This window comes from Homalodisca vitripennis, chromosome 5 (assembly GCF_021130785.1).
Source record: "Homalodisca vitripennis isolate AUS2020 chromosome 5, UT_GWSS_2.1, whole genome shotgun sequence".
Lineage (NCBI taxonomy): Eukaryota > Metazoa > Arthropoda > Insecta > Hemiptera > Cicadellidae > Homalodisca > Homalodisca vitripennis.
This window is the reverse complement of record NC_060211.1, coordinates 34,253,565-34,377,539: the sequence shown is the minus strand read 5'-3', so window position 1 is coordinate 34,377,539 and position 123,975 is coordinate 34,253,565. Positions and strand designations below refer to the sequence as shown.

General features: G+C 33.5%; 3 protein-coding genes across 3 annotated transcripts; 2 read left to right on the top strand and 1 right to left on the bottom strand.

The window, feature by feature from the left end:
• Positions 1-4,457: 4,457 nt before the first annotated feature.
• LOC124361976 lies at positions 4,458-17,429 on the bottom strand. Its single transcript, XM_046816084.1, has 3 exons — positions 17,202-17,429; positions 12,289-12,465; positions 4,458-5,629 (listed from the first exon to the last, which is right to left on the bottom strand). Exons 1-3 carry the CDS (start codon positions 17,275-17,277, stop codon positions 5,427-5,429), a joined length of 456 nt encoding a protein of 151 aa, XP_046672040.1. The 5' UTR covers positions 17,278-17,429; the 3' UTR covers positions 4,458-5,426.
• Positions 17,430-21,370: 3,941 nt separating this feature from the next.
• On the top strand, positions 21,371-90,171 carry LOC124363415 (gem-associated protein 5). Its single transcript, XM_046818665.1, has 30 exons — positions 21,371-21,981; positions 31,396-31,624; positions 32,768-32,864; positions 34,273-34,476; positions 47,615-47,899; positions 47,943-48,077; positions 48,218-48,304; positions 49,970-50,128; positions 52,851-52,959; positions 54,132-54,294; positions 57,604-57,699; positions 59,872-60,001; positions 63,654-63,835; positions 64,900-65,018; positions 68,236-68,416; positions 69,227-69,321; positions 69,367-69,451; positions 69,497-69,586; positions 69,632-69,721; positions 69,767-69,856; positions 69,902-69,970; positions 70,001-70,126; positions 73,682-73,771; positions 74,847-75,089; positions 77,643-77,790; positions 78,916-79,173; positions 81,090-81,300; positions 83,123-83,431; positions 86,750-86,924; positions 88,732-90,171. Exons 1-30 carry the CDS (start codon positions 21,664-21,666, stop codon positions 89,778-89,780), a joined length of 5,622 nt encoding a protein of 1,873 aa, XP_046674621.1. The 5' UTR covers positions 21,371-21,663; the 3' UTR covers positions 89,781-90,171.
• A 4,488-nt stretch (positions 90,172-94,659) lies between these two features.
• Positions 94,660-122,471, top strand: LOC124361974 (kynurenine 3-monooxygenase). The gene is made up of 11 exons (XM_046816083.1): positions 94,660-94,798; positions 106,682-106,751; positions 107,532-107,722; positions 110,376-110,424; positions 110,674-110,761; positions 111,681-111,852; positions 113,425-113,676; positions 114,869-114,958; positions 116,265-116,405; positions 121,256-121,417; positions 122,193-122,471. Exons 1-11 carry the CDS (start codon positions 94,748-94,750, stop codon positions 122,334-122,336), a joined length of 1,410 nt encoding a protein of 469 aa, XP_046672039.1. The 5' UTR covers positions 94,660-94,747; the 3' UTR covers positions 122,337-122,471.
• The last annotated feature ends 1,504 nt before the right edge of the window (positions 122,472-123,975 follow it).

The window sequence follows — 123,975 nt, the reverse complement described above, 5'->3', positions numbered from 1 at the left end:
ATTATATTAACTCTAGAGTTGAAATGCAAACTCTCTGTGTAGTGTAGCTTAGTGTTTTATGCCATTTTTTCTTTTTCTAATGTTAATTTTCACCTCAAACAAAAACAGTAACAGTTTTTTAATCATGATTTGAAGAATTATGTTTGAAGCGAATACAAAATGCTTGGAAGTAATTTCTGGTCAATAAAGTATTTACTCAAAATGTGACAGGTCAAATTACGACATTTGAATATTCGCGGGGAATTGGCAGACTGTGACGTCAGTGAATCACATGTTGTCAGAATTGAGATTTATTTAATTAATAACGGAGAAATATATTAAACTTTATACGGGAACAAATTTAACTAATTAAAATAAGTTATACATAACCAAAATTCGTGTTTTACAAAAGTACTAAATAATATTACGCAGAAAAGCCAATTGTGGGATAAAATGACTTGCTTATTGATGACGTCAGAAAGCACATGTTGCTAAAAATTTAAATAAAAAAGCTTTAGAAAAATAATAAAAGAAAATAGAAAGACTTAAATTAATCAATTATAGTGAACGTGATAAATTTTGACAATTATAAGTAAAGAATCAAATTATATTTAATCGTGAAGACGCTGATTTGAACCGGAGAGGGGATGAACATTGTGTGAACCGGTATGCGTAGTTTTTATACGGAGAATCCTTCTTCTCTGTCTGGACTTGAAGCAGTAAGGACGTCTACTCGTATAGATGAAATTTGAAACTGTACAATAGTGCATTGAAGTTGTAATTAGGGATGGGATGTTGTGTTAGTGAACAAAATCAAAGCAAAGTGAGTAGAATTAGACAGTATAATATAAAATAAATTGACATCAAAGTCATTTGGTTTGTCTTTCATTGAGTATCCCATCTACAAAGAAATGTGGTAAGTAAGATAATAAGCTTTAAATTAAAGAATATTACTTTCAAAACTTAATTGATTCAAAGTGATTGGTAAGAACAGTGAATATTTTGTGAACTTTATTATGATATAAACAATCATATTGATCAGAACTTTCAGAAGAGTAGTATTAAGTTTGAACCATTATTCAACCTACATAAAAAACCTGAGATAATATAGACCCAGTGCTAGTGATATATAACGTGTAGCCTACTTTCATTAATACAAACTTACACTTTCAACAACACCACGGACATTGAAGTTTGATCGTTATTTAAATATCAACTTGGAACAATATGAGTTAGCCAACACGAAGCAAGTCGCACAACCAATGAGGGGCAGCACACTTTGAATACCAATTGTGAGAAAATTGGGACAACAAACGGGGGCCTGGAACGTAGCAAAAATCGTACAGCCAACTGGGGACTGGACCGTAGCAGAAGGGCAACCAAAGTGGATCGTAGCAGAATAGGCACAGCAAAGTGGGGACTGTAGCAAAAACACTGTAAAAATTAGGCGATTAAAAAAGAGTAAACACTTGCCGCTTTACAAGTCAACCTACTGGTTGAGCCTAATACTTCAACTCTGTAGCAGTGCAGCAATTACAAATTCAGTTTCGCCTTATTAAGAGATGGCTGCCTTTATGCTTTGTGCTCTTAAGCACTGCAATGACCAAATTAGAGTGCATGTTGGCAAGTGAAAGTAGCTTTTGAAATTGGAGACTGAAAGTATTGATATTACAATAGAATGTTTTCTGGATGATACGTAGAGAATCGTGGAGGAATGTTGACACCTAGGGCAAGAATGAAAATCTTTTTTTGGTTTTTAACTAACCCCAATTTTGAAAGTGGAGTGACATGATGTAGGTGTGAACCAGACAACAGTATGCAAAAACCTTTTTTAGCATTGCAGAAAAAGCAACAGATTGGATTAAATTCCATCTTCTGGCACTGAAATAAAACCAGCAAGTGCGAGTGGAACACAAAACTTTACACACAGTGATTGATAATTTTTACTGTGCACACATTTATATAAAAATCTGAACTTTTCCAAGATGAATAATTAACGAAAAACTGAACAATCAAATAAATTTGACATATTTTAGCTCTCAGAAAAAAGGAAATCATCATTCATGAGTTGTTTGATTTTCCTATTTGCAAACATATAAATTTTATCACAATAAAACAGAATGAGTATTAAGAGAGTATTTAAATGTTTACAAACTTATCAATTAACGGGACAGATATCTAGCCACTGCCAGGTCTAGTATTCATAATTAACATTGTAACCAAAATTTTGGGTATCGATTTTTAACACTAAACTATTTCAATTTTGTTTAGAGGCAAACAAAAGGCAAATTGTATAAATAACCCTGATTACTTAATCAATCATGATTTTTTGCTAATATCACACCCTTAGTGTTTAAATGTCTTTCATGGTAAGAGCCATGCTGCCATCCATTTGAGTCTTGGTTCATGAAACAATTATTATAAACCATAGAATTTTGCAACATATCTCACATTGATCAAAATGTTTAAAACTTTAAATGTATTACAAAATACAATACATTTTTTTAACGCAAACATACTTGGATTTACATAAAACATACTTTTAAGCCAACATCCAGAAAGAGTATTTGACCTAAAATAAGGACAAAAATAGTTAATAATTTTTAAAAGGTCCTTGAGCTTTTTACACTACAAGAACTTGTTACTTTAAATCTTAACACTATACGTCCTTATTTTATGTTATAAAATTATGGAATATGTCTCATTTTATAAATGTAATCAATATGCATTGAAAAGCTTTGTATTTTTTTAATGATTCTAGTTAGTACAAAAATCTAAAAATATTCTTTACTTCACTGTTGAAATATTCAAAAAGTATACATTATACAACAAAAATTTGGATGTGTATTAATCAAATACTTTTAAAAACAAGCCATCTCTCATAATTATACGAAGTTTAAAACTGTTCTTATGGGACTAAAATCAAAATGACTGTCTGTATGGCTCTTAATGCATACATACAAGGGCATTTCTTACCTGATAGTTAAAATTCAGATGATAAATATAGAATTTATTAACAATTAGAAATAATGTCTTTAAATAGAATATACAAGACCACAAAACATTTTCTTTTTTATAAAATAAAAAATATTAATTGTTACATTTAAATATATGTAATAAACAACTAAATGCTTAATAAAGTACTTTATCGTTAGTGCTACATATAAAAGTGGACGGACATCTTAATACAAATATATTTCCTTACATTAAATTGATCAATACCATTATAAATGCAACAATTCAGTATATAATGAATCCTCAGCAGCACAAATCTGGACACAGTATTTTTTTCTGAATTTGCAAGCTGATTTTGGTCTCCTGATGGAGGTTAACTCAAACATTTTGTAGAATTACACATATACTACATGTATAAGTATGTAGTGTAAAATTTATATGGAATATAAAAGTGATTTAGCACAAATAGTAAAATATTTGTGCTCAGAGTAGAGAAATATTCTATAAAAAAATCATAAATTTTCATAGATTCTGAATTTTTGTTACTAGGTGTACTAAATAAATAATCACATTTGGATGGTGGGTCAATGTATTATTACATAAGTAAATATGAACAAAATTATCTAAATTATCTTTGAACCAACAATTAATTTGGTATTCTAAGTTAAATTCTTAATCTCACTTTTTTTGTTACAATTTGAAACTAAAAAAGACATTTACAAAAATGTTTAACTTACAAACATTTTTAAATTGATGTATGCACTGAAAACGTACATGTTATGTTCACATTGGAAAAATTCAAGAATTGAACCATATAACTATGAATTTTAACACACACTTTAAAAAATTTGTACTTTAAAAAATCATAAAAACATTTGTAACTATTCTCAAGGATTAATGTTTTAGGGAATTCCTTACTCCATTATTTTAGGACAATAGTGTATTTCCCCACAATTAATTTAATACAACATATGGAATGCCCTGTTTACTATGCGATTGAAGCCAAGAATAGTCACATATCATCATAATTCTTATAAAAAAAATAATGTTACATGAAAGTTATTGTGTTGATTTAAAAACGTACTTTGGTTTTTTCTTAAGCTTTGTAAAGTATTCATCTGTACAAATTTTAAATTATGTTATATTATAAGAAAACATTTAAAAAGTATTTCTTTACATAAAAACACTTATTGGGTAATATCTGGTTAATATAATTAGTTTACCTCAATATCTGGTTAATATAATTAGTTTACCTCAAGGTTATTCCATAATAGTCACTATTTCAAAAACTAAAAATAACATAGTTTGTATGTATTTAGTAAATTGTTACACCCGTAAAATACTAGACAAAAGTATAAAAACATTTATTTCTCTGAGATAAAAAAATATTGTGAGTTTTAACCATAACAGGTTTTTGCAGAAGGGTTTTCTTTAGATAAAGAGTTAAATGTAGTGAATTGAAATTCATGTTATAAGGAATTGTACTGCTGAGGTTCAATCTATCAAGGTTCCCACTGGACTAATAAAATCTTATAAAATATATTGCTAAGCAATTATTTTATCACAGTACTGCTATAACACTCAATAAAAAAGGCTTAAAAATGCCATATAACAACATTCACAATTTGTTAACACTGTTTATAAAAATATACAGTTATCACAACTAATGCAAGAAATGCTTTTCAATGGTTATAAAAAATAAATCATGTATAAAACGTTTGTCCTAATGTCTAGGCAGTGCTGTACGAATAGATGATGTACACAATATAAAAAATATGAGTATTATAATTTTCACCTATCTGTTAAATAAAATATATATATATATATATATATATATATATATATATATATATATATATATATATATATACTTTTAAATAAGATAAATGTATATGTTTTTTACTTCAAACAATATAGGTAACCCATCACACTAAACCCACCTACACAGGGTCCGGTTATGGTTGCTTAAAAATGTTCTAATACTAAAATCAATTTAACTGCTTTGCAATTAATAATCTTCTATAGCTACTGGCTATATTCAAGAATTTACATTCACTCAGCATTCCTAATTTCGATTACACTACAATCTTGGTAACATTTTGTTACCAAGATTGTAACAAGAGGTTTTGTCATTATAAATCAACAAAATCTCACCAGATTAAGCTGTAAAACGCTAATACTGTATTATCCTCTAAATGTTATGAAATGATATCTCAAAGAATTCAAAAAAACAGAAAAAGCTGTAAAACAGAAGCAAAATCAACTAAAAATTTGGAAGATAAAACACTTTACAAATTAAGTCGGTTACATTTTAAACATATCACTTTCAATAAAATTTGGAAGATAAAACATTTTACAAAGTAAGTAAGTTACGTTTTAAACGTATTACTTTGAATAAAATTTGAATAAGTTGTTTAAAATTTCAAAGAAAAGTAAAACTCTTTTAAATCAAAATAGCTGAATCACATTCAATTAAATAATGAACTCTTGACCTATCTACATGTCAAGCCCACAATGACGATAGGTGTCAGCAGGAGAAGTGTGGACACAGGTAAGGTGGGGGCGGAGTTGCAGAGATCCCCCTGACAGAAGCACATCATGACCCTGGTGTTGCCGCGGAGAGTGGGTGCACATCGTTCCTCTGAGTCTGAGGGGCCACGCACCAGACATGTGCGTTCTGTTGCCATTCCGTACTCTGATACAGAAGAGTCACATGTTTATTTGAGTAGGTGTGTAATAAATCATTATTTTTATGTTGTGTTGCTACATGTACTTAATTCGTGAAAAACAATTCTTCTTTAGATGGAACCCTTTAAACAAATCTCACAAAATTACTTGGACACTGTCACTTTGCTTTAATGTTTTGGAATAATTTACGCGCCACTATCCACTCAGATCAGATTGTTAATGTTGCATGTTGGTCTTATGTGCTTACCAGCTCAGAATTATGTAGGAAAATGTCACTGATACTGTACTTTTTAAAAGTTAAATGAATTTAAAAGGTCAATGGGTAAATGCGAGAGGTAATTTTTTAAGTAAGAACCGTGGATCAAGGGGAACTTTATGTATGAACTGAAATTGTATCACAAACTAAATTATGAACATTTGTTTACTTTCTCTACATAGTCACCATGAACATTTAAACATTTTTCAACTCGTGGCACCAGCTGTTGTATCTCATCAAAGAACTCTGCCGCCTGACTGTTAAAACCAGTTAGTCACTGTTTCTTTAAACATGTCATTATTTTCTAAGCACTTTTCCACCAAGAAATTCCTTGAGTTTTGGAAAAGATGAAAGTATGATGTTGCTAAGGAAAGGCTGTATGGTAGATGGTCCAGTAATTCCCAATGAAACTTGTCCAGCTGTGTCTGTGTTCTTGCCATGACGTGGGTCCGAGCATTGTTGTGAATGACGCCACTAGAGAGCAGGCCTCGTTGGCGGTTTTGAATAGTGCGTCTAAGCTTCAGTAACGTTTCACAATATTTCTCTGCATTTATTATCATTCCTTGCAGCAGAAAGTCTTATCAAAAATATGCCTTTCCAAATCCAAAAAAAACTGTTACCATGACTTTTCTTGTTGAAGGTTTTCGCTTGAATTTCTGTGACGTTTAGTCTCTGGAGTGTAGTACACAACCCACGTCTCACCACCAGTCACAATGTGACTTGAAACTCATCACCATCCTTGTGATAGCGCTCCAAAAACGACAAAGAATGTGCCATACGCTTTGTTTTATATTCTGTTCACATATTTTTTGTAATTAAGTGTATCAGTAACAATATTATAAACTACAGATCTTGAAACCTGTGTAAATTTCTAATAAAGTTCGTCAATATTGAAGTGCCTGTATTGGCAAATTTCCTCATCAATTATCATGTGTCAAGTCTTCATTCATGACAGTTGGCCGTCCAGGTCGTTCTTCATCACGAACATTTTTGCTTCCTTCATTAAAAAAACCTACACCATTTTCACACACTTTCATAGTTCATTACACTCTCACGATAAACTTCAACCGTCTGCTGATGAATTTCAGCTGGAGAAACTTTTTTGAATTTAAAAACCGAATTACTGAGCGCACTTCAAAACTGGCGGGATTTATGATTGACAAGATGACAAACAAAACTACACAGTATAACCACAAAACGAACGTCGGCAGAGACGTAAAATATAATGGCAGCTTAGTGGGGGACTGTCCAAGAATGGGTGACCTTGAACGATGTAGTCAGTTAGAATTACAATATACATATAATTGTAGCATACTATAAACTAACATGAATTTAAATGAAAACAGTGACAACGTAAATAATAATACAATAAATAAAATTTGACTTATTACCATTGTTTGAAATACAACGTATTGCTTAGTTGTCATCTTGTTTACAGATTCTCTTGGAGGAATGATATTTTTCTAGAAGACCAGGCTCATTTTCACAAGTCATTTAATAAAACTTGACTAGTTTCCTAGTGCTTCCCTGTGCTGTTAGTTTTCCATTTAGCCGGGATATGTCTTGTAGTTGGGATGGACTTCCTTTTCTATTGTATTTCTTATGTCACCATCAAGCTGTGATATCAGTTCTTTTCTGAGCTGACATTGACACATTTTTCCTTGGCCTACAGATATATTAGAAAGTAAGTAGGCGTTCACTATTGCAGCTTCTTAGAGCCAAAAAGACTTTTCCACTATTTCAACAACTTTCTGACAAAAGCATACGAAGTTATATTTCTCCGCTAAGTCCACTCCTCTTATGGACTGATTTTACTTCCATAACTATTGGACACCTATTGGATTGGTTTTAGGTCATCAACTAGATCTTGTTTCCTTGTCCTCTATACAGTCTGTGTACTAATGTCACACAGGGTAGGCAACATCGTTACCTCATTAATATCTTCCATAGTATGACTGAGTAATTTCCTGACGTTAATTTTAGCAGATTTCTAGCCCCATTTACTTGTGACTTTCTTTTTTCGAATTTGCAAAGGCAGTCTTTTTCTATTTCTAATTATAGTTCCTTGTTAAGTGAACTTTCATACTGCATACATAATTCCTGGAATTTGTATAGAACCTGTCTGTAAACACAAACACATGGGAGTCCTTTAATAGCTCCAAAAGACTCCCAAGTTCATTTACTAAATGGAGAAATATTCTGCTTGTTACACCTAAGCCCTGTCTTTCCACGCGTTCGGTTGTATCTTTTCCAAAGTATAGTTCTAACCAGCAAACATATATCTTTATACCCCATTTAATATGTTTTCTTTGTTATATATTTTATATTGAGTATTGTCCTTAAATCTAACTCTCATCGACACTTTCTTTATTTTTTTGTATTTAGAGCTCTCTAAACTTTTTATAGAGGTAAAGTAGGACATTTATCACTTTTTCCTGATCTCAATAGTGTACTTCCTGTGGAAGCAGCTGCAGGAACCTCCCTTTTGAAAATATTTCTTTGAAAAAAGATAATCTGTCTAATCTGTTGACAAAATCTTCAACTTCAGGCTTATGGTTCACTGCCAGATTGATTAAACAACCAATAAAAGAATTAAGCTCTGGAAGAGTTATATCTTTCCAAGTCTTCCACATAGAATTTTTCCTGTGGGAGTTACTTTTACAATATTTTCAACAGTGAAACAATTTTTTTTCTTCACAATTTTATTTAATAACTCATTGGCAAAGAAAAGTTGGAAGTATCGTAAGGAGGTTATTGGTTTTTGGCCTGTTGGAGGTTTAAAACCACTACTGAGTGTCCAATTAAATTTTAAAACCTCGTCCACAGCTTGGTGGTGTTGCATTCTCTCCAACCACTACCATCTCTGTTTTCATCTTTTGCGTGTAGTTGGTCCTAACCTTCATTTTCAATATAGTTATACACATTTAGTGCAGTCATTGAAGCGAAAAATACGGTCTTACTCCTCCGAATTTTTTTACTGTGAACCGATTTGCATGAAATTTTGGAATTAGGCTCATCTTACCCTTAACTTCAAAAGTGAAAATGATCTGAACTCCGCCTATTATTTTTAAGGGGTGTAAACAACCCCTTAATGGAAAAATTGACATTGAGCCATTTTATCGCTAGAAAAAACATGTCTTATAGTAAGTGGTGACATTGTAAAGTGTTTTCTAACACAATTACCTCATATTAAATTCATTTTCAACCCCTTGAAAATCTTACAACCCTTGCAAACAACCCCTAAATTGAAAAATCACAAAAAATACTTTGGTATGACATAAAAAGATGTAAGTATAGAGTAAGTAATATTTTATATTCTCTATAATAATTATCAAATTTTTTAACCCCCTTTCAACCCTTGAAAACTGCCCCTTGATAAAAAATTGTTAAACTTTTTTTTATAAAATGAAAAGGATTTACATTATTATTCCACACTCTCGAAAATGATTATAATATTCTTAAATTTTTCTACTCTTTAAAACTACCCCTAAATTAAAGTAGTAAAATATATATATATGATTACATATTTTAAAATAATTTTAATTTATAGTAAAATATTGCCATTTATTGAATAAAATATTTACAAATTATATAAAATTCACTCAAATGTGTGAATATACATATAGGAACGTTGGTATGTATTCAACGTTCAAAATATATGAGCCATATTATGTATATTATATATATATATACATTACAATAGTTTTGGGTCTCTATTATACTGCGTAACTTTCAACATTGCTCCAAATAGTCACACTCCGAAATTTTCAGTTACTAAGTAGAAAAAATATGATAAGTTTTTGGACCATAACTCCTTCAATTTTCATGCTATCAAAATTTATAAGAAAACATGTAAAGGTACTTAAGAGAGCTACAACATCCTTCATTGCAATATATAGTAAAAAAACCTTTTTACAAACGGTGATGGGTTAAAGGCTTAAAAGAGGCTGTGATTGCGCTGCCATTGCGCTCTTTAAACAATCATATCTCCGTCAACTTTTGTTTTGACAGAAAAAACAAAAATACCAAATTGTTTTGTCAGAAAGATACCTACATTTTTTATTCATACACTTTTATACGTATCTGTCGTCCATTTTTGAGATATTATGAAAAAAGGTGGGGTTTTTTTAAAAATTTGAAATTTTTTTAATCGTGACTTTTTTGAAAAATATGTGTCCTGAAGCATCCAAACTCATGCAATCTATCACTATCTTCATAATAAAGTTAATTCTAGGCGGAATACGATTAATTTTAATTTTGGTGGAAATGGCACTTATGAAACCATTGATTTAAAAGAAAAAAAAACATTAGATGCTCCTCTTATTTGCAATACAGCTCCACTTATTTTACGTGCAAAAGACTTTTAATAGTGCTCATTTTAAAGCTTATTTCAAGCACTACAAAAACCCTTTTTTATTAGAATGCCTAAAATGCATCTGCTCGCCGCTAGAGATGACATTGACCACATCGATTAAATTTCAAACAAAATAAAAAACGGATTTGATCTTTAATATCTAGCTTAATATTTCACTTAGAACACTTTATAAAAAAACCTAATTGTTTATTTTTCTACCTGCTACAATTTTGTTCTCTATAACATTTCGATAAAACGTATATTTTTTGGAGGTATTTGCAAAAAACCGATGAAAAACGTGAAAACATGCGAATTTTCAATTGCCAATATCTTGAAAATTATTTGATTTTTCAAAAACTTTATAGATGATTTTTTTTGCTTAAAATTGGCCTTCTATCGAGATCTGAGATTATTTTGAACAAAAAACAATTCACCACCCGAGAAGGGGTGGCAACCACCCCCAGGGTGATTGCGGAGTTCAAATCATTTTCAATTTTGAAGTTAAGGGTTAAGGTGAACCTAATTCTAAAATTGTATGCAATTCGGTTCACAGTAAAAAAATTCGGAGCAATAATGCTTCAATGACTGCACTAATTGTTTATATCGTATTCGAAATCCTCAGGCTCATTAATTTGTTCAACTACATCACAGGTGTACTGAACAATCACAATCACTGTCTTCTAACATTGCCTGAATTGACCTCAAAAAACCTAGAAACAGTAAGAAAATTTATATACTGCTGATTTATTTACACTAATATTTAATAAATTAAACAATAATAAACAGTATATACGACGACTTATGCTTGTATGTTGTATCAAACAAACCAAAACTTGAAAAATAATACTAGAAATGCCTCGAACATCTCCCTTCCTGTACACCATCTCAGCCTCTCTGAGAAGAAGCCGACTTACAAAAGAGCAGTCTACTCTAATAAGCTGCCTGATCACCTCAAGCAAGTCATTTGAGAACACTCCATAACGCAACTTGTGAAATATTTTTAAGACCATCCTTTCTGTATTTATTGTTTTATTTTGTAATATCAATCATAAATTCATTTTATTTGTATATTTTCATTGTTATTGACGCCAACACCAGACCAGATGATAGAAGGCGAAACTTTTCTGGGGCTCAGAAGACAAGACATTATTCTCCAAGACTATTCTCCAATCTGTTGACAGGACATTGACCACTTAACTACTCCTATTTAAAGTGACTTTCTTTCGCCTGATCCAATTGCTAAAACATATATTTGAAACCAGTTTTGTGAAAGAAAGGTATGATGTTTGATTCAAAAATTGATTACTACGGTATCAAAAATTTATTAAAAAACAAAGTACGCTAAATATGTTTTTCATCTAACAGAAATTTCCCTCATCATACAAAAATACTGATAAATCAATCAACCTTTACTGATCAAATTAAAATTTTAAAATATGTTAACAATTCTTTGTTTGAAGTTTATTTTTGACTATGGCAGGATTGTGAAGGAAACCTGTTTCCTTCATGTTAACAATGTTTAAACATGATATGCTCAGGAAAAGTTACATGTGATTAGTCATAACACCAGCTGCATAATCCTATGAATTAGGGTATTACATTGATTACTGTCTATAAAAAATGTTATACATACTTTTATAAATACACCTTATTAAAAAATATTTTTAAATTGTAAAACTTTTTTACTTTTTAGACTCTTCTTTAGTCTACAGTTACACTACAACTGCATATACTTTATTTTATTGTATTTGTTAGCTCATTTATTAATTATTATTACTATTAAATTCAGTGTATATACAATCTTAACTGGCAGTAATCATAATAAATGTTAAGACAATTTCAAACGTAAATAATATAAATTATTGCAATTTCCCTTTTAGGTTATTGTAATTACTAATTGTCACTGACCCTGGAGATTTTGAACTTTGGTAAAACATAAATAAATAGTTTTATATTCCTAGATAAAAATATGTTTTACAAAAATTAGTATATAAGAAAACTGTACAGTACTGGACGACTTACAAGAAACATCATACAGGTAGAGGTCACTACATACCTTCATCTTTAAAGGAATTAGCCCCTCCCTCGAGCACCTTACCACACCAGCCAGAGGCACATGGTACCGTCTCCACCCCTGCTACATGCTCCACAGCCGTGGCGTTACTGTACAAGAACGGATCTTTACAACTACCCAGGTCTCCTCGTGAACGGCACTTGAAACATCTCTTAAGTCCTGTTAACATTTTGATGTTGTGTAAATAATTACATATATAGTAAACAAAACCATAGAGATATACTTTGTTTATTAACACATCTTAATCGTCTCGCTGTAAATATCCAATATATCGGATGTCTTGGATTTTCTCTGTTGACGATGAATACATTGGATGTCAAAAAACATATATTTTTTAAAGATGTTCTAATCACTAGGAAAGTGCAGAACAATATTGCCAACATGATAAAAGGGTTTTTAAAGTCTTGTGTAGTTATAAAATCAGCACTTTGAATTTTCACTTTTTGTATGTGTCTTGTAATTTGTGCACACAATGCGCGCTTCACGCGGGGCAATCAAACATAAACAATTTATTTTGTTTACATCGTTACATACTATATCAATGATTATAAAATTTAAATTATTGGCACCATATAAGCTAATTCAAACTAAATTTTTTTTAATATATTAACCGTGTATTTCTCATTTAGTGTTGTAAAAATGTTAATTGGCAAGCAATAATGATTTATGAAACACAATATTTATTAGTAAAAGACAATCTATTACATTGTATTGTGTACAAAGATAAAAACAGAGTGCACTGTCTGAAACAAAACCAGTTTTTAGAAGCATTCTAGTAAATTTTACGTAGTAAGGGTTCAGTATAACCTTATAAACATTGATTTTGTAATGTGCAATAAGAAAGCTTGGAGTAACACAACTGTGAACACCAATAATTCCAATTTAACATTTTTAACAGACTAATTTATCTAAGACTAATGAAATTCTTAAAAGCTTTACCCAAGAGTTTATATATTTGTTATCCCTATATCTTTATTATAATTTCATAGTATTAACAATTGAACAAAAAGGCTTAATAAAATACAGGTTTAATTTGCAAGGCTTATATGCAATGTTGGGTAGGGTACGATAAGCGGACCCAGTTTTTTATATCGAAATTGGCAAACGATATTACTTAATCATAACCACCGATATAATCAATCGATACTGATTAATTATTTTGAACAAATAACTTAAATAATCTATACCAACAACTGTTAACACTTTCAAATAATACATCTAAGGTATTATTTCAATTTTACATATAAGTACCTAACATTTGATTATTAAAAATGGCAGTAAATTTTAGAAAACTACACGACATTGCTTTGAAAGATGGTAAGACATGTTTTACGTGGCTTCAACGTGTTGGAGTCATACCGAAAAATCCATTATGTGAAATTTGTGGGAAAAAAACAACTGTAACTGTGAGAGGAGCAAATATGGTCGTCTTCAGTTTTCCTAATTTTGCTTATAATAATTTGTTTTTCACCACTGTAAATATTAAATCCATATTTTAATTTAAAACATATGATTGTTATTGAGGACTATAGATACTTTTATATCGATTGATAGTCTAGGATTTGAGATGCGAATATTAGGTATCGATGATTACATTCTTCGATATAAAAAACCGGGTCCACTTATAGTACCCTACCCACAATATTTACTAGCTGTAAGTACTTTTTTGTTATTGATTACCTAATATTTTCTTGAAAATGTATGAAGTGATATGTAATTTCAGCTATGGTTTTTTAATTAAATGTAAATTTGTAAATATTTGTAATCCTTGCAAAATAAAAATAAAAGTACTCTCTAGTATGTCTCTAATATCTTCAGAATATAAACTAATTGTACTACGGTATTTTGCCTTACAAAATCACTAGTATTTCAATAATGTTATAGCTTATACTAAAACAGCTATAGACACACACAATTAACACAGAGAAAACAATGTTTACTAAGTATGTGCTCCAAATAGTGATTATATATCAATTTAGTTCCTTATTTACCCAATAGATTACAGAATTTTCCAACAACTCTTGAGTAAATATTATAAATATATAAAAGAACTACTTAAATTAACTTTTAAAACTACTTAACCCTTTAAGTTCTGGAGTATAATAAAAAAGTTTGTCTGAAAAATACCACAGATTTCCCTGAAAGTACTGCTGAATAATGCCAAGCCTATTTGAACGATTTTGTAACATTTTACTACAACATCCTTAAAATCAAAACGGTTTTAGGCCTAAACTATGGCCTAAATCAAATTCTTAGTAGACCTAAGGACTCTCATAGTAACCCAGTAAACAATAAAATATAAAAATGTAAAAGGTCATAGGCCTAATCCAAGAGTATTTTTTTATTTGTTGATTTTATAGAGAATGACCCATGTATAAAGCAACTTTCTTAAAATACTAACAATGCATTTTTGAAATGTCTGTAGTTGTAACTTAGTTGACTATTTAAATGTTATTCAAATCAACTAGTGTTGTTTGTCAAGATTACCTTGGTCCCCGCACCAGTCAATCTTGATAAACGACCTTGAAAGGATTCAAACCAAGTTTCTACGTTATCTGGGCGTCCGAACCGGCTTCCTGTACAGAGAGGTACCTGTGGACCATCTGGCTGAAGCGCTGTGTCTTCCACCATTGGCAGCCAGAAGGAAAGTCCAAGACTTAATGTTTTTGTATAAAATCATCAATGGCCTGATTGATTGCCCCGAGTTGCTGGAACGTGTGTTTTTTCGTCTGCCTTCTTATACAAGATCCAGAGAACTTTTTCGTAGATTCCATCATGCGACCAACTATGAGATGAACAGCGCCATGGTCAGGATGCAACGTCTTGGAAATTCATTGCCTGAAGAGGTGGACTTCTTCTTCATGTCGGAGGCTACTTTCCGAAGATCAGTTAGGGACTTCCACTTCTCTGGTGATCATTAGCAGTGGTGCTGTTTGCGAAAATATTTAATTGGTGGTGCCTTTAAAGGGCCACAGTATCATATGTTGTCAGTGGTCCTGTGATGTGTCACTGTGATCAGCGCTGGTACTGCGAGTGGTGGTGCACTCGGGGGACCACTTATGGTATTTTGGTGTGGCTGTGATTGTTGCGGAGTTGTTATTCAATGTTATGGCTAGGTAGTGTAATGGTCTGTTGTTGTATGTTGCATAGTTTATTTTCTTGTTAATGCTTATAGGTAATTTACGTAGTTGTTATGGTTTTTACTATATTTCTTGTATTATTTTGGTTTATTGTTATTGTTATTGCATGGTTATTGTTATTGTATCACATTTTTATTGTTATAGTATTGTTATTGTTCTCATATTGATATTCTTCTTGAATTGATACAGATTTTTGATAAGCTGGATTCGGTTGGACGTGGATGTGTATTGTGCACGGCTGCTATGCATGATTAATGCTATTGATTATTGTGGAATTTTCCACTATTTCTTTGTAATGATTAAGATATATTTATGTTATTGGTTCTTAGATTTGTATTATACATATATGTGTGTATTTACATATATTTATATTATCTATTATGATTATTGTTATTTATATTACTTATCGTACTGTCATGGGTTGTATACGTTGTCTCTTTTATTTTTACTTGGATATCTCTCGTGCACGATGGACTCTTCTTTGATTAATGTTATTGCCTGCTGCCATCTGTGTAATAGCTATTATATAATTTTTTTTCTTCTTCAAACTTTGATTGCTTATTGTTATGTAGTGCATGTAATGGGTTTCCGTTAAATAAATAAATAAATTAGTCTAAGGGTAGTTTTTATCTAACTAGGCTATAACCTAATGACTCTCGAAGTTTAACAACAAATACCTGACAAAAGTGCCCATAGACGAATCACTGTTTGCTCATGTCACCAGTGTCCTTAATCATCCTCAAGAATCAACGGTGGCTTAAATAAATCAACAAAAATTTTTGGGGAGACTTTAAGCGGCCTACACTCGTTATTCGATTGCTGTTATCGAACAATTTGATATGTAAAATTCACATACAATAAGAGTTATAAATAACCATAACAAGAAGAATCTTAATACGTTACAATTTTAAAAACATAAATTTAACAAAACATATTACAAAATAACAAAACCAACCTAGACTTAGATATCTAAGAAACCTTACAATATTACAACTTGCCCAGCTTGATATCAACAAGTAGTGGCTTTTGTGAAATTTAGGAAAGAATTCTTCCCATGGGTTACCAGGAGCCAAATCCAGATGTTGAAGCCACTTAAACAGTCACTTTTGAGAAATATCTCACATATTTTCCTCATATTCATCGCTATTTTCAAAGTTTACCCATATTAGTTCTTGCTGTTTATTGTTTACATTAAAATTACTATAACTTGAAATTATATAATTAAAATATAAAATTACTTAATAAGTTGAAATCATATGTTAAGTTAAAAATCAATTGTAATATAGAATTATTCCTTCGGATAAAAACAATCAAACCATTCAATAATAGCAATTAAATAACAAAGTGTAGGCCGCTTATTAAAGTCTACCCAAATTTTTCTCTACAAAATAAGCTGGTCAGCCCCTCACATCCTAATCGTGTTTATATAAAAATGTGTCCCTTCCTTTAAGCAGTTGTACATGCAGAAAATTTATGTGGGCCAACTTCCTTATTTGTCAGGGAAGTTTTATGCTAGCTTTAAATTATGGATGACCATTAGCCATATGGACTAGTTAATTGTTGAAGTCCTAATCTCAAGAAAGAAATGTTGTCTAGCTTTTTAACTTATTTCAGACATTTCTAATGGAGGCTAAAATCACAATGATGAATATTCATATGACAAATATTTTGAAATCTATGTTCAGGTGTATCAATTCAAAATAATGTATAGACATTAAATACTAATAATAAACCTGTTTGTTTCTATGTACTCACCTTCTGTTGATACAGATGCAAAACATACTAATATAAAGATTCTAATAAATAAAGCAAATGTGCAAATATAACTCATAATGCTACGAATATAATGAACTTTATATAGTTGAGCAGATATAGTCAGTAAGCTGACATTACATTCCTAAGAAACAGAATCACGGTAGTAACCTTGATACTTCGCTTGACAAATCTGGCTGACAGGACGGGGATAGCAAAGATTGTTGATTTCATTTCTGTTTTTGTTTCGTATTGCAGACGAAGACGGATACGAAAGAAATACTCCCATAGAGGAAAAAATTTTAAATAATGATTTTGGAATCAAAAGCTTTGACTATCCAGCCTAAAGTAGTTCTTGCTGAGATTACATACGTAAATAAACTATTTACTTTCATATTAGAAGAGAACAAAAGTGGCATACAGAATTATTTAGCAGAACATTTTAGCGGTAAGAAGTTCTGTGAGATGACGTGTAAATTGCGCTACTAAGTTCAATCTGTTTTTAGAGATCATTTACTTTTATATTCTAGTAATTATCTCGTTTTTGTAAATTAAATGTAACATCCTGGTACTTTTATTATTGCCACGGTTTACTCAGATATAACATGTCATACTTTTATGTAATATATGTATAAACACTGTGTTTTTGTGTGATTGGACTGAAATAAAATTATCTTTATTTTTGATAAACGGATACAATTTAGTTTTATATCAGCTCTGCCCTTATTTGCTAGGTAAATTTTGTGCGAGACGCAATAATGTAAAATTCTTATTAGTTGACTGAAACACTAATTTAGAATTTTTAAAGAAGGATTTTAAAAATTATATTTGAAAGTACATTTTAAGTACCGTAGGTTTTGTACAAACAATCAGCTTTTTGTGGTTGTCCTCATACTGTAAGCGAGTCACGAGACGAGTCCTAGTCCAGTATAAGGTGCAGACGTAAATTGTAATGGTATCTAATTTTGCAGGCACTCAAGTCAATAACTACGTCTGGATGATTAGTGCACACGATTATAGTTAGTGTCTCAAGAGAGGTGATTAGCGCCTTGAATTTGCCGGTATGCAAAGAGACCAGGGGTCGTCTCGCGACTCACCTACAGTAGTAGCACTTGATATATATAATATCATATATAATCATATAAAATGCCCACGGAATATTTTTTACATTGGAGGTTATGTCTGCACTTGAGGAAACGCGAGGTACAGCACTATCTCGGCAACGGTAAAAATTATTGAGCTTCTTCTACGGTCTAGGTAAAGTCTCTTACACAATAATATGTAAAACAATAATATGTTTATTACTGTTTATTTTAAACATGCAATTTAACAACTTGGATTACAGGTTTAAAATGTAGCGTTATTAATGATGTAGTTAATTGTAGCACAGTAAAAACCACCCATTACACTTTGGGTAAAATTATTGAGACCTCCAGCAAATGGGCACAATTTCCTTCAACTTTACAAGAAATGAAAGAGGCGAACCAAATTTCAATTGTCTACACTTATTGGAGCTTTAGATTGTTCTCATTTAGAAATAACAAATACCTCCCATGTTTGAAAATGAATATATTAACAGAAAATGTTATCCAATCATAAATATACAATTAACCTATGATGAGCCATAACAATTGCAAGTATCTCAGTGGAGTGGTCTGGCAGTTTGCATGACGCCCTGCATCTGAAGAAGCTATATTAGGAACATTATTTATGCTTAAAACTGTGTGTTTTTGTCTATTGGATGATGCAGGTCATGGAATTTATCCCTAGCTAGTAAATCCTTTTCAGCCACTATAAAATGCCCACGGAATATAATTTTAATGTAACTTGTTCAATAGATAGAGTGTTTATTGAAAAAGTATTTAGATATATTAAGAAAAAGTTTCCAATACTTGCAAACTGTATTTGCGTATCCAGACTATAATTAGATTAAATTCCAAAGGTCATATGGTTCCAAAGGTATGTTATTTATTGCTTCATAATGTGACGAAACACCCTAACTATCAATTTACTTCAACGACGAGGACGATCATTAAGAAGAAGATGAAAACATTGGAAATGTAGGTGAACAATATGAAACTAATTCTCCGCGTGGACGAGAACAAATGAAACGAAATGAGATGTTACCATATATAACTCCCAACATAAATATTTAAACAGTGTTAAGTGTCGCGATAAACATTATTTTACAACAGATAATGCACAAAATAGCAATACATAAAGAAATCTTCTAAAATGTAAGCAGAAAGTTCAATTGCAACAAGCAACAATTATGATAAAGCATCGAGCACCAGTTCAAAAATGTAGAATTAATTAACTAGGTACACATAATAAAACATTAATAAAAACAACTAAGCCATAAAAAGATAACTATACGTATAAAAATAGTTATATAACAAGAACAGACTTAACAAATTAACAAATAAATTGAGATAATAAACATCAATCGTAACAACAGTGTAAATGTTTACTTTAAAAATACACTCTTGAAGAACTTTAAATTCTCGAAAAAGAAATTATGTGATTTAGTTATTTCATTTCCGGTTCTATGGAGCCTTGGTACGCAGCTACTGTATAATATTAAAATGACGTCGAACTGTAGAAACGGAAGAAGGGGTCTTCCGAGTAGGTGGATGTTGACACTCTGAAATCAATTTTAGACAAAATCACCAGTTACAATTGTCTTAAGTAAGACCGCATCCAAGGTGTATTCTCTGAAAAGTCAAAGCTTGTCCTGATGGCTGGAAGCATTTATGGTCAGATCCTCTGTTATTTTGATTATATAACTGATGGGTACTATTTGAAGAAACTGTTTTTTTAACAGCATAGCAGGCAGATTTGATAAGACCAAACGTAATTGAATGGTTAAAGATTGAAAGTCGTAATTTAAAAATAACAAACATTCTTATTCATTCAACAAAAATAAGTTTCATTCTTCCTATCATTGGACGACAATTTGTCTCGTATATAAAGACGGAGAGTAAAAAATAAGTTTCTGTCAAACAAAAAAGGTGTCAAATATTACTACAGAAGCCATTTATTTGTTGATTGAATGGTAGACAATAAATTTAGTATTAATTTTATATATTTATTACTAATTTAATCGACTTTATATTTTTTTGTCCCTCAAATAAGGTATATTTCGGTGTTGGAAGAACAATAATATGTCATATAAGACCTTTTTAAAGATTTAAACTTAATATCCGGATCCGGCAAATGTTTACAGCAGTAGAACGCAGCTGCAGCTGCACTAGACAAGCATGTGATTTAGTTGGAATAACCGAACGATTTTATAACCGACTAACCAATCAGTTATTTCTTTCGTTATTGGTTATTTTAGTCGATTATTTATCAAATACGATAATTAAAACACACTGGCGCTCTATTAATAGGCTACTCTTTTGCGTAAAAATAACTAAAGAATTTTAAAGTAATTTAATACAATTAGTGATAACTGGGAACTTACAGTTTTAACTAAATTAATATGATTTTAACTATTTGATGAATAAGAATTCAAAAGATGGAAGTAAATTGATAAATATAAAACCAATAACGGATTTTATTATAATATTATTTCGTTCCAAAGCTATACGAAAATCAACCGTGAATTTCGCATTACCGATAATCGTAGGATATCAGGAATATGGTGATCACAAGTTTGGTAGCGTGGCAGATGGACAGAGTGAGGGAATAGCAGCAATGTCCATTCCGTTTGAGAAAGATAGTTACTCGGGCAATAAAGAAACTTTTGAAAAGTTCTAATTGTATTTGAAAACTTAATCACGTAGTAACATAAGTTCATTAATTTGAGTTACACTTGCTAATTTTTTATAATTATAGTAGTTAACTGAACTAATATAATATAACCGATTAGAATTTTTAGCCAATTTAACTGGAATCCATGTCTGTACAATCAGCTAAATTATTAGTCTATACAAAAATTAGTCTTAATACTAATTTAAAATAACATATTAGAATCAACCACTATTTCAAGTAGAGACTAAGTCTTTTCAATCAGGTAACATTATACTAGTAATAATAATAATTTTAGACAACTCTAAAAAAAATTATGAAAGGCTGCAACAAAAGTAACCGACTAATCGGTTATAGATTAAATTAACCGAACAAACCAGTCATTTTAGTTCAGTTCATTTCAGTTGTTCCCACCAATAAGCGATTCTTTCAAATCTGTTCTACTGTTCTATTATAACCTAAAAGCTATTGTTTGATGTTTATTTGTTTGAAGCAGTGGAATCGTTGGCAAGACGTCTGTATCCTATCACTTGTGTTACAACATGAAATTGTGTGCCTAAACGTGAAGATTTAAATGACGCATTTTGTGTCTGCGTTTGGTGCATTAAGCTTAAGAGATTAATTTTAATGTGATACGTCTGTCTGTTGGTATTTAATTTGTTTAGGCGGTGTTAAACCTATTGAAAAATCCAACACCTTGTTACTAGTATACATGCAGCAGTTAGGAATGGATAATTTTATATTACCTGCTTCTCCTAACTGGCAACTGTCCAGTGTGTTGGCCTGCAATGATAACGGACTAATAGCTTATGGTTCAAGATCTGATGTATCAATAATAAATTTTAAACCAAATGGAAAATTTGAAGTTTCAATTTTACAGTTTGCTCACAAGGATAGACTTTCTACGATTGTGTTTTCACCTGTTGATGGTAAATTCAAAAACTGTCTAGCAACATGTGGTGATGATGGTATGGTGAGACTGTGGAATTTTGAAGAAGGCCGACTCTTATATTTTCATTCAGGTCATAAGGTAAGCTGAATGAAGAAATTGAACTAGATTTACATTAACCCTAGATCTTGTGTATTAACTACCATAGTGGATACTTTTATTTTTTTCTTAGATCGGATACCTGTCTATCGATATGAAGTGATCCAATGAATTGCTGAGTCAATATTAATTTTGGGTAACTATGCAATTAATGGCCGGAGTAGCAAAATACGAGTTTCACCTATTGCTATTGTCGTCGCAAACAAAACAATATCAGGTTTCAATATGTGGAAATGACAAATAAGGTTATAGAATATTAAAAGTAGGAGAACTACTTTTCTCACACGGAGTAATATTTAATTGTTTTATAGGCGTCATGTGGTCTTGTCATGATTGTAAGTAAACCTATTGGTTGCTGCTGATATCAGCTGTTACGCCATTTTCAGACCGTGTTGCTGCCCCATGCTGATAGCTACATATGAAAAACATCCCTTGTGGTAGATCTTATCAGTAAAAAATAAAATTCTAAATGGTCGTCACGAATGCCTCTGGACATTACTGCTTTGGAGGAAACCCAACTTTAAAAACAAACAAATATAAACTCACCTAACCATAACTTCCTAATACCTTGCAAGAAAAGTAGTTCTACTTTTAATGTTCTAAAATTCACTATTTGACATTTTCATAACCTAAAATGTTATATTGTTATGTTTAGTAGGATTATAGCAATAGGTTTAGGATATAACGCGAATCTTGTTTCCGATGTGGATAAAAATAGATTTGAAAATAATGCATACAGATTGAATTAAACGGTAAATCTTAAGATCAGAAACTACCGCTCCAATCTCCGTAATTTTTTGCATACTAACACAGGTTAACGTAATTTCACCGAAAAAAATAGTCCCGATTATCGCTAACATATAAAAACCAGTTTTTCAGGCAGAACAATGTTGGCAATACAAAACACATAAATAACAAGATTTTCGACTATCAAACTAAAAACAATGGCCGACCATGGTCGTTTTGATGAGTTGACAGTAGTCACGTGACAAACAGGAAAGTTTCCGATTGGCCGGGCGGATCACGTGACCTATAGGACGGCTTCGATTGACCGCCAGACGTAAACAAACAAACCCACATGGACAAGGAATAATTAGTGAAGTTATTGACATGGCGTGCAATGGTTCTTGTCACACGCTAAAAAGACCCTAGCTTGCCTATTCAAAACTCAGATCACATGATGCTTGCCCGCTGCTCAGGTTTCATTACAGGCAAAAGATAAGCGGCGCGCGTTTATCACTGATAAGATAAGACGAGTTTATACTAGAAGTAGTACCTGGACTACTGCCCTACGAACTAATAAGACTAAAAATCAAATAAATGCGCTGTCAGTCAGGTTTTTTTAAAAATTTTATTATTTTCAAATTTTTTTTGGGGGGGGTAGTAAACGGCTACGGCGATAATCGGGACTATTTTTTTTTGGTGAAATTACGTTCACTTGTGTTAGAATGCAAAAAATTACGGCGATCGGAGCGGTAGTTGCTGATCTTAAGATTTACCAATTAAACTTTCAACAAACCAATAAATATCTGTAAAAAACAAACATAAGCTCAATACATTCTAGAAGCTCCTTTCTTATTGGAATTATTTATGAGTTTAAAAACAAACAATCCAATACTATACTTTTTATTTCTGAAAGGCCTTTCGTGCTCAAGGAACACATCATTAGATGCACATATACACAGATGTTAAATAAATGAGTTAACTAAATAATCAAAATTAACGTAACCATAACTTCCTATGTGGTATGTGGGTACTTTGGGATTATACCGACCACACCCAGACATGAATCGTTATTTGACATTTTTCTTCTACTGATTACTAGATTAGCGTAGAACAATATTTCGTCAATATAAAACAGGAATTGTCTTATCGCAAACCTCTCCCCATCCTCAGACAGGGTCAAAGTCGAGCGGTCTAGTAGATAACGTGATTGCAGAGTCTCGCCGCCCGTTCAGCTGGTGCGTCGCTTTGTTGTACTTCCGTGTTTTACCTCTACATTTCTCCAAACACAAAAGTTCAACACATTTATTCTTCATCACACTCCGCCACCCAAAATGCGAGTGCCTCCGGCCATCAGCGCGGCTTCGGCACCTGCCCCGCGCTGATGTCAACGAAAGAAAAACATCCCTCGAGATAGTACCTATCAGTAAAATATTAAATTCAGAAATAAAAATTGAATTGTAATGGAAAGGCAATTATGTACCGTGCAAATCATGTGATGCCACGCGGCCTGCCGTAACCGGGATTCTCGAGAAAGATAAGATAACAGCGACAACAATACCGATCACAATACCTGGAAATGCCTGTAAGTTTGTAATTTTTTAATTAACCAGTTGTTTTTTCGTTCTATCATGTTTGTTTCTATAAATTTATATTTTTGTGTTCTTCATACTGGTGTGGTCGGTATAATCCCAAAGTACCGGTATGTGTACTTACATACCACGTGGTAACTTCCGATTACATAAAATACCTTTTCTTGATTTAAAAATGATGCAAGATTACACAACAAACTTGTACTCTTGTTCTAAAAAACACGTTGACAAATTCAAAAGGAATATTCAAATTTCCTAACATTTTAACTGCCACATAATCTGCAATCAAATACGTTAATAACTTTAAAAACTAAATTTAAAAAAATTAACTGTAGGTTATTAGATTTAACGCACTGCGATTGTGTAATAGTCACCATCGAAGAGGCAGTGAAGGATACTGCAAGAGATGATTAATGCTAAGTAACTAAGCTGTTCTTACCACAGAACACTCAGATAAGCTATCAAGAGTAGATAATGCTGAAAATCATAGATAACAAAAAGCACAGTACACAGATATAACTTCAAATTTACATTTGGATGCAGTACGAGAAGGTACAGTACCCAAAAGAAACCAGATTAGCACTGCCGTGGGCGGAGATTGTATAGTACGCACTTCTGCTGCTAGGCGTGTATATCATATCCAGTTCAGTGCCACCTGTATTATCAATCTGACTTGTTCCGTTCATCTGCAGTGATTGTTTTTGCTAGTGCTGTTTTGTTTTGGTTTTGTTTTTTGTTTTCTACTCGGTGAAAATGCTGCTGAAACTAACTGGTTTTAATGTTGAAAACAGCTTACCAAGACGACTCTATGGGAAAAACTAAAGTGTACGAGTGGTTTTCTCGATTTAAAAATGGCGACATGTCAATTGATGGTAAACCTCGTTCCGGATATTCGTCAACTGCCCAAATCGACGAAAATATTGAAAAAATTCAAAACTTGTGTTCACAGACCGTTGACTGTCAATTAGTCAACTGTCAGAGATTTTTTTTCCTTTCGAGAGGGAAAAGGGCAGTTTGTCCCCGCACTTAGTCCTAAAAGGACTTTTGCGCCTCCTTTACTTTAATTTATGTCCTCAAAGTCCTGTCAGAGATTAGTAGGTTATCTTGGAGCAAGATTTGGGAATGAAAAGTTTTGCTGCTAAGTTTGTTCCTCGGGTTCTGACATACACTCAAAAGGAACATCGGGAAAAGGAACGTTTTTGGCTAAAAATGGCATGGTTCCGCTCCCCCATACCTTTTTTTTTCCTCTTAGGACAAGAAGCTTATAAATTGCACTTAGTCCTCTAAGAACCTTTGGGCTGCTTCCGGAGTGACAGGATATTCAGGATGGATAAGTTAGGGAGTAGGGGCCGCCTCCTATCGAGATCCATGAGGAAGAATTAGGGCACTTTATCTCAAAGTCATGTCTCCCTGGAAGAAGGGGAGGCCAGCTCTGAACCAGCTTCTCAAGTCAAAGTAGGTAAGGGGTGGCACACCCTTGTTGAGGTTAACAAGAACCTCTGAGGCTAGGGAACAAAGCCCACGAACTCCAACAGTCATCTCCTGCAGTAGACTAGACCTATCAAATTGGCCATGAATCCCAGAATCTCGATATTTGCGGTTAGTGATGTGCCGCTCCTGGAGATCCAAAAGGTTGCCCAGATTGAAGTGACTCATCGGTTTTTTGCTGTGCCCAGCGATGGGTTCAACTGGAAGGTATAAACCAGCCAGAAGTGATCCCTGCTGGGTCCCCATGCACCTTACTCGCCTGATCTGGCACCATGCGACTTTTTCTTATTTCCACGCTTGAAAAAAGTGTATGAAAAGACACGGATTTGACAACATCGAAGATGTCAAGAAAAAACTGAGGGAGGAGCTGTTGGCCATTTCTAAAGATGAGTATAAAAAATGTTTCAAACAGCGGAAACACCGGTGGGACAAGTGTATTAGTTATCATGGAGAGTATTTTGAAGGAGATAAGGTTTTTTTTATACGAAATTTGAAAATATATAGCTTTTAAAAAATAATTCCGGTTTTTTGGGTACCCCCTCGTATAAGTGGCCACCACAATTGTGGTGACAAGTTTAGGGTGTCAGCGATTACCTTGATACTTAACCGAAGTCTGAACTCAAAACTTCACGCGCATCCTGGATGTTTTCATCGGTTCGGGCTTTTGTTGGGAGACCAGAACGAGAGGCTCTTCGGTGACTTCCTCCCGACCCTCCTAGAAGGTCTGATGCCACTTTCCGCATTAAGATCTTGAAATGCATTCCTCCTTCAAGACTTCTTAAAGCATTTGCCAACTTTCCATTGCATTCTTCCCAAGCCGCACACAAAACTTGATTGCATACCACTTTTCAAGCAAGCGCTCTATTGCTCTGACACTATCGTACAATGGACTTCGTGCAAAGACCTACTACTCCTACTGCTCGGAGCGAACTGGGATCGGGCACGTTTGGTATCGGGCAGAACCCCAACACATAATCCAAATGGTCCGAACGTGCTGTGATAGATAGTTGCATCAGAATAAAATCATGCTCATTACTTTTATAATGCATTCTGTACAAATGACTTTATTTTGTTTGAATTAATTAAACAATATTGTAATCAATACATTAAAAGAGCTGGCAATAAGTAGCCTAATCGTAAATAACTATAATTAGAATGTTTTTTATTTGATAGTTTAGGTCATTCCAATCGATAATTTGATACCCTGTTTCGATTGTGGTCATGACCGCTCACTATATTTCAGCCATAGCCACTGCAATTTGTTGGTATTATAATTTAAAGTTAACTTTGTTTTTTGTAAAATCTTTATTGGAATTTCAATTCATTAGAGTCTATAGAATTTATTTTGTATTTGCTATACTGTATATATCTTAAAATTATCAAATTAATATAGTTTTTACAAGGGATTAATTCAGGAAGTAGTGTAAGAGTAGTTCACAAACTAGGTTAGAATTAGTGTCTTAAGATTTGCTCATTCTATGGTTGAAATCTATCTAGTTGATTGCTACCATACAGATAACAGTATTAACTCTTAAAGTGTTAGTAATCATGATCATTAGGTAGTGATACCATGATTAGGTTGATATATATGTCTGGAACATTAGATTAGATTATATTAGATTAAAAAGGGGGTTATAAATGACTATTAGTTTCCAGTGTGTCAACCTAAGCTTAAATTGTAAACCTCAATTACCGCTAGTAGGATCTGTCTACCCCTGTACCCTCAATGAGATCCAAGAGTTTCTGCCCATTACTGACGTTTAATTCATCATTGGCTATAAGGTTCCAAATAGGGGTTTTCTCCTAACCTCAAGCCTCTCACAATCCAATATAATGTGTTTAGCAGTCTTCTCCGGCTTATTACGTACTCTACACTGAGGATCTTCAGTTTAGTAAGTCGTGTTCAATAGTAAGGGTTCTTAATGACGTGTGTTACAAGGCCTTAGTTTAGTTTCATCAGCCAGTTCGTGAACTGGATGTTAGTGCCTTTAATGAGCTTTGCCAAATGATTACTCAGAGAAAATGCCACTGATAACAGTGCTTATCTCTGAACCATTTCCTAATAGCTTAGTAGGCAGTTGACTTGCTTATGCCACCAGCTGGTTCAGGTCCAAGAATTGCTTTTGTGAGCCATTTCTTGCCAATTCGTCTGAGTTCATTGTCCTTAAAACTGGCATGTCCAAGAGCTCATGCTGAGATGTACTGAATTATAACTACCTAGACTGGATAAAGTCTTAAAGCATTCATATACCAGCCTTGAAGTTAATTCTGTTGAGTTAGTGATGTGGAGTGGCTTTACTATCAGATAGTATCACTATCCGTTGATGAACATAATTCCTAGTCAATCCTACACTAGCGCAAGCTAGAACAGCGTTTTAGTGTAAAACATGGTTTAATGCTCTCTCAGATTTTTTCTGAGAGCTGGTCTGAGAGATGAAGTCCACGCCCCATAGCCAGATCTGCCTTCCATCATTTGTGTACCCAACTAGACCATTTTAATTTTATAAAAAAAAATTTATTTTATAATATAAACAAAATTAACAAGAGATTGATACAAATAAAATAAATTAAATTGTATATAACCATCAATCATCATATAATTACAAACTTATAAATAATAATATATTCCTTAAACAAACAAAACGTAAACTTAAAAATATAAAAGAACTTACGAACACAACAAAACTCAATAATTGTGAAATAAATTGGAACTTCCAGTAGGCAAAAGCCCAATGATTGATGTACAATACATAAAACTAACACAGTAAAAGGAAACTCAAAGGATTGAACCAATATATGGATAAAATATTTATAAGAAATCTATGAAAAGTCTATAATACAAGTCATTGTGTAGAGTAAAAAAAGAATAATTGGAAAAACTATAAAACGTAATAAAAATATCAAATTAATACACTTGACTAAACATATCACCTTTATCTAACTTTATTTCCTTCTCCAGTCCTCCCAGATTGAATAGAGTTTGACAAAGAGTTTGTTAAATACAGACTCTTTGCCATAGTACAGCGTTATTAGTCGTGATCACGAAGGGTAAATAGTAGTTTACAGTGATGTCGTTAGTGATACCTTTTTTCATGTGACATGTTACATAAGCCTTTGGTTTCCTGTTTCAAACCTTTGAGGACCAACCAACATTTTTAAAGTTATTTTTGACAGTGGACCAAAAATATTTTATGTCTCCTAAAAAAGGATATGTTAGAAAGACTGACTGCTAAAATAGCTGTTGTGCAGTTTGAAAAAAAATCATAATTTTGATACTAATATAATATATATATATATATATATATATATATATATTATAATCAAAACTTTGAAAATGAACATACTGCTTCATGGGAAAAATACGAGTAGACATACATTTAAATATGTATTTTCTTAAAATGTATATATATTAATGTAAACAAAAGTCGTTTGACAGGTATTTGGTCTTCCGATCATATGTTAGTTTAGTTATTTAAACGCATATGTGACAGATACGGCCAAATACAATATAATTGAACCGTAAAAAGTAAGGGCTCTGTGGTGTAATGGTAGCACATTCACCCGCAAGTGAGAGATCCGGGTTCGAGTCCCGGCAGAGCAAGTACTTTTTGTGATTCAATGTTTATTGAAAAAATTATATATATTATATATGTATATTTTGAGCATTTTAGGATAAAAAATAAAACAAGGAAAGTGTGGGATTGCTGGGAAAACTGAAAAAGAAAGCGATTTACAGGTAAAGTAAAATTACATGTACAATTTTTTAAAAAAAAACAGCAAAATAATTTACTTAAAAAGTTTATTTAAACGCAAAACAGTGTAACTAAATATAATTACAATTTTATTCAAGTTCAAAATTTATTGGTGAGAATACATGATATTAGCCTGAAACAGGCGTCTCTTTACGGATGAAAAAAAAATTAACAATGCAAGTTACCAGTTGTTGCTTTATGTACAAACTGATGTAATACAGCATATGAATTCTAATGGAGAGTAATTTTAGTAACAACATAGTAGATGTCAAATTATGTAGTATGCGATTACAACACAAAATTAGTGATTATGTAATAAGCTAACATGAAAGACTTCGATTCTGTAAAATCAAATGATCCGCATCTTCTAGAGTTTCAGCGTTTCATAAATTGCAGGATCTGTAATCAAAGTTTACTACCGACGCTATAATGGTACAAATGGTAAATACAATGGTAATAAATGGACAGCTCGGATTGTGGTCTTTTCCGCAAAACTATTGAGGCCCAGCAATTCTCAAGATAAAAATGCCATGTTAGATGGCCATCAAGTTTTTCATTTGTACTTAGAAGAGGCTTTGTACTTATCTTTTATATTTATCCTATTTTGGTACTTATTTTCCGGAGGCTACTTTTGGAAGAGCTTTTTATACCAGAGACATAACAATTATTACAAATTATTAGGAAGAACAGTCTTTATTCGACTTGATATGAAAATTATGTCATTATGACTATTGCTTCTTCTTTTCTGCTTCTTTAAAGGAAGCGCTGTAGGCAATAAGGAGGCCACTCTTTCCCTATCTACTATTTATTATTAGGCTAATAATACATATGTGCGTACATAAGTACATATGTGCGTGTTATAAATATAAAAAAAAATTTCAACAAATTTATTCATTAATACATTTTTTCACAAGTGCTTACGTGATCTGAGCTTGAGTTTAGGTACTACCTCGAGGAATTTTTTTCTTTTTTTGTTAGAAGTGTGGGGTCACCTAAGCCCTAATGGCCAGGGGCATTTCCAATCAGTATTTTCACAACCTCACAGATCTACATGATCTGACGTAGGAAAAGTTGGACAATCTGGCTCGTGATTTGAGGTCGGGAAAGTACTTATCGGAAATGCCCTGGTCATCAGTGCAAACTTTGGTGGCGCCCTCACACTTCTGACGAAAAAAGAAAAACATCCCATGACATAGTACCCAAATTCAAACTGAGATCACGTGATGGCTTGTATAGGATATCTTTAACTTTTATACTAATAGTAACATTATATTATTGTGTAATAACAAGTAGTAGATAGGGACAGAGTGGCGACCTTCTTGCCGACTACGCTTCCTTTTGGGAGGAAGAAAACAAGAACCGATTGTCGTAATGACTGTAATTTTCACAGTAAGTCAAATAAAATCTTTTCTTCTGAATAATGTAGTTTTTTTAGATACTTGGTAATTAAAAATTTTCCCAAAGTAGTGGCCTCTGCATAATACAAAATTTTTTATATTTAAATCCATCCCAATAAATAATTTTCATAGCTTTGCAGTTGAACAGAGTGTTACGACTTATACAGAATACACAAATTTCTATTTAACAATTTTCTTAGATACTGGAATAAGAGTTTATTTTTATAATTCTCTATCCTATAATAATAAAGCAATTCCCATTCAAAAAGCTGTTTCGTACAAAGTGTTTTCTAGACTGTTCATTGTCTAAAAAATAGAACTTCTCTTTTTCCATGTTCCTTTTCTCATAAGGACAATGAGTTCTATGGGCTGTACATGTTACACAGACCTAAGTGCAGTGTTAGATTTTTAAATAGTGTGTAATGATAATGATTGGTGTGCCAGGATGGACTCAAGGTGGTGGGACTGGACTGGTCCAGAGCTGACACCAACAGGTTGGTTTCGGTCAGTGACTTGGGGAGCATCGTGTGCTGGGACCTGAGGAGTAACACAATCCGTCGTCTGCACTGTGGTGTCAAGGTGTTACCTCTGACACTGGCCTGCTGCCCCCATGACCAGGATCTGGTGGGCATTGGCTGCAAGGGTGGTGTCACGCTCATTGTTGATATTAAAGGTAAAGAAAGAAAGAATGCTCATTTTAAATTTTTAAATTTTGTATACAATTCATCAACCCTTTGAATGCCAACGTCCGATTTTAACGGACGTCAAAAGTTGTCTGAAAAGTGCCAACTTCTGATTTTACCGGACGTCAAAAGTTGGCGAAAAAGTGCCAACTTCCGATTTTACCAGACGTTCAGGAAAAAAATCACTAAAAATTGAAAACTTAATATTTTTAAACTAATATTATATTAAATTGTTTGTGAAGAACTATTCTTTACAAAATAAATTGTTATAGTACACTTCCGATCAATTGACTTTAACTAAAATCAATCTAGAACTCACATATAAACATTTTTGGTTGACATGGCTACCAGAAACAATGTGACATTAGTTTCTTAAATGTTGTATAACTCACTCATTATTAAAGATAATGATATACATTTTTCAAGATTTATAGACAATTGCATACCCTTTCCAATGATATGGACAAAGAAAAGGATATGATTTTTTTGGTAATGGTAATTAGGTTAAAAAATAAAATTTAAATAAATTCTGCAATTTTTTGACGCAAGTCCTTTTTGATATTCCTAAATTTAATCTTATGGTAACTTTGTTATTTTATGTTAATTAGGCAGAGTTTTCAAAGAAAAATTACAAAAAAGTATGTTGATAGTTTATTAAATAATCAAACTGTGAATTTTATACTGAGACCTTTCAAAATGCCTTCAAAAGGGCTGGCACTTTTAGGTGCACCCACTATGGCACTTGTCACTACACCCACTCAATAAATACTTGGCATTCAAAGGGTTAATATATTACTGTGTGTGTTTAAATATTGTTTATTTTAAAATTATCAATTATTAACATTCTTGTCTCTTTGAATATGTGCTTTCTAATAAATAAATGATAACTATTAAATTGAAAGAAACGATCAACAAAATGTGTTGGCTGTCCAGGTCAGTCTAGCCGTGGCATGTGTAGCCTATACAGAGTGTGCTGAGAAATGATATAACATAATTTTTATTACATAAACTTAATAGATTTGTACATATTAAAACATCGCTTCTCTTGTTGCTTTCCAGACGTATAAAAATATAAAAATGTGTACATTTTAAATAAAGTAATAAATTTCATAATTTATTTGCTTTTATTTCAGGGACAGGAAAAATTGTTCATCGTCTTCGTGGTCTTGAACACGATGTAATATCTATCTCATGGTGTCCAGTGCCATATAATGTCATCAAGCGCAAAAGGTACAGTTTAAAAATGAAAACATATCTTGAAATTGAGTATATATGTGTATTCTTATAAAAATTAATTTTACTAACTTATAATGTATACTGTATATAAGAGAGGAACAATGCCATGTAGATGTGATTTTGAGAAAGTTATACTGCTTACAGTATTTATGTTATTGGCTGAGCATTAGCGAAGCCTATAACTAAGGGGGCTGGTGGAATTTCTCTTCTGTCTGTCTGACCTACAGACTTGAAAGTTTGCATGAAGATGCGTTTTTATATAAGCAATCTTGATTTTGATGATAACGCATATCACTTCACAGAATTTGGCTGAGTGTTAGCGAACATTATTAAATTGGTCCTATGGGTAGTGACGGCAATGAGCTAAGTAAAGACAAATAACTGGTAAATCATAAAATGGTAGAGTACTACAAATGATCTTGATAAAAAACAGAAGCCTTTGAAATAACTTCAATAAATTCTAATCATTTACATTTTCATAATTTATTATTGTGTATTCTCAGCATAAGAGTATCTAGGCAAATTATGAAAACGAGTATAGTGGTTTGTCAGTTAAGTATTGTTTTAGTTGTATTTAAATTTATTGTAATTTTGTTCCCTCTTAATTTCGTTTGGCAACAGTGTAATGAATTTATTTACCTATGTAACTATTTTAATTTTTTTAAACTCCAAATTATGTCTATCTAAAACCACTTCTGATTGTTATAGCAGTGGTTTGTTTCAAGTAGAACTTCATTGTGATGTTCTTTGACATGATTTATTGCTTTCAAGATGTGTAAACCGTAAGGATTTTAAACTTTGTAAATAATTATTTGACACTGGTTACATTTTTTAAACCATATTTCTCTTAGACTTTTTAGTAAGAATTTTGTCTAAGAAACATCCAAGACAAGAATTTTAAACCACCTAGAACAGGACCTGCATAAACCAGTGTAATTTTTTAAAGAGTAAATCTTGAGGTTAGATTTGCGGCATTGTACTCTACTAATAAAGGCCTTTAATTTGATGTACTACTCGCTATGCTCTCATTTAAGATTTTCTTCTAACTCCTTGCGAGCCATCCCCCTGACATGACAAAGAAATGATAGTTACTTCAAACAGTAGATTTATAGTTGCAGTAATTATGTACAAAGTTTTATTGCTTTACCTGTAATTGTTCGGGAATTATGAAGCCTGTGCAGGACTTTTTTTACACCCTGTATAAGAAGATTTAGCTCATCTCACTTTACTGATTTATAACAATATTGTATTAGCATGTGGATTAAACAGTGTCAGAAAATACTTGACATTTCCATTTAATTACACCCCTTGTTTGGAAGACTCAAGAAAACCATTTTACCACAGGGAAAACACATGTAAAAGATTGATATATTTAGAATTAACTAAAAATACAATGTTGCAGGAATGTTGACTCTAAGGTAGAAGATACAAAAGAAGTAAAAACAGCAGAAGTGGTGGAAAGTAATACCGAAACAGAGCACAGAGACCTACTGTTAGCCACAGGCTGTGTGGACAAGTCTATTTTCATTTGGCGTGCGGGTTCAGACGGGCGCTATGAGGTCATTCTCAATCTGCCAAACAACAGTGTAAACTCCAACTTCCCAAGGTTAGTCTTAATGTCATATTACATGATCCAACCTTATGTTTCCACACAGTTTTATGATTACATTATGTTTTATTTGTTAACTGTTTTTAGTTCAATGAATGTTTATTATTGTAAATATGAGAGATTCGTTTAAACAATGAACTTAATTGATCACTACATTGTTGTTTTGGACACCATCCATGAGTTATTAATTTACACCCATACTATTGTAACTTGCTCGAAAATAGTCTGATGACATTTGAGGCTGTCTGACCATCATCTTTTCCCAGTATGAGATGGTTATGGTTCTTCTTCTATGGGGTAGCCTACTGCAATGTATCTCAAGGGCCTTTTGCACACCCCAGAAGCACACCATGAGGCCTACCAGTCTATGATTTCAGCAGTTCTACAAACCGCGCCAAAAACATCCTATCAGGTCATCCTGGGGAAATTCACCACCCTTGTCCAAACTACCAAAGATGGCATACCACTCCTTTGCTATTATAGGACAATCAAAGAGCAAGTGTTCAGCAGTTTCATCCTGCTCATCACACATTCTACAGAGCTGATCCACCCGAAGGATGCCTACTCTGTGAAGATGCTTCCTCAGGTGACTATTCCCGTGATCAGACCTATAACCCAAGAAGACATTGATCTACTTAGTGGGAGAAGGTCAGACGCCACCCAGGAGGAAGGCAACTGAAGTACTATTCTGCTCATTCTTATACCCAGATGCAATCTCCACCTTCTCTCATGTTCAGCGCGGACCCATTTCGTGACAGCCCCAAAGGATTCACACCTTGGAATACTGCAGAACGGTTGAGGACCCGTCATAGTTGACGCTGAGCCCATGTTGGCCAGGGCATCAGCTCTTTCATTCCCAGGGATCCTCTCATGACCAGGAACCCAACAAAGTCAAAGTCAAATTTTCTTTATTCAAAATTTGTACATATACAGTTACATACACATACAAACATCGAATGGTGTCAGCTATAACATGCATAACATAACATACATTTACATAATAAATGGACAAAATTAAATTACCTTATTTTAACAGTGTATTTCACAACCACCTATCAGTTTATAAAAAACTCATCAAAAGAATACAAAGATTTACTTATAAGATATTGTTTTACTGTTTTTTTAAAAAGTAAAAAACTATCAATTTTTAAAATATGTTCTGGTAAGCTATTAAAAAACTTAATACCTGCTACTTCTGGTTTTTTGAGGTAATTTTTAGATTTATATGTGGTGCTGCAAGCTGATTACGATTCCTAGTTAAATAATTGTGCGAAGCTCCCAATTTTGGTAATGTGTCATTTACTTTTTTTACTACAAGTACCGTTTCCAATATATAAAGTCCGTAAATTGTTAAAATGCCTAGATTCGAAAATAAATGTCTTACCAATTCTTGATGGTGTAGTTTAAGCATAATCCGTATGGCTTTTTTTCTGTAATATCAAAATTTTTTGCAAGTTTTTATCACTTGTTGCTCCATAAAGCACAACGCCAAAGGAAATGTGGGACTGTATATGAGAATAATAAACCATTTTCAAGGTATCAAGTTCACAGTATTTTGAGAGAGTATATAAAACAAATAACTCCAAGGATATTTTCTTTTCAATGTGCTGTATATGATTATCCCATGTTAAGTTCTTATCCACAATTAATCCTAGGAACTTAGTCTGGTCTACCTGTTTTATTTGTGTGTCAAGCACTTCAATTGAAGGTACTACATCATTTCTGTTTTGCCTAGTTCTGAAAGAAATAAAATTTGTTTTATCAGGATTTAACAATAGATTTTTACTACTAAAATAATTAAGTATTGATATTAAGTTAAGATTGGATACATTTTGAATTTCATTTAAAGATTTATGAGAAACAAGAAGATTGGAATCATCAGCATACAGAAACATCCTACTGTTAATGCTAGATACAGATTTCGGCAGATCGTTAATATAGCACAGGAATAGTATTGGCCCCAAAATAGAACCCTGAGGCACTCCATACTTGATACAGAGGCACTCCTGTTGTGATTTTACAGAGCTAATTTGGCTGTCCTTATCAATATAAGACAGTTCAACATACTGGTTTCGATCTTTTAGGTATGAGATAAACCACTCTAAAACGATTCCTGATATACCCAAGCTGTTTAAAACTCAGATAAGGCTGCTATGACAGACACTATCAAATGCTTTACTGAGATCCATGAAGATACCAACCAGAATATTTATTTTTAAACGATTGTATAATTTTGTCCAGTTCAGTTTCGTCAACTGGTGTTATATGGAAACGCTTATCAGATAAATTTTGAATGACAAAAGGTAAATTTTTAGGATTTGCATCATTTTGCAAGTTTGGAATTACACATTCATCTACCATACCTATATAATAATTGTTGAAAATTTCAGATACTTTGTAAGGATTAGAGGTATCCTCACCTGTGATCAATCTAATTTTACTCAAAAGTTCCTGAATAGGTTTTATCTCATTATTTATTACTTTCCATGTAGACTTACAAATATTATCTGAGTTCTTAATTTTGTTGTTAATGAAATCTTTTTTTAAATTTTGAGCCTTTGTTCGGTACATCTTTTTTTGTAATTTAATATTTGCTTTGTTGCTCTGTCTTTTGTTACTCGAATATTCTGACTTAAGTGAATTAACTCCTCTTTATCCTTCCTAAGTTCATTATTTATCCAGTCATTTTTATTCCTGTAAAACCTAGTTCTTAATAATGGGAAGCATACATTAAAATGATGAATAAATATATGGTAGAATAAGTCATATTTTTAATCAACTGGTCCAAGATATAAGCTCAACCATGATTCTGCCTCTAATTTCTTTTGGAATAAGATTGTATTTTGTTTTGTAAATTTTCTTTTTAATTGTGTAAAACACTGCTTTTTCTTGACAGTTTTAAAAGCAACTTCCACCAGTTGAGCATCATGATCTGATAGCTCTGTTATCACACCAGACACCGCTAATATTTGTATAAACATTATCAATTGAACTTTGGCTTTCTAATGTAACTCTTGTTGGGAAATCAACTAAATATTGAAAACTATGCTGAGTTAAAATATTTCTTAACATATCACAAGCCCTAGAATTCTTTAACATGTCAATATTAATATCCCCTGCAAGTATAACATTGTTATAGTTTTTACATAAGATACCCAGCGCAATATCAAGTTTTCCTAAGAACACTTGGTCATAAGTGGCTCCAGGTGTTCTATAAAGACCAACTACAATAATTGAATATTTCCCAATTTTACCTGCAACTGAGCAGCATTCAAATTCCTTTTCAGTTACAAGTTCTTTAATTTGATGGATATCTACTTTTCTAAATTGATGGGACACTGAATCTTTACAGAGAATCATAACTCCTCCACCGCGGTAAACTTTGCGACAGTAAAATGATTTGATTGTATAATTATTAATGGTAGAGTTAATAATTTCTAAGTCGTGTAATTTGTGTTCCAAAAGGATGACAATGTTAGAATCAATTTCATCCAGGGTAATTTCAAGTGTCAGTTTACGTGATTTAAAGTGCTGAATGTTTTGATGAAATATAGTAAAGTGATCGGTATTTCTATTTTTTTTTTTTGCTGTGTTAATAATGAGTTTGGAGGAGCTATTTACATTTAGGTGCTTAATTGATCTAGAGTTGGTTATCTCGGGGCAGTCAGTATTATTTGAGAGGAGTTTAAAGGTGAGGTGTTTAAAGAACAAGTGATTACAGGTGAAGGAAACAGGAACACAGGATTACATGTGGTTGTGAAGTTATTTGAGGATCATCTGTTTGTGAGGTTGAAGGTCCAATCACAGGATAAGTTAGAAAAAAAGGGCATGGTAGGAGAGGTGTGCTGCTTGATTGAGGAGTTATTTTCAGATTAGGTTGTTGGGGAGTTACTGGAGATCCAGATGTAGGTAAAGTGGTATCCGCTACAGTCTGTTCTTCCTCACAAGGTGCTGTAATCACTTGTTCCACAGATTCAGTTTGGCTGGCGAGTAGTTCTCCAAGTTTCTCCAGGAAAACAGGGTGAGAAAGGCCCCTTCTCAGCTCTTGTAGACTCCTGATTGTACGAAATGATGTACAGGCCTGTATACCACTGCCTTGGTTTGTTGTTGGAACTCCATGATCCTTTTGGTGAAATGTTCAGGTTGTACCAGGTCTCTCACACAACCCATCGGGGAACATACTAATGTCTTAAGGCCCTTCTTCTTAAAGTCCTTAATGAGTTGGTAAAAGGCACTGTCATAATCTTCTATTGAAGGTTTCCCGCAGTAATTCGCTTTTGTTACAAGACTGTAGATAGAGGCTTCATCTAACCGTCTCTGACACGTCAGCTTTTCATCCACATAGTCAGAATAGCGTGGCCTTCCAAACTTGTGTCTGAAGATTACAGCGACACCACCTGACATGTGTCTCGGATGGTCAAAGTCCTTGGAAATTGTATGGCTGAAAGCGACTGCTGGGTCCATTCTCATTTGGTCTATGACATCTTCCATATCAGCATTCACCACGTTGATAGCACTTTTGTGTGTGCTTCTGTCAAACTTTGGAGGTTTTTCTTGCGGTCTCTGAAGCAGATTTTGGCTTGATCGATGATGGATCTCTGCAACAGGTTCATTGAAATAATCCAATGCCCCTGGGTCTGCAGTCACCCGCTTCTCTGTAGGCTCAAGATCTTCAGGCCAAAGCATCAATGATCTTGCAATTATTTCAGCGACTTTGGATTTGCCCTTTTTATTCAGATGGAGACCATGTCCTGTATAGTAATGTCGGGGCAACTCGTGAAGAGGGAGTAGTTGTATTTTAGTTTTTGAGATTGATACTATATTTTGTAGTTCTGTGTTTATCCTGGTGATTTTAGCATCTAGCTCTGGATGGTCATGTCTCATAGTCAGTGTTGCTAATATGAGATTGGTGTTTGTTGTTTTGTTAATTAGCTGCTTTACTTCAGAGATGAGGTGTTTGATGCCAGTACTTTCAACATTATTTGTGCCAGCTATCACTAAAATGTGGTCTTTTTTAGTCAGTTCAGCTGTAAGTTTGTCGACTTCCTCGGTTACACATCTGAATCTAGCTCCAGAGCGTACAAAAGCTGATACATTAGTTTTAGGGATCCTCTGCTGTACCATTGTGCTTAGGTCCCTCCCATGGCTGTCAGCCAAAATCACCAACTTGGAAGTATAATTTTTGCCAGATTTTGGTCTTTGGTTAGTTGTACATCTCTCTTCATCCAAAGTATAAGCCACATCCTCATGAGTTTCAATGCTTTTACTATATGTTGTTGAAATAATAGAATATGTATTCTCACACACAGTTACTGAACTGGTAGTTCTGGGCTTGGAAGCAGTGTTTTTAGGCCTAATCCAAACATTTTCAGTGCCACCATTAGGCTTACTTACTAGGGTGGGCTGAAAAAAAAAATTATTTTTTTTTTTCAAGTGCTATATACCACGGAAAACTTGCATATATACTTCATAAATAAAATGCAACTGGGAAAAAAATTATTTTTTTTCAATATCACGGTAGCGCAATGCAATTAAAATAGTTCGTTTTTTGAAAAAAACTTGGATTTTTTATAATTTTTTCTCCGGTGTAAAAACTTTAAATAATCAATCGCTATAGTGAAAAAAACTGTATAATTTGACTTAGAAAACAGAAATACACAATGAACCAGTTAAAAAAACAATGTTTACGGTAGCGCAAACAGCTTTAAATAACGGATAATTACGCTAAAAGGCGCAGTTTACAACAACTGCCGTCCTGCGACAGTTTACTCACAATGCCTTTTAATAAAAAGTGTTGTTTTAATTTAATTGTTTGTTTAAAGTGTGGGGACTGCAAATTAATAATTCAAATTCCTTTTAACATAGTTTATTTAGCATCAACTTAATCATAGCATTACACATTTTTCATGAAAATTGTTATTGAAAATTCAAAAAGGAATTTTGATTTGTAGGATATATTTCATCACAAGTCCATAATCATTCTTGTTTAGGAAGTTTTGAAGGCTGATTTGCTTTCAAAGCATGGGCATAGCTGCTCTTGACTGTAGTGTAGTTCGGATGAGCCCATCTATTGCTTCAAAACCAACTACTTTTTTGTGAAGCGATTGGTTACAAGTTTGATGCATCGTTCAAACCGCTTGCGTATGACAAGGAAATTTGTCGAATCTCCATTCAGCTGCGGTGTCCCCCAGTCAAGATTTTTGCACGAATTTCTTCGTTCGTTGCTGATTCTTCTTAGTAATGGTGGTGGTGACAATGTGGTGGCAGTCCAGTCAATCAGTTCACTGTACTCTGTGGCTTGAAAATTTTAATTTGGGTGGATGGAAAGCTCTAATTGACTTTCTTTTTGGGTGCTGATGTCCTGGCCTTTATGATTCGTCTCAAACCCAATTCTCTTATGTGAGTTCTTTTATCTACTATCATACTCAACATCAAGTTTTCTGGGTGGGCAAAGTAAGCGTTCCTTTCAATAACGGGTCAATTACTTGAAGCAGATTTTCAGGCAGGAATCTTGAGGATTTTACAGTTTGAAATATGTGTTTCTGGTCCATCAGTTAAGTACTTGCTTTTTTGATATTGAACCAAACAGGCATGTATGACTTCAGAATAAAATGAACTACGATTTTATGTTCGTCTGATGGATATTCAACACTCACATACAATCTTAGAATCCTGTTAGCCATTGTTAGCCATCTTGCGTGAGAGAGTGGGGCCAGGTTCACGGTGAGATAAATCTATAGGGCAGATTCCTGATTGTACAGCAGAACTTATGTCCAGTAAATACTGTTGGTCCTTGCTCAATATGCTTTCGGTCAATATCTGGAATTTCACAATCCACACTAGCAAATTTTCACCAAGGGGAGTTTTTCGCAGTTATTGAGCTCTGTTCCGATAGGTCCTTTAAATGTTGTAGGCCCTGTAGTGTCTCCATCCAAAAACTGGAACAAGTGTCGGAGTGGTAATTCGTTGAAGTGCAAGAGACAAACTGCCCACTGCATTGGCCTTTTCACTTTTTTCTTCAATTGTTCGAATTACGCCTCCCTTTTCCCACCCTGTATTTGTAACGGTGCCGTCACATCCAATGACGTCTAAATCATCAAGGGAAAGTCCAGTTTTTTTTTAAATAAGAAATTATACTGTCGGCAATGTTTTTGAGCAGATCCAGAACAAGGTGTCACATGACCAACATATACAGATCCAGGTTCTTGAATGATAGAATAATGTTCTTCCTTAATCACTCTCCGAAAATGCTTTGAATTTACCTTTTCAATCACAATAGTGTCATCTTTCCTTCCATCAAAATACAATCCTTGAAATGTGTTGAGCTCAGCCTGATTCTGCACCTGCAGTTCTGTGCGGATAACCTTTTTTCCCCCCTTCGGATTTTTATTTTTATCAATAACATTAGAATGTTCAGTTTCAGTTATAAATACCAAAATCTTGCAAAAGGCTAGAAGCAATAGCAGCTGTTGCTCTATCAGAAACTCCAAAACGATCACTTGTTAGCGCAGTATTAGTCAATTTTAAAACTCGCATCTGCCATGGTGTCTTTTACAACAGGTGTTGAAACTCTTCATCGCTACTATCCTCATTTCTATTTATTTCAGTTGAGTCAAAGTCTTCTATTTGTGTAGGTTCCATAGTTTTTGAGCACGATGGCTGTGACAATGAGTCAACGTTCGACTGACATCTGCTGTACTCAGTGTTTTTTTCTTTTTTGTCTTTGAATAATTTTTTTTTGACTCCTTTCACATCTACGTTACCAATTTTGCCTAAACTATGTTTTCTTTGAAGGTACAAAAAACTTAAGTTCAATGACTGGTACTTTTTTTTTGACTTCTCACATGTACAAACAATCGATACCGGACACTCACACAAGTCAACGGCCTTTCGGCAATTGCAATCTAATGTTATTGTGCATTTGCATGCGGAGATATCAAACAGTCGCAAAGACTTTTTGCTTGAATTCTTCAACTTTTTTTTTGAACGAGTCTTTTTCCTTATCTCGTTTGTAGGACTTCATAAGACCTCTGTAACTGTTATTGTAGGCATTGATCATTTGAAACAATTCTGTAAAGGGAGACTGTTGGTATTGAGGATTTATCAAATAATTGCTTAACTTTCGGTGCAACAATATTAGAAATTTGTGAAAAACTGTTGTTGTTCAACAATTTGTTGTTGGTTTTCCACAGCTAAATTGTAATGTTCAAGAAAGAAGCACTTTTAAAACGTCTTCATAGGAAGGCAGTTTACTTACAGGTAGTTCCTTTGGGTAACCGAATATCGGACAATAAAACTCACTACGCGTAATTTTCTTGGACAAAGCCATGACACTCAACACACACTCAACTAAGTAACACAAAAGAAGCTTTGACACTGACAAAAGCTGCCGAGTCCACTGACGCGAGCTCACAAAAATGGCGAAGCAAGCGTACACAACGCAAGGAATTGTGGGTTGGGTACGAGTGGTGGGGGACACGGTACAGTCACATACAAAACGAATCATTCCGCGCGGGACGGCAGTGTTGTAAACTGCGCCTTTTAGCGTAATTATCCGTTATTTAAAGCTGTTTGCGCTACCGTAAACATTGTTTTTTTTAACTGGTTCATTGTGTATTTCTGTTTTCTAAGTCAAATTATACAGTTTTTTCACTATAGCGATTGATTATTTAAAGTTTTTACACCGGAGAAAAAATTATAAAAAATCCAAGTTTTTTTCAAAAAACAAACTATTTTAATTGCATTGCGCTACCGTGATATTGAAAAAAATAATTTTTTTCCCAGTTGCATTTTTATTTATGAAGTATATATGCAAGTTTTCCGCGGTATAGCACTTGAAAAAAAAAAATAATTTTTTTTTTTCAGCCCACCCTATTACTTACTAATGAGGGGAAGCAAGTTAGGCATTTTCCAGTGGTTTTTTTCGTTTTGGCTAATGAGACTTCTTCTAACAACTGTTTTTTATCTTCCTCAAGAATTTGAATTACAGATCGCAAATTTTGTAGTTCTAACTTTATTTCTTTTAACTCCCGTACAAGAATTCGAGTTTGAAAGTTTTGCAAATTCTCTTCAGCTTTGTCTTGATTGTCCGTAACATTAGTTAAATCGATTTTTGGTATGCTACTAACTTCTAACAGGGTTTGCTCAAACTCTATGCATCCATCAGTAACAGTATTCAGCTGTACAGTCAAATCAAGTTCAGCAGGTGTATTAACACCTACATCGTCAGTATTCTTTGCCATTCGTAAAGAATTAATTTCCTCCTTAAGTTTTATGATTGCTATTTCCTTTTCACTTAGCTCTTCCTCTAATGTCTTTATCCTTTCATTGCTTGAGACAACATCAAAATGATCTATCCACTTTGTTTGAGTACCATTATTTACCAAAGTTTTTGGCGTCATATAAAAGTCTTCACTTTTGTTGTATCCATTGTTCATGTTTTCTGTATTTTGTCTAAAAGTTTTTATTATTTTATCTTTTTTAATATTTTCTTTCTTAAGGTTATCATTCTCTCTTTTTAAGTTTGACAATTCTTCAACTATCTCTTCGTTTTCTTCTTCTGCTTATCCGTAAAGATGTTTCAAATTTTTGTTTTTCATGTCGTAATTGATTGTTTATTTCACATATTTTGTTTTGATCTACAAAACCCTCACAACCATTGTCAGGGTCAAAAGTAAAAACGTCATCTTCATCATGGTTAAAATCAAAATTTTCAGCTTCCCTTAACGGGTTTTGCAATGAAGGAGTTACTTTCCTGTTTGTTAGATTTAGATTTTTAACTTTGTAGTTCTCATAGCCAAATACATTTTCCAATTTGCATACACCAGTTTCACTAGTTCCAAAAAAATGTACATGAATGTTTTTTCCATCAATGCTTGTAATGTAGGCAGGCCAAGGTTGATGCCCTTTTATCTTTGCAAAAACTTTTTCACAAACCCCAAACATTAATATTATATTAATCTGTTTATAAATCAATTTAGTAATAAGACAGTTTATAAGTTTATAAAGCAAATACACTCAATAATTTGATGTGTTTTTTACATTTAAATTAATATAATAATTATAACATAATATTATTATTTTTTTAAGTGAAAATTTTACTGTCTTTAGGTGGATTTGAACTAGGGACTTTGAAGTCAGTTAGTAGTAGAGATTTTATTTACTGGGCCAATAATTATTCTAGTTGCCCAGGATCAGTTATCAGTCACTGATAAGATGGACTTTGTATTAAGCCTTGTTTACTGATGGTTGATTGACAGCTTGTAGACGACCACTAACTGTTTGATCAGCAAACAACTGTTTCTGTAATTGAGTTGGTTGGTTGGCTGGTGGAATGATATGATTGGTTATAACATGCTACTTGAGTCAAATTTCGCCTTCCTATTTCCTGTTTAAAATATTTTGCTGCTTTATTAGAAAAATTGTCTTGTTTATAAAAATATTAATTGTCACTAAGATAACATTAAGTGAAGAAACATTAAATACTTGTGTCTGTTATATTGCTTTAAGGTATAAAACTTCATACAGTGTGTATTCATAAACATGTAGCTTTTACCATGTAAGTAATATTTTGAAACTAATTTATTCAACTTTGTAACTGACAAAAAACAAAACCTTTTATTTGAATACTTTCAGAATACTTATCTGACCATTTTCTAACACATTTGTACTTCAGAATAATACCAGAAATGTCTCTTAGATCAATAAATTGTAGAGATAAAATTTAGCAGACAACACACCACACACTCATCACATGTTTTTCAGTCCACCACAACAGTCACATTGTTGATTCTGGCAAGGAAAGAAACGACTTGATAGCAATCCCAGACAAGTTTGGATTTGAACACACAAGAGTGGTCATGGTTACTGAATGCTTGGTTTACTTTTTTCTGCAAGAAAGCCAAATGAAATCAAATGTTAGTATATTCATTTATTATTCATGGTAAAAGGTTATGTTTGTTTATTGCAACAAATGTTGAGGAGACAGATCAGTAATTGTTTTACATAAATCTAAAACTGGTGATGTAGTATTTGATGTAGGGTGTGAAGACGGAGTTGGCAGAATTGACAATGTAACTGGGGTTCCTGGTCCTGGGGAGGTCTCTGGGAATAAAAGAGCTGATGCCTTTGCCTACTTGGACTCAGCCACGTCCAGGATGTTGGGATTTGGTATTATTGTAGGTGTAAATACTTTGGGGCTGTCTCAAAGTGGGTTCATGCTGAACATGTGAGAAGGCGGAGACTATATCCGGATCTGAGGATGAGCAGAATGGTCCTACTGTCACTTCCCCCAGGGTGAAATGAAATGAAAAATGTCTTTATTAGAGGCAAAGTTAGGACTATAAAGTCCTCACTACCACCTGACATAAAAAAAATTAAAATAACTTGTATACATTTATAACTAAAAAAAATCCATTTATTAAAATTTTAGAATAGAATAGAATATATATTTATTTTTTGAAAGTAATTACAATCCATCACAACTAAAATCATCTGGTGCAAAATTATCAAAAAAGATGGTAATAATATTAATTCACATATAGTCTTAAATTAATGACTGCAATTAAACTACACAATATCACAAATTATTATAATTAAAAGAATAAAAATACTATATATAAGTTTAAATGCAACACACATATTCTAGTATATATCCAATATATATTTACTTTCAAAAAACATAGGGCCTCTAAGGCAAAGCCTGTGTAGAGGTTCCTTCTCTAATATTAAACATTTTGCGCTACAAAGATTTTTATATTTTATTTAACCACATAAAGTCCCACTACATAAATGCAATTGTGGCAATATAACTTCAACAAACCTAGCCGCTTAGAATAATGTTTGTTTCTTTACGATATAGATTTAACACAAATTAAACTTGTATATTAATAAGGTGATCAATATTATCTTTTTTCAAAAGCCTTTATCTTTTTTTTAATTATATATTAATGAACCTTAGCTTAAAAAACAAGCATCAATAATAATTAATGTAACTTTATACATATTTACACTAATATTACAAGACACACTTGCATTCCATTGCCCTAAGTACCACAGTCCAAATCCGCCAACCGCTATACCCCCTGAGCCCCCAGCATCAAGGCCCTGACCTCCGCCCCAAAGCGAGCGTGCTTATCAATGGCTCTGATGTTTACAGGTAAAGCATTCTACAATCGACAGGCAGAAACTGTAAATGACTTATTAAAGGTAGTTGTTCGATGAATTGGGATAGATAATAAGGATGTACCCCTTCTTGTACTTTGTTCACTTATTTCAGACATAAATTGAAAGTTGTTTAAAAGATAACTGGGACAATTTGTATTTAAAAGGGCAGAGGAGAGGAGAGGGTGGTGTCTGACCTTCTCTCTTTAAGTAGATTGGTGTCTTCTCAGGTTGTGGGCCTAAGTACGGGACATGGTCACCTGAGGAAGCATCTTCACAGAGTCAGCATTCTCTGGGATTGTGTAGATTGTGTGATGGGCAGGAGAAATCTTTTATAATTTTATAGATTATTATTAGATGTAAAGGAAACTGTTGAACTCACCTTTGGACTGTCTTGTAATAGTAAGGGAGCACTATGCCATCTTTGGTAGTCTGGGGAAGGGTGGTGAATTTCCCCAGGAGGACTTGATCAGTTGTTTTCGGCAGTTTGTTGTAGATCTGCTGGAATACCTATACTAGTTGGTCTTATCGTATACTTCTTGGGTGTGCAAAAGGCCCTTCAGGCTTAAGTGCATGGCAGTAGGCCGCCCATCAGAAGAAGAAGAAGGGGAATTAGTCTCACCAGCTACTATGAGACAATGTTTATATGGGCTGCTCTATTTAATTATTCAGATTGTAAGTAATTAAATACAAATTTTCTTTATTTACAAAACGTCAAGTATTGAAATGGCATCAGATACAACAATAGTCATGGGTTCACAATAAGGTCTACATTAAGGACAAGTATGTAATTCGTCATGATGTTGCAGGAAGAAAGGATACCCTGGCTCCAACAACACAATGTTGTGGACCTGTGTACACTGGGTGGACGCCTACACTCTGTTGTCTACCAGTCAGTTTGGAGAATTGTTGTCATGGGATCTCAATGAGGTCTCCATTAAGGACAAGTATGTAATTCGTCATGATGTTGCAGGAAGAAAGGATACCCTGGCTCCAACAACACGATGTTGTGGACCTGTGTACACTGGGTGGACGCCTACACTCTGTTGTCTACTAGTCAGTTTGGAGAATTGTTGTCATGGGATCTCAATGAGGTCTCCATTAAGGACAAGTATGTAATTCGTCATGATGTTGCAGGAAGAAAGGATACCCTGGCTCCAACAACACGATGTTGTGGACCTGTGTACACTGGGTGGACGCCTACACTCTGTTGTCTACCAGTCAGTTTGGAGAATTGTTGTCATGGGATCTCAATGAGGTCTCCATTAAGGACAAGTATGTAATTCGTCATGATGTTGCAGGAAGAAAGGATACCCTGGCTCCAACAACACGATGTTGTGGACCTGTGTACACTGGGTGGACGCCTACACTCTGTTGTCTACTAGTCAGTTTGGAGAATTGTTGTCATGGGATCTCAATAAGGTCTACAAGGACAAGTATGTAATCTTTATCTTTGTTTTAATCCAGAGAAAAATCAAGTGTTATATCAAGTTTAGTAAAGAAAGAAATATCTGTGGAATTTGATTATATGGATATAATTATTTAGATATTATTGTAATTTTGTGTAATTATACAGGAACACCAAGAAACTCCAACCCCGGTTGCTGCACTCTCGCCATTACAAGGGCTGTTTTGCCATTGCCTGCCCGGTCATCTACGATGCGTAAGTCCTGGAAATCCTCCCTGTGGCAGGGATTTACTTAGAAGTTAATTAAGTTTACAAAAAGTATATACTATTTTAGTGATGTGCAAATCCAGAATTTTTGAATCTCAAATCCGTTTCTGAATCTTACAAATCGATTCCAAATCCTCTAATTTCAAACCCTAATAGCTTTTTATTAACCCAAGTATGATATTAACAAAATTATCACCAGTTCAAATTCTACCATTCTTATACCTTTGGAGACTTTGTTAATTAGGTTATGTATTTATGAGACTCGTAAATATTAGGCAGACTCACAGTGAAGCATTTACCTAAATACAAAACTGCAAACTAAATATTGTTTATAAAGGCACAATAATTAGTCAGTTTGGTTTTTTATCTATGGTTTATCATGAAAAAAAAAATACAAAAAAACTCTCTTTAGCTATCGTGAATTTGTGTACTGTCTATTAACTGCTGTCTGTGAATATATACAACTGACTCGAGGTGATGTATGTATATAAATACAGAACTGCAAAAAAAGTATTCTTTCTTCTAAGGGATGGCCCATTGCCGTGCACATAAGCCGCAAAGGCCTTTTGCACACCTCGTAAGTACACCTTGGGGCTAACTAGTTAACAGTTTCAGCAGTTCTACAAACTGCCTGTAAAACAAATTATTCCATAAATGAAATTTTTGGAGTTGACAATATAACTTACTTCAGATTTTAAGGTGGTTTATTTTAAATTACTTCCATGGTACTCTACTCTTATAATTGTTGGATTTATATTCTAACTTCCTTTAAATTATATAGCTAATAGCATTAGTAGACCTAGATTATTATAGCCAGTTATAATTAAAAAGTAATCTTTAGTATTATCAAAGTGATATTTACCAATTCTATCTATATCAATTGAAAAATAAAATTCAATATATTTGATATGTACAATTGTGGATTGTATATTATTTTCAATTGCTGTCTATATTGCTGCATGTATCCAAAAAGAGTAGACATTATGGAGATTTTGTAATTTTGTGGTGGATTTATTTGACTTGATAGAGTTTTATTTGGGTCAGTGCACAGATTCATTGACATTTTATAAATTCAATAATTAGTTGTGTAACTTAGTTGTGTAAAGTTGATAGGAAACTTAGCAGACAACTAGAATGTTCTCTACTGGTTGAGAAAGATTGCAATACAATTGAAAATTTCTAATTGTGTGTTTAATATGTGTACTTTTATGTGGTCTTTCAATCAGTGCACTCTAGAAGATAGTTTTAAAGGTAAGGCTGCTGATTTTCCTATCAAATAGCAAGAATCCCTGGCTTTGAGCCCTATTACTTTAAACTTAATAAAATATAATATTTTTTTTATATATTCAATGATTTTTTGTTGCAAAACATTTATTAGACATACAGCTGATGTAAGATTTGTAACTAACCCTATGACAATTAAAAAAGAGTAGATAGAAGGAACTTTATAATAAGCTTAACTAATACTCTTGAAGAACAAAGTGTTGTGTATATTTCACAGAGAAAGGACTTTTTATGTTTTTTACAAAGAGGTACAATTGTTAATGGTATTGTTAAGTTCATGGACTACTATGCGGTTCATAGGACCGCATTGTCTAACTATAGTCAGTGGAAATGCTCATTGTCAGCTGGTGACCGACTGATTACTTGCAGAGTGACCAACTGGGAGGCCGAGACCCGCACTGTGTGGACTACAGCCATGGACAAACATGTTGTGGGTTGCTCTTTGGGCTCGGGGAAAATCATATTGGACATCCCAACCATGGGTGGAGCTGTGTATGCTATGGCTCTCTCTCCACTTGATCCTAACAGGTCAGTTACGACAGTATTATTACAGTAGACTCCGGATTAACAAGCTAATTATCATTAATAAAAACATTTAAAAAGGTTTAAAAAACAGGTCACTACAGCGAGTAGCAATGCTGAAACCCATGGCTAGGTCAATCTTGCACAGTGCCTGATGATTCATACGCAATAAAAAAAATGCATTCAGTGGACATTAATCTTGAATTTTATTGTGTGTATGGAGAAGACATTATGAGCTATACTGGAGTTAAAATTAATACCAATTGGTTCATGACGAAAAGAGAAGTAGTGGATCTCCTGTGGTTGGTGATATTTTTCTTCTTTTTAAAATTACTCTTTAAATCAATGAAAGAAGCCAATACTAGGGTTAGAAAAGTAAGCAACTGGCTTTTGAATAGTTTGCTTGATTACCTTATTCAAGCTTCCCCTCACCAAATCATTTCATAGCACATAAATCATGTGGATCAGAGTAAGAATTACTGAAGTATTTGTATTTTATAAATTTGTACGCAGAAAACAAATAACAAACACATCAACAACAAACGCATCAGAGGTTTATTTTTATACACAAAGGAATTTATTACACTGCCTCGAGTGTATGGATTTTTGTTTGGTACCTATGCCTTGTGTGGTGTTTTATGTTGAGTGTGCACCTTTTTAATTTTGATGACAGAACAATTTGGAATTTTGAACCCAACCTACTGTTATTGGAGACATTTTTATTCCAGTAGAACAAATTTTCTGAGAATTTTTGAAAATTTACTTGATCAAAATTTTTATAAGGATATTAACATTTTGTTCTGTAGACTTTTATGCAATTGTTGATATCATATGCAATATATATAATAATAATATATATGCAATTAATAATTTGCAATTGTTGTTAGTGTGGCTAGAAATGGATAATCATGGAGTCAGTAACTATTCAAAATATTGGGCATTTAAAAGTTTTGAAATTTTTAATGAAACTAAATTGTGTATGATATACCATTTTTATGTTGATTTTTTTTAGTTTTGTGTTCTATTGTTTGTAGTGGATGGTTATCGTTTGTTATAAACAGTTACAAGCAGTAAGTTGTTATTTTATGAATTAGATTGTTTTACAGTAACTAGATTGTTTAGCTTTAAGTAAAATATAATTTTATATTATTATTCCTTTACTATTATCGTGTTATTGCACCAATTTATAATATTAATATTGTGTTTAAAGTAAAATTGTGGAAATTAGTCGAGCAAGATAAAAAAAATTCATTACCAATGATGATGAACTATAATGAGCCTACAGGCAGAGGTGGGTGTGGGAGTTGGTTAAGACTCAACTTAGAGAGGACGGGCCTCTGTAATCTTGGTGGCAGTTGCAATCAGCTGGTACTGTAAGGCCGGAGGTACAATAATGGTCTGTTAGTATTAACAGCAGCGGGAAGAGTAGCGGCTGTGTACTGCCTGACACACACACACACACACACACACACACACACACACACATCATTCACTCACATTCACACATTTACTGTCAACTCTCTGAGTGTACTAACTACCACCCACCTCAAGTTTGTGATTCTTCTTTAGTAATCTGAGGTAATGTTAAATTCCTAGCAGTAAATTTTTAAGATAGTACTGAGGTGATTTAACAGCAAACGCTGTTCAAAACATTATAGATGAGCCACTTTTAAAGTGACCTGCACGAAGATTTCTTGCGCATAGGGGGAGGGAGAAGCAGGGGCTCGACCATGCCTACCCCCCCTTTCTTTCTTTGCTTGATCTATTTCCTGTACAAGAAACAAGTGGGAATCGAGTGCTTTGCTTCCCTGTGAATAACAAAACATCACACTATGTTTTGTTATTCTCATTGTTATGGAATAACAAATATTATTATTTTGTTAAGAATAGTCCATTGCGTCTATTTAATATGTTAGTATAATTAAAAAGTATTTTAACAAATGTTTATTGTTAACAGCTGTTGTTATTATTACTCAGTTTGTAAAACAGCTGTTATGTAACACACCCTACGAGTGGTAAAATGCGACTGAGGAGTGATTGGTAAGGAATGTGGAGGGGGAAGTGAGTCCGCGCTTCTTCCCCTCTTCACATCTCTCTCTCACTCCCCTCCCCCCCCCCCCCCCGCATTGTTCACTTAACAGTCGCTTTCAAATCGGCTCATCTATAACTTCTGAAACTTTGATTTTAGAGTTTAAACTATGGATCTAGTGTATGGTCTGATTTAAGGATTTGAGATGAGGTCTTATTTATAATGCTGTTTAAACTTTATCCTCGTGTTAAAAGTGGAGTTTCAGATGCATAGATGGCAGCTGACTAATGTTCTGTCTTAGCAATCAATCATGTACAGTATGAGACTATGAAAATTAGAGCAGAATACAGAGATAGGTAAAAGGCATTTAGGAAATGTATAACAGGTTATATGCTTGATTTATTGAGAGTCTGGTGAGCGGATAAGGTGAGCAAGCAAGAGAGTGCATGAAGGGAATGATATGAAAGGAAAAGAATTTTTGAGCAAGCGTAATATCTACAAGATACCAAATAATTTCATTCAGGGCTAGAAAAAGGGAATACAAATTTGAGATGAAATATAGTATTAGCAAGTAGTATGTAAAAAAAAGAGAAATATAATTAAGGAATTCTTGTTAAGAGATAATTATAAATTAAACTTTTATTATTGATAAACAACAACTTTTTATTCTATTGTAATAATTGTGATGTATTATTGCAGATTGGCCATTGGCAGCAGTGACAGCAAGGTGTTTGTGTGGAACATGAGCAACTTGACCTCCCTCAGTATTGTCAGCTACTGGAAGAAGATTATCGGAAAAGTCATGTCTGTCAGTATATTATCTTTCTAAGAAGTTAAATTAAGTCAATAAATAATGTGTTAAGCAAGCAGTCTGGAAGTGCTTGTAAAATTGCGGAGTACTGGAGCATTGTGGTTCCCCTGTTATTAGGACGGAACTATTGCAAATAAGTAATTTTAATTACTGGCTTTAGAATTTATAATTCAGTATCATAAATTCTACTGTTATCAAACACTTTGCACACCGTTAATTCCATTGCTCATCACAGATTTTGCAGTCAATTTTTTGAAATTACAAAAAATTGCTCCAGCACAACATCTTAAATTATCTGTTGAAGGTTGTTTTAGGAACAAATATTCAGAAAGAGAAGTATCATGTGTTTGGACCTATAAAATTTTGTGTTCCTCCGAAAACTATATGCAAAATGCACATAGTGTTGTAATGTTATTATGATGGAGTGCTGATTCTCATTCTGATGCATTAATGGTTTTTTGCATTAATGTTTTTTTGTGGCAATTGGAATCTTCTAACTATATTTATAACTGTTGTTCGCTATTTGAGTTATTTAACAATTTGAACTTCTATTTGTGGTACATAGGTTCTAAAAATGAAAAATTTAGGTCGGATCCCACGTGAGGAAAATGATCACGTACAAATAACCTGTAAAGTTAGTAAAACATGTCCCTAGTGGTATTGTAGTGCTATTTTACTTTTGTCCATGCAATTTTAGTCTATTGTTTATGTGTATGAAATAAAAATTACTTTTTATAAATTTGATATTTTATTTTTATATTTTACACATTATCACCTACCTATAAGTGTAAACAAAATATGTTTTAAAAGAATGTATAGGCTCTTTTGTAATTATTAATTTACCTTTGTAAAAATAAAAAAATATTACAGAAAAATGTATTGAAAACATTTTGTTTCTATGCTATGTAACATAGCAGAAAATAAATACGACCTGGGGTGGTTGGTGCGATTTTTAATGGGACCTCAAAGGGTTAATCAATCATGTGGAAAACCTACAATTAATTAATACTTGTAATATTAAAAAAGTTCACAATTTCATTGTTAATGTTTTGCGTAGTAATTTACATAAAATATGTGTGTGTATATATATATATATAATAACAAATTAGACTCCTTAGTTTAAGTTTCTATGTTAAAATTCTATATATATGCTGTACTAATGTCCTTAGTTATGCTGGCACCCGAATGAGGAGAACTGGCTGGCGTTTGGCACTGGTGACGGCCATGTTGGACTCATTGATGTGAGCTCCAACAAGACACCCACACTATTCCGTCTCCACCACCGCAATGCTGTCTACCGCATCTGCTGGGCTCCACCTGTCTTAAAACCGGGTAAGTGCTTCTAAATATACTTGTAACTCTTTAATTTCAATAAAACTGTATGGAAAGGTAACATTTGTTGAGAGGTAAACTACTAAATTTACACAATTTACGGCTTGCAAGTCATTTATGTGGGAAGGTTGTTGAATAATGAATAGTGAATAACTGATCAGTGACCAGAGAAACTAAGAGATTATAGTTTATAATGAACTCTTTGCCAGTTTCATATTAGTCTTAGTATTGTAACTATCTCTGCTTTTGCGGTGAGTGCCTCTATAGTTTTGAAATTGGTGCGCGTAATCTTTCAGTAGCCGCGAACACGATAGCCAGCTGCACAGACCTCTAGGTCATAGCTTAAACAATAGGAGCCTCCTACTTTCCGGAATTCTTCTGGACAGGTTCTGGAAGGATGATTCCTGCTAGGTTAGCAGGCTGAGAGCGGAGGTTGTGTGGGAGTCGTTGTGCAGCGATCGGGTAGAGTGGACCGGGTAGAAGTGAATGTACGTGGTCTAGGATTAAGTATAATTGTTAAGGAACTTTTCGGAACCATACCTAAATTATTAGTTTATCTTTAGTCATCAAAGCTGGTTAGGTTTGGATAGAGGGAATCTAGTGGCAGATCCACGATTAATTAATTATTATTCCTCTGGATGGTTCCATCTTCCGGTTGCGACGACACGAGGTTGCACTTTGAGTGATGGTTCCAAGATGCCATAGACTTTGATGACACTCCAATTATCACACATTACACTTCTCTAGTTGTAAATAAACATACTTTCAGAGTGAATTACATTCTAAATGAACAATTTTGAAGTGAATAGCATTAAAATTTACTCTGGGTACTTACAGATGTGTCACTTATATCTATCCAAACTCAATAAATGATTGCAAGTGGCACATCACTAACTGCAAATGTAAAGATGATGAGGTAAAGAGATTACTTGAGCAACAGGTCTAGTTTGCTGTGAAAGATGAGGTTGGAGTGAATAGAGCTCCCTCATTATTAAAGGTTTTTGCATGCCTAAATCTGAGTGAGTACTGCCTTCTGCCCACTTTAACTGGGTCATAAAATGTTAAATTATGCCCAATTGCCCTCCTTGTAGTGGATGTTCCGTGTGATCCTGGCAATCTCTAATTTCCTACTCGTACCCGTCCTGAACATCCTGAATTCCAGAAGCCATGCATAAATCCTTATAGGATAATGTGCAGTAAGATGCTTCCTACTGCTATCCCCAGGATGACGTCCTTTCTCCCCTTCTGTGGAACCTAGTTGTGGACGACCTGTTTGTGTCTTTGAACTCAAGGGTATGCAGATGATATTGTGGTTTTTGTGAGTGTCAAGTTCAACACGATAGTCATGGAACTGACCAATGCTGCTTTGAACATAGTGGGAAACTGTTGTAGTGGGATGGGCTTTAGTGTCAACCCCACCAAGGCTTCCGTGGTTGTCTTTACAAGAAGGCGTCAGGTAGAAGGTATTGGTCCATTCTTATTGAAAGACTCTTCCATCGAGATAAAAGCCTAAGGTCAAGTACCTGGGTGTCGTCATCCTTGATAGGGTTCTGAACTGGGGACCCTATCTGGAAAGGGTCGTCGCCAAAAGGAAATGGTCCTAGATGCAATGCAGACGTGTGATAGGTGGGCCTTAAAGACTTAACCAGAGGCTTTACATCTTACCTGAATTAATGTTTAGGTGGGGCAAAAATGAAGGCCAGGATTTGGTAACTAGTCTGGTTAGCAACCTAGGGATGGCTTGGATTGCTATCACTGGGACCTTTCCAAATGCTCCGGGTGCGGCTCTAGACTGCTGTTTCAACCTCGCTCCCCTGGAAATTGTCATGTGGGTGGCCAGGAGGAGTGCCTATTGCCTTCAGGAAGCGGGGCTTTAGTCAACCTCGGCCTGCAACGGGGCACTCCAAAATTAGAAACCTGATTCAGAGGAATGCTCTGTACATGATCTCTGATCAGATGCTGCCCCAAAAATTTTCTTTCGACAAGTCCTTTTGGATTGTTATACCTCTAGGGAGGCTTGGTCGGAGGGAGAGAAACATTCCACCAACTGAGCTTGAATGGTTTACGAATGGCTTTAAAACAAAAAGTGTCACAGGTGCTGGTAATGTGGGAGTGAGAATATATAGGAGCTAGTGGTCGCTATGGATTCTTATCCCACTGTTTTCAGGCAGAAGTTACAGCCTTTATGGAATGTGCTCATGAGAATCTTCGTCTGTGGTTTAGGAGTAAAACGATTAGGATTTTCACAGGTGGGCAGACAGCATTAAAGGCGTTGGACTCTTGTGTGTTTGTTTCTTCCCTTGGCAAAATCAACAATGTGACTGTTTGTTGGGTTGGTGGTTATGAGGGGTCTCTGAGAACAAAAGAACTGATGCTCTAGTCAACTTGGCCTCAGTGTCCAACATGACAGAGCCTCAACCGTTCTGTGGTAATCTAGGTGTGAATCCTTTCTAGGTGTCTTAAAGTGGGTTCACACTGAATATGTGAGAAGGTGGGAACTGCATCCGGGTCTTAAGAATTAGTAGAATGGTCCTACAGTTGCCTTCTCCCAGGGTGGCACCTGATTTTCTTTCCTTAGGTAGATTCTTCTCAGATTGTGGGTCTAATTACGGGACATGGTCATCTGAGGAAGCACATTCTCTGAGTCAGCATTTTCTGGGAGGATCCGCTCTGTAGATTGTGTGACTGGCAGCAGGAAACTGACGAACACCTTTGATTGCCCTGCAATAGTAAGGGAGTGCTATGCCATCTTTGGTAGTCTTCATAAGGGTGGTGAAATTACCCAGGAGGACCTGCGGAAACTGTAAACTGGTTGGCCTCATGGTATACTTCCGAGGTAGCCCTAATGTTGCCAGGTAAAATAAGACATACAATACTTTTATTACATTACTTTCTCCAATACTATACATGGGGAAGTATATACAAAAGTAAAAGAAGTGCTGACTGAATTCTAACTAAAGCTGTAACCATTCAATATAACCATTTCACAAAATTTTGTATGTCATGTTTATCATTTAAATATTTAAAAAACAGGGTATGTTTAATTTATTATAAACACAATTAACTTTTTATAATGATAATGACTTTGGATATACATGTGACACAAATTTGATATAAAAGAGTCTGGAAGTAACTAGACTGTATTATAAATGCTTGTTGATGTAAACTTGATACATCATTTTTATTATCAAAAGTGATGTTTGAAAACATTATGGAATGTTAGTTAGCAATTTGTCTTAATATGACTCTATATTAAGTAATGGAGATCACAAAATGGTTCTAGTTAATGTGAATTCTTGTGTTGAACAGACGATGCAGACATTGACAAAACCAAGTTGGTCTTGTACTCTGTTGGTGATGGAGATATATTCCAATATACTGCTAAACCTGAAGAATCTAATGAAGGTTAGTATTCTCTGAAATTAAGGTGTCATATAAATAAATAGACTAATTGAAAAATTAAGTTCGAAAGTTGAAGTAATTAAATTAAAGAACATTGAAGATTTGGTCTAGAAATCAAATTAGAAGTCGCAGTTATGTTTCCTTGATATATAGAAATTTTCAAATGTGTATATCCAGTGTTCTTCAAAAGTGAGTAACAATTTTTACTGTAGACTTTTTCAATAAATTATGTTTTGACCTTTTCAATGCCAAACTACGCATAAACTGCAAGTGTCCGGTTTTCTGAATGTTTGCTAAAATAATTATAGATTATATTGAAAGTCATAATGGAAGTTATTTAAAGTGAGCATCTAGTTTAGAATGAAGTTATATGAAGCTACTTGTTTTATAGGAAGAAATCCACATATGTGTGTGCAAATACAGAAAGAGCTCACATTAGATGCCACCCCCCCCCCCCCCCAATCTTTCTAAATGTGGGGAATTCTGAAATGTCAAGCATGGAGTTTAATATTTAAAAACCACCTTTTTAAATAGCTAATTTTAAACAGTAAATCTAAAATTTTAGTTTTTTAAATTTCCATTGGGTTTAAAATATTTTTTTTCATGCTGCTGGCTTGTGCAAGCGTGCCTTTAAAGTGGTTGTGTTCGCTTATGCACTGATGGATTTTGTTGAAACTATTACCGTTGGAATTTTAATGAAATTGGTCAGATAGTTGTTGTCTAGTACATTTTTTATAACTATATGGGTTTTTATTTAAATTTGACTTTAAATATTTTCAACAGACGCCATTTTCTTAATATTAAAGGAAATAAAACTATTATTTTTGTTTTCTTATCTATTCAAACCATGTGTCAAATTTGGATTCCTTAGCTTAAATAGTTCTAAAGATATTAGTTGTTTTATAAAAATGACAAAATAGAGGCTAGCTGCTAAACGACACATTTCTTGACCATATTTATAGGACATTTTTTGCTTGAAATGATGAATACTATCTCCCACAGAAGTTTGTGACAACCTTTTGTGAGCAATCTTTATATTTAAACCCACAGGGAGTTTTCTGGTTGTAGCTGTATGTTGTATGATTTTGCAAAAATGGAAGCACAATAAAATGTTTTTGGCTTTCAACTGGGAGGCCACCCAATTAGAAGACTGACCCCGCTGTTCGAAGTTAGGTATTAATGTGTAGTAAGTATGGCAGAAATTTTAGGATATCTTTATTAATTGACGTTTGTTATTATTATTATTTTTAATTTATGACTCAAGAACTTTGTTCTTACGTACTTTTGAATGATTGTAATTTTTAATTTATTTATTTATGGATAGCTGCCTTTGTCCCCCATACGATATATATATATATATATATATATATATTGACGTTTGTTTGCCATACAATGTAATTATTGTCACAGCAATAAAACAGATGTGGTTTAATTTAGTTTGAAAATTGTAGAAATACAAATTTTTTTATCTTTCGTATTTATTGTACATATTTATACAGTTTATATTGTCTAAAAGAAGTTTAATCAGATACATAAAAACTTATAAAGTGTCAAATCATTATACAACAGCTTTTTCTTGAAGAGAATTAACCTTTTTTGTATGTATATTATATGTAAAACAACTATGTTTCTTTAATTTATGCTAAACACATCAATTGATGCTTTAGCAATAGCGTCATGACGAATCTTGCAAAAGCATCGTGATCATGATTAGTGATTTGGCAGAGGTCTGATGATTGTAATTCATCGTAATTGTATGGTTAATATTAGTGGTGTGTACAGTAACATTTTTTAACACGCTTTTTTCGTTATTTCTGCCTTTATACATAGATTTTAACAATAATAGTAGTATTATATTTCATATTAACCCAATTTTTTCATATCCAAGGTTTTTAATCCTTTTTACCTTGAATAAACAGGAGTTCACAATATCTATGTCACTTAGAAATCCCTATTTTAAGATTTTTTTATAACTCAAAATCAACAGAACATTATTTGCGAATACCTGCTATGTGTGTTATTAGTGAGTTCTGTAATCCACCACCAGACCAGATGTATGTTTCACTACACGTTATACGTGTTTCTTAATTTTCTATATTGAATATTTTCCAATGCCAATAATGTGTTTTAATGGTGTGGACCAACAACTTAATCATACATTACACAATGTTGCAGAACCTAAGTCGCTGAACACTGCGTTGTTGAATAGCTTTGATAAAAGCCTCGGACTGCACAACTCTCTTATCCGCTCAGATATTGTGTTCAAACCTGACTCCACCTGCTTTGCTATTGGTAGTGAAAATGGGTATGTATAGTCTCTGTAATTTGCCTAACATTCTTTGTTTCAAATGTGTCTTAATGATGGAAGGATTGTGAAGTGAATTTTTTGTATTACTTAATGATGATGACAAATTTTCAGAAAAATTCTGGTGCTTACCATTTCACATAACACTAAGGAATATATAATTCTTATAAACAGAGGAAAAGATCTAACATTTTTTTAGTTTTGGACTCACATATGTTCATATTATGCCAAAACAATTTTGCTTTGAACATCCTTAAAAGGTGCATCAGGTGGCCCCTGTTTTGAAAATATTACACAGATCTGGTACACAGATGAGTCAAGGAAGGATGAAGGGGTGGATCTAAGCTCAAAGGACCTGGTCCTCTCAGGCCCTAAGTTCCTTCCTGACTGTCAAGCAGAAATGCTTGCAATAATGTGTGTGCCTGGATCAACTTATCATGAAAACTGAAGGATGGTCTCTCCTGTTGGACAATCAAGCTCCACTGAAATCTCTCAGCAGATGCACTTCTGTGTGCAAGTTGGTCTGATCTTGTCTAATTCTACAGTACTTGGTGACCTGTAAAAGTGGTACTCTGATGTGGGCTACAGGGGTATGAGGGTATTGCAGAGACTGAGACTATGAACAGGTTGGAGAGCACTGGAGCTACGTTGCAACTCATGGGCCTGGAACCCTTTTGTGGCTTAGCTATGTGTAAAGTCAAAAATGCTGTCACAAATTTTTGAATATAGAAATCTTTATTCATCAACATCAAGATAAGAATGATGTCAGTTACAATAAATTACAATGTTTAGCTAGAGTCTCTTGCATGTGTTTTAAAATCTTCCAAACAATAGACTGGATCCTCAGCTAGCCACTGCTGAAGTCTTCTCCGAAATCCATCTGCAGGACCATTCTTTACTTTTGCAGGAAGGAGATTAAAAATTTGGCTCCTGCGTAAGACGGCTTCTTAGAGTATAGTGTGGTTCTGTGAATAGGCAAGTCGTTTGCAGACCTGGTATTATACATGTGAATATCACTGTTACAGGCCACGGTACAGAGGTTGCAGATGTGTAAAGCCACTTCAGAGATGTAAATTGATACAGCTGTTAAAATTCATGAGTTCTGAAAGCATCCCTGCAGCATTGTCTTGATTGGAGGTTGGCTAAGACTCTCAAAATATGCTTTTGCAAGATCAGTGCTCTCCGAAGGTCTCCCTAATAAGATCCTCCCAAAAATATAATTCCATACCTAATGTGTGACTCAAATAAGCCATAATAACTCAGCTTTACGGCTTCTGGTGCAATGGGAGACTTCTTCTATTGGAAAAACCATTAAACTACTACATTTTGACATGGTAGGACTTATGTTGCTTCTGCAGGGAGTCTAAGGAGGCTGCTATTCGCATCATCTGTGATTGCACTGATTAGGACGAGACATCTGTATTATAGCACATTGCTATAACCTGTTGGGGTAGGACTTCTTTAGGTTTATCAAGAGCTTCAAGATGACCTGGGTTTTTCAAGATATCAGGGTTAAGTCACAATAATTCAAGTCAGACATCCATATTCGTTATGACAGGGTATTTTCAAGCCCAATCTACTGTATTAGTTTCGAGCTAATAGATTTGTGAAAATTGATCTTAAATATGTTAAAGTCAAGTTTTAACATGTACAATTTTTGCCATTGTTTTACATTATTCATTTATTTTTGATAAAATAATATACAACGTCTGTCCAGTAATTATTACATTTTAATCTAATGTTGTGGCTATCAATATACCAACTTGCATGAAATTTGGGGTTTTCTATAGGACTATTGAGCTATGTGGACAGTTTGAATTCTTTCTTCAATGCTCGTCATTAAAGATGAATTTAAAGGATAAGAACATTTCAGACATTAGCAATCATTCAAAGTTAAAAAGGACAAGGATCGGTAATGTCCCATGTCTTTTTTTGTACAGATGTCAAAAGTTGCCCTGGTATTCCACCCTCTCACCAATCTCCTCTTTTTTTCTTCCGCCACAATCACTGAAAGGTTATTAATTTCAAAATAACTGCTTTTACAGTAAGCAGCATTCAGTTCATTGTTAATATCCTGAAAATTATTGTAAGTGCCACAAAGAACTTATGCTGTAATAGTCCAAATTTTCAAGTGGAAATAGTACATACAGGTGTAAATACTGTGCATACTATTGTGTCCATGTGGCTGTACTGGGCTGTAACAGGTTAAACAATCATTGACATTCTAACAAGTTTAGTGTTGCTCATTAATTTTAATTTTCATGTTGACAACTACTAAAGTGTCACACCAATAAAAGATGTAAACGTTTCCTGCTTTATAATAGTACATCAGAATTTACAGTTAGTGCTACAGAGTTTATGATAAAGTTATATGATTTTTGTTACAATCAACCAATTTTAAAATATGTACTTAGAAATGTGTACAAGGTTGTGAGCATAGTATTCCTAAATTAATATAAGCCATTGCGGATCGATTTGTTTGGCCGTTGGTGTCTCGGGGGTGAATTAATTTGCACATCGCTGTCGCAGTGTGATTGTAATTTTTCACCACTTTGATTTGCCTTGCGTTTATATTATTAGTTTTATTTACAGCACATAGCACATTTTTATATCAATTGAAACAATATATCAGTAATGTTACTCAGTAAAAAATAAATTCAGTTGGTTCTTCAACTTCTACATACTACTGAGATCTATAGAACATTTAAAAATGTGTTTGAGAAAACTAAAGAAAGAACATCAGTAGACTAGTAATAGCGGTCATGTGGCCGACAAACATCATGAGAACTATTATGATGTAAGATTAAAAGCAGGTTGCTTTATTATCATTATTATACATGGTGTAAATTATCTCCTGATACGCCTGCATATATTCCATACAGGTTGAGATATCAATGTACAATCTTCACCATACTTATTAAAATACTTTTTTTATTTTTGAAGGATAAAAGAATTCCCCCCCTCCCTTTCAAAAGGGGGTAGAAGGGAGTAACTTTAAATTTTCAAATTGCAACACTTATCTTGTGACATATCATTTTAAAGTTCTATTCAATAGAAACACAATGACTTGAATAAAACATCTCTACAACATTCCTAGCAAAAGTTGTGGGTAAAAAACCCTTTACATTGTAATGGAAACTAGAAAAAGGCACCTCTTACCAAAACTATGCACACCACAAAAATTAGATACTACATAAAGGATAAGCTGGGCACCTGAAAGTTTTACTGTAAGATATTGCGCATGCGCTGTGTTGATATGCGCAAGACATTGGCATTGTCCCTACAGATTATTATCTTTTGCGTTATTTGCCCATAACGTTTGCTAGAAACACCGTAGAGATGTTTCTTAGTGTCATTGTATTTATTTTTAATAGACCTTTAAAATTATATGTCATAAGATAGGGATTCCAATATGAAAATTTTAAAGTTACCTCCTTTTACTCCCCTTTGAAAAGGGGGGAAATTTTTTTATCCGCCATAAAATAAAGAAAAAGTATTTTAATAAGTACGGTGAAGATTGTACATCGATATCTCAATCCGTTTGGAATATATCCAGGCGTAACAGGACTTAGTTTACACCCTGTATATATTATCATTTTTCTAAGAATCTCTGTTTCTGTTGCACTGTATCACAACTACTGTGGTGTCCCAGGTCGGTGTATATTGTGAGCTGTGAGACACTGAAGCTGATGCACACAGTGTATCCGCACAAGAAGCTCATGAACAACCTGGAGTGGCATCCGGAGACTGTGGCTAGTGACAACAACATTTCACCTTATAAGGACTGGTTGGCCATCACTTGTGAAAACATCAAGGTCTACGACATTCCTGCAGGTGCGATGTCTTCCTCTCACCAATACCTCATCAAAATCGACTCTAGAAGTTTTAGGAGACTGTACAGTTTCTCATTTCTTCTCATTCTCGTTAACTGTTCTTAAAATATTATTAATTGGTAGGAATTTAAAATTAACTACATAATAAGGTAGGAGTATGCCATACAACGAGTCGCGTAATACGCTTTGCCGAGGTTGCTTGCCAAATATTTCACATTTACAGGGTGAAGCAGATCACCCGTCCATGATGTAAAACTTAAAAAATTCAAATAGTATGACTTTTATAACACCTATCAATAACTCTCTTCAAAACTATAATTTTTGTATTTAAAGTTTGGCTTTATCTCGGATGGTTGAGAAATTATGCCATAAATACTAATTTTTGTGATGTTTTGTTGCATTTAGAATGCTGTCATGTTCTCCTACCTTTGTCTTGGGGTATTTAAAAGTGTTTACCACTTGTTTTTAAAACACTTTTCGCATAATGACTGTTACCATATACTAAAAGTGTTAATTGTATTACCACTTTGAGTTGCATCATCTTCTACTCCATGCGCAGTTTGGTTTCCACAGAGATATATTCACCATTTCTGCTGTAATGTAAGAACATCTTGTAGAAATTATTCTATAAGATCTTTCAGGTAATCAATCCATTTCTGTTTTATTTTGTGATCTGTCACGTGCCTTTGATTGTGTTTCTCATGAAATTTTACTCAAGAAACTTATTCGTTATGGGTTGGGAGATGATGCAATCAGGATTATTAAATCCTATCTTGATGACAGGTGCCAAGTTAATTGGAATGGTGAATCACCTAGGCCCATTAAGATGGAGCATGGTGTCTCCCAGGGCTCCATGCTCGGTCCTTTTCTTTTTTTAGTGTCAATTGGTTGCTACACTGACAGGACATTGAGTAATATTTTTTTATCTGTAATCTACTTGATATTAAGCGGGACTGTGATGTTACAGAAGAACAACCAAAATTGGTTGCTACACTGTCAGGACATTGAGTAATGTTGTTCTATCTGTAATCTACTTGTTGTTAAGCAAACGTGTTGATGTTACAGAAGGACAACCAGTGTTGGTTGCTACACTGTCAGGACACTCTGAGAAAATAGTAGGTCTGGCCTGGAGTCCACACTTCAACGGTCGGCTGCTATCTGCTTCCTACGACCATTCTGTGCAGGTAACTGGTACCTTTCGATACTGTCTATTTATAAAGCTTAACACAAACATTGATTGACCTACTCGGTGGTGTATGCAAATTAATTAAATTATGAACCACTTTCCAACAAGCTAGGAATTTGAAGTGAGCATGTATGGAGCTGTATACAAATCGAATGGTGTCTGTCTGTATGTTATTCAATCACCTGAAACTTAATTGATCGATTATACTTAAATTTTACATTTCGGTGTAATTGATCTAGTATTTACATTTTGAGTAATAATACATTACTTGCCAGCCCATGGTAACATGTATCCTTGCTACAAAATCCATGCAGTTTTACGCCCTTAGTTTTAGTCATAGAATAAGGTATATGTATCATTTTAAATATATAATTAATATGTATTTAAACGCTTTTTATTTTTATTTGTATTTTAATGGGCTAGTCAGAAAAAATCTCAACCTTTGTTATACTTCATTGTTTATTCAACAAATATTCAAAAAGTATACATACACTTTACATCAAAGACTAAGAAGTCTGCATGAATATTAATCATATCTTTAAAATGAGACATCTCCCATAGTGGTACAATAAACAACAAGAGTATAAAACTATGAGTATAAGATTATGAGATTTAAAATTATTTTGGTGGGAAAAACTCAAAGTAATTGTATTGCAGACGGCTTTTAAGGGTAGACCATTGATTAAATTAGGTTTAAATAACATATTTTATGGTAAATCCTTTTATTTAATTGTTTTTGTTGTATTGCCAAAAACAACATAGAAAACAACAACAAATGTATCTGGAAAGGACCTAGACACATACGGATGTTAGAGTAGATACATAGACAATCATTGAAACACAGAACGGTTATTTATGAACACTTGCCCTTGCAGGCTATGTTATAATCATTGACAGATTGCCAGATTCTACTAAAAAAAGCACTAATGGCCAAGAATGTATTTTGTAGATTAACTTAAATGTTTTTGCATTAGAAGAATTTTATAATAATGCTTGTCGGGTTTCTGGCATATAATTGGGATGCCTCACATTTTGAAAACTGACACTGGCGTTGACAGTAGAGAAAATCGGAAAATCAGTGTGATGTATGAGTACAACAATGTGTGTTTGAATGTTCTTGTGATGAGAATATAAAATTATAATCCAAGTGTATGTCTTTTGCTATCCAATGTTTATATCGTTAACTGAAATAAAAAAAGTTTGTTTGAGTTTAGAAGCACTCTAATCAGAAGAAATTCCTAACCATAATTCCTTTTGTTGAAATGAAAAAAAACCCAATTAAGTTTATATCGCATGGTAAATCTTCAATATAACTAATTCAGTATACTTCACATATCAAATTATAATCTTAAATATTAATGAGTTAAAAGAAACAATCAACACAATAATTTATATATAGTATTCATTAGAAAAGTTCAAAAGAAAACTACAATTATTAACTGTACAATATTTTGTTCTTATAACACTTTCAATTGCACAAATAAAAAGTACACTGTATAAAAATAAACAAACAAAAGCAGAAGTACCTGATAACAAACTTTTAAAAATGTAAAAAGTTTAGGCACTTCAACTAATTTTGAAGTTGTTGATTTTAAAATAAAAGTAATATAATACAATTTTGAATTTTTGTAAATTTATTATATAAGAATCTAAGGATTCAAGTGGAAAACAATAATTTAGCGAATGTTAAGTCCATACGGTTGTTTAGATTTTAATATGAGTTAATGTGCCAATTCATAATTCCTTAGATTTAAATTCTTTCGAGAGCTATTTTCACAAGGTTTAATTTTTGCTTATAGTTTTGAGTTTATAGTAATTCTCAAAGCTTCTCTCTTACCCGCAGAGAATTCAAGGTTTGTCCAATGTAGTCCTTAGGACAAAACCTACAAGTTAGCTGGTAAATTGCATTGTTGAGGGTACAGTCCAATTTACTAGCTAATGGATAAGTTTTTTAGTGACACTACTTTTGAATTGATCAGTCTTATTCACAATTTCACAAATGTTACAACATGGTTTATTACATGGTTCACAGTCAAAAGATAAATATTTAGAATTTTTTCCTACATGAATTTGGAGCCTTACACGCCTAGCTTTGGATGCTTTATTTACAATTTGTAAATTTTTATAATTTATTGTGTGATGTAATAAATCAGTGTTTCAATTCAACCAAGTTTCGATTCAAAGGAATCAAACTCCTTAGTTCCCTATTTAGTTTTAAATCAAACTGTTATGGTTGTATATTTCTCTTCTTTATAAGTTTCGGTTGTCAAGTATGTGTAAAGAAAGCTACCCGGAACTATACATAATAAAAGCTTTCAAATAAAAACAACTTTAAAATTCGAGTTGATTAATGATCAGTAACAGGAAAGCTGTAGTTAGAGCCACAGTGAAGTTTGAGGGGCAAGAGGCTCTGGTTTGAAAGTAGAATGCAGACAGCCAGACCGGTGGACACCCGGTTCACCACAGGTATGGAACTGGTTTATTTCAGTGCTACTACACTAGCTGCGGCACAACATCGTTGAAATTTGAGTTGGGTTCCAAGTACTTATTGCCATGGCTGGTTAACCCCCTCTTAAGTACTTGTAAAAGACTATTGTTGTTAATGGCAATATTTTCTTTACTTACTTCTTTTAATTACTCCAAATAAAGTTCAGTAGAAAGATTATAGGTTCACTAAAAAGAGTGTAAACTGCCTTCATTGACTTCAGTTCACCTTCAGTCTTGAAAAGTTAAGTCACGTAGCAATACTTGTCTAAGAGCTAAGACATTTTCATTTCTGAAGAACTCAGCCTATGTTATCATTCAACAAATAGTGTAGAAATACTAATAATGAACTGTTTTAGTGCTTTGTTTTCACTAAATTTCATAATAAAGACAGTTATTGGCACAAGAAATACAAAAAAAATATGGTGTGAACCACACTTTTTGACTACTACATTCACTGTTGGAAGAAAACATTTTCACAATTCACAGACCAAAGAGGAAGAAAACATTATAAAACTGGCATTACTTAATAGTTTGAAATTATTGAATGCCCGCTTCTGGGCTGATTCATATTTATAAATGGTTAATATAAATATTATAATAATAGTGTAAAATTAAATTCTATTCAATTTGACTGTGAAAATTGTGTACTTCATGAGTATTGGGCATTTATAGCTTACGAATGTTAAGATGTCATCTGATTATTGAATTTTAATGATACACCTTTGTAGATATGGGATGTGCCTAGCCAGAAATGTCTAGGCGTGTACCAGGGTCATAGCATGGCTGTCATGTGTGCCCTGTTTAACCCTCTGAACCCTGACATGGTCATCTCGGGTTCCAGCGACAACACTGTACGTCACTGGTCTATCTCGCAGCTGGCTCAGAAGCCAGTTGTCAAACCTGCAAAGAGTAAGTATTTCATCTTCTGTCTAGTTAACCAAATTATGTGGCATTGATTTACTCTGGTGAAATATGATAGATTAGAGGAAAACAATGCATTTCAAGTTCAAAGTCACTAAATTTATGGGTTTAATATGATTTATATATGCTATAATTAAAGAATATTACTACGTTATCTATTTCATTTTAAATTCCTCTTGTATCATATTTGTACTTTTTACCAATGATATCTGTTCTGTACTTGATTTGAGACAGTGTTACAACATCGACTTCGATTTGTGACAAAACGTATTTTCTGTGTTTTTTGTGTAGAAATTTATTTAATTTAATAACTGCTGTTCTATAGTTTAAAATGATAATTACTGTCAAAAATTATTTTGTCAGAATCGTGTCGAAAGATGAGGGGTCGGATTAGTGTTGAACGTACACTCTGGGGACCATAGAAGTGACTTGGGCCTTTCCATAAATAATTTTGCAGGCATCATCATGCCACTTATCCAGAGTCACAGATGGTTATATGTGTAAGTGCAGTGTATATGTCTGTGTGCGGATGCACGCACGTATGTGTGTGTTTTGAGAACTGTACTGATGTTTTTGCCAAATATTTTGTCATTATTGGTGCGTCTGAACTGGCTACAAGTAAATGAGACTATGCATTATATCATGTGTCAATGTCTGTTATAGAGAAGGAGCACCAAGGGGCGTTGGACAAGGAGCGAGCTGATGCTGAAGAGGCCACAGAACTCATTGTGGGTGTGTCTGAACTGGCTACAAGTAAATGAGACTATGCATTATATCATGTGTCAATGTCTGTTATAGAGAAGGAGCGCCAAGGGGCGTTGGACAAGGAGCGAGCTGATGCTGAAGAGGCCACAGAACTCATTGTGGGTGTGTCTGAACTGGCTACAAGTAAATGAGACTATGCATTATATCATGTGTCAATGTCTGTTATAGAGAAGGAGCGCCAAGGGGCATTGGACAAGGAGCGAGCTGATGCTGAAGAGGCCACAGAACTCATTGTGGGTGTGTCTGAACTGGCTACAAGTAAATGAGACTATGCATTATATCATGTGTCAATGTCTGTTATAGAGAAGGAGCACCAAGGGGCATTGGACAAGGAGCGAGCTGATGCTGAAGAGGCCACAGAACTCATTGTGGGTGTGTCTGAACTGGCTACAAGTAAATGAGACTATGCATTATATCATGTGTCAATGTCTGTTATAGAGAAGGAGCGCCAAGGGGCATTGGACAAGGAGCGAGCTGTTGCTGAAGAGGCCACAGAACTCATTGTGGGTGTGTCTGAACTGGCTACAAGTAAATGAGACTATGCATTATATCATGTGTCAATGTCTGTTATAGAGAAGGAGCGCCAAGGGGCGTTGGACAAGGAGCGAGCTGATGCTGAAGAGGCCACAGAACTCATTGTGGGTGTGTCTGAACTGGCTACAAGTAAATGAGACTATGCATTATATCATGTGTCAATGTCTGTTATAGAGAAGGAGCACCAAGGGGCGTTGGACAAGGAGCGAGCTGATGCTGAAGAGGCCACAGAACTCATTGTGGGTGTGTCTGAACTGGCTACAAGTAAATGAGACTATGCATTATATCATGTGTCAATGTCTGTTATAGAGAAGGAGCGCCAAGGGGCGTTGGACAAGGAGCGAGCTGATGCTGAAGAGGCCACAGAACTCATTGTGGGTGTGTCTGAACTGGCTAAAAGTAAGTGTGGCTATCTATACGTCTGTGTCATTTGTCAGTTGCATCTTTTCTTTACTATGAGGTGTTATACGTAGTCAGTTTCTCAATAACACTGTAACTTGTTGGTTTTGAAAGAAGTTTTGTGCATAAGCTATTAACACTTTGAGGACGGCTCCTGTTGTTTAAACTGATCAGCAAAACTATGGGAGAATGTGGATAATGTAGTTTTACATGATTGCTGTTTTAGACTGAATTGTTTTGTGTATCTGTACTTTCATGGGTTCTGCTTATTCTGTGTCATCTATAAGGATGTTAGTAACAGGATTCGCCGATACAATATGCACAATGTATTACATCAACTTGTTGACAAAGTATACAAAATAATGTTTTAAAGTAAACTTTACCAGTTGTTATATCCAAATGAGATCTTTAAAATGAATCTAAATATGTTTGGATTAGGTTGTTTTTAATAAAATGTCTAAACAAAAGTTTTTTCCTTTAAAACAAGTTCTAAAATTGGTTTTTAAATCATTTTATTTTTGACAGAATACTACAATTTTGAAATTAAAATAACGAAGGGAAGCAAGTAGGCAATTTTCATATAGATCTAATTTTTTTAAATAGACAATAGACAATACTTCTTTATTTACATGTTCTTCAAGAACAGTGTTAGCGTCATAAATACAAGTTTTACGAGGTTGTAAAAAAATTGTGATAGGCTTATTACATTAGGTTGATTGTAATGTAAATGTTTTGCTGTTATCCCCGGTTCATGAATTCTGATATCGTGTAGAATGGGTTGGCCAGTAGCCAATTTTTGAGCTCTTCATGGAAACATTGTCCTCCATTGTCTTCAGCTGCAAGGGCTAGGGCGTTCCACATTTTTCCTCCAGCGTAGCTTGGTTTTCTTTCTGTCAGTGAGCGGTGGTGGATAGGGAGACAGTAGTTTGCTCTATGCCGGGTATTGTAGTGATGCATCTGGCCTGCTGGTTTTCAAAGGCTGTAGTGACTTTAGATGATGGTGTATTATTGTTTCCATAATGTTAGAGGTTTACTACTGTGAGAATGTTTAGGGTTTTGAACGATTCTCTACAGCTTTCTCTGGGCTGAAGCTCGGCCAGTATTCTTATGGCACGTTTTTGTATGATCAATAGTCGATCCAGATTGTGCTTTGTTGTAGCACCCCAAACTGAAGCTCCATAGCGCAGATGACTCTCAAATAGTGAGTGGTATGCAGTCTTTGCAGTGTCTGCGTTGGCTATCCACTTTATTCTTCGCACTACAAAGAGGCCTGTACTCAGCTTGTTACAGAGGTGGTCTATATGAGGTGTCCAGGACAGAGAGTCGTCAATTAGTATACCTAAATATTTTGTCACGTTGTTATCTTCTGATTCGGGTAGTCGACATGTGTTGTCTTTGTGCCTTCCCAGGATTAACTGTTGAGTCTTTTTCCCATTAATAACAAGGTCATTTTGATGGCAGTATTGGACTGCCATGTTAAAAGCTATGTGCGATGCTACTTCCAGCTGATTAGGGTTTTCATCACTAAGAAGTAGGACAGTGTCGTCTGCATACATAATGCATTGGCTATAACTATTCAGATATCTTGTGAAGTCACTGGTGTATAGGATAAAGAGAACTGGCCCCAGTACGGACCCTTGTGGAACTCCTCGGATGATACTCTTTGGCTTGGACTTGACCTGTTGAATGGTTTTGTTGGTGACATAGCTCATCTCAACTATTTGATTTCTTCCTGTGAGGTAGCTTTTGAACCAGTCATGAGCTTGTCCTCGAATTCCTAGCGTGGGCCAATTTCTTCATAAGATGGTCATGATTAAGGGAGTCGAAAGCCTTGCTATAGTCCAGGAAAATGGCAGTGGTGGTGTTACCGACTTCAAGTTGGTCAATTATGTATTCTGTTAAGTTGATTAAAGCTGAGGTGGTTGATCTGCCAGGGAGAAATCCATGTTTGTTGGTTGGGAGAAGTCCATTATTAGATAGGTGGTGAAAGAGTCTAGTCAGGGTCAGTTTTTCTATCAGTTTAGAAAAGGTCGATATTAGAGAAATCGGCCTGTAGTTGATGCTTGAGTAGTAGATCCCTGTTTAAACTTAGGATATACTTTTGACAGTTTTTAAGGCGTTGGAAAGGTCCCTGAGGAATATGATTTATTTATAATCTCAACCAGTGGGTTAACTAGTTCTTCCTTGCAGGTCTTAATTAATTTAGCTGATATCCCGTCATACCCAGATGAGGTTTTAGGTTTTAGAGAGCTTATAGTCTTATAAACCTCTTCACAGTTTGTGGGGTAGAGAACTAGTGAAGGAGTGTTCAGGTTCTCTGTCTCTACAGACAGTTGTTGGTTGCAAGGCTGTTTTCTTCTTTGTAACGTCTCATCTGCAACACTTATAAAAAAGTTATTAAAATGATCTGCCATCATTGTTTGGGTCTGATGTGCGTTTGCCACTGATGTCGAGAGTGGTTAAACTATTTTTACCACTAAAATAGTGGTCAGCGTGCAATAAAGAGGTGTGTAAGTTGGGTCAAGCACTGACAGTGTAAATCATATATTGTGTGTTTTTCTTCCAACAAACTTTTTACTATCAAATCCAAATCAGTGTAAAGTTCAGGATAATGCAAAAAACAGTTTAGGAATGGTAAATTTTCTATTTTTCATTAATTAATTTAAGTTTAGGAATGGTAAATACCATATTTGTCATTAATTAATTTAAGTTTACTTAAAATAAACATTTTCACTTCTTCTTAAAATTTATTTTTCATAAAAAGTTTGGTCAAAATTGTTTATTTTAATTAACAAGAACCAAGAAAAACGTGTTCAATCAAGAACTAATAATACAAGATCCTAGACTGAAGAATTGTCAACTATTCTTCATTTAAAAACTATTCTTTATTTATTGATTTCAATTTTAAGTTGATTTACTCATGCCAGAGACACATAAGCTTAACTGAAGGAGTAGTTACTATAATTTTGTATCGCTGTACCTAGTGTAGATTCAATTAAGCCAGCAGTTTCTTCAATACAATATTATCACTTTCCATTTCAAAGTACTAAGCTTAAACCTCTGACGATTGTTTTATTTTTAAATCGTAATATAATACCTTATCAAGTTGTACATTTTTTTTCAGAATATTAACTTGTTATCAGTAGCCATTAATTTACACTTTTGATAAATTTAGGATAATATGTGTTTATTATGATAGAGCTTAATTTAAATTAATTGCAATTTACACTCCATTATTGTTGAATATTGTTAATGTTATTTTGTAATTGTCTACAACCCAGAAGAATATTTGTATTTCTATTTGTATAACGTAAACCATCTCACAAGATTCAGAAACTGACATAAACCGACTAGACTCGTATATCAGAAGTCACATTGTTGAAAAGTTATTCACCCTATTATATTCCTTTTTTAATGTAAACATTTTATAACGTTTTTCAATAAAATAATGTCAGCTCCAAGCAGAGTTTTTAAAATGTTCCACCATAGTCAATGTGTAATGTTGAGCAATATAATGAACATAATTATTATGAATTATTTTTGTTTGATTTGCAGGGGAAGAGAGTAATGTCAGCACCAGCAAACAGAACATTGCCACCAACACCAGCCCTACTTCTAAACAGCCAGGGTCTGCCACAGACAAGAGTAAGTTTGGTGTTGTCAATCATATCTTTCATGTCATGACATTTATACATTACTCAGCAAAATAATGACTACTACGGCGTTATCAGTGAAACTGTCAAATGTCTTATTGCTATAAAGATAACGAACGTGGAACTGGTCAATCGGGCTTTGAAATGCAGTTTATTTTATCTTTACAAATGAAATTATAATATGTAATAGTTCTCTCAGACATTTCAGATAGGACCCTCCAGAATTTTAATTCAGTTACGTGATTGGCACTTACTTCACAATTAGTAATTGCATACATTTGATGATAACAATTTAATTATTTATATTATTAGCAGTTTTAACGAAATGGCCTAATTTTTAGATATGATGTAATAACTATGAAACTGTAACTAAGGAAATTGTCAATCAACCTTCATTAAATTTAAGTGTGACATCAAAGATCTCAAGCTTACATGACTGTTGTCATAACTATCATGTACTTTTGGTTCACACTGTATGGAAAGATAGCTAAGACAATAAAAATACGAGGGCTCCAGAAAATAAGACGTTTTGGCATGATCTCCCTTATTGACAAGATCTTCAAACATTTTTACAAAATTGAGATACTTTTTACAAAACTGAAACAAAACACTTTTATGAATTTTAGAGAAAAATTGCTTTGAGAATAAATTAAAAACGTGTGTGCGTGCACGCTCTCTCTCTCTCTCACACACACACACACACACGGATCTTGATCTGGATAAGCAAGAGACAGAGGGTGATAGTTTTTTTCTTTCTGATCATTATTAATTCAAACTGTTTGGTATCATTTTCTTTGTTTATTAATTTTGTATTCAGTATTGTAATTATGTCTAGGTATATTTAGGCTTTACTTTAGGTATAGGTTATTTAGGCTTAGTCTAGGCTTTAATCAAACAATCCATAATTACTAAATAATGATTAGCATCTCAAATTGAATACTTTATTACTATTTTTAACTTTCATTTGGAAATGTTCAAATATACTACCCAGTCTCCATCTAACTTTTTCCAATCAACCCTGCAGTTTAAACTTACAGTGTATAATTATCTCCCAATGCTTTAAACAGGTATGGAGGAGTACAAGAAACGCCTTAAGGGTCGTGCAGTGTTCACTGTCACAGGATCTAATCTCATACAGGCCAGGCACTTTGACGTAGTGTATGATCGATGGGAAAAGACAACAAACCCTGTTTCTACCCTAGACAATGATCTCACAGCGTCCACCACAGAAACTCCATCAGCAACCGACATAGGATATTTAGATTTTTTCGAAGATGACAAGGCCATGCGAAGACTGCTCATGGTAGAAGGTAATATTGTTTTCAAAAATATTTTTGATTCAGTTGTGTGTTATTGGCTATGTTTTAAAGGTGACAGTAGAATATAATTTTGGAAGATGACTAGGCCATACAATGATGGAAGGTAATATTGCTTTCAAGAAATATCTCTCTATAAGTTGTGTGCTATTGGCTTTATTAAATGACAAGGCAAAGATGGTATGCTCATAGTAGAAGGTAATATTACGTTCATGAACTTACAATATTGTTATAATCACTATTTTAAAATAGTAGAGTTAACAATACATTATCATTGTACTTAAGTAGGCCATTGAACATTTTTATTTGTTATTGTATGTCAAAAAAAGTTTATATCACTCAAATAACTTTATTACTAAGATAAGAGATCAGGGTGTCTATAAGTCTTGAAAATTCAGAATTAGTGATTTAAGTTGTCTGATGCTCTCCGGCTTTGTTCTTGTCTGTTGGTTTTTGTAAGGACATTACAACTTGTGTGTGTCTAGCTTACAGATTCCTTTTAAAGAAATATAAGTTGCAAATTCAAATTCAGAGTTGTGTATGATTGATTGTAAACTTTTGGATTCCATGAAGTCCTAAAATAAATCAATGCAACATTACAATCAGTTTGGTTTAATTTTTACTGGTTACACACTTGTCAGCTCTCAAATCCCTATTGCTGTCCCTGTCCAGAAACATAAGTAAATAGTAAGTCATTCCTGCCATAAAAAGTAAGAAAGTTTGCCAAAATGTCGCAGCAATATTAACTTTTACCACAGAATTGAATACACATACGGTATTAATTTTTACCAGATTTGTATGTATCAACATCAGATACTTAGATTAGGATAAATTTAAATACAAATAAAAACAAATAAACTGAATTAACATGTGGTTTAACTTCTTTCATGGTTAAATCTCATACTTCCTAATAATATTATAAATATGAAAGTACCTTTGTTGGTTTGTTTGGTTTTCATGTGTAAACTACTCTAAACTGAAATTTTTACATGGGCATTCTTGTGATTCCTGGGATGAAAATAGGCCTACTCTTATTTTGAAAATCCCTTCAGGTTACACCCCACTGGTCTTTAAAGTAACAAAAAAATCCATCTTGATCTCTAAAGTTGTGTAATATTAATTCAATGAGCCTGTCAAATGCAATCAACTGTTCTGTGTAAACATTTTTTATTATTTTCAACTTTTTTACATTTATAATGAGTAATTTTCTAATAAGTAACCATAATTTTTAACAACTATTTAGATTTCAGTGATTAGGTAAGCACTAATTGACCTGAAAAAATGTCCTAAAATATAAAAAGGTCCAAATTTTGACTTCTAAGACTCCCTTTGAACCAATTGGTAAGAACTATGCTAGATGAAATTTCACTGGACTGTTCTTTTGAAAACTAATGTTCCAATTCCAGCTTTAAATGTTCAGAAATGTTAAAAGACTTTTACTATAAATATAAAGACTGGCATAAAACCCATCTTAGTTCTCTTTTGACAGAAGTAGGCTTCTCTGATCTATGATATATATTTTCTTGATCAGGAAACAAAACAAAATTAACTATGGAACAAAACATACTAAGGACAAAGTAAATTACAATGGCCATAATTATAAACTTTTTGACGTATTTTATTAATTGTGGTAACGAGGCGGCAAACTCAACATTGGCGTCAGAAATATAATTCACACAAACCAGCAGTGGTCATAATCGTGTAATGCCTACTAAATTGTGTGCAAAGATGCGGGTAACTGCTAGCAGTGCAAATATAAGAGACAATATAGTCTAAATTTTACTATAGATTTAAAAACTGTTATGAAACCTATCTAAGTTGTCTTTTGACAAAAGTAGGCGTCCCAGAGCTTTGTAGCTATATATATTTTCTTCATTGGGAAAGAGAAAAAATCAGCTTGGGAAAGAGAAAAAAAATCAGCTTTGGAAAAAAAAATACTAAGACCAGAGTAAATTAAAATTACTGTAAATATACACTTTACATATTTTCTTGATCATGGTAAGAAATCAAACTCAACATTGGTGTCAGAAATTTAATTCACTTGAACAGGAGTGCTCATACAAGTACAAAACCTGAAAAATTGTGTGTGAAGCCATGGGTAACTAGTAATTTATATTGTTTTAAAATAATTTATTTTTATATTATTACTAGTTGATAGTAAACTCACAGGTTTACCTTAAACACGTTCTTCTTGGATTCACTGATTTGAAAGAAACACATAAAGACACTTAATAAAACACATATTTCGAAATTTTCTATTGCACTGTAATATTTCTCAACCAGTAAAGAGCATTCCAGTGTTGTAGATAGTATTAATCCTTGGCATTCAGCCCTATTAATTCAAACCTTATGCTTATATTGTTTTTTGTTGAAGTTGACTACGTAAAAATATAAATTTTCTATTTCAGCAGTTATCAATGTTATGTTTTATATTCTTGCTACTTCTAGGTGTATATCAAATAGATTTATGGATTAGTGAGGTTCAGTATGGTGAAACTATGATACAGTATGTCAGGCAATTAAAATGATCTTGTATGAACGTGCCAGAGAGCCGATTGACGGAGAACAAGCACTACATGTTGGCCCAGACTTCTATGCTGTGGCGAGGGGACATTTCTCAGATGATCCAGGAAGCCATCGCGAAAAAGAAACTGTCCGACTGGCTTGTGTCCATGGCTCCCCTCGCAGGCTTTGAGTGAGTTGATTATTTATAGGTTATTTTAATGTCAAGTATGAATCTGATGGTCATTCACTTCATTAATTTGAAATAGGTTGTGACATAATTTAATAGCTGTGCTGACAAGTCTGTATATTTACCCAAACTTAAAGCTGTAATTATCAAAAAGAATTAAAAGTGGAATTCAGATTAAAGTTTTTTGGTATTTTTTAGTATACTGCTAACGGATTTGTTGGTTAAAATATGAATTTAAAGTGTTGAGCGTACACATTACTATATCAAAACATTAAAGGACAAAGAAGTATAAATGTAGGAGCTTAAAATTAATTGATGGCGGTGAATTATCAGGGATTTCGTATATAAGATAGATGGTGATGTAATTTCATCACTAAAAGTGTTAAATATTACACTTGCTCATCTTTCTTGAAATATTGATATAAATTATATGTTTTATTACATTATTTCAGATAACTAACAGTTTTTGGCACCAGAATTAAATTCTTGAAATATTGCAGCCTCACTTTGAGAAACCATTGTAAGTCAACTGATGTTAAACTAAAAAATTATGATTGGATTTAACATCAGTTGCTGAAAATGACTGAAAATATTTTAAGAATTTAATTATCAGTAGTGTTTTGACACAATGTGAACCACAAAACGTACAGTTGCTAGTTATGACACTGGCCGCATATGCCTAGGAACTAAGTTATTTTGTTTATGTTATTTCAATATAATGTCTTCTGTACTCGTAACAAATTTCAGCCGTTAAGGTGGTACTTTAGCTTCTTGTATGGCACAATATTAATGTGATGGTTAGCAAAATAGGACAGATCTATACAAAATCATAAGTAAGTCCATTAATACAGCTACGATCATTTTTGTAACTTGTATTTGTTTGTAATAACACTTCTATTGAAGTTTCAGTGAAGTTGTAACCAAACTAATGATTAGATGGCAATAATTGTTATGTATTTACAATTTTTATTGCCGAGAGGAAAATATTTCTATAGTATCATAAACCAACGGACTGTCATTTTAAGAACTGTAAATTGTCTTTATGAGGTAATTTAAAACAATATTATATGAAGTGTACGTAAAGTATATTTTATCCCAACTTGTATACAAGTATCAAGATGTGTGTAGGGTATGGGAGGAGGCGTGTGTTGCGTTCGCCAAGCAGCTGGAAGAGTGTGGAGAGGTGTTGAAGGCTTCTTCATACCTGCTGGCAATCCACAACGTTCACGAGGCCGTTAGACTACTGGCCGATCACAAGATGTTCAAGGAGGCTGTGGCGGTGGCTAAGTGTAGACTAAGTCATGATGATTCTCTTACCTCCAAAGTCTACACAGAATGGGGTGACATGTCCCGAGCACAGGGGAACCTCACACTTGCGGTTCACTGGTCAGTTTAATATTAAGTGTAACAAAATATCTTTTAACTAATTTTCCAAAATGACGTGATACTCTGAAAAATTAATATATTTTTAGGTAATTTTCCAATTGTTAAAGCATCAAATAGGCTTTCTTAACGTAATCTGAAAAATGTTGTGTTTTCTCATTAAATATTTTTATGTAATGAACAGAGAATTTTAAAGGTAAGAAATAGTCTAACTAGCTCAATCAGGGTGGTCACCCGACCGGTAAAATTAGAAAACCGGGATTAAGCCGGGAGTCTAATGTACGCAGAATAAGCCGGGAATCTACCTGTAGAACCGGGAGATTCTGAAAACATTGTTTCTGTATTTAAGGACTAATAAAATCAAGAAATAATTTGACAGCTCCTTGAATCAGGAGTTGATTAATCCCAAATGTATTTTATGAGACATGATTTGTGAAACTGAATGAAGATCGACAATACAAGTCAAATTGTTTACAGACTCTGTGGATGTCGTGAGGTTACTACAGTGTGTGTGTGTAATCGACGATGTGTTCACCATTTAATCGAAGATTGCCATCACCAGTGTATTAGTATTATGTTAGTTATTTGAATTGTTAAAATAATGAATTTATTTTACAGTGACCAAGTCATTATTCTAAAGCAGCTGTTCAAAATTTAAATTAAATTTTACACAAATATATTACAGACTAACGTAATACCAACATACTGGTGAGGGCAACCTTCGATTAAACGGCAAACACATCGTTGATCACACGCGCACACACACTGTGTGTGTGTGTGTGTGTGTGTGTGTGTGTGTGTATATATATATATATATATATATATATATATATATATATATATATATATATATATATAAAGCTGTGATGACACTATTATGTATTTCCTGTGCGTTTTGAGTGAAGGATTTTGGATTGAATTTAATTACAGTTTATCTTGGTTAGTTCAACCCCTAAGTTGCGTTAAACCCCCTACATGTAACGATCCTTCAAACAATTAAAGTCAGCTGACTAATCTTAGTCTGTGAACGAGCATGATTCGATTGGTCGTTAATTTTCATAGGCTAAGACGAAGAAAGTTATGATTTATTTTGATATCACGGTCACATCCACAACCTCTACAAATAACGTTTTTGCCAGTCTGCAGACGGAAGGCCTGCCTAATTTCCCACACACATCAGTTTTCTTTGTCACAAGTGGCATGTGTTTGACGGTGGCTGGTGGAAATCCCGTTCTTTTTCCGATCAACTAATCGTCTGAATTACTTTTAATCCATCAAACGGCTGCACACATGACGATGAAAGATACTGTTCAGTACCGGTTTTCTACTTATTCTACAGATTGCAAGTAACTTATTCTAAAGTAACCGCACCTCTGTAACTTCCGTAGTAGATAATTTTCAGATGCATTCTTCATATATTCGTCGGCAGTGTGAGGCAGGTCAAATGAAATTACTATGTAGAATGGCATCAGAAATGATTTTAAAAATAGTTAATTGATGCTGAATAATCATCAATCATTCCCCTGCGTTATTATTATTATTATTTTAAAAGTACTTTCAGACTTATTACAAAAAAATTTTTTACTTTTTGAGTACAATCTGAGTTGTAGTATAAATCTGTCTTGAGTGTAGGATAAATTGTTGTATTCTTTTTAGTCTATTTTAAGTATGCGTTTATTTTTTAATTTTTAAATTAACTGGTGAACAAAACCTGTTAATTTAAGTATCCATCTGGTAGTGAGCTCAAGTTCAATTTTAAAATAAATCAAACAAAAGGAGGTGTATCTCTGTATACCAACAGTTTCATAAAATGTTGTAAAAACACTGATTTTTATTGTTGTTTGATAAGCATTTTGTCAATATCTGTAAACAATTAAATAGTTGTGAAATCTGAGCTGAGTACTTTGTTCTGACTACAGCTACTGGGCAGCTTGCAACTTTCAACTTTGTATAGAGACGTTGGTACGAATAAAGGAGCTCAAATACCTCAAGATGGCTGCTGTGATAGCCAAGTTTCACAATTACACTGAATTGGCCAACAGTCTAGCACTCGAATGTCTGTTAATGAGCATCTCTGCAAGCAACCCTACCGTTGGCTACCACATTCTGGAACAGTTCCCAAATGAAGAGGTATGTTTGGCATTACGTTTTTGTATAACAATTCTTTCTGTGTTAATAGGTATACTGAACCACCTGTTGTTTTTAGTGTTGTAGATCAAATTCATCGTGGGATGCATATAGGCTTAGCCCTAAGTTGGTAGTTCAAATTCAAATGATTATGCTCTACATTGGTATTCCCAATTGGTGAAAGTCAGATTATTTAAATAATAGGCCCAAGGTTGGTAGTACCAAATATTGAAAATCAAATGTATAGTTGTATTGTTATGAATTAATATAGGCCTAATTGAATAAGTTGCTTGTAGGTGGTGCTATTTTATGTTGATATTTTATGTTTTAATGTTGGTAAATATGTTGGTCACTAGGTCAAAATATGTAGATTAACTATGTTGAAAATAGTCCTCAATTTGTTTGCACTTTTTTTATACACCAATACATCAATATATACCTCCTTACATTCTCTGTATTATTTGGCATTGATTGAATTTAAAATTAAATTTTTTCTGGTTCTAATTATTACACAAGTCCTGATTCAATTCTTTTAGATTTTGATGTGTAGGTTAACTTATATGTTAATTTCAGTTTCAAATTTCATCTCCTTGTAGGTTTAATTATCACTCACCTGTACTTACTTAATTTGGTTGATATAGTTTACTTTAGTTATTACTATCTTAATTTTAATTAATTTTAAATTATTTGATCATCACCTTTTCAATTTTTTGTAGATTTGTATTAGCAAGGAAGAATAATTATGCAAATTTTTTAAATACTGAATTTACATCACCAATTTATTTATCAAAGTACTATTTTTAAATATCGCAAAATTAGCTCAAGTACATTTTCAAACGTCATGGTCACCAATCAAAATTCTCACTACAATTATACGTCAAATGAAAACTCCTTCTTTAGCAAGTGAATATATCATCAAGTTAGAACCAGACAAACATAGTTAATCATTTAAATTTAATAATTCATTAGTTAATTTAAAAAGCACATGTTGATAAAAAAAAAGACGATACCCACACGACCTTCTCCTTCCGTGTCTTGTTGCAAAGAGAGCTTCTATAGCCGTTTCACCCTTGTACCCAAACGTTTTTGCACCAATATGATAGAAATCTAATAAACATTATTTTATAATACAAATATATGTTATAATGGTTTTAATTTAATATTTTAATTAATTGTTGTTTATTTTAATTAGTTTAAAATTTATTCTAGTACTTTCATGAGGTTGTTATTTCTGCCTACAGGTATAAGATTGTCACATGATGCACTAGATCTGCCCATACAATTTGCTGTTAATATCCTCCCTTTCAAATATTGTCCTCCAATGTTACTGATCTGTTACATTCACTCGTACTAAACAAACCACCAGAAATAATTGTACCATAAACTGAGGGTCACTAATTGGATTCCAAGTATGTGGAATAGTATATGTTTAGGGAGCCAACCATATCCGGATGTATATAATTACATATGTAAAACGTATCCAGAATTTGAGTTTGGGATGTTTCAAATCTACTATCAACTCCTATTTCATAAATTATTTCATGAGGAAGAGGTAGATCGAACTGGCCTTTGTATTAATAATTTTTTACAGATGATGTATTGGAAACTTAAACCAACACTTGGAGAAATGAGTAAAAGGACATCCATTGATTAAGATCCATTTAAAATTCTCAATTTTAGTGGTCCCATATGTAGAAGGTCGTAATTCAAAGTTCGAGTAAACCTTTTTGTTTGTTGCCCCTTACTGGCCCCCCAAGTTACACCTGATAAAGATCAATCATTGTATAAATCATGGCATATCATTAATTTGAGCGTATTTTTGCAGTATGAGCACTGGACTGTCTGGCTGAAAGTAAGCGAGGTATTATCCAAAGTCAAGAACCGAGGTGAAAGAGATCTGTTTGATTGGCTGGAGGGCCGACAGAAGACCCAGATCTCTCTTCCAGATGAGCTGACTAAAGTGTTCTCGTCCCTCTGTGAGCCCCGTGAAGGTTGTGATAGAAAGTATTCTCCAAAGAAAGAAGAAGTAGAGGTTGATAATCCCCATGACAGAACTACTGAAATCATGAGTTTTATCTACTCAAGATTGCATTCTCACTTTCCTACTAACAAGAATCCGGAATATGAACGTGATGTAAGTACTCATCATATTTCACCCTTAATTTATCAGCTATAAATTTAACTACATTTATGCTCGGAATTACCGAGTTTGTTTCACATATTACCATTATTATTTTTTAAACTTTAAAGATTATTGTACACCATTACAATGCATTGGTATTTAAAATATTTTCAATATCCGTATCGTTTTGGATAGTTTTTATAAAATGCTTACATATTGTGTCATTTAGTTACGCGCTTAGAAAACCATAATATAATTTTGCATCAAGTATGAAATTGGTTTATTTCAGCTTGACCCATCTTAGTGCCAGCAATTTCTCAGGCCAAGGCCTTGAACAGCTCCTGTTAGTTTTTTTCCCACACAATCCACTAAATATTGTGATTTCTGTGATTATCGTACATTCGTTCAACTCCAGTAACTAATGCTTGGTAATTGAAATAAGCATAAAAGGTTATAGAGGACACTGTTTAAATGTTTTCTGTATAGCTGTTGTGCCAACCACCATTAGTTAGTTGGGAAGTGTTTAGGTAAAGACCATACCTTCTGCACAATATTTTTTTTATCAATTGTGAATCATTGAATCATTTTGTTTGGCCTGCATGTCCCAGCAGACACGAATTAAGTTGCGCATTGGCAGCGGAACAGTAATGTCGTACCACATCAAATCAGCTGATGTTTGTTCTTAACCCATTGGCTATATATATTTTGACTATCAGCTCAACTGGGTTATCCTATTAAAAATGCTAAAAACGTAAGAGTTTTGTTATATGTTTATAAAAAATTTATTTTTCAAGTTATTTGGTTATATTTTATATCTTTTTGGATTAACATGAAATGGGCTTTAATAGTAAATAGATAGTGATATATTTGGTCATAATTTAAAAATAATAATGCTGTACAAACTAAACAAGTTTGTAAATTTTTTTACTCAAACAATATAAAATAAAATACCCCATTGTTGCTTTTATTTTATTTGAAATGTATTTCTCTAGCAATACTAGAATATGTGTGTATATATATATATATATATATATATATATATATATATATATATATATAATATGCATAGTTTGTCAGAATAAATGTTTTTTCTAAATACTGAAAATTCCATGAATATTGATTTTTTTCTCTTGTAGTACACTAATATTCTTGTAGTAACTTATTGCTCATTTAAATTTCAATTAACTGTAGTATTGTAGTTTTTCTTATGTGTTACAACAATATTAGTCTAATTTATCACGGAACCGTTCCGTGATACAAGGCCAATGGGTTAGTTTACTTGTGTATTAAACTGGATTCTCATATGTAAGTTAAAAGTTTTCGTCTATATACTTAAAGGAGGTATAATATATTATTTGATAAACTATTGTAATAGTGATGACATAAAATTTACTTTTAAAAACAGCTGAGGAAAACGAGCGAAAACAGATCAGTAGTGCTACATAGTGGTGAATAATTCAGATGATTCTTAAACTCCTACATACAACTGCTATTTATAGAATATTTACAAACATGTTTAAGAAACTAAAGATGGAGTGTTTTTACTAACTAAATATGATTCAGTAAACTAGAAATGCTGCTTACACAGTCTGCAAGACATTATGTAGTAATGTTAGGTGGTACAATTTAAAGCACATCTGGGGTGCCACCCAACTGGGAATAAGCCGGGAATCTATCTGTAGAACTGGGAAAATCTCATAAACAGTGTTTCTGTCTCTAAGAACTTATTGGCAAAATATGAAATAATTTTCAGCTCCTTGATTCAGAATTTGATTAATCCCAAATATTGTATTTTATGAGACAGATTCATGAAATTGTAAATGAAGAATGACGACGCAAGCCGAAAGACTGCGATGGCCTGTGATGTTATTGAATTGTTTACAGAGCCCTGTTGGACAGCGCGTGGTTGCTACAGTGTCTGTGATCAACAGTGTGTTTGTGAACATCACTTGATGCCGTTTAATTCAAGGTTGCTTCCACTAATGTAGTAGAGTTTTTCTTGGTTTTAATAGGTTTCGGATATTTGGCATTGTTATATGTTACAAAATGTATAACACAACGTTTCGAGGATTGAATCTATCCTCTTCATCAAATGAGGATATAATTAGTTCATGAATAAAAGGAAGAAATGAAGAGAAAGAAAAGAAATATGAAAAATGGATGAAAATTCCTCTGTTATTCATAATATCACAAACCTTTGAATCATTTCATTTACAAGCCTATCTCACAGGCAACAACTTATAGAGTTGTTCATTGACTGAACATATGTAGTGAGCTGACTGTATAGATATTTTGAGAAATGTGTTTATTGACTTCAGTATTTATGTGCAGAATTATTTACACTGTTTCAAGACATAAATGTTGGAGTATAGATTTGCACTGCAATATCTACTTGCTTTAGACTGGTAGGGGGGAGGGGAGGGCCTCATCCGAGAAATAAAATATTTACTGCATTTAAACTCTTCCAATTTGCAAACTTTTAGTTTTTTGCTGTGTCCAATTTATGTTGAAATCAACATATATCATAATGTCCAAATGTTGAATGAACTCTTAACCTCACAATAAAAATCTAATTATATGACTATCCCTACAAATGCATGGTACCTTACCTAGTCAACAGTTCCAAAATTTTTATTATGTGGTAGATGTAACAGATATGTTTTGGGATGAAAGTGTGTGTGATTTATTAAATATTATTTTATATGTTAACTTCTGTTTACCTTCTCGTTTTTACACAGCTGACAATTAAACTTTTATCCCCCACATGTATGTTAAATCTATATAAACCAAATTTTGGAACTGATGACAAGTGCCATATACTGGTCTATTATTACCATTTTGTGGCTTCTACAAACATGGATTTATATTCCTTTCTACTTACAAATCTCAGTGAAGGAGCCTACAAAGTATGTTATTATAGTAAAATAATTCAAGTTACCACCACTTAGTCTGAACTCTGAGGAATTTGAGTGTCTTCTACTTTAACATGGAAAGAGCCAAAAGAATTCAACAGTCAGAACTGAAAAATCCTGAGCTATAAAAAATGAACGTATGACCATCGGTCGAGAAGCGAAGACGCAATGTATAATTCGCTCTCAGTTGCTGGTTCCAAGATTTCTAAATTCATTGGTGTGATCCTTAGAATTTGACTCCAAATTTGAAACAAAGTAAAGTTGTTATTTAGTACCCAATTTGAATTAAAATTCATATTTATCTGTTTTTCCAACTCAAATATGTTAACGTATTCTACTTTTATGTGGAAAACAAACTCATGAACTACATGTTCAAAAATATATTACAATGTGACAAATTAATTGTTCACTGTTACAGCTGTGGTTCTACTTGAGCGGACAGCTGACGGGAGCCTTCGTTGGCAGACTGGGGTGCGCTCCTTCACGCTTCCTGCGACATCTTGTCGCTGCTTTCTCAGCTGCCTTCCACTACCAGACCCATCACCCCTCCAGTTTGGCTCTACCCATACTTGTGTCTGTCATTTCCCCTGCTGGTAAGATCTGTACAGAGCCTTTGTACCTAAACATATGTTTTTTTGTTATTTGTAGTAAGTTTTCTTTTATGCACAATAAATAATAAGATAATATGATTCCAGAATCTAAAAACAGTACACAAGCAGAAAATATTTTTTTCTATATTTAGCAAAGCTGTTGTAATAAAATTATAAAGTTATAATTTTGTTTTGTTTGAGAAGTTAAAAAAAATACGAAATGTGTCTGGAAAGTAGGTACTGTTTTGTTTTGATCCCTCAAAAGTCCTAGTACTGTGCCACATGTTAATAATAGGTGGTGTTAGTTTTGGTGTCTCTTTATCGATCATATCAACTGACACGTTATGTTTTCCGTCACCTATGATCGTGTACAACCATAAAAATAATCTACCAACCATGAGAGTTGTTGGTTTTAAACGCAAAAAAACATTAAGGCAGCCAAAATCCACTGTCGGATACAAGAGATTTATGGTAAAAAATTTACAAGAAATGAAACTGTGTAAAAATGTATTTGACTATTCAAAACAAAAGAAGAATGCCTAGTCCAGGATATGTGCACTCGTGACAATATTTGGTTTTGTCCTGTTGGTAACTATCTGAGACTAATTCTATAGATTTTTGGCTAATTGGGAACAGTTTGATCATGTATAGAAACGTTGGTACCTTGTAGATTTATCATTCATCTGACTAATATTTCTTTTGTACATGATTATTATTATGTCATGTACAAAGCACTAGTATAATTGTAAGCACTTTGAAAGTAATGATGACAGAATAATGCTATCATCACTGTCAGGATGATGTTGAGGAAAGTTTGGATAAGTTGGTTACTAGCTGCAATAAGTTGCTCAAAGAACTGTTTCAGTATTTAAAAAAAATATCCTTACTTCTCAGACATTCATGTAAACAGTACAAATAAAAACCTTATTAACCCTTTTACATACATAATACATAAAAGAATTAAAATTCTCATAATAACGATAAGTTCACAGAGAAGATTAAGGTTGTTACTTGATGCATGAATTAATGAAACTTGTTTTCACTAGCAAGTACTTTAGTAACAAGTTAGTGTTTGGGCAACCTTATGGATGTCTAGGAGCGGCACATCACTAACTGCAAATGTCGAGATTCTTGGGTGCAAGGGTTGATTGATAGGTCTAATGTACTGCAGGAGATGACTGTTGGAGTTGGTGGGGCTCCCTAAATGTCAAAGGTTCTTATTAGCCTAGACATAATGGCGTGTCATCCCCTGCCTGCTTTGATTGGAGAGGCTGGTTCAGAGCTGGCTTCCCCTCTTCCAATGAGACATGACTAAGATTAATACCCTAAATTCTTCCTCATGGCTCTTGACAGGAAGCGGCCCCTACTCCCAACCTTACCCATCCAGAATATCCTGTCACTCTGAAAGCAGCGCAAAGGTCCTTTTAGGACTATTTGCAATTTCTAATCTCCTTGTCCTAAGAGAACAAAAAGAAAAACCTAGTAGGCACCAAAATCAGCAGTTTGTTAATTTTCTTATTCTAGAAAAATCGTCAATTTTAAGTTCTAGTTATAGTGACAGTAAAACAGTTAAAAAATATTGCCAGAAGTTACTTTTAAAATGAAAATTCTTTTGAGGAATGGGCTCTTATGATTACTACTTTATGGTTTGACAATATGATTTTAAAATATATTAATTATTGAAATATTAATGCTTGTAACAGATACAGAGCGATTAACCTATATATATAAACTGTACAGTATATGTTACTTATGCACTGGTTTTGTCTGCAAAATGTTTATACTTACCATTTTAAATGTGATTTTGCAGGTATTTTTGCTGAAAATAGCATTTTTACCATGGAGTACAAGACTGATAAGGAGATACAACTGGCCAAAAGTTTGAGGGCGTTTGTATGTGCGTCGATAGTCCAATGGATGAGCAACAACTGGGAGAAGGTGGTGGAACTGCGGTCCAAGCGTGAGGAGAAGCCTGCAGAGAATGGTAGTGGTGATGGTAGGCAGGAAGTGGAGCTGTACAAGATGGACTGGCTGCCAGAGTTGATAACCAGATGCAGTTCAGATGTACTAGATAAAGAGAATGTGTCCTACTTTGTCAAGAAAGCTTTGAAGGAGGAGTTACAGAACACAGTAACAAAAGAAAACATCCAGAAAAAAATTACAATGGAAAAGAGTGTGGATTGTAAGACAACCAAACAAAATAAAATAAAGAACAAAACCCAAACTATCTCAGAGCTAGCTGATGATGAAACAAATGGCAATTTCAGTGTTGAAAGTCAAACCAGCAAAAAAGATGTTGCAGAAAACAAGAATGAAAGCCTGAATTCAGCTCAAAACAAAGGTGATTCTGTAATAGTTGTCCCCAAAAAAGAAGAAAAATCAACACCTTTTCCAAAAAATCAAGAACAACAAAACACAGCTGCACTGAAATCTAATACAGCTGAAAATGCAAAAGAACAAGAATTAGTACAGGCAAATAAATCACTAAATGAATGCTCAGAAGATGCCCATAAACTTTTGCAGAAAACTGGAAAAGAAACTAATCCAGCGACTTCAATTGTTCAAAATGGTGATACAACTACAGTTCATTCAGCCCAAAATGGTGAAGCTATTACAACTAATGGCACAGACAGTCATGGTGTAAGTGACGAAAATATTGAATTAAAGTTAAAAGAGATAAAAGAAATTGATGAAGTGATCCATAAATTTGAAACTACAAGAGTGACAGTACCAAGCCCTTTCACAGCATACATGAACATTAAGTACCTGATTGACAATTTAGTCACCAAGCAAGACTCAAAACTCGCTCAAATTCTACAGGGAAACTGTGACAAAATTTGGAAGAAATCTCATGACTAAGTCGTGTCCCTATTTTTGTACATGGTAATGATAGTTCTTCGTTAGTATTGATTTCATCAACAATCATTTGATTAATTTGGTTTGTTTTTTATTATTTATTTAGTTCTATTTACATCAAGTGTACATGATTATACTGTCTTATTGTTTTACTTTACATAAAGATCATGTATTTTTGTAAAAACTCGCCTTGTATCATATTGAAAGTACGTATCGGTTTTCTTTAAGTAGGCTATAATTTAATTTATCTCTAAGCATTAAGGTTTTTTTCTTTCATTAATTAGTAAGTGATACCTGTTATTTTCTGGTACATGTAATGATACAAAGTGTTGAAATATTTAATCAAGCTGTTGATTGTTCCTTTGTTGATGTTAATAAAGAATTTTCTTATTTACGTTTTATTTGATTTGATATATTACCATTATTGTACATAGTTAGGTACCTTCCTTTACATTCTTTTTGCTTATTGTGATATTAAATTATAACTATATTCAACTCCTGAACATGCGGAGATTCATCAATAATTTGCACGCTACCTGTGGTAGCTGAATAAACTCACAGAATCATTTACTCAGTAACTTCGTTCGAAAGTAAGATGAAGATAATGTTACTGAAAGTCATTAAACCATTACAGCAATGCAACCAAACATTCTAGTTCTCCCCCCTCCCTCCGACCCTTTGTACAAACATTGATTGTTTTATATTTATGTGAAGTTACCTTAGTTCACATTGAAATATGAAGTGGTAAAATATTACCTTGGCCTATTTTCTAAAAAGTCAAATTTTCCAAAAAGAATCCAACATGTACCTTTTTTTCCATGGATTAAAAATATATTTTTTTCGTGTATTTTTAAATCCTAAAATGCTTACTTTTCCCTGGTTTTCATTTTTGTTTGTTACACATCAATTTTTACGGTAGAAATATAAAAAATAGGTTTGTACTGTTTGAAAATATTGTCACAGTACAAAGGAGAAAAAGGTATTAGATTTAGTGTAAGCAAAAAAAGTTTTTAGGTAAACCGTTGCAATTTATTTTAAATAAATGGCAATAATTTGCCTACCTGCCAATTAAGTTTGAATAAATGCTTTAAATCTTCTCGCAGAGTTTAAAGGCATTCCTTACTGAAAATGCTAAATCTGCTAATATGTCACTTTCTAGTTGTGATGTTTTATAAATGATTTTTTTAACTAAAATTAAAAAAAATATTACATTAAAAAGTGAAAAAAATAATTTTTACAATATTTTATGAGTTATAATGGCAAAAATTAAGTGTTAGGTATAACAAAATGTATGTATCTCAAATTCTAAAAGTTATTCACAATCAAGGTGTAATATTCTAAGGACTATAGTATACTAAAAGTTTTGGTAGGTTTTTAACTTGATCCTTACTTAAAAAATACAAGATGAAAAAAAGAAAAATTATTAATTCAATTTCTAATAGTGCTATTTACATAAATGTACCTATTTTTTTAGATTTAGCACTGAGAAATGCCAGGAAACAGGTTTCAACCCCATATTCGAAGTACCATAACATTTTTTTTAGAGATATAAATTTTTATATTTTTAAACATAAAAAATCAAACTTATGTGAATCACATTGAAAAATCCTAACCTATTTGTTGGAGTACCAATCCATAATTTTAAAATAAAACCATTGCAAAAAGGGTGATAATTTTATCTTATTTATAATATTATAAAAGATGCAACTCGCCATCAAGTTTTCATTTTTGCTTTTTCCTTTCTTTTTCCAATAACAAAGCTTATATTTTTGGGTGCTCATTAAATTTCAACATTTTTTAAACCTTTGAACGTTGAAGTAATTTTTTATCTAATGGTTTTCCTATGTTTGGTTCATCACTGCTAGTAAAAATATTGGATTTTCTCATAAAACTTAATGCAAAAAAGAAGTAAAACCATTTAAGTGATTGTTGAAACAGCAGGCCAAGACACTCAGCTAGTTGTACCCTAGACCAAGGGTTCTCAACCTTTTTAAACCTACTTTCCCCTTTTTTATCTTAAATTTTGACGACCCCAACCGTAAATTGGGGGGGGGGGGGGGCAAGGCGTTCAACACCACTAAATAAATAGGAATCATATCCTGTAAAATGCTGTGTTATATTTTATGGTTTAGCCTCATAAGATACGTAATAAAAACTAAATTTATTCTGCCACTAATAATAGTACAACAGTAAAACCGATAATACCTAATGTGAAATGAAAATATAATACTTTTGATCACGTTAAGAAGCCTATTAACAAATGCGATCACCCTGTGCTGCTAACTGTGTACTAACTCAGGATGCCGATGACTTGGTCTTCTGCCTGTCTGATCTAACTTGTGTCTTTATTTTCATGTGTTTATTTTACTGTTTTTTTGTTAGTTCACTGCTGTGATAGATACATTTAAAAAAAAAGAATGCTTCCGTGAGTAATGAGGCAGAGGCAGGTCAAACAAAAATTCAGGAAATACGAGTCTTATTTGAAGTTTGGGTTCATGTCCCTTGGAAATAAGCTGCAGTGTGTCATTTGGTGAAATTATTGTCCACTGAACCAATGAAACCATTGAAAATGTTTCGTCATATAGAAAAACTTTGTAATGAAGGATAAACCAGTAAGTTTTTGGAACAAAAACTTAGCTTTTTTCCCCTATGTACCCCGATGTGAGCTTTCATGACCCCCTGAGGTTCCTGAACCCCCCCCCCCAGGTTGAGGACCACTGTTCTAGACTAGTAATACTCTCAATTTTCCCGTTGTAGGTAATTGGACTAGAGTAAAACAAATTCCAAAGGATATCAAGAGCTGAAATGCATACGGCGACATGCAACTCCACTTTTATTTCAGATGATTTCATATATACAAGTTACAATTAATTGTGTTACAAGTTTTTTTTTAATGATTTTCTATTTTTTTACAACTTCCAAAGTGCGATCGATCCCAATATGGTCAATTGTATTTTACCACTAAAAGCATTATTAGCAGTCAAAGACCTTTAAATTATACATCAATCAAAAAGCCTATGAGTTTTTAATGATAATTGTCTTTGATTTTGTTTTATCCTGCTTCTAGTTGACAATCTGTGTGGTTTTGATATATGTGATTTTGTTGTAACTTCTATGTAATGGAGATTGATATTTATAAACAGATAATTTTGCTCTTTGCTCAAAAGTATTTTTATTTGAGTTAGGCAAAGTTTTATCATACACAGTTGATTATATAATACCTCAAAATGGGTGATACCTGTAGATCAAGTGGTATTCGTGACATTGTAATAATGTGACATGACTGACTTTGTTAGAGTCTTATTTACTTTGTTGTTTTGTTTTTGTATCAATTTTGAAGTAAAAACTGACTTATATACTGTTCTAAATCAGATAAGTTCATAAAAAGATAGAAAAACACGTTATTTTGCATGAGAGTCAAATTTATTTTATTATGGTTATTTCATTGTGTTGCTTAGCAACTGAAAATGGGCAAAAATTTTTCACTTTTCTTTGTAAACATAAACATTATTTCCATGTTTATTTCTGAGCCCTATAACACTATATATTTTTGTGTCGACAACTAAATTTCGTACAATTTGACTATTTCAGACTTTTGAAACATCTTTTATTTGATTATAACGTGAATACTTTTATGTAATATATTCTTTCACGTGCCAAATACCAAATACAATACAATATATGCTATAACAAGAAAACATATATATAACATTTTATACACTTACTAAATAAAGATTTTTTTATGAAATTTACAAAGGGACCTTGTAAAACCTATTAAAATCAGCACACACTTTAGAATTTCTGATAGACGCTTCCACGGTTAAAGGCTTTTAAATAAAGTTAAGATTCATTTTTCCTAAACGGCTGAGAAACTCACGCAAAGTTTGAAGTCTGTAGGATCTTTCTATCAAGAGTTATCACACAGATGGACAGACAGATAATTTAGAAGAATCACAGATTGAAGGACAGTTACAAAAAATAAAAATGTAAGTATAAGGAAATTGCTTTTATGCAATCCCTCACGCCCATGAATGGGTGCAACCCCTCTTGTGTAAAGATAAGCAATTTATTTTGTACACAAAAATAACCACAGGCTCGAAATATTGTAATGTACCAATATCAGTATGACGTTAGTGTTACAAAAAATTTTTGGAATCTATTGTTCCAAAAGAAGCTAAATAGGTGCTAGAGAGATTTAGTTTACCTAGTAGATTCATAAACACCTCTTGACATTATAAACTTGTTTTATTTTAAAGATGTGGTACCAGCAACATTATTGAGTTGTTTTTATTAAAATATATTTTTTTTAAATTATAAACTAGCTTTGCTGTATATTTAAATTGATCCCTTGTGAATTGTTATAATTTTTAGCTTTTGTTTATAAAAGAGTATGTTTTACTAACCAGTTATTAAATTAATATTAATGATATTTCTGGTATTAGCAAGCTCTGTAACAATTTCAGATATTATTAGTTTTGGTAAAGCTACTACTACAATAATGGAGAAACACACAGTTTTGAGTCCTTGAATCTACTTATAAGTCAGCAAGGACATTTTATTTTCAGGTTCAAAAGCTTTTTAACACCCCCCCCCCTCCCAAATTGTTCATGGGTTGTTGAAGGAAACAAAACAAATAAACTAATCATTATCATTTTTATCACAAAACATCTGAAATATTGTATAGTATAAAAAAGCTCTGATTTTAAATGCAATATTTCTAAAGTTTCATTTTTTAAATCTATCATTTGAATAATTGTGTAATCAATATAACAGATGAATTGGTACAGAGATTTGTAAAGCATTTCAGCATTTTTAGGATGTCTTAGTACACACAATAATAGGTGAGACAATACAAGTTTTTACATCAGGGTAGTGTAACAGACTGGCTTAAAGGCTTCACTATCAGATATCATCTGGAAACTAGTTATATAAGAGCAACTGCTACCTCTACACAGTGGTCAGTCCTGGACATGGAAGAGCAGGGGAAGCCACTCAAGATTATCATTGTGGGAGGAGGGCTGGTTAGTTTATATCAAACTTTGTTATAGAATTAATTGCTATTCATATTTTTAGTATTAACAGTATTAAATTTTGGTACAAATTGGGTTTCAATATCACAACTACAGAAGATATTTTCACTATGTGAATTGTATTACAGTTATTATTGGTTATGTGTAAATTTAACTAAAATTCAGTAAATTGATTTTTTATCTTATACAAAAATGATTGTTTAAAGTTAAATTCTAGTTTATTTTATATTACTTGTGTATATTATCAAAGATACACAAGTATAAAGAATATTTTTTTTATTTTGCAATTTATTTGGTTTTGTATAATGTTACTTTAGAATAATAGGAATAAAAAAATTATGCGGTTTTCTTTTTACAAATCAGGGGCAACAACTTGTATAAAAAACACACTTAACTTCAAAAGTTCTAATACAAATATAACTACATAACGTATTAAAATATAACTTGCTTGTTAACTTTTATTTATTGCATTCAATAAAAAGGTTGAAGACTTGTGGATAAATAATTACTCATTTTTTTATTAGTAAAAGTGTACTTTAATTTTGTATAATAGTAATGTAATTTCTTGTAATATACTTGAATGTATGTATATTTATATATAAACACAAAATTGCAAGAATAGGCTGAGTTAACGATGTACAACAAAATTATAGTCATAAAAATTATTTTGTTATTAGCCACATACATTGACATCAAGTAATACAATCCTATATTGTAATATAAAATAAATTTGTCTCAGAATCCATTTAAACTACCTTATAAATGGCTTTACAAAAATATACATTATTAGAGTTTTACATTAAGTTTTTGTAGCTAATTTTCTTTCCAGGTAGTTTTTTTGTATATGCCAAAGGGTTAGATAGTTTTCATCTCCAATAATTAGGAATTCCAACTTTTATAAAAGCATTGCACATATGAGTTGTCATTATCTATCCCACTTTTGAATGCAAAAAGAGTAATAACATATGTAAACAAATTGCTGAATAAACCTACATATCTATATTTTCCATCAACATCACTCTGCTGCTACACTGTGAATTTCTCTTCTTCTCAAACTTACCATCCCTTACACAAGCACTTACTCATTTTCATTTATTCACCCCCACTCACTGAGGTGAAAAATCAATTTTACACAGCCAATGTTAACAGAGACAAATAAGTTAACTCACACTCTCTCAGGATTCTATGTTGTAAAATTAGTCTCACTATTCATATCCTTTCATTCATTCTTACTCAGAAAAGAGTTGACATGATTTAAGCTGATTTTAACATCAATACTTGTGTAAGTATTTCAGCAATGATAAAAATATAGAAAGGACAAACATAAGAGTGGATGTCAATACTGACTTCACAGTTGAGGACTTCATAGAAAGAATTTTTCCTATAACTTCTTCTAAAAGGTGGCTGTCAACTGCTGAATTATCAAGGGAAATATTGTAAAAGAAAGCCTAAAAGTTTATAATTTCAGCAATCCCAAAAAATCGGAACACAACTGATGAAGTCTTCCTGGGGAAATTTACCATTCTTATTCATAACACCAAATATGGTACAATTTTTCCTAATTAATGTAGAGCATGTATCCAGCAGTTTCTTTCTGCTCATTATAATCTACGTAGCGGATTATTCCTAAAAATACCGACTCTGAGTGAGAAGTCAAAAAATTATTCAAGGAGACTAGATCAGATGCTACCCTACTGGAAGGTCACTTTAGAACCAACTAACTCATCCTTTAACCCGGCTGCATCCTTCACTTTCTCATCTGTTCAATGTGCACCCACTTCAAAATAGCTCTAGAAATCACATTTATAAATTCCATTTAGAATGCAAGAAGTTCAATTATGTTTGATGACGAGCCTAAGTATGCCAGAGTATCAGCATGAACCCTACATAACCTGGAAGCTTATTGTTGATTGTACTGAAGGACAAAACAACATGATAAAAATAACAGAAAAATTAGGAGTTAAACACCAAGAGTCCAACCCCTTCAAAGGTATTTGGCTATCAGTGAAAGTTCTAATTGTCTTGCTTTTATACCACAGACAATGATTCTTACGGTTCTAATGAATTTACCTTCAGACGTTCCTTAATTTAGCGACGTTACATGTTTTATCAACGCACTGACATTATCAGGTATCCATGCATTAGCGTTTCGTTGTAGATTAAAATAAAAAATACGCAGTACACAACACAATTATACTTAAATAAATATTTAAAACATTTTCAAAACACGAATTGCTATGGCGTGGTGGCCACATGTTCGTGTGTGCTGGGCGGACAGTTTGCGATTACTAGATGAAGAAACTTGTCAAGATGGATTTTGTTCACCGACACATCATTTCCAGATGCATTGTTGTGTCAAATAATAAATTGGCTTTATTGTTTATCTTATCATTCAGTACACTGTTTAGGTAAATTTGTAATGCTTTGTATATCTCATAATTTTTAAGTTTGGAGATTAAACTACTTTTCTTGCATTTGTGAATTATTTGTAGGTTTTTATTTACATATATTGCAGTAGTTTTTCCATTTTGTATGAAATGTTCAGTGTAATTTGACCTTAAGTTACCAAGCAGTATTCTTTGAAAGGTTTTCCTTAAAACGGGTTTTGAATGATATACCTGTTTCATCCGAGATAGTATTTGGGACAATCACTACACTGTATTTTATAAACCCCGCTGACGTCAAAATTATTCTCAAAGTACTATATATATTTCCCAAGTGTGAACTGATACAGGGCAGAATCACATGACTTTCCTGGAGTGAAATTGTGTGGAGTCACATGAAGAGTAGTGTGTAATGACTCATTTCATACACCCATCTCACATTCATTTCAATACTTAGGCCTAATTTAATTTAGAAATTTATTAGTAATAATAATTAAGGAATAATTATTTATAAATTGTCTCAAATTTTTAATACAAACAATAATAAATACACAATTAAATATATCAAAATTAATCAAAATTCACCCTTATTACATATAAAACTCAAAAGTTATAAAGTGAACTAAAGTCAGTGATACAGTGTGCAGGGATGATTGTTGAAGAGTGAAGAGAGCAGAGATTTAAAAGTGTGAAGAGGAGAGAGGGATCTGGAAGAAGTGAAGCAAGATTATTATTATAAAGAAACTGGTTACATTTATTCAGCAGTATTTGAAAGGTTACTTTATTAAATTCTTATTATCACTGAAGTACAAAGAAGCAGAAGACAGACATTGGGTGAGAAAAATTCTTTTTAAGTTTACTAGTGATTCATTGGAAGAACATAAAAACCCAGGAACATTCGATTTGGCTAATAATTCAATTTTAATATAATAAAATTTAACAACAATTAATTTTTCAAAATTACAAATATCTTTTGTATAAAAAAAAAATACCCAATATTTCTATTTCATTAAGCCAGCACGACCACCCTGCCCTAAAAATTAAGAATTGTATTTAAAAATTTACCATTATTGTATCCTCCATCTTGTTTCAAAATTCAAACTTGTATGTCAATTAATTTATCATCATTAAATTTCACATTTATATCATACTGAGTTATTTGTTATTTCTAACTATAATCAGAATACAAAATTAAGTTTAACCATTTATTTAAAGTGTATAATTGTATTAGTAGGATATTACAAAATTGGCGCCCAAACGTAGTGGCTTAATGAAATATTTATAATCTTTGATTTGAGACAATTTTCTAAATCGTAAACAATAGCCTAGGACATAAGTACTGTACGTAGTTAGTTGTCATTTATTCATATTGTCTGTCAATAGGCTATAGGTTATTTAATAACTCACTATATAAACATTTAATTAACATAATACATTAGTCCTGTAATATTATTCTATCTTTTATCGCAATTAATGTCCCGTGATTTTTAATTTAAGATACCCTAAACGGTACCCATTCCCAACAGATTAATATGGAAAATAACCAAGTGCTAAACGTAAACAAAGACGCCATTAATCCCGGTATCGAAGACGAAAGCGAACAGAGAGAAGAAGCAGAACAAACTCCCACAATTCCTCGCGCTAACCAAGTCAACATTCTCACAGCGGTCGACAACCAATCACGGATGAATGAAAACAGTGCTACCAACACATACGCGGCAAATTTCCCTGATTCCCTGCAGAGACGTGAAGATGGAGCTACTGCGCCTCCCACACCTAAAACGTTGTAGTTGAACATTCTCATTATACTCAATCAGTTGATGCCATTGGCAGTGGACAGGTCAAATAAACAAACCGCTGACGAATCCCAATCGACATCTCTTCATGCTATCATGAACGGTTTTAAAACAACTTAATGAAAATTTGATTAACACTAAATCTGAGTTAAACGAAAACCTAAACGCAAAAATAAACGAAATAAGTGATTGTATTTCTAAAACTAAAATCGAACTTAGCTATGAAATCAAATCTTGTAGGGAGACACTCGAGACACAAATTAATGAACTGCGGGATAATCAAACTGAATTCCGAAATGAATTGAACGCTATAAGGGGACAATCAAGATCAATTCCGTGAAAAAATAGACCTGAAAATTAAAGAATCCACTGACAGCATTAGAGGAGAATTAAATCATAGTTTTGAAGAACATAAGGCATTTGTAAACCAACAGATGAATAAACCAACAGTTCAAGATATTAGAATCGGTACAAAACAAAAATCAAAACTCTAGAAAATAAAATTGCTTTTGAAATAAAAAATGCTATAGACCAAGTACGACATGAAAAACGCGGAAACAAATAAAATACAAATCAAAACCATTATAAATGAAATTCAACCACAAATCCAAAACAATCATGATAGAATAAACAAATCTAGCCGAGTGTATTAATAAATATGAATGTGAATTAGAAAATATAAAATCTAAATCTCAAATTGAGACGAAACCATGTGAACCACTGCAAGTCATTTGTACCGGAGGAGATTCTGTAGACAGACAAGTGCCAAAATTCAACGGACGTTCTACCAGTCCAATGGAATTTTTACAAAAAATTAGAAGGTATTACGAAAAAAATATAGGTCGTGTGCAACTCACACACACATCTAACACTGAACATCTCATTGACATATTAGAAAGTAGTCTCGAAGGTCACGCGTCACGATGGTTCCAATTAATAAAACACGATATTAAAAACTGGGAGGATTTTTGCACAAGAATTTACTACGAAATATTGGAGTCGTGATGTGCAACGCGGCATACGTGCAAAAAATAGAATCAGAACATTACAAGAATAATGGAACATTTGACTCGTGCTGAATACTTCACCGAGCGTGTTATCACACTACAATCGATTACCCCACTAATAACCGAAGAAGAAATCGTCACCATTTTATCGGAACGGTTTGAACAAATTATTCAGGATAGCCGGAGCGTTCAAAACATTAACACCATTAAAGAGTTTTGAACGATTACTACAACGAGAAGACATCCGAGACGGCCCAAAACGGAACAAAATAATTTCATCCCAAAATCACAATTCATCTGGTTTATAAGCCAATACACCAGAAACCTCACCAATCCCAGTCACACCACATAATAACATTGAAACAAAGAGCATATCAGCCAAGGAATCAATATCACGGGACAAAATCAACATTATAATGATCGAAACCAACATAACAAAAACTATTTACCACCCATTACAACAGTCGTAATGATAATGAATTCAAGAGTAAGACACAACCATACAAAGACCACTACCAAAATCGACAGAATACTCACTACTACCCAGGAAACGATAGACATTACCCCACCACAGAACAGGCACAAGTATGCACTATCGTGCGGCAGGGAGAAAATGCTCGAAATCTACCTTCTAGTACCGGCAACGACCGCAGCGAAAGACGTTCCAGCGGCGGGAAAACGGCTGCGCGCTGTAGAACGGAACCGAGGAAACATCGCACCAGAAATAAAATACGAAACTACAGCGCTAGAAAATAACGACCTCGGATATTTAAATCAGAATTATTCTTCAAACTATAACCCTAGTAGTGAATTTCAAGTTAACAATATAATATGTGATAAAGATTTCCTTTTTGATGAAAAAATAGAACATCCAATAATAACTAATCCTATACAAATAAGATGTCCAGAAATTAACATCAAAATTAATAATGTAGAAACTAATGCCTTAATTGATTCCGGATCATCTATTACTTGTTTGTCAGAGTCTTGGTTTATGGATAACCAAACAATCATTAAAGCCATTTGAAGAACTGCCTCTAGCCAATACTACCATCAAAACTGCTATTGGAAACATTTCAAAACGAATCAACCGAGTCATATATGTACCTATCACGGTAGCTGACGAGACTACTCACAATACAATTCCTTATAGTACCGCATCTTGTCAAACCAGTGATTTTAGGAATGGGATATGCTAGTATTATGGAAAGCAGAGCTAAACTTTAATAATAATACAATAAATATATGAAAATAAACAATACACATGTTGTAATGAAGTTTGTAATGGCAATAAATGAAGGGCACTTATGTGAAATCACCACTCAACAAGGCGTTATGCTTATGGAAGATTTTAATGACTCAATGTCAACATTTAATGAGTATGGCACTATAAAACAATGGGAAGATAACAAGATTAATAATGAGAATAATGATTACATTGATGCACAACACAATATATCAACCAAAGATAAAATGTCGGTGGAAGATATAATGAAAACTCTAATCCCTAATAACTACATAAATGAAGAACAAAAACAATGTTTGATCAATCTACTATACCGATATAGGGACGTTTTCTCAGACAAACCCGGATGTTGCACTAAATATGAACACGAATTAAATATAGAAAATCCTAAAAATTTTAAATCATTAACCTATCCAGTACCTCAAGCATACCAAGACGCTGTACAAGTTGAGATTCAACGCATGGAGAACCTTAAACATAATCGAGAGAAGCAAAAGTTACCTACGTAAATGCTATCATCCCAGTAATTAAAAGGTCTGGAGAAATTCGATTGTGTTTAGATGCCCGCAAAGTAAACGCAATAATTAAACCAGATTTCGAATGTAACCGCAGTGTTAGCGAAATTCTGAGTAAATGTAGAAACGCGAAATTCATAAGCAGTGTAGACTTAACGGCTTCATATTGGCAAATCCCACTTACTAAAACTTCGCGTCAATACACCGCATTCCAATTTAGAGGCAAGACCTACCAGTACAAAGTCACACCATTTGGAATTTCTACTTCCCAAGCTGCACTAGTAAGAGCTCTTGATAACGTGTTTGATGATGAGATAGAAGCTTTCACAGCAATTTACGTTGATGACATATGTATCATTTCCCCCGATTTCAATACACATCTACAACACCTAGAATACATATTCAAAAAGCTAGCTGAAGCCAACATGACAATAAACTTTGAAAAATCTCAATTCTGTAAAGATTCTGTACCATTCCTAGGTTTTACTCTAACAAATGAAGGTCTTCGTATGGATAACAGTAAGATTGATCCAATTCTAAAACTTCCCAACTCCCAGAAGTCGTACACAATTAAAAGCATTCCTCGGATGTATAAATTATTACAATAAATTTATTTCATAAATTCTCTGAAACAGTCCAGCCACTATTACGGCTAACGTCAAAGAAGGTTAAATTTCATTGGACTAGAGATGATGATACAACATTCAACAAAATTAAACAGCTGTTCATAAAAAACTAACACTCTAACACACCCCGATCCATCCAAAGAATTTCTTACTTACAGACCGATGCGTCCGAATTTGCAATTGGCGGACATCTATATCAAATAAAAGACAATAACGAAAAAAGCTGCAATTATGTTCATATCACGCACATTACAACCAGCAGAACAGCGTTTCACCACAACCGAAAAAAAGGAATTATTGGCTATAATCCACTGCCTACAGAAAGTGTCGATACATTGTTATGGGCGTTAAGTTAACAGTAATTACAGATAACCACGCCTTAACTTTTTTGAAAACCTGCCGTTTACTAAACAATAGATTAGCAAGATGGATATTGGCTATACAAGAGTACGACTTTAAAATAATCCATTGCAAAGGGACGGAACAACATTACTGCTGACACTCTCAGTCGTATATCCCCACAACACATGTCAAGCGATTGCAAACAACCTCACTGAGTTATTCTATTTCATTACATCGAGAGAATTCCCGACCAACATCTACAAGATCAACTCCGAAACTTACCTCAGCTTCAACATCAAGACCCTAAACTACAACCACTTATAGAAATCTTACAGTCACCTATGGAAACAAATGAATTTCAACAATTATATACTAATTATCGTTTATATGACAACACTTTACTACAAAAAATTTAAGGGCAAATGGCTTATAGTCATCCCAGAATCAGTAATTAAACCACTAATACTAGAATGCCATCTCTATTATCTACACTGTGGTGCAAAAAAATGTTTCCTGTTACTGCGTGAAAATTTTATTTTCAAGAATATGCATCGAACAATCAGGCAACTGTTATCATCATGTGATAAATGTCAGCGCTGCAAAATCAACAACCATCCACTCAACAGTCAAGCCAAAGGAGTTAAAATGCAGAGAGAAGAATGACCAGTTAGCAGTTGACATCATAGGTCCCTTACCGACTAGTGTAGGAAATACAAAATACATGTTAATTGTTATTGACATATTTTACCAAATTCGTTAAACTTTATCCACTGCAAAGAGCAACAACCAGAAGTATATTACATAAATTATTTCACCATCACTTTCCTAATTACGGTTTTCCTAAACGAATTCAATCAGATAACGGAACCCAATTTAAAAGTAACGAATGGATCAGGAAATTTGAATCCCACAGCATACAAATTAATATACAGTCCAGTGTATCACCCCAGTTTTAATTTGCAGAACGGCCAATTAGAGAAATAAAGCGCTGTCTCAGAACATATTGTTCACAGAATCATAAGAGATGGGTGAAATATGTACCTGTTATAAATGAATGTCTTAATGAAATTTACCATGAAATCAACTGGATTCACACCAAACGAACTACAGTTTGGAACAAGAAATATCAGATTTTGGGAAAAATATGTATCAAACCCTCTAGCTGAAGAAGTACCAATCGAAACACAAACTACTGATTGCAAGGCGTAAACTTGAAGAAAGTAGAAAGAAGAGATCTGATAAGATAAATGAAAAGAGAAAACCAGTTTCTCTCCAAATTAATGACCAAGTATTGGTAAAGTCCCATCACCTTTCTAAAGCTATAGCTGGTGAAACATCAAAATTATTTGAAAGTGTACGAAGGACCATTCATAATTCAAGAAATCCTCGGGAAATCGACCTACCAAATTTCTGATTTATCCAAGAGCATGTATATGGACCTTATCATATATCCTCTTTGAAGCATATAAAAACTCGGTCAACAACGCTACAGAAGATACTGAAGTTGACGCGTTGGGACCTGTGTGAAATTAATACTATTTCCCCAAATAAACAGTGCAACTATACACCCAGTGACATAGACACTTTTAAATCAATACTATATAAACATTTTCCTATCAGGAGGGGATAATAATTTGTTAGTGGAAAGTATAACGCTATTCGGTACACAATTCATTAAATGTGTATTTCCAAAAATAAAACTATGTCCTTTGACATTGAGTTAATATTTGCCATTGATCTAATGTTTCTCTATTGTTTGTTTATTGTATACTAAGAAACTTGTAACTTTGTTCGTTGGCTTAGCTTAAGTACTACCTAACCCTAAAATTTTAATTTTGTTCTCCTTTTTCCCTATTGTTTGTTTTGTTAATTAAATTTATTAAATAGTATGTATGATCATCAATTAATTCACTCATTTAATGTGGTTCATCCTTCTCTTTAAGTATCACACATCTATATGTATCATTTGCTATTCATTCGTCATTGTATCGAAACCATGTTCCATTTATTTCACATGATTTCTGAGGGGATATTGTAATGACTCATTTCATACACCCATCTCACATTCATTTCAATACTTAGGCCTAATTTAATTTAGAAATTTATTAGTAATAATAATTAAGGAATAATTATTTATAAATTGTCTCCAAATTTTAATACAAACAATAATAAATACACAATTAAATATATCAAAATTAATCAAAATTCACCTTATTACCTATAAAAACTCAAAAGTTATAAAGTGAACTAAAGTCAGTGATACAGTGTGCAGGGAATGATTGTTGAAGAGTGAAGAGAGCAGAGATTTTAAAAAGGTGAAGAGGAGAGAGGGATCTGGAAGAAGTGAAGCAAGATTATTATTATAAAGAAACTGGTTACATTTATTCAGCAGTATTTGAAAGGTTACTTTATTAAAATTCTTATTATCACTGAAGTACAAAGAAGCAGAAGACAGACATTGGGTGAGAAAATTTCTTTTTAAGTTTACTAGTGATTCATTGGAAGAACATAAAACCCAGGAACATTCGATTTGGCTAATAATTCAATTTTAATATAATTTAAAATTTAACAACAATTAATTTTTTCAAAATTACAATATCTTTTGTATAAAAAAAAAATACCCAATATTTCTATTTCATTAAGCCAGCACGACCACCCTGCCCTAAAAATTAATGAATTGTATTTAAAAATTTACCATTATTGTATCCTCCATCTTGTTTCAAAATTCAAAAACTTGTATGTCAATTAATTTATCATCATTAAATTTCACATTTATATCATACTGAGTTATTTGTTATTTCTAACTATAATCAGAATACAAAATTAAGTTTAACCATTTATTTAAAGTGTATAATTGTAATAGTAGGATATTACAGTAGGTTCCTTCCATACAAGGGATGGTTGCAAGTTAGACCTTCCATAACTCTCTTGGAAGGTTTTTCAATAGTTCACATGGATCTACTTACTAAAGTAAAGCAACACGGTTTAATTTAATTTTACTTAGATTATAGTGTATTTTGTAATGAATGAGATTTAACAGTGTTTTGTACTAATATCAGAATGATGTTAGAAAGACAGTTAAAACCCTCATAAAGTCAGCTGTTCCAAGTCAGCCTTGTTGAATGGGCTAGTCACTAATTCTCGTGAAAAGATGTTGAAATAAATCGAGTTTAGATTTATAATTTTAACTTTCTTATGACAAAAACTTAATGGGCTCAAAGCATGAATAATATAGTTTAAAACATAGCTTATAGTACAGACCAACTTACAAGTCACTGATGCATTTTGGTATATATATACAAGTTTGTATACTGTCATCATAATTTACTGTACATAAATTAGACAGGTGTTAGTATTTTCAAAGTTTTTAAGAAATAAATAAATAAAAAGAAAACACATGGCTAGTATTCATATAGGAGGCTGACACACTGGGTGGCTTAAAAAGGTATAAAATAGCCTCCAAAAACAGAAGCTCTGTAAACTTCCCTGAGGAAGTTGACGGGTTTTAAGACCTTATAAATGTGTATTCTAGCTTTAAACAAAACTATTGGTTACAACTGTTATGTTTGTCTATTAAAATTGAGGGAGGTACACTTGGGCTTCTTTATATACAACCAAGTTGATAGTTTTGGATATATAACCCATTTGATTATTAGCTTTAATACTTTTAATGATACCCATTTATTATTACTAGTAAAGTTTACAATGCAATTTGTCATACTTTGTCACAATGAAAACACAATTGTTGTACCCATTTAGAAGGTGTGTGATCGAATTAGCAAAAATTATTGATATCTCAACAGGATTATTATTAAAATATCTGTGTAGTAAACTTTAGCAATTAATGTACAACACAGCTGCAAACTAAGCACAATCACAATACTAATAATTGAGTTGTAATTTTACAAGTAGCCATGTACCAAATATTACAGTGTATTTTATGTGAAATGTGTGCTAGGTGGGTTCCCTAAGTGCCTGTTATTTCGGCAAGCGTGGACATGAAGTGCACCTCTACGAGTACAGGCAAGGTAATGTGGAATAACATAACTTATAACATCGTAGCTATGATGGGAAGGGTTAATTCAATGTGAAAGATTCAATGCAGTGTCAAATTTCACTAAGTGGGAGGTGAAAGGGAGCGCTATAACTCAATATTCACAAAATAATATATAATGTTTTGCAAACATATGGGCATGCTTATATTTTTTATAATCATGATATTATGTAAATTAACTACCCAAGAATTAACTCCAGATGTTTGATATCATCACCTAGATAAATGTAAAAAAGGTAGGAGGAATATTTAAAACTTAATCTGTTTGATCAATGTTTTGGGATTTATAAATAAATATCATCTAATACATAAAAGTTGACTAAAGTGCTATTGTCATTTTACAGTAGTTTGTACCTGTCTCGTATATCTGATTCAAGGCTGAGTTTTTTAAATATTTATAATGTTTTAGCATCTTGTTTTAAAATTAGTTTATGAAAATGTCAATTACAATAACTTACATTGTTAATTATGCATTTCTGCCAGAAAAAAGTACTGCAAGGGCTGTGTGTCTAAACTTTTAAATAGCACTATGAATGATCATTTGAAATTAGGCAAAATTAATTTAAATAAAGAAAAAAGAAAATATATGTATTACTTTTATTATTTATATTTTAACTGATTGATTAATTCTGAATAAGAACCATTTTGTACTGACTTTTTAAAGTGTTGCTTGTCATGCTTGATACAAAAGCTCAATGAACAATAATTAACAACGTGTATAATCATACTTGTTCACATCTCCTGTGGTTTACAGATATCCGCACCACAGAACTCGTGCAGGGGAGATCTATCAACCTGGCAATGTCTGCTCGTGCTCGTGCAGCCCTGCGTGAGGTGGGGTTAGAGGACACCATGCTGCGTCATGGTATCCCCATGCACGCTCGCATGATCCATGGGCTAGATGGCTCATTGCATCAGATACCATATGATGCCAGGGGAAAACAGGTATCAGAGTAAACATAAAACATTGTTATCACTGAGTAATACGAGGGTAAATCACAAATGGTCATTTATTTTTGTACCTTTATTTGAGAACCACTTTTATTCTTTTAACATTTTTCAAAATACTCTCCTGTGCGATCTACACAATTTAACCACAGATTTCTAAGTTTCAGTATTTTCTGGTCATAGAAAGTTTGAGGGCGAGTTGTACACGTTGTACGTTTTGGGCATGAACAAACAATAGTCACAGTGGGACAATTCAGGGCTATAAGAAGGGTGCTCAAGGGTTTTTTAGCCTATTTCTTCCAGTGTTTCCCTTGTCAAAGCCACGGTGGTGTGAGGCTTGGCATTGTCATGGGGGAGAATGTAAAAATTCACAGCAGTAAGCCATGATTCACTATACGTTGATCATGCAGAAAATCGACAAACAAAATTCCTCTACAGTCCAAAGAAATCGTGCAAGGACTTTTCCAGCAGAATTCGAACGGCATGAATATTGTTTTTTGTAAGGCTTGTTCTTGGGCTTGTTGTTGATCACGATTTTCGTTTTCAACCGTTCTCGTCCACCCTTAAATTCTCTTGCCCACATAAACACATGATTCTGAGACAGTGTACAGTCCCCAAAACTGTGCTCGCAAATTAAATAAAATTTCAGACGTCGCGCAACAGACAAAGTGACTTGTTGCTCTGTCATGGCTGTACTGACGGCAAACTGAACACTAACCAGAACGTTTCCCCCACTCCTAATAAACCAAACATCTACTCCACACAGCATTATCTAGTTAGGACCTACATTCTGAGAATAATAGCAAAATTACCATTTATATTTGATTTACCCTCGTCGCAGGGACACACTGAATCCCACTTCAAAAAAGTCTACTCGTGTTGGTGAGTGCCGAGGCTAAGCTTGAATTGGGTGCCACCAATCTAGGAATGGTCTTTCTTGAATTACAAAATGATTGGTATAAATAGCCAAACTAATGACTGACAAAAAAAGTAATTAAATGCGTAAAGTAAATGGTTATTAAAATACTGCACATTGGTCTTTGTTAGTACATAACTATATAACCATAAACATGCTAGAACATCCACCTTACTCGCTTGAGCTGGCACCTGCCTATTTCTTCTTGTTCCCACGGTTGAAAACATCATTGAAGGGAAAACAAACATCATTTGCAGATGATGAGGCTGTCAAGAAAATGGTGACAAAAACGATTAAAGAGCTTTCACAAAATGGTTTTCAAAATTTATTTTAAACAGCTGTGTGTCATTAGAAACACGTTGGGGCAAGTGTGTCATTGCAGAAGGAGAGTATTTTGAGGGAAAACAGAATTTTAAGTTATTAAATTAGTTCTATAAATATTTATAAACCAATTTCCGGAACTTTTTGACTCTACCTCATAAAATTAAATGTTAATAGAAATAATTAGTATGTAGCTTGCTAGGAGTCTGCTCAATTATTTTCCTAACAGGTTGACCATGACTTCTTTTTAAATTTTTTCATAATCAGGATAGCCATGAAAATTTCTGTAACAGAAATCATGTACAAAATAAATATTTTTAAAAAGTTACAAAATATATACACTTTTTATGTGGTTATGAGAGGAGGGAGCAAAGTACATAAACATATTCACAGTGGATAAGTTCTTATTTATCAGCCTAAAACCATATACATACCACATTTTGTAAAAATTTGTTTGGAAATGAAGAATTAAGTAGTCCTTTAAGTGCAAATTTGTTGTTGTAAATGATAGCAATAGGGTGGAAACGCACAAGTAACAAACCGTATAGCAATAGGGCGGAAACGCACAAGTAACAAACTGTATAGCAATAGGGTGGAAACGCACAAGTAACAAACTGTATAGCAATAGGGCGGAAACGCACAAGTAACAAACTGTATAGCAATAGGGCGGAAACGCACAAGTAACAAACTGTATAGCAATAGGGTGGAAACGCACAAGTAACAAACTGTATAGCAATAGGGCGGAAACGCACAAGTAACAAACTGTATAGCAATAGGGCGGAAACGCACAAGTAACAAACTGTATAGCAATAGGGTGGAAACGCACAAGTAACAAACTGTATAGCAATAGGGCGGAAACGCACAAGTAACAAACTGTATAGCAATAGGGCGGAAACGCACAAGTAACAAACTGTATAGCAATAGGGCGGAAACGCACAAGTAACAAACTGTATAGCAATAGGGCGGAAACGCACAAGTAACAAACTGTATAGCAATAGGGCGGAAACGCACAAGTAACAAACTGTATAGCAATAGGGTGGAAACGCACAAGTAACAAACTGTATAGCAATAGGGCGGAAACGCACAAGTAACAAACTGTATAGCAATAGGGCGGAAACGCACAAGTAACAAACTGTATAGCAATAGGGCGGAAATGCACAAGTAACAAACTGTATCTGCTATCCCCAAGCACCATACTACATATAGATTTTTATAAAATTTAACCAGCCAATGAAACTTGGGTTATACCCTTTTGTCGAGGAGGATGGATGTGTTAAACCCAAACTTATTGTTTCATACAAAAAACTTTCACTTGACTTCTTAAAAAACTATATATTAATTGATATTCTTTAGATATATATTTGTGATTACCAAGTTAATTTTTTGAATCATATACAATACTTTTTGTTCCAGAGTATTTATTCTGTCGGCCGCAAGTATCTCAATGAAGTGCTTTTGACAGGTTTGTACAGTTACGTTTTTTTTAAATACAAATGATATTTTTTAAGTTATGGCACATATTATGTTGCAATTGGTATTTTATATCTTTAAATCAAAATGCTAAACTCATACTTTTGCAAAACAATATAGATTTATGCAGCAGTTGGGATTTTATTGAGTAAAAAATTATTAAATAAATTTATTTTTATTTTTTGTAAATTATGTGCAGTTCTTAAACATGATCTACTAACAGTTCTTACATAATTTTCAGCTGCTGAGAAGTTCTCCAATGTCAAGATTCACTTCGAGCACAAGCTGGTCCACACTCGTCTAGAAGCAGGTTTAGTCACGTTCAAAAGGTATGAAAATGAACACCTTCACTGCGACACGAGTTATGTACTGACTTTAGGACACACTGAATAGCAGTATTGTGTGTCCACTGTAGTCAATGTGTTAAATAGAGTGAAGATGGATTAATTAATATCTTAAATGCAACCAGGGACATACTTAGCTTTGGTGGCCTCCAGAAAGATAATTAGCCAGGCCCTGTTAACGTCCTGCCACCGCAACACTGTCCCTTGAAGTAGATGTGTGGCGAGGCCCAGCTCAGGCCCCGGTAAAATTGTCTGAAAAACCCTGTCTGAGTACAGGCCTGAATGCCTCACAAGTGACTAATTTACTCTGCTTATCAATTTCTATACTAAGTGAAAAAGTTTTCTTTACTTTATTGCTTTTTGTGTAAACCTGTAATTATTCCTAGATTTAAATAAAAGTTGTGTTTTAGAAAACTTATGTTTCTAAAAGTATAAAAAACTACTCATGCCGTACTCAGCTGATGATATATGCTATAAATAGAACATTGTAAAAATGTTAATATAACCCAAAGTATGCTAAATAATACGTACATTAGTTAATGCAATAAATGTTAAAGACGTATTCTAGCAATAAAAACAAGTTTTTTCTGATAATCATAAAATACCTTTTTGAGTTTTACAACTTCCAAACCTTTTTGAAACTCTATTATTTTAAAATGTAGCTATACTATTCGTTCAAATAATACCCAATTAAAAGGGTTTTATATCTCCTAGTTATCTTTCCACATGGGCAGTTAATCCGCAATTTCTGTGTGGAGAATCTGGTCAGAATTTGGAGGCCCCTTACTCTGGAGGAGTGTGTTTCTAAAATTGTTACCAATAAAAACCTTATTTTTAATTTCTGTCATATGCTCTAAATGTTTATCACATAGTTTAAGATACACTCTGTATAATGTGTGATCAGGACTGCACTGAATGACGAGTACACGGACCACGCAGACCTGGTAGTAGGAGCTGACGGAGCTTACTCAGCTGTGCGGGCACAGTACATGAAGAGACCAATGTTTGACTACAACCAAACCTACATCCAACACGGTTACATGGAACTCTGCATCCCTCCCACCCAGGATGGACAGGTTATTTTTAATTTGTACCAAACATTTCTCCAGCACTTAATATTTTTGAAAGACATTTTAATCCACCTACTTCAATAAAGATGAACATCACTAATTGAATGATTTACTTACATGAAGGATTGGTACTTCCAGATGAACTACAACCATTTTTAGAAATATGTAAGCAATTTTAGGAGTCAATGAACCTCAAATTTTCTATAAGAAATGAATTAGGAAATAAAACAAAATAGTTTCCACATTGTTATTTTACACTTAATCTGGGCTGGTTGAAAATACAAATTTTCTAAATAAAACTAGCACAAATTATCAAAATATATAAAAAAAGTAACTCCCTTGATCAAGTGGGGATTTATGATACAGTATACAAGTGTGTGATACACTAGGTTGTTACTTTGGGTTATAATGGTCAAATAAGACACATTTTGAATATAAATGATTGGAGTTTTGTTGATTTCTGTTTAAAATTACAAGCAATGCGTCCAAAAGCACAATTAAATAATTTATGTTTTCCAAACAAATTGGGCTCGTTTTGGTTTCCTCCATAATCACATTATAAAAAAATGTTAAAATCATAAATATTGAGCCAAAAGACTAGGATATAAAATTAAGAAGATTTTTATGTATTCAAATGCATTCCTTAATGTATACTTTGAAACAAATACTATGCAAAAACCTGGAACCAGAAAGAGTATGAAATATAGTAAAAAACATTTGTTTAAACATTATAGAAATTACATGAGTGGGGTACCACATCTTAGGGACTTGGAGAACAACTTCTATTTTGAATGAGCTTACAATATGGGACTCCACAGCTTAAAAACAAAAAATAACTCAATTTTTTTGAAAAAAATCATTTAAAAACAAATTTGTGACCATCATTAAAACCAAATTAAGAATATTACCATCTTAAATCTGAATGAAATTTAGGGTTTTAAAACCCCAATTCTGGCATTACTGTGCCTAAGATTATATATTTCCTATGTCAGGGTTTAAGCACAAGCACACTAAGCATAAATGTACTCACAAAAATGAATACGTGCTGGCTGGCCCTGATTTAAAGTTAAATATTATATTCCCTTATATCAAAACCAAATGAACAAAAAAGGAGTGAGTGAACAAGCTGTTGTCAACTAAGAAAGTAGTCTAGGGTTTTCTTTAATATCTAATAAATGCAAAATAAACTGCCAAGTTTCACTTCCATATGGTTATTTTTTATTCTGTTAACAAATTACTGAAAAAAACTCAGTTTAATTATTAAATATGCCTATGTATAAACTTCAGAACACTGTTTTGGATCAGAAGAAATCTAAAACTGATTGAAGTAAATTAAAATGTTCTGTGCTTAGGAAGAATAAAAAGTAACAGGTTTATTTAAGTTTTTGAAATTAATTTTGTAATTAACATTCTTTGTAATTTTAAACATTTTTACTTTTTTTATTTTACACCAATAGAGCAAACTAAATAAAGTTTATGGATATAGAAAAAATACTTTAGTCATAAATGTTTCCTAAATGGAGATAGTTTTGAATAAATTGAAGTCGCTTTATAAGGCATTTGAACCTTGTTGAACAGTTTGCCATGAAGCCGAACTATCTGCACATCTGGCCGAGAGGGTCATTCATGATGATCGCCTTGCCCAACCAAGACTGCTCTTGGACTGTTACACTGTTCATGCCATTCTCTCAGTTCTCCGCTCTTGATTCTCCTGTCCGCCTCCTCAACTTCTTCCACACCCACTTCCCTGACTCCATCAGTCTCATAGGGAAAGAGAAGCTCGTTCACGACTATTTTGCTGCTTCACCGTCCAACCTTGTCTCTGTCAAGGTAAGTTCTTAATTTAATCATGAAGCTGAGATGTGTTTTAGCTGTTATTCTGTAGCTTTTGTGAGGCATTACTTGAAAGTAACCATTAGCCAACAAGAGGATAAAATACATATTCGTGAGATTTAATGTTGTCCATGTGCTGACATTGCCTCATTGTTCAAATGGGGTTAAATGAGGGGATGGTTTCTTTCTGCACAGAAGATGGTCTTAAAAATTTTCTAATTTTAGATTTACTTCTGTGTAAAATATTTTGGAATGTTATGTTTAATCTAGCCTTTATTTTTGTTAGACAGAAGTATGAAAACTGACAATCTGCAGTTAAAAAACTAAGCAATGTTTTTCTAAACTTCCAAATTGTTTCTCTGGATTTGCTCCTAGCCTTACACATGTCAAATTAAATCTTTCCATTAATAGATCAGTCAAATTTTGGTTTCATAGAGTGTATTAAAAAAATTGTATCTGTAGTTTGAATCTGCTACAAAGCTCAAATTTACAACCATTCTTTCTTGATTGGCCAAAATCAATCACATTTTCTTAAAACTCAAAAAAAGTTACCCATTTATACTAATAACACTCCTCTTTCTGTTTTATGGGACTACCAGAAGATTAATGTTAAGAGATAAAATGTTGTTTATGATATTGAAGTTTAGATACCTCACATAGTGAATGAGAACCTGATTATATCTTGTCTGGTCTTACAGCTTGGTGAAGTAACTCCTTTGATGTTCTTTAATAGGGCACTACATAATTAATTACAGTGTTTCAACAGTAAACAAGTCTATTGGAGTTCTACCATATATGATTCATTCTAGTTACCCATTTGGTTTTATTATGATAATCCATTAATAATGTTTGAAACTACCATAAATACTTTTGACAAACAAAGTTTATATAAATACAATAAACAATTTATGAGAAACGTTTAATGGATCGTAAGTTATAACTGTATAGTTGAATGGTTATACTCACGTTCTTTAAAGTTTTATTGAACCTCAGGGCTATTTTCGAGACTTGATTCTGTGAGACTTAATGATCTGGTATCTGATCACTGAGAGGATCAGTGGGATTTAGGAGTGAGTGAATTTTTTATTTTAAATTTAACATTAATTTATTGTGATAGTTTAGAAACATTACTACTCATAAATGTTTAATAAATAATTATGTTTTCTGTTTTTATTGCTGATTTGTGAAGTGTGGGCCCTACAATGTTGGCAGCAGTGCTGTGCTAATAGGGGATGCAGCTCATGCTATGGTGCCATTCTATGGGCAAGGAATGAATGCAGTAAGAAACCTAACTTATGTGTAGAAGTAGATTATTGTATTTCCCTGGAACTGTATTGTGTCCTTGGAAGAAATCATTCAAGTGACTTTTGAAAAATACAAGGAAATATAAGGAATTGTTCTTTGAATTTAGGCTGAAATTCAGAGTTCTTCAACCCCTTTATACTGTATATGTCTGCATGATCTTAATTCGTGATACTATAAATATTCTCTTTAAATTTTGTGTAATAATGGTTTTGTTATGGTTTTATGCTGGTCAATATTGTGTTTTATTTCATTAATAGAGAACATTTTATGAAGATTCATAATTAGGTTTTTGTGAGTATACCTGAATTATTAATATTTTACAATACTTTTTATGGTAAGACCGTCATGAACTAAGGAATTTTCATCCCCATGAGAACTAGATGTGGATGAGCTCATAGATTAAAACTCTAGTCTGTGTCATGAAATACCCAGTTATTAAATTATGTATCTTGTAAAACTGACCTGAGAGATACAATTGTATACAACATGTTATTTTTGTATTAACTAATTCTGTAAATGAGAAGTCAGGTTATTATTTTTAAGTTTTTTGTGTGTGTTTCCGTTTTGTGTGATGGCTCTATGATCTATGTTCCCTTCAAACCAAAGTAATTTATTTTAAGGTTAAATTTGACCAAGCCAAAAATATTTCAACATAAATTTAGTATAAATGGTAACTCAATAAAGTATTTACTACTAAAAATTACATTTTAGAAGTTAACACTTCTATAACAATGTTGGTGTACTGTTTTCAATGTGTTTTAACAGCTTCATGTTATTTATTGATTTTTTGAGTGACACAAATTTTGCAGACTTTCTTCTATACTGTAAAATTTAATATTTTGATACTAATTAGCAGCTAATTTGTGTTTAGAAATATTTACTTCTGATGTGTGGTGTACACTCTGCATTTTTTTACTGTCGTGTTTTACGTATTTAAGAGCCAGCTGTAATGAAATGACCTTTTGTTTGACCCAATAAGAATAATATTAAATTTCAAACATCTTACTCTTATTTTAGATTGTAGGATTGTGGATGATAGCTTATGAGAATACTTTTAATGTACAAGGCATTTTCTTGAACTTTAACTCTAGTTTACATTAGACTATCATTTTATACCCTTAAGCATGAAGGTGAAATAAGAAGCTATACATAAAAATTAGATATATTTAAATCATATTTAAACAAATTAATATCATAAAACATGAAAATGAAAATTTAGAGATGTATACAAAATCCCTTATGTATAAAGAAATTTTAAGTCTGATAATATAAAATTACAGGGATTTGAAGACTGCCAGTTGTTGGACAGGATACTGACAGAGAGTGGGTGGGACTTGCAGACGGCTCTACCCCAGTTCTCTTCTTTCCGCAGACCTGACGCTCATGCCATCTGTGATCTTGCCATGTACAACTATGTTGAGGTTTGTCAATTTAGTTCAGAAATCAGAAATTCTTTATTCATAATCATCAAGATTAGAATACATGTCAAGTTTAAAGATAAAAAATATCTTCTTCCTCATGAGTTGGGTCTTCATGCATTGTCCCTCCAATTGAAGAGAACTCTTCCATGCTGTAGAAGGGTCTTTCCTGGAGCCAGGTCCGGAGTTCCTTCTTCAGGTTCTGTGGGCCTGTTGGTCTTCAAGTCTTCAGGCAGTGTGTTATATATCTTGATTCCAGCATAAGATGGTTTTTTTGCATAGGTGGCTGTTCTGTGTGCCGGAAGGTTGGAAGTTGCCTGCATGTCTTGTGTTGTGTCCATGCAGATCTCTATGCCTTGTTAGGTCTCTAGTAACACAAAAGAGGACAGTTTCCAATATGTAAATGGAAAATAACTGTAAGAATCTTCAAATCCTTGAATGTATTTCTACAACTTTCTCTTGGGCCTTGACCAGTCATTATTCTGAGAGCCCTCTTTTGCAATTTCAGTAGGCGCTGCAGGTTGGCATTTGAAGTTCCCCCCCAAACAACTATTCCATATTGTAGGTGGCTTTGGAAAAAGGGCATGGTATGCTATTTTTGAAGCTTCTGGTGAACTGACTGCTGAGGTTCTTTTTATGGCAAAATATGGCAGAGCTTAGTTTTTTGCACAGATTGTCTACATGATTTTTCCATGATAAATCACTATCAAGTGTTACACCTAGGTGTTTCAGCATGTTTACATTCTGAAGATCAGGGAGTGCTGTTGAGTCCTTTCTATTTCTTCCAAAATACATCTGTTTAGTTTTATTTTGATTAAAAACAAGGTCATTACTCATGCAGTATTGTTGTGCCATGTTGACAGATATGTATGTGTCAATTTACCAAATGTTCGTTATTATTACTGGCTAATAAGAGCACAGTGTCATCAGCATACATAATTGTTTCACTATATGGTGTCATGTACTTTGGTAGGTTCATTTGTAAATAAAATAAATAGTACTGGCCCTAAGACTGATCCTTGTGGTACGCCTCTTCTTGTTGGTATTGGATCTGATCGCACAGTACTTGTTTGCCCATGTTCATTTTTCTTCACCTCTACTACTTGGGTCCGTCCTTTCAGGTAGCTTTCGAAACCATTTTAGGGCTGTTTTATAATGCCTAGGCTTTTTAATTTAGCCAAAATGAGATCGTGACCAAGGCAATCAAATGCCTTACTCAGGTCTAAGTATACGCTGGAGATGGTGTTGCCGGACTCTATGTTCTCTACTATGAACTCTACCAGATCAGCAATTGCAGTTGTTGTTGACTTCCCTTTTGTTAAAGCCATGTTAGCTTGTCTGTCAAGAGGCCATTTTGTTGAAGGTGTGTGAGTAGTCTGGCAAGAACTATTTTCTCAATAATTTTTGAAGTAGTAGGTAGGAGAGAGATGGGTCTATAGTTGGCTGGTTCATCTTTCTTTCCTTGTTTGTGTTTGGGATATATTTTAGCAATTTTAAGTCTGGAGGGAAAGATGCCTTGGTTAAGGGACCTGTTACAGATAGCTAAAATTGGAGTCAGAAGAGTTCTTCCACAGATTTTGATGATTTTTGAAGATATGTCATCAATACCTGCCTGATGATTTTGGTTTAATGGAATTTATAACTAACTGTCTGTATTTCTTCAGCTGTTGCAGGATGAAGGATAGATAGAGGGGTTGCAATTTCTGAGTGAGGTTCTCCTGCGAGTAGTTATGCCTCACTTGGTTCCTAAGTGTCTCTTCAGCAATTTTTGAAAAAAAGGAGTGTAGTTAATATTATTTGCAATTTTTGTAGCATCTGTCACTTCCTGTTCACCAATTTTTAAGCATGTCATAGTTACTTCTGAAGTTTCATGTGTTGCTTTCCGTTCACTATTTATGACATCCCATATTGCTTTGCTCTTATTACTAGCCTGTGCAATGTGTTTCAGTGCTTGCTTCACTTCTAAGTTGTTTAAGCTTCAAGTCATAGGTTTTCTTTTTCCTAGCAGCTTCAGCTTTGTCTTCCTGGTTTCCTGTCAATCTATAATTTTCTTGAGCTTTAAGAAATTCATCTTTCAGGACCTTTATTTCTTCATTGTAGACCATCTTTATATGTGACCGTCGCTGGGTAATCTGCGACTTTCTGTATGGGGCATGTACAGTCCAAAGCTCTTACAATGGTATTACTGAAGTTATTATATGCTTTGTCAACATTGTCAGTGTTTAAGACATTTTCCCAGTTTTCTGCAGCTACGAGATTTTTTAATTCAGAAAGATTTCTTTTATTCAGATGTCTGCGTTTTGTGAACGATTTGACTGAACACCTTTCAGGTAGCTCTATGGTACAAAATTGTCCTGTGTGGTCTGATAGTCCAGTATGTGAAACATCTACAGTCACTTTGTTGGTCTCCAGGTTTGTACAGATAGCGTCTATTGAAGTCACAGAGTTGGCTATTATACGTGTTGGTGGGAGAGTCATTCTTGTTATGTTGTATGATGCTAGGAGTTCCGTTACCTCTTTTTGTTCTCTTGAGTCTTTCAGGGAGTCAATATTAAAGTCTCCAGCAATAATGATTTTACACTGGACAGGCGTCCATTTTGTCCAATACCTCTGTCAAGCTATGATGAAAAGTGTCTAAAGATCCATTTTTGGCGGTCTGTAAACACCTAGGACACATAAATGTGTTTTCCTACTGAGTTTTATTTTTATTGCAGATATTTCACACTCCATTTCTCGGCTGTAATTTTCAACATCCAGGCTATGGGTTTCTTTGGTAAACCCAGAGTGTTTGTATATGGCTACACCTCCTTTAATGTGTTTTTCCCTACTGTAGGCAGTCACAAGTGTGTAGTTCATTAGCTTTAGCATTTAAAATTGTGTCCTGTTTAAGGCCATGTTTCAGTTAGTACAACTTACATCTGGACTGTTGGAGTGTAGTAGGTGATTTAGCATGTCAATTTTGTTCCCCATTCTATCTATATTTTGATGAAAAATGTTTATTCTCATAGATGTGGACTTTGTATTTTTCCCTGGACTTAGTGTTTCTTTTTGGCCTAAAAAAGAATTGGGCTGGTGTACTTCTGCCTGCACAAGGATCTGCATTCCAGTTCCTGGGGAGATAGTGTGGGTATGGGTGGGTAAGACTTAGATGTTCCCTGGACTGCTTGAAGTATTTCCTGTTCCAATGTTCCCAAAAAAACTGGTGAAAGCTGGGGCAGTGTCTCAGGAGGTGGGAAAATTAGTGAGGCAATGTTTCTAGTGTGATTTTGATTTTGATTTATAATTTGAAGGTAAAAATTCAATATTTTTTGTAAAAAAACTCATCTACACTTTGATTTTTAGGCTTCAGTTTTGCATACATCGGGGGGTATTTTTGAAAGTTGTATTTTTTGTTTGTCTGACTTACACAACATTGATGAGCCAATAGAGAAAAGTATGTTCTTTCTTTTTCAACCTTTCTTGATTCTTTGAGACTTGGAGGGAAATACTGAATATGTTCTTTTTCACACCCCGCCTAGAAGAAATATTTTTTTGCATTGGAGGAAACTTTGTATTTTTCTTTACTCAGGTCATGATTCAATTTTTTTATAGTAGTATAACTGGCTATCCTAGTCAAATCATGATTCAGTTTTTTTTAGGAATTTGGCTGGCTTTTCCTTTTCGAGTCACAATTCAGTTTTTTTGTAGGAGTTTTGGATGGCTCTCCTGGTCAAGTCATGATTCAGTTTTTTTTGTAGGAGTTTGGCTGGCTCTCCTGGTCAGGTCATAAAATTCATGTGTGGAAGTCTGGCTTGCTCTTTCTGTCAAATCAAGCATTAGGTTGTCTGGCAGTATGGTTTTTTCTGAATTGTCAATTTCTTTGATAGATGAGGCTGACAGTGCTGGAGATGGGTTTACAGGCTTTTAAGAGAGCTTGGAGATGTTCTCTTGCAGTTCGAGCCTGTTCACACAGCTTATCTGTCAGTTGGTCACAGTTTTGTGATATTTTATTAATCAAACTGTTTTTTTCTCCTAGTTCTTGTTCAAGAGATCTTGTACTTCTTATTTAAATATCATTTTGTTCCTGAAGTAAGTCAGTGCTACATGTTTTAGACCGAACTTGTTCCTCAAGTTTATTGATTTGGTCTTTAAAGGTCGATTTACATGACAGCAGTTCCCTTATCTGCTCTAAAAACTGTGTTTTTTCAGATTCAGCCTGATTAGTCATTTCATCTCCAAGCTTCTTTTCGTTGTTAAGTTTCTGCATTGCAATCTAATGATACCTGTACATATTAAACTTTTAATAGAGCAGTGATCTTCTGCTTAACTAGTAAAACTGCAGATTGTTCGAATTCTGTCTTGTATACCAAAATGTATATTTTTATCACGTTTATTTTCATAACACCTTTTACTATCTATTACAAATTTTTGGTACTTTGACCTCTTCTTGACTGCGGTGGGGGGCCAATGGTGCAGTGTTGCAGGTATGACGAAATAACTGTCAAGCAAAATAGAGCGTGGCTGCTACTTGGATGGGTGACCGCTGAGCGATCCTGTCCTTGCAAGCAGCCCACCTGCTCGGTCATTGGTGGTGGTTTGAAAGTCACGTTTAAGCTGTTGGTCTATAGGTTAAGTATTAGAGAGGGTCTTAGCCCTAACTTCGCCTGATAAATAAGACATCTTTTACCTTTACCTTTGTGACATCATTCTCTCTACGCTTTCTTGAATAATACAGTGTAATCTATTATTCACTAAAATGAACTCTCTACCGAAAAAAGAATTTTCATCTTCCCCTATAATCACACACTCCATAACATTTTTTTAACAAGTCATCAAAATGTCACAATACCCATTATGGTGATTGGTTGTGACAGATGCGTGACTTGGTGACCAGGCAAAGTTTCCTGTGGCGCAAGAGGCTGGACAATGCCCTCTACTGGATGTTCCCGTCACTCTGGGTTCCACTCTACAACTCTGTCACCTTCTCGGACATGAGGTACAGTCACTGCGCGAGCAACAAGCGCTGGCAGGACAAGGTTAGTACAAAATAGCATCGCAAGCACAGCTCAGTTGAAGTAATGTGATAGAGCCATTATTTATTGTGGATGAACAGTCAAATTGTTTACAGTAACATTTAACTTACAGTCTGACAGTGCCTTATGGAACACTTATGAATTAGAATAAGGAGTTAAGGAGTTAGAAACTGTTGCCTGACTGTGCGCTGGTCGGCCATTGTCTGACCCCAAAAGAGTAAGGAAAGAAAAGTTATCCATTTTCTGTTATTTCTTTAACATAACATGTTTATATAAAAATGTTTGCCAAAAATTCCAATTGGTGTTCTTTTTTCATACAATAAAAAGTCAAGTTTTATGAATAGTTAAATAAAAAGACAAAATAAAATTGTAATAACAATCTTTGAAATATATAGTTGCAAATAAGGTTAAAAGAATATAAAACAGACTGAAAATGGTTATCAAGGTCAAAAATCTAAAAGGTTTTCCCTGTTTGCCATTCAAAGTATGAGTGTATGCAAAACAGAAAATACCCTTGAAAATAGTATGTCATACAGTCTATTGTAACATCACTAAAAAGTAGCAACATTCAGTAACAGGTGCTTACACTGTTCACACTCCAAACAGTTACATAGTTGTAACTTTTACGGATAGAATGAGCCAAGTGCCTAGAATTGAATTTAACAAGACAGCTGATCATGATGTACCGTCATGCTCGCACTCTTTTGGGATCATTTCCTCGTGAACAGGTTAGAAGGTATTAGTTTGCTTGGCCTGTAATGATATGTGAATATTTCAGATGGTGTCCAGAGGGTTGCGAGTGGCCTGTGTCTTCCTGTGTCTTACCACAGTCTACTGCAGCGTTTCTTGGTGGCCTTCACTGCGTCAGACTCTTCATCCTCACTTTACCAGTGTTTTTCTCTTTTCTCCGTTATTGTCGTAATCTCTCAGTCTGCATTAGAACAATCACAAATGTTTCAAGCAATACAGTTTATAACAAAATTTGATTCTGGTTATTGGCAAAGGGTAGATATAAAAAATTTAAGCATTGGTGGAGGCATTTTGCAATTCCATGAGAGGATAAGGCCGTTTCACACCGCGGTCACACTATGTCACGTTACGTCACGTGACAGACGTAGAGTTCACACCGCCACCGACGTCTGTCAGATACTGGCAAGTGGTTCATGGTGCGATAGCGCGTTTACTAAAAATGTGCCTTGCTTGGATGACGGCGATAGTAGTTCGAGTAGTGAAGAGGAAATCATGCTGTTGTATACGGTTACAAACCAAACGCACTGGTTGCACCCTATCAACCACTAGAACCACTTACTATTTTGTTCCAGTTGCTCTGCTATTTCACCCCATGCTGTGTCCTTTAAATTGCTGTCTCTATACTTCTCCAAATCTGTATTCCACAGCAGTGGACGCGTTCTGACGGCTTCAATTAACTGTTCCATAATAAATAACAAAAATAGCAATCCAGCTTCTTGTAAAGAGTTACAGCACGAAACTACGCGACAGGTCTGGTCATGCGGGCGGCGGGGTTAGCGAGCCAATGCGTATGCGCGAGGCCACAGAAGTCGACAGATGTTTTGAAAAGATCGCTCTCGGAGCGATTCCTCAGATTCGTCTGTCGACATCTGTGGTGTCTGTGAGGTTCTGAGAGGTCGTTGTGAATTACACCATTTAAAACTATGGAAACAGATCTTTTGAAAAATCTGTCACGTTACGTAACGTGACATAGTGTGACCGCGGTGTGACACGGCCTTTTAAAGTCTGTCTCTTTAGAAACATCGTCATTGTCCTTGTGTGCAGCTTTTAGAAATTTAATGCATTATTACTACCTTATAAAGGTTATTAACAAGCTGTCTTCCCATAAAGTTGGTTATACTGTATATCTAATGCAAGGAATTAATTGCTAATGTATTAAAAAGTTGTTTGGTAGAGAGCATACTGACACTAGAAGAAAGAACCAATACCCATAACGAAAAAATAATAAATAACTAATATTAATAACATTGTTTTAAACAATTCATTTTAAATATAGAGAAATCCAATTATAACACTATTTCATTATAAATGGTAAATCCTAAATAATTCCACACAATATTTAATAAAAGGGTAAGTTTCAAATACCATAACAGGTTGTAATATACAATAACAGACACAATACCTAGGAAAATAAAAAATCTGTAATGACTCATCTTTATAAAACTATTTGTAATCATACCTCATCAATAGAACACAAAAAGTATATATCCAAGGAAATTGGTCACAGGAAGTCAAAATAGAGTATGGTGTCCCTCAGGGATCAGAACTTGGACCCTTACTTTTTATCGTATATATATATATATATATATATATATTATATCAATGACATAACATTGGCTGTTGATGCTAATACGCTTCTCTACGCTGAGAAAAACTTTTTCCAATAGTAGTAATAACCTGAATGAACTAAAGAAATTAACCGACACCACAATAATCAAAGCATTAATTATATAGAAAGCATTAATTATTTAAAGAAAACTTTTTTAATGAATGAAACTAAAACTCGAAACATTTAGTTTACTTTAAAATCA

What these genes read in the sequence shown, in the direction of transcription:
- LOC124361976 (XM_046816084.1), bottom strand. Translation starts at nt 17,277, where the DNA reads ATGAGTTATATTTGCACATTTGCTTTATTTATTAGAATCTTTATATTA. An exon ending in TGCATCTGTATCAACAGAAG is followed by an intron (nt 12,466 to 17,201) that starts GTGAGTACATAG and finishes AAATGTTAACAG; the next exon opens with GACTTAAGAGATGTTTCAAG. An exon ending in TAATTCCTTTAAAGATGAAG is followed by an intron (nt 5,630 to 12,288) that starts GTATGTAGTGAC and finishes CTTCTGTATCAG; the next exon opens with AGTACGGAATGGCAACAGAA.
- LOC124363415 (XM_046818665.1), top strand. Translation starts at nt 21,664, where the DNA reads ATGCAGCAGTTAGGAATGGATAATTTTATATTACCTGCTTCTCCTAAC. An exon ending in ACCTGAAGAATCTAATGAAG is followed by an intron (nt 57,700 to 59,871) that starts GTTAGTATTCTC and finishes ACAATGTTGCAG; the next exon opens with AACCTAAGTCGCTGAACACT. An exon ending in AAGACTGCTCATGGTAGAAG is followed by an intron (nt 75,090 to 77,642) that starts GTAATATTGTTT and finishes TGAACGTGCCAG; the next exon opens with AGAGCCGATTGACGGAGAAC.
- LOC124361974 (XM_046816083.1), top strand. Translation starts at nt 94,748, where the DNA reads ATGGAAGAGCAGGGGAAGCCACTCAAGATTATCATTGTGGGAGGAGGG. An exon ending in ATGATGCCAGGGGAAAACAG is followed by an intron (nt 107,723 to 110,375) that starts GTATCAGAGTAA and finishes TTTTTGTTCCAG; the next exon opens with AGTATTTATTCTGTCGGCCG. An exon ending in CAATGAAGTGCTTTTGACAG is followed by an intron (nt 110,425 to 110,673) that starts GTTTGTACAGTT and finishes CATAATTTTCAG; the next exon opens with CTGCTGAGAAGTTCTCCAAT.